The 124,339-nt window shown below is 40.5% G+C and overlaps 1 protein-coding gene and 1 long non-coding RNA gene across 2 annotated transcripts; one reads left to right on the top strand and one right to left on the bottom strand.

Moving 5' to 3' along the window:
* Nucleotides 1-6,524: 6,524 nt before the first annotated feature.
* Nucleotides 6,525-81,895, top strand: LOC148509450 (uncharacterized). The gene is made up of 4 exons (XR_015869433.1): nt 6,525-6,793; nt 55,136-55,271; nt 76,457-76,512; nt 81,831-81,895. It is a non-coding gene; the product is annotated as an uncharacterized LOC148509450 (long non-coding RNA).
* Nucleotides 7,253-40,847, bottom strand: ARG1 (arginase 1). The gene is made up of 8 exons (XM_088443092.1): nt 40,742-40,847; nt 31,606-31,678; nt 25,133-25,307; nt 24,496-24,655; nt 23,549-23,643; nt 18,816-18,920; nt 11,428-11,564; nt 7,253-10,205 (listed from the first exon to the last, which is right to left on the bottom strand). Exons 1-8 carry the CDS (start codon nt 40,796-40,798, stop codon nt 10,039-10,041), a joined length of 969 nt encoding a protein of 322 aa, XP_088299218.1. The 5' UTR covers nt 40,799-40,847; the 3' UTR covers nt 7,253-10,038.
* Nucleotides 81,896-124,339: the final 42,444 nt, after the last annotated feature.

The following is a 124,339-nucleotide window of genomic DNA, read 5'->3' as shown; positions in this document are numbered from 1 at the left end:
TTCTAGTTACGCCCTTGCATGAAAACACAGAGGGCTGATTAATACCTGTATATACAGTATAGTCACTTTAAAGAGGACTATTCTGGAATTAATATGAACTTGCATGAGTCATAAAATTTGATACATGTTCAGACTGTAAGCATAAAAGGATACTTTTATAGCTTTCACACAGGGTTTTGACAGATTGCCAATTTCCACTGGAGCCAGCCCCAGGACCTGTGTATTGTAAGTGTCCCAATTTTTAGGGATTGTGTGACAGTACTTTGGGGTATTAGAGCATGACATGGTTATGTGTTGACACAGTGGATCATCTGAGCTGGGTATACGCCCATTGGCTATGTGTAAAATACACAAAATATTTTTAAAAATTCCCATGTGCGTATGAAGATCTGATACTCCTTGCAATAGGTGGAAAAAAGGGAAGAAAATGGTTGTGAAGACACTGACTAAATAAGAGTGTTCACATAATTGGGAAATGAGGTAGACATATATGGGTTTCAGTAGCTGTATCTTGTGTCGAACTGGGGCTTAAAGGGTACACTGGGGGAATGCAGTAGTAGGGAGTCCAAACACCACAGTTGCTTGGATAATCATTAGGCAAATATTGGTGTAGTTTCTATAGAAGAAAACCAAGAACAGATGTTTTTTTGGTGGTCCTGCTCCACAAATTAACTGATCCTCTAATAAAGTAACAATGTATAGTTCAGTGCACAGTCTGGAACATGACCCCTAGAGGATGGGATGGGGCCCACCAGAGATTTCCCCTGTACCCCTGTGGGCCAGTCCGACCCTGGATGTATCTTTTACTGGTGCCTGAGGGCAAGTACATATACACTCTTAAAATGATGATGCTCTAACTAGCTGCTGTTGATGGTGGATTCATCTCTGCAGCTACATGGAGCTTTCTTCATTACTCATTCCCATATTATACTTTCATTAGGACATGAAAAGGGTTTATACCTTATATTTTAAAAATTTATATTTTTTTATGTAATATCTGCCACCTGCTGTGCCAACGTCTAATACAGTATGGTGACTGGACCACAACAAGAGCTGAGGGATGAAAAGCGCACTAAGAACCTTGGGGGAGTCCAGTGGTTACCGGGGCACATGAGTTGATAGATGCTGGTTTCTGTGTCAGAGAAAATTTATGTGAGCCTTTCAGAGGGGAGAGGAGACTAAGTGGTCTGTGCAGAGGGGACGAGAGTTTCAGTGAGTGCTTATACCTGCCAGTCAGTGATCGGGGAGGCAGTCAAGGTCCCAGCCAATAAAAATGTATTGATAAATACCCTGTTACAAGTTCAGAAAATGGGGTACACTGACTAAACTGGAGGTCCCCTCTGCAGCTCCGGGACAGGCTGCCTTTTGACTTCAATGAACCATGTTATGTCTCCTGGCTCCTCTCTGGCATTGTGGAATGTCTGATTCAGCTCTGGCTCAGCAGCAGTGATAAGTGGAAAGGCATGCAAAACCTTACCTTACGGGGCTGGTCTCCTAGTCCAGTCAAACTCAGTCAGTCCAGCAGGTGGCATGGAAGTCTTAAATTTATCATTTCTATATGAGTTTGAAAGAGAGGGCAAAAGGAAAGTGCGTGGTGCATCATACGTTTGGTGGAGGAATCAGATTGTGTGAGTTTGAGGAAAGAAGTGAAGGACAGGTATGAATGAAGATGTCAGTGAGAATGTGCATATAATGAAATGGAGTGTGTGGAAAGGGAAATGGTACAGTAAGAACAAGTTAAGCATGATCAATGTATTGCTAATAACGTAAATGTGGGTGAAGAGGCACCCAAATGACAGTATAATTAATGAGATGCATGGGGGCTAAAGCGACTGGTGGATCGGAAGAGCTTTTTTTTTTTTTGTCGTGAGACGTGTATAGATGTGTGTGTGTGAGAGACAATGCTGGGTGGTGATGGAGTGGTGGTGGAGATTGACGAGAGTCAAATCGGTAGTAAGAAGTATAATCATGGTAAAAGAGTGGATGGACATTGGGTGTTTTCTAAAAGTTGTTTAAAGCCTTGATATTGAGACTTTGTTGGCGATCATTTGGGACTATGGCCCTGATTCAGAGCCGGACGCTCTGACAGAGCGCTCACTCTGAATCAGGGCCGTCCTTCTTGATTTTTAGAGCGGCTTCCTGGCCGCTCGTATAGCTGTGGGTGACCACCCACAGCTATAGCGAGCGGCCAGGAAGATGGTCACGATGGTCAAGACCATCGTGACCATCGGGCTTGCGACGAGACCCTTGTGGTAGGGTCTCGTTGCCGCAAGCCCTAGAGTGCTTTTGGCTCAAACAGAGCCGAAAGCACTCCCACTGACATCACTTGTGATGTCAGTGGGGCCGGCCCCAGACGGTAGACGTTCCTATGGGAATACCTCTGTCTGTGCAGCCACGCCCACCAAAGGGGGCGTTCTGTCACTCAACATCGACAGCACGCCCCCTTTGGTATGAGACCCGGAGCGACGGTTTGCCCGTCGCTATCCGGGTCTCGCGCATGCACACGCCGGAGCCGGCTCTGTCGTGCGCATGCACACTGGGCCAACTTCGACCAGCTTGCGAGCACTCAGCGCTCGCGAGCGGGTTTGAATCAAGCCCTATATACGTCCCAGAACAACAATTATGTCTGACTGCTAGTGAGCTAATGTCTGATTGGAGGAAGAAGGTTACAAACACCTAAACATCAATCAATCCCTTCACTTTAAAGACCCATAGCTCAGAGTTAATTCCAAAACCATTGAAAGGGATATGGTGGGCAGTTAAGAAATGGATGGATGGAAAGAATCATGTCAGAGGGAACTTTGAAGCGTACCTACCAGAGTACATGTGGTGCAAGAGGCTTAAGGCCTCCACCAGAGCACAGAAGTTCGCCAGCGTTATTTCACAGCTGTATCCTCCAATACAGACTCTAGCCTTGACACTCCCAAAAACTGGGGGCAACAGCCTCTGTTTGCGGGAACGTAGGCCGATGACACCCCCTTCCCACCTCCAAACGGCTGGGGACAGTACATGCCAACAAGCAGGACTCATTATGCACAAACCCACAAAAATTGGAGATGTACGTAAATTACTTTGCTAGTTTTTACTGATCTATTTAATGTGCGACATTTGTACATCTTTGTGCAAATGAGTCTGAATATTTATACAATGTGCTATCTTGCAGTGGCCATGTTTAAGAATAATACCTGTGTGGTTAAAGCCGCAGCCCAGCATCTCTAGTACAGATTGAGTAGTGTTTCGCTGCATCTGCGATGCACATAAAATAGTAATTTAAAGATTTGACACATCTGTATCTAAAATCTACATTTACGCCTGATTTTGGCATGTCACATCTAGAGAAGTATTCCTTTTAAATGCCTGTTAGTAATTCTCTAGTCTATTTAAACTTTGTCATGCCTATTAGTGCCTCACTACTTGGCTACCACAAAATATACAGTATGTTCCTATGAATATGAATGTGCCAAGTGGCTTCTGCAGCTGATGGCATCTGTTGAGTGATTTAACTATGTTGAGTGGGTTCAGCAGGTTTCCGGAGTCATCTTGGTGAAGCAAACGTCATATTTACCACCACTTTGTCCCAGGTGATTGACAACTCGGGTGGAGGCACTGTTCAGCCAAACTCAGAGGGGAGTGTCTTAACTCAATACTTGTTCTGCTTCAAGTATGTGATAAAGGGGTGTTATATTTAATTGAATGTATTCTGACTCAATAATCAGGCTATAAGTTTATGGCCCCTGAGATAATTCCTCTGTGTATATCTGTATTGAACCAGTACTTACACTAAGAGACTTTGTCAGACAGTGTCAACTCAACTAGTAAGGCACGTATGAAGAATCCAGATTAGGGTTTATTTCAAGCTGATATTGTAATTATGCATAACATAGTAGGTGAAAAGATGATAATTTGCCAGAACTCAGCAAAAAGCAAATGAAAGCTAAAATGGCAGACACACACACTGAGCTACAGACAGGAAGAAAGTAGAGGTAATGACATCAGATCCTAGCTACAGAAAACCAGGAAGGACAAATTTAACAAGATGCAAAGCCTTGCAATGGTAACAGGACAATAACTAACAGCATATGAAAAAATATTTATATGTATATATATATACATACATACATATACACAGGCCATTTAAAGAATGCACTCACCAGGACTTCTCATTTCCAAAGTATCAAACCTACTTTAATGATCACATCATGTTTAAAAGGTCACAAGTCGACGTTTCGACCGCACAAACGCGGCCTTCATCAGGACACCACCAGTGAGACACAGGACCTACAAGCACCCTCCATACTGGCCACCTTATATACCTCACTCAATAAGTCTCCATTATTGCTCCACCCCCATTAACCCTCCAGGACCGGAAGTGACACCCGCGGGATAGAACACATCAAAAACAGTACAAATACTTATTCACAAACGTCATATCAATAACGAACCTCATATCCATCCAGGCGCCATAGCGCAAGAACAAACGCACAAAGTACAGAAATCGCTGTTCAGCTAATAGCTACAACCAGGATCTTTCTTCCGGTATGCGTTCCAGCGATACTGGAAGTCATGCGTTCCACACACGCAACGTCACTTCCGGTCCGCTTCATAATGCACCCGGGAATACTGACTGGTAAATCATGTTCCTTAATGCGTCAGACATCAATATAATACCCATACATCTATGTGCCTACCATTATAACCTATAATGCATCCTTTAACTCTGCAAAAAAAAGTATTTATAAATACATATATTCCATATAAATACGCATATAAGTATAACAATAACTACATGCTGATGAGAATGAATATATAGGGAACCATGGAGGAGCTTTAGTGCCATACATATATAATCGTGAACCACCACCACATCATAAAAAATATAACATATAACTAATATAACCTAATCTGGCATCTGAGAAAAATGATAATGAAAAAATAATAAAAATCATAATAAGAAAAATAGTAAAAAAAATAAAAAAAATTTTATTATACAAAACTCCTTTATAAAAAATTATTATATTCATTTAGTCCCTTGGGGGCCACTGTCTCCAGCGTATGTATCCAATGGGATTCTCTTTTGAGTAACAAAAGAGCACGATCCCCACCCCTTAGATGGAGGGATCCAATCGATCATCATATACTTAAGGGACGCCACTTGATGACCTTTAGACAGGAAATGAGCTGCCACTGATTTATCTGTGCCCTTCTTTTCATATGCCAGTCTGATGTCTGATCTGTGCTGAGCCATCCGTTCATGGAAAGTACATATCGTCTTTCCGACGTACATTAAACTGCATGGGCAGCACAGGATGTAAATAATGTGGTCCATCTGGCAAGACAACCGATATTTGATCGTGATGCGTTTCCCACTTTGCGGACGTGGGAAAGATGTTTCGGCCAATAATGCTCTGCATGTAGTGCAGCCAAGACACCGATAGCAACCAATTTTCTTAGAGAGCCAGCCTTCTTGTTTCACCTTCATAGTGGATACATTGGTCCTATACAGGAGATCTTTTAAGTTCGCCCCTCTGCGGATACTTAGCATCGGTGGTTTATGTCCCAATGTACCCAGATTGCGGTCAGTCAGATCTTTCCCACATTATTTACATCCTGTGCTGCCCATGCAGTTTAATGTACGTCGGAAAGACGATATGTACTTTCCATGAACGGATGGCTCAGCACAGATCAGACATCAGACTGGCATATGAAAAGAAGGGCACAGATAAACCAGTGGCAGCTCATTTCCTGTCTAAAGGTCATCAAGTGGCGTCCCTTAAGTATATGATGATCGATTGGATCCCTCCATCTAAGAGGGGTGGGGATCGTGCTCTTTTGTTACTCAAAAGAGAATCCCATTGGATACATACGCTGGAGACCGTGGCCCCCAAGGAACTAAATGAATATAATCATTTGAATCATTTTCTATAAAAGATCTTTTGCATCATAACATTTTTTTTATTTTTATTATTTTTTTTTTTTTACTATTTTTCTTATTATGATTTTTATTATTTTTTCAAAAATATTTTTTTATCATTTTTCTCAGATGCCCGATTAGGTTATATTAGTTATATGTTATGTTTTTTATGATGTGGTGGTTCACGATTATATATGTATGGCACTAAAGCTCCTCCATGGTTCCCTATATATTCATTATGATCAGCATGTAGTTATTGTTATACTTATATGTGTATTTATATTGAATATATGTATGTATAAATACTCTTTTGCAGAGTTAAAGGATGCATTATAGTTTATAATGTTAGGCACATAGATGTATGGGTATTATATTGATGTCTGACGCATAAAGGAACATGTTTTACCAGTCAGTATTCCCGGGTGCATTATGTAGCAGACCGGAAGTGATGTTGCGTGTGTGGAACGCATGACTTCCGGTATCGCTGGAACGCATACCGGAAGTAAGATCCTGGTTGTAGCTATTAGCTGAACAGCGATGTCTGTACTTTGTGTGTTTGCTCTTGCGCTATGGCGCCTGGATGGATATGAGGTTCGTTATTGATATGATGTTTGTGAATAAGTATTTGTGCTATTTTTGATGTGTTCTATCCCGCGGGTGTCGCTTCCGGTCCCGGAGGGTTAATGGGGGTGGAGCAATAATGGAGACTTATTGAGTGAGGTATATAAGGTGGCCAGTATGGAGGGTGCTTGTAGGTCCTGTGTCTCACTGGTGGTGTCCTGATGAAGGCCGCGTTTGTGCGGTCGAAACGTCGACTTGTGACCTTTTAAACATGATGTGATCATTAAAGTAGGTTTGATACTTTGGAAATGAGAAGTCCTGGTGAGTGCATTCTTTATATGGCCTGAATATTTACTGGTACTTCCAATTGTACCTGTGAATGGTCACCCCGGGCTATATTGCGTACTGCTTGGTGTGAGTGCTGACCCCCTATTGGATGTTTAGATTATATATATATATATATATGTGTGTATATATATATATATATATATATATATATATATATATATAAATTGTGGGACATGACAGAATGTGTTAAATTACCTCCAGTTTGGTAACCAACTCTAAATTGATTAAGATCACTTAAAAATTACTGAGATTAATACATTTTAACCAGTGATCAATCATTTTTTTTTTTTTTTTTTAATAATAAAGCATATGTGAACTTTAAGTTTACCACATTTTTCTTTATAGTCCATTTACTCCACTTTGTAGCCATCCCGTTATTGTGCACATTCACCATATATATTTACAGTACAAAGAAAAAGTCCTAAGCCGAAATTATCTAAATTGTAAATACTTTTTTTTATTATACATTTTAATTTTTACAACAGAGCAAACAGGGGGCAGAGGAACATACATTAAAAGATAGCAAATTATTACAAATTCAGTGATTTGCCTCAAGAACATGTCTACATGTTTCTTTATTATTACATTAAACATATAAATGTCACAGATTTTCCATTATACACAATATGCCTTATGTCTAGTCACCATTTGCTAGTCCCCTAATCTCATTGCGATTTTGCAGAATCGGACTCAACTCCCAATCCTTATATAAATGTCACTAAAGTATGAATGTTATGTGAACCTGCGCAGCTCAGCCATATAGAGAATTACCTTGAGTGTGCAATACCAAAATGATTGAGCAATAGCTGAATATTCAAGAACTAGACAAACCAATACTCATGAACACACATGACGTTTACTATGTCTTTTTTGGAGAGATGTTCATCCAAACAACATTCAAAGAAATCAACATCCGGCGGATGTAATACTGACGCTGGAAGACAGAAGAACGAGGATCCCGACAGGGTAAGTATTTAAACTATCCCTAACCCTCCCCCCAACCCTCCCTTAGGGGTGCCTAACCCTAACCTCTCCCCCCCGACATTCATAAGCCACCCAGTTAATCATAGCCTGTACAGCACATAGTGAGTGTTTTACTTTGTCTCTCTAGTACATAGACATTGTGTTGTGTTTAATATGTTGTACCATGTATAGTCTCTTTTAATGACTATCATGCAACACTTCATTCATTTTGGAACCATTTTAATATATGGCTGTATTTAACTTTACTATAGCTATAAATTATTATTATGGAAATTGTTATTAAGTGCATATATGAAGGGTATCAAGATTTCTGTCTTTTACTGACTATTTAAAGAAAATTTGCCCTGCTTTAAATTACTTGAAGACCAATAAAGGTATGCACTATTGCTGCACTATCCAGTATGAGGTGGCCTCAGATTGCATACAAAGGATTAGCTGCAATATGATGCTCCCTGGCCACATTCAGGGGCCTATTTGTTATCCTTTGTACAAATGCCCCCAAAACGAACATTCCTTTTTGTAGTGATTTGGAATGTTCTATTGCTCAGGACCCCAAACAGTGCATGTTTTCCAGGTCTCCTCACAGAATCACAAGTGAAATAATTAGTTCCACTTGTGCACCTTCTAGGTGACCTGGAAAACGTGAACTGCTTGGGGTCCTGAGGACCGAGTTTGGGAACCACTGTTCTACTGCATAAATTTATCATTGGGCTGTCGCTGGGGACACGAGCTCCGCTAAGAAGCCATCCTGGTGATGAGTAAAAAGCTAATGTGCAAACTAAAGAAATGTGATGGGCATTGTGAACAGCTCCAGCCCACTGGGGAACAATCAAAATATCAGTCTCAATGACTCAGCTGGAATTACCTCCGCAGACAAGATCTACCCATCCACTAGCAGATATGAAAACGACTGAACGATTACGACATTGTAATAGTGCAGTCGTTTGCCTATCTGTGATGTGTATGCAGTCGGGAAGCCGGCGGACCTAATCCCGACTGCTGACTGCTTAATCCCGGCGAGGGTTAAATGACAGGTGGCTAAATCTAGAAGCCTGTCATTTTACCGACGCCGGGAGACCAGAGCCCAATTGAAGGGACACACCGAGCACAGATAGCCGTGGGGGGGGAGGGTTAGGTTTAGGGTTCCCGTGGGGGACTTAGGGTCAGGCACCTCCCCGGGAGGTTAGGGTTAGGCAGTGGGGAGGGGGGGTGTTAGGGTTAGGCACTGGGGGGGAAGGTTAGGGTTAGGCACCCCTAAGGGAGGGTTAGGGGGTAGAATTAGGTTAGACAATACTTACCTTGGACGATCGGGATTTCCTCCTCTGCCGGCATGCCGCTGTCGGGATTCCAACCGTACCGATTCCCTGTGAGGAGCCTGCACTGAATGAGCAGTTGTTCAGTACAGGCTCATCCATCATCTGCAAACATGTAGGTCGTCAGGTTGACCAGCATGTTTGCCCGATGATAGATGTCTAAACGACCAGGGGGCACGGGCATCGCTGGTCATTTTAGACATTTTTGCAAATGATTTATGAACGATTGAATGATAACGATATCGTTATCGTCCAATCGTTCATTTAAATTGTCTAGTGCACAGGTTCTCAAACTCTGTCCTCAGGACCCCAAACAGTGCATGTTTTCCAGGTCTCCTCAGAATCCCAAATGAAATAATTAGGTCCACCTGGGGATCTTTTAAAATGTGTCAGTGAGTAATGAGTACACCTGTGCACCTGCTAGGAGACCTACAAAATGTGAACTGTGTGGGGTCCTGAGGGCCGAGTTTGAGAACCACTGGTCTAGTTGGATGGGCAGCATAAGTTTTTCAGAGCTTGTTATATGGGTGCATATTGCCATACTACAAAGTTATAATATATGGTTATTGGTGAAAAAATTGTTTTTGAAAATGGATGTAAGCACATTGTTAATATGCATAATATTAAATTAAACACAAAGAAATAAGACACACAGATCAACAGCCCTGAGATTGTAAATGCTTATGTTTTTAAATAGGGAAAGGTAACATTACTTAACTATTTCTAGTATTGTTCTCCTATCTTAAGCTGTTATTTGTTAAGCAATAAAGGTTAAAAGGTAATACACTTCGCATAATTGGTGTTATAGGACGCAACATGCAAATATTACCCACTAAAGAAACATTAATTACTAAGCAAATAAAAACAAAAACATAATAAATGATGTATGCTGTGTCTGGTTATTACAGAGACTTTTAGGGTTTAGCTGAGATCTGGGAGAGACAGTGACGATCTATGAAACCCCTCTCGTGCTTTACCAAAGCAGGATAATATCATATCGATAGCTGTGTTCACAGTCAGCTGGGAATCTTTCTGGGATTCTCCACGAGATGGATTTACTTCCATCATATCCACTGCAGATAGCAATCCTAAACAGTAAACAAATCTCAGAGTAAATGACTACTGCAGATACATTATAATTGAATGTAGGGTACTTTTTATTGTATGAACAAAAATTACTTTCATTTCCAATCACACAGTAACATCTGCAGAAATGACTGCCTACAAATGCCTACATCGATGGTAATATAGGGTGGGGGATGAGAGCTTCAGACATTCACAGATTTGTTAACTTTTAGAAACAAATGCCATTGCTTAGGATCATCTAATTTCTTTGTACCTATTTCTACATACATACTTCTCCCCACTTCTTGAAAGCATTGTAATAATAATAAGGCTAAGGCTACTAGCTATATTTGGGTTATTCCATCTCAAAAATATTTCCAGGATCAGACCTTTGCTCACCCGGTACCCTACTAAGACCCTCATCCACTCACTGATCATCTCCAGATTGGGCTACTGTAATCAACTCCTAACTGGCCTCTCTGACTCCCACCGCTCTCCGCTCCAATCTGTCCTCAATGCTGCTGCTCAGCTCATCTTCCTCTCCAAATGTTCTCCTACTGGCTCCCATTACCCCTCCCCTTCAAAACCCAATTCAAGCTTCTCACACACACTTGCAAAGCCCTCACCCAAGCCTCGCCCATTTACATCTCTAACCCTATCTCGCTTCACACACCTGCCTGCCCACTTCGCTCCACAAATGCATGTCGCCTCTCCTGCCAACTCACAACTTACACTCACTCCCATTTTCAAGATGTTGCCCATGCTGCTCCCCACCTTTTGGAAATCTCTGCCCCTCTCTGTCTAGTGCTCCACCTCTCTACTAATCTTCAAACGGGCTCTGAAGACCCACATCTTCATCAAAGCTTTCCAGCTCTCATCCTAACCCACTGCTCCTTCCTCACTACCCCATCTGTGTCACCCATGTCTGTGTGCCTCTCCTTTAGAATGTATACCCTCTTCGCTCACGTGCTTCTTCTTCCCTTACTTGTACTATCATTTACACCTAACTCCCCAAATGGCGCCTAACAGTTAGTTGCTGATGCCCTGCAGTTTATTTAAGTGTTATGATCGCTATTGCAGCAATGTTTATAAACCATATCCTTGTCCTTCATTTTTATGTACTGCTGATAACTGTTTTCTTGGGTGATTTGTACTTTCCAAGGCGCTGCGGATCCCTTGTGGCGCCATATATATAAAAAGGATAATAATAGCAGCGTACATTATGTTTTGTGTATCATTAGTTACCTGTATTGTAAAGTTGTTCAGTGATGTACATTCCCTCTCTATAAGTTAGTCCTCCATGGACCGGTGTTCCAGTAGCTGGAGCCACACTGGGGTCCAGTCCATCTATATCAAAACTTAAATGGATGGGTCTTTTTGTCCTTTGAGGATGAAACAATGAACCAAAATCAATATAAATAAAACATTTATGCTGATAAATAAGTTACCTAAATATTTTTAGCAGTGCTTTCTGAAAGGGTAGCTAAACCTAGTTTTACTCTGAGTTACCTCTACAACACCCACACTATGTAACTTTTAATGGCAGATTGTAGATTGGATTTGGTTAAGCAGCAAAGTACAGTATAGTGTGTGAGTCATAACATCAAGCTTGCAGTGATCTTAGTGTCCCTGTCCACGTGGCAAATTACCAATCTTTGTAGTGTATTTGTGTTATCTAGGGAACAGCAAGCCAATCACTGATACCCTTTCAAAGTTAAGCCTAAAACCTGGGTTTTTGCGCATGAATGTGCATCAACCCAGGTCTGGCGTAAGTGTGAAAGATACGACTCTGGTTGATAATTCTGGGTCTCCGACCCTGCTTGCTAGCAGGATTTTTCCTGGGATTTGCAACCCGGCTTGACAACCCAGTTCAAGTGTGAAAGGTGTGACCCGGGTCACACCTAAAACAAATTTATTAGACGGGGACAGTGGCGCTTGGAGATGAGTTCATCTCGAAGCGCCCATTGAATGTCACTGCAAGACCCTGGTCCGGTGTGAAGGGGTAAAGAAGACCCGGGAATAACCCGGGTCATCTCCCTAAGTGTGAAAGGGGTAGCCTGGCTTCAACCCATGCTCCGTGTCACAGGTCCAAGCAGAGTTGAACCCGAGATTTCACACAGTCCAATTTTGTAGCATTATATAGAGAAGCTTTGCTTCATCAGCTGTGTTTAATGATAACTTTTCAGCAAAGGTACTGCGTGGTTTTGGTAGAATCCCAAGAATATTTAATGTATACATCTGTGTTATTACAGTAATATGATAGCTTTATATATGTATTATATAAACAATATGCAGTACTGCATTTATACTCTTAAAACAACTACCTGATATTTTTTGGTCCTGCATTGTACAGTTATATTGTTTTATTGTACATAAAATGTCTGCTTGCTCATTGAAAAGGCACCTATGAAAAGTAATTTAGTGAATTCCTTTCTTCATATTTTGCTTTTTGAATAATTAATGAATATCAATATTTTTATATATTTTCCTTTAAATATAGGTTGATAAGTTTGATCAAGTTTAATATGTGTGTATTTGCAGCCATTGTTTGGATAGTCAACCCACTCCGGAAGCCACAGATTTGTGCCAAAATGCATTACCGTCCACGTGATACTCCAAAACATATCATCGTACTTATTACAGCTTACAGTATATTTTCATAGATCTTATAACTCTACATATTTATAATTTCATCATTCTTACCTATTTTTGATTTTTTTTCTGCTTGCTATATTTTCATTTTGCCCATTTTGTTTTGTATTCTTTCTTCAGATACTGTATACTATCCATATCTGCTGTCTATATATTATATACTCCAACAGACTGCCATTCTCTCTTCCCCATCTTTCCATCTAATACTTTGTCCATAAATTATACCATCAACTAGCTATCCACAGTAGTTAACTACAATATATTACCACCTACTGCCTCTTTCAGCTTATTCCATCATAAGATTATTCCCTACTTCTTTCTTACCACTTCACTAACTAGTACACATTATTACCTTTTACTAATACATTCACCCACTATTCACACTACCCCTGTATTTCTTCTTCATCTTGCACTATACTCTATACTCTGTGCATTAGTTATCCTTGGTGTATAATGCAGTATATTATTTCTATTCTAGCTATGACCAACACCTATCCATCATATGCTTATTTACTCATTGCAGTTCTATTACCATCCCCTGATTTCTCTTCTCTATTGTCATGTCCAGGCTTTCCTACATATGACGACTCTATTTTTCCTCTCATTTAACTCGGCTACAGATATTTCCTCATACACCTAGGGGCATATTTACTAAAGTGATAATTTTTAGAAGTGGAGATGTTGCCCATAGCAATCAATCAGATTCTACCTATTATCTTCTAGAAGGTGCTAGTTAAATGTTAAGTTGAATCTGATTGGTTGCTATGGGCAACATCTCCACTTCTAAAAACTCTCACTTTAGTAAATATATCCCCTAGTGTCTGTACGGCACAAGGTGCCCGGAAGACTGAGCCATTCCAAGAGGTGTATTGTCTTTTTCTTTATATCGAGAGTCTTATTCGCATAGCAGATACAGCAAAACTCAACTCAAAGCTTACTAGAGACCGTGGGGTTCAACTTCAACCCCAAAGGAATTAGTTTTAAACTAGGGGTGAGCGGGTTCGGATTTCTGAAATCCGAACCCCCCCCGATCCGAGGCAGATCCGAGTCAGGCTCGACTTTTCCCGCCTGACTCGGATTCTGAAATCGAGGAAAAACGTCATCATCACGCCTTCCGAGTCTCGCGGGTTTTGGATCCTATATAAGGTACCCGCGTCGGCGCCATTTTCTCACTCGGCTGTGGACAGTGAAGAGGGAGGGTGGGAGTTAGGGCTGGCTGGGCTGTGTAGTGTAGTGCAGAGTAGTGCTGTGCTGTGCTGCTGTTGTCCATAGGGGCGGTGTCCACTACTTCAAAGTCCATAGGGGCTGGCTGTGTTGTGCTGTGCTGCTGTTGTTAATAGGGGCTGTGTCCACTACTTCAAAGTCCATAGGGGCTGGCTGGACTGTGTTGTGCAGTCAGTTGTCCATAGGGGCTGTGTCCACTCCAAAGTCCTGTGCAGTGTCCCAGCCCTAAAGGGGTGCTGTAGTGTTGTCCAGGGGGTGCTCTGTCCGTCAGGGGTGCTCCCCCTAAGTGCTAAAAAAAAATAATATTTTGCACGTGCATCAACAAAGTAGTGCCAAGCGTGTGCCTGTGTCATAAGTAAAGGGCCGGCTGGCTTGACCGTTAAAGGGTGCTGTAACCCCCAAAGTACACTCCAGTCCAAATAACAAAATATTTTCTGTGTTTGTGAATTGTGTGCGCAGTAGCCGCACATGCATCAACAAAGTAGTGCCAAGCGTGCGCCTGTGTCATAAGTCAAGGGCCGGTTTGGACATCTGGTCCGGACTGAAGGACGTGCCAACAATTTCTGACAAGTCTACTGTCACTGCATATGATACTGTCCTCAAAGCAGCAGCGACAAGCGTGCGTCTGTCTGTTAAAGGGTGGTGTAACCCTCAAAGTGCGCTCCACAAACAATAAAAATTCTTTTTTTTTCTGTCTTTGTGAATTGTGTGGGCTGTAGCCGCACCTGCATCCTTAAAGCAGCAGCGACAAGCGTGCGTCTGTCTGTTAAAGGATTACATCGGTGACAGCATCCAAGTAGGCATGTCAGACAGTCCGTACCTGTACTGGCAGGAAAAAGAAGCAATTTGGAGGTCCCTGTACAAACTGGCTCTATTTTATCTGAGTTGCCCCCCCTCCAGTGTGTACTCCGAAAGAGTGTTTAGTGCAGCCGGGAACCTTGTCAGCGAAAGGCGTAGGAGGTTGCTTCCACAAAATGTGGAGAAGATGATGTTCATAAAATGAATTATCAACTCTTCCAGGAAGACCAGCCTCCAGAACGTACAGAGGGACCTGTGGTTGTGGATTCCAGCAGGGACGAATTAATACTCTGTGAGGATGAGGATGTACACAACACTGAAGAGGGTGAGGACGACATCTTGCCTCCGTAGAGCCAGTTTGTGCAGGGACAGATTAATTGCCAGCTTGTTTTGTGGGGGCCCAAACGAACCAATCATTTCAGCCACAGTCGTGTGGCAGACCCTGGCGCTGAAATGATTGGTTTGTTAAAGTGTGCATGTCCTGTTTATACAACATAAGGGTGGGTGGGAGGGCCCAAGGACAATTCCATCTTGCACCTCTTTTTTTTCTTTGAATTATGTACTGTTTGGGGCCTAGTTTTTCAAACTGCCATCCTGTATGCCACTGCAGTGTCACTCCTAGATGGACCACGTGTTTGTGCCGCCCACTCGTATCTCTTAGCATAGTCATCCAGCTACCTCGGTGCAACCTTTTGGATATAAAAACACTATTGTGAGGTGTTCAGAATAGACTGGAAATGAGTGGAAATTAAGGTTATTGAGGTTAATAATAGCATAGGAGCAGAAAAACACACAAATTCTGTGATTTTAGCTGTTTTTATGCTTTTTTAAAAAAAAAATACAGATCCAAAACACAAAACCCAGAACCCAAAACACGGAAGGGTGGTTTTGGCAAAACCAATCCAGATCCAAAACACGAAGAAAGATCCAGATCCAAAACCAAAACACAAAACACGAAAAGTGGCCGGTGCACACCCCTATTTTAAACACGTACAAAGTCGTAGATGATGCACAACAGAACTTGGCGAGTGAAAAAAGTGGGGACCATGCATCATAGCACTTTGTGTACAGATTCAGACTCATTTGCACACAGATGTACAAATGTCATACATCAAATTGATCAGTGTAATCTTGCAAAGTAATTTTGTCGCTTCTACTTGTTTTATTTACTGCATGCAAATTAGATGCACATTTTGAGCGAGAAGACACTCAGCGTGGCCGTGTCACCCGGGACACGTGTTGAGGGGGGCTTTTTGGCATGACTCAAGCCACAGTGTATGAGGACACATCTATATATCCACACTATGGTCTATATCAAATTACCTGCAATTTACCTGCAGGTGTATATGATGCACTAACGGGACCGCCGGTTTTGTGGCTTTTTGGTCACAGCCTCAGAGGGCTCTGTATCCTTTGGTAAAAACCCTACATAGCTTAGTATCGCTAGTAAATATAAACCTAAAACATTCTAGGTCATCTAATCAGAGAAAACATTGAAAGTGATCCAATAGTAATCCTTGCAGTAACCCACTAATAACTTTGGCTAAATGTGAATATATTTAAATTGTTACCACTCTGTTTTCTATCTTTCAGTCCCTTCTCTTCCCATATATATACTTCTCTCCCCTAGACCAGTGGTTCTCAAACCCGGTCCTCAGGACCCCACACAGTTCAAGTTTTCCAGGTCACCTAGCAGGTGCACAGGATTCATTGCTCACTGACACATTTTAAAAGATCCACAGGTGGAGCTAATTGTTAACTTGTGATTCTGTGAGGAGACCAGGAAAACATGCACTGTTTGAGGTCCTGAGGACCGAGTTTGAGAACCTGTGCCCTAGACATAGTAGATATACACATAGTACTGACCTCTTATTTACCAGATTATTATATCCAACTGTATCCAATGCATCTGAAAAATCTAAATTTGTCACATCAATTGCATTGACAACTTTAAAATACACCACCTCCTAAAATACTAAAAAGTTAGGAGGATCCTCATATGGTGACATATAGCTCTAGACCCCCCCTAGGTACAGTAGTTCATGAAACCATGTAGATTGATAGTGTGTTATTTGATTGCTTTCTACATTTTATTTTAAGGTCCTCAGAATCCATGACTGGGTCACAGACGAATAATTTCCATGTTCCAGTTATGTTCATTTAAAAAAAAAAATCTGAATATAGTACTTAACTTTGTATAAATTATTCTGTTCTGTGACCAGTGTTCTTATATTTGTGGACTCTACATCAATTATTAAATAGCTCTATCTTTCTTGTTAAGCTATACAATTATTTTTCCAAGTTTATTTAGCAGCTCAATTGTATCTGTTTAGATGTTCAGTTTTATTTTTCTTGATGTTTATCTCCTGGGTTTAGCCTTGCTATTTTGTTATCCTTTTTTCAGCTTCAGCTTTTCTAAACCTAATTTTCTTCATAGACATTTTGCTACAATTCCTTTTATTTTAGTAAGATATTTTTGTGTCCGTCCTAGTTTCACCAATTGAAATGCTTTATGCCCTTTTTTAGCCCCAATACTTTCCTAGTTAACCTAAAGGTGCGTATCCACTAGCAGACAGTGGAACGACATTGTAATCGTACAGTCGTTCCTCTTCCCCTGCAGTGCTTACATTGAATGATATGCACTGTGTAGACACCCTCCCTCATCCCTGAACATGGTCAATCTGTCGTTATCAGCAGATTGACCAGCATGTTCAAGCAATGATTGATGTTGAAAATGACCATCAGGAGCGCGCATCACTGGTCGTTTTTGAAATTTTCATGCACGATTAATGAGCGATTGCACGATGTCGTAATCATGCAATCGCTCATTTATATCTGCTAGTGGATATGCGGCTTAAGTCTTTGCATTTTTATTAAAATAAATTGTGTTGCCAGATACGTGTTTTCAACACTATTTAAAGTATTTTAAAACTATTCCCATGTTTTCTCAATTTTGTTATTTTTATTTAGTACTATTTCCCAGTCTACAGGCTACAATTTTTGTATAGGATAGTGATATGTTTCCCTTTCAAAATTCATACATTTCTACTCATTCTACATTCTTAAATGTCACAGATATCTTCCTTCTGGGCACCAGTATATTTAACAAGTTTTTACATATTCTCAAAACATCTGATGTACTTCCTAAACAGGCTATATCTTCCAAATTCATTATTAATTCTAATTCTCTTAAAGCATCATTAATTCTAGTTCTCTTACTTGTTAGGAAAACTAGCATTTCTAACCATACATGTCATCTTTTTTTTTTTGTTTTGCTCTCCCCATATCCATTGACTAACATGTACAATTGATCATGTTAGGTAAGAGTTTGCATTTTTACTTTAAGCTACAAAGGGGTCATTTTCAGTGTATTTAAGGTTGCATGAAGTGCAGTATACATTTTAAATAGTTTGACAGATAAAAAAAAAATGTTCTGATGTATTACTTGCCTTTACTTGTTCAGTAATACAGAAGACTGCATACTAATTAAGATATCAGCACTCCTATATTTATGATACAGCTTTGTTAATGCATTCAGTTGCAGTTACAGATTTTAGAGAGAGTCGTGTTTTGCTGCTTAATTACATGTGATTAAATCTTAAACTATCAATTCATATGCACCTATGTTTACAGTAGTTACCACACCAGCCTTGGGTGTGCACATTGCTGTGGAGTCCCCACAGAAATCACTTGTTTCAACATGATAACCCAGTACCACACCCAGTATATGGCAATATCTATAGTGTTAAAGCCGATAGACCCAATAGAGGATGTCTGTACCGTATGTCTTCTGTATAAAATCATCCCTATTCTATCAAATCAGAATAGTTTTCAGGGCTTGTTTTTCCCAAGGCAATAATGCATGCATGGCCAAGCCAGGGGTAGGAGTGATATTACTGCATGACAAAACTGACCAATGTAAAATAGGTAGAACATTTATTTTGTTTACAGATACTCACTTGCCCACTAAATATTCAAGTGTTTCTTCCATCACTTTGTTAATTGTCAGTCTATCCACATCAGACATTGAATAGCTCTTGATACCAAGTGTCTGCAGAATATAGCTATAATAGAAAAAATATATAAGTAAATAACTTGATCTAATATCTTCGACCCTATAGAGAGCAGCTGTGTGCAGTGGCAGATTCAAGGGAGGGGGTGCATAATGTCCACCCCCCTCTGTTGTTTTGGAACTTTCTTGTTCTGTTGCCAGAGTGACAGTTTCTGGCCAGCAGCTCTGATCTGCTTTTTACACCTCACATCAATTACATTTTCATCCTGCAAATACTTTTTGGAAGCCCCATTGCACCGTTCATTCGTAACACCCTGACCTACAGTATCATCCCGGGAAGCAGCAAAACACGGCACAAGGAGCACTGGGACAGGACCCTCCTTCTGAGCAGAATGGGTAGATCCCTCACAGCGGTGTAACCTCGCCAAGCTACAAGTAAGTTGAATACACACCATTTATTTATATACAAATGATTCTCATTTCTATGGCATTAAACACTTTATAGCACCTACTAATGGAAAAAGATTATCTTTATCATCAGGATTAATGTGCTCCCTAAACGTACAACACAAATAAAGTAAAATCAGTGATACTGTTCCCATTGTTTTATTTTACAGGTATTGTGTAAATGTTTTTCTCCAAACTCCATAATAAATAATAATAAATGTGTTAGGTAAAATATTATCAATTTATTATAAAATGTTGCTAGTAAAAATGATTATTATAATAACTTGCTTATGAAGAGATACAAATATAAAGTTTCCATGCAGTATAACTTGCTTCTTTGCCAACTTCAAATTCCTCTTCTGTCCCCCTTCCACCATTACCCTCCCATCTCCAAATTCAAAACCATTCACAATGCTAACTCATCTCTCCAGTACCCCCCCCACACACACACACACACACACACACACACACATCACCAATGGGAATGAAGTCTGTTTTCTCCTCTCATCTGCCCTCCCCTTCTCTGACCCCATACCTTCCTACTACACCTGCATTCTCCTGATGGTTGCTCCCACCTGGCCCATGTCTTCAACCTGTCCCCTCTCCCTTCAAACATGCTGTAGACTACACTGTTATTAAGAAGCCCAAACTTGACACTTTCTCTCAATAACTACATCTCTCTCTCTCTCTCTCTCTCTCTCCACCCCTATGCCTCCATTGCCCTTGAGAAAATGTTTTACTGTTATGATTCAACAATGCTGTACTATTATGGTTCTGTGTCTACTTCTCACTAGCTTTCTCCATTGGTAAGTGTACCCTAAGGATCTGTTGTTATCTCCCTTCTCTTCGCACTCTACACCGCCTCCCTTGGAAATCTCACCATCTCCTTTGGCCTCCAAAGACACCTATACACTGATTATATTTAAAGCTACTTCTCCTCCCCTGACCTTTCTCCCATCATCCTCTCTCATGTCTCCAAATGCTTATCTGCTATCGCCTTCTCAATGTTCCATCAAATTTAACAAAGCCAAGACTGAACTTAATGTTTTCCTCCTTCCAGGATCCCTCCTCCTCCTTTCATCTCTCTCTCTCTCTCTCATCACCCACACTTCTGTCTCCCACGTCCATTGCTTCAGTTGCATCCTTGACTCTACTCTCCTTCACTTCTCATATTGAAGCCATCTCTCAATCTTGCCATTTCCACCTCCTGAACATCACCAGAATCCAGCACTTTCTTACCCCCAATGGCACATAACTCATTCATGCTATCATCATTTCCCACTTAGACTGTTGTAACCTCTTCCTCTCTGCCAACCCTCTCTTTTGACACTCTCCACTTCAATCTATTCTGATCACTGCTTCTCTTCTCTTTATCCTTTCCCACTGCATGGCCCCTGCCCTCCCCCTCTGCAACCTGCTTCATTGACTATCCCGCACAAAATTCAGTTCAAACTTCTTACCCTCAATTACAGAGCCACTCCTCCCCGTCCTACATCTCTAAGCTCATCTCTGTCCATATGGCCTTCCACCCTTTCTTCTCTTCCTCTGACAATGCCTATCCTCCAACCTGGTCACTTCCTCTTACATTCACATCCATGATTTCACTCATAGTACCCCTATGCTCTGGAACTTACTCACCAAGACACACACTCTACCAATCTCCCAAGCTTTAAATGTACCCTTTAAATTTACCTTTTTATTAAAGCACTCCTCACTACCGGGTTGGGTATGGGATGCCTGTGGTCAAAATTCCAACGCTTGCATCCTGAAAGGGTTAGGATACCAACACTTGTCGGTATGTATCCCAACCCTTCTCCTAACCCTCCCCGCTGCCTAAACCTGACCCTCCCCCACCTAGTGCCTACACCTAACTTCCACCCTGCACCCTATCTCTAACCCTCCCCCCTAGTGCCTAACCCTAACCCTCCCCATAGTGCCTAACCCTTACCTTAATCCTCCCCCTAACCTCACTACTTACCTTTGAGATACTGACAGTTGGGTTGATGGCGCCGGTATTCTGACAGGTGTTGGGATTCCGGCGCTGGCATTCTGAGCATTGGAATGCCTGCGGTTGGCTATTGATCGCATCCCACTTTGATAATCATAAATGTTATTTTCGCCGGTATTCTAAGCGCCAGCATTTCAATTGCCGGGATTATGACCGCATCCCTTCATAACCTGATACTTTTCCTAATCCACGATTTATCTTTCCCAGTTCATCCTTAAACTATTCTTCCCTTCCCCTTAGCTGTTACGGTCAGGGTTTTCATCCCTCTTGTTCTTCCTTAGCACACTCCATGCCATCAGTGCTCTGCTCTCATATCATCTTCCTCACTTCAGCAACTATGATTCTGTTTGCTTGTCCATACATTTGGTACTGAATCGATTCCCACAGACAACTGTTAGCTACAGCAAGATTCCCAACACTCATCACTGTTTTATGTTCTATCAAGGCTTATATAGTGTGTGTGTGGATAGATAGATAGATCTGACTGTTCCGACAGCTGCAGCTGTCATTGCCCTAACACCACAGCAGGGGGACAGCACTGTATCTGCTGCAGTGGTGCGAGATCTCGTGATGCTTGCGAGATCCCACGCATGCTCATTGGATCTGGCCAGGAAGTAAGATAGAGGGCAACAGCACTAGGCTGAAGTGATGTGTACTCAGGCAGGGATCACCGGAGGGGGGAGTTTTCACTCCGCCACTCCAGCAGACAAGATAATACATCTCATCGGTAGTGCTTCCTGTTTTACCTCAGTATAAAGAACATGAATTGAACAAAGTACTGATCAATCTTTCACCATCTTGCAGTTGCTTAATCAGTGTATATGTTCTCGAAAATTATTTGAAACTACAGGTTGAGTCTCCCATATCCAAAATGCTTGGGACCAGGGGTATTTTGGATATGGGAATACTTCGTATTTTGGAATAATTGCATACCATATTGAAATGTCTTAGGAATGAGGCCCAAATCTAAACACAGAATGCATTTATGAACCTTATACACACAGCCTGAAGGTAATTTTATACAATATTTTCAATAATTTTGTGGCTCAAACAAAGTTTGTGTACATACATGAAATTCATTTGTGTCATATACAGGCTATACACACAGTCTACAGTAATTTTAGACTTTATTTTTAATAATTTTGCTCCTTAAATAAAGTTTGTGTACATTGAACCATCAAAAATTAAAGTTTCCACTTTCTCAGTCATACTAAAAATATTCCGTATTTCGGAATATTTGGATATGGGAGACTCAACCTGTATATGTTGTATTATACTTTGAACTTTTAATTATTGATACAATCATTGTTTTTACTAACATAATTTAGTAATACAATTATATTTTATGTGAATCCTTTAATTCTGTTTGTTGTATATAGTGCAATACAGTTTATGCATAAAATATTTCTATAATAGGGAATGCTAAAGCTATTTTCAATTATATCTATTGGGGCATAAATGTAGCTTCCCTTCCTCTGTCAGCAAATAAGTCAATTATAGGGAAAAAAATTCAACAGGCGTGAATAGTAAACTTGGGACCTGTCCGGAGGCCAGGGCCAGCCAAGGAGTAGCAACCCCCCAGGGTTGTGTGGCCATGCATGCTCTAGAGTCACTTTACTGCAAAGTATTATGGTGCCCCCTGTCATTTTTACTGGGTCCATCAATGGTTGTGTGTAATCTACTTTATTGGATGTTTGATGAATCTTTTTATTATGTGCATTCCATACACATTGATTTTTTAATGCACCTTTAAACATGTTGTTTCATGAGTTATTAATAAGCGATCTACTGTATTAATTTCTTTTAACCCAAGATGTGTGCCCATACTTAATAGACTCACTTCAGGCTGGATTTCCCCTAATATTTTCAGAGTGGTCCTATCCCACCTAATTTGTGCCTATTTCTTTAATATATTAAAGAGATATATTGCATAAATATGTAAGTTATAAGAACAACTATACTGTTTCAGCTCCAGTACTGGAAATTCAATTCTCTTTGTCTGTTCCTGGACTAATTCAGGAAACCCACTGACAAATGGCATACAGTACTTGAAAGTTCTCAGTTTATGAAGAGCAGTTTAATTCACTGTGATCTTGGTGTGTCCGTTTCTAGTGTCAGATCCAGGAAACAAATGGCAAATATGAACAAGAAAATTGCAAGTGATAGGTAACAGAAAAAGCTAACTAAGGTAGTAATCCATTACAGTAACAGCAGCATTAACTTACTGTTCTCCAGGGTCAACATCTCGTAGTCCAATGTATACAATGTCCTTGGCAGACAGACATGGCTTTACCCAAGAGAATCCTGGGATCTCTGGCATCTAAGACCCAAAAAGTGAAGCATCTTATGTTGTGTGGTTGATTTGTATATATTTAAAGGCAACATAAATCTTCAGCACATAGAAACATAATATCCCTACTGAGACATACCCAAATCATCCTGTCCCTCTTTTACTCCAGTATGTTCCTTTGTTGGCCATATTATGTTTGCTCTTTCTATATTTAACATAACATTCACACTTACATTTTTTGTTTTAGTTCTTTATGGTGTCTGTATATCTATATATTACTCTGTCCTTTATTTCGCTTGAATAGGGTGGATGTGTATTTCTGTACAGTAAGTGTTTTTCACCAGTCCATCCTTCTTTATATTATTCAATGTAAAATAACTGAACTTCTCATAATTTATTTGGAGTTTGTAGATTTAAACCCTTTTAATACTGTATGTATTATTCCTGTATTTACATTCTTTTAGTGTGCTAGCCTAAATCAGAGCAACAGTGATGTCCAGACCCTGCTGCGGTTCTTCAATCTACCTCTTACTAGAAGAATGACATTGATCTGCCATGTCTTGCTGTGGAATCTATTTTCCTAGCTGCCTGGATAGCTGAGCTATATTTTGTTAGGTAAGGGTGTCTGACAGGACAGCTGACGCACTCATCCTAAAAAGTTAGCATCTAATTTCTCAATTCTCCAGGCACCAGGAGAACACACAATTTTATGCAACTGGATCTTGTTAAAGTGCAAATTATTTATTTATACAAAACAATTTACAGTAGCTGTATATGCCCGAAGAATGTGGACTCCTGTGCGGTCATTGTCATCTTCAACACTGTTTGTGTGCAAGTAATCATGAACAACATATCTACTGTGTACTATAAGCCCCTGCTTACCTTGTTTTTCAGCTCTTTTATTAGGAAAGAGACCGGCTGCCCATGTAGATTGCCACTTGGTGATGTAACTGGAGTGTTGATATCTGCATGGGCATCAACCCAAACTACACACAGATCGGGGTGAACCTTAGCATGACCTGCAATCGTCCCAACTGCCAAGCTTCATCAGCACAAACAAAGGATAGGGCAAAGAAACAGAATGTCACAACACAATGACACGTGACACGGGAGCATCTGTGGCTAAAATGCAACTCTTAGAACATTATGTTACAAATTGAAAAATAAATGAATGTATGACATTGATCTCAAACACTGTCTCATTATAGGACTATTTAGTTTGCTAAAATTATTGTCATTTTTATGATTACCTTGTGAGAGTCCGTTTAGGGTTGTTTATTGACCCAAGCAATATAAGAATTAAGGATTTTGGGGTAGAAGACTCTGCCAGTGCAGTTGAAAAGTGTTTGATGGTGCTGCTGTTCTATATTTGCATTTTTTCCCCACTGGATTTTTTTTCCCCCATTAATCTGCCATACTATTTTAACTCAAATATTAAAGTTTGGTTATCTGAGATCTTTTTTATTAAAACATAATTTTTTTTCTGTGTTTTAATAATATAAAATAAATAATAAAAGACCTGTGGTCTCCGCCAAGAACTAGACACACTCTGCCAGACTTTTTGATCTCTGCAACTGCATTGGCAACTTTCTCAGTAGCTTGTCCAACTGTTCGAGGATTCTTCACATTTTGAAATGATTCATCATTAGGTAAATCAGGAAACTGCAGATCACTATAATCCTTCACGTCATATTCTGCAAGACGGGAAAATACATTTTATGCAGAAACTCTCCTCTCACATCTCCTCAACATTGTGTTTTGACACCTTACTCAAGTGTTAATGAATTCCATCAGTATAGTACATTTTATACTGGTAGAAGAGCATGAGAAATACATTAATGCCCATTTTTTTGTAAATAGGCTATTTTTCAATATTTTTTTTTATAAACTGTTACTGCTAAAATGGAAATCAAATAAAATGCAAAATATAAATATACAGGAAAAAGTTAAAGTATAACAGTACAGCATGAACACTAATTACGAAACATCAAAACTATGGGAAAAGCACCTAGTGGTAGAGACAGAACAGAGATTCAGTTTAATAATATATTATTATTTAGAGTGTAATCGTGGGAGAATCTATCTAAAGGTGGGTACACATCTGACAGATATATCTGCAGATCGAGTGATCGGCAGATATATCTGCAGATGATGGTCATTCATACACACTGACCGGCCATCATCTGCTTGTGGCCCCGGCGGTCAGGGGGTGGGACCTGGTGGATGGCAGGCGGGTCGGGGGCGTGTCCTGCCCCCCTATTCGTGGCTGCTGTGTGTGTACGGGCAGTCTGCAGACCGCCCGTACACACCTGCCGATGGACAGATATGTCTGCAGACATATCTGTCCATCGGCTGTGCAGCACAGTCAATGCGATATGTCGGTGAACGGCGACGTTTACAGACATATCGGGGGTACACGCTAGCCGACGGGCAGCAGATTCATTGGCAGATCAGTTGATTGCCCAATGTATCTGTCAGTGTGTACCCAGTTTAAGGTACAGTATATTGTTGTTGGAAGAGGGTTTAAAGAGATTATAGGGCAGAAGGGGGTTATGAATAGAAGGAAGGACCAGGAGAGATCTGGTAAATGATAAAATGATCAGCTCCTCTGCAACACTAGGGGTCAATCCAATTAGGTGCACATTGAGTTCTGTGAGCCGTTCTCACAACGAACTTGCTTTACAAATTCCACTTGCAACCTATTTCCAAACTTGCATTGATTTTTCAGAGGAAAATCAAGGTGTTTTTTTTTTTTTTTTTTTTTTTGTTTGCAGCAATCTGAGCAGGAGAAAAGGTAGAGAAAATGTCTATTTTAAGGTGTCACAGTTCAGAACTTCTGGTACACTCCTCACAATGAATTATCAAGCACTTTGGGGATCTAACTAGCATAATTTGGTCAATAAAGAAATATCAGTTTTTAGAGCAAAAAAATAATCTGATCTCTACGTTTGCAGAATCTGCTGCAGCTCTGCAACAAGGTGAGGGGGCGGGTCTATGCCACCTGGTTTGGGGAAAATGGGTTGGTCATCTTTTGCCACTTCTGTAGGGGTGAGTTATGTCCAACAACAAGGTTTTTTAGCCAAGAGGGGAGAATATAATAAAAATATACAAACGCATATACAGTTACTCATGGTGATAGGGAGTGCTAATATAGTGGGGGCCCATTGGCACTGGGGGTGTGGGCTCTGCCACTGGGATAAATTACCAGTAGGAGGATGATTGGTGATAATGTTGGGGATCTTTTTCCACTGGGGAGGCTATTTTTACTGGCAGGTGGTAAGTGATTTTACAATGTGGTCTGAAGGACACGGGGGGGGGGGGATGCAAAACAAACTAGGTATATTGTTTTAAATAAAGTATTTCAATATATTTTTAAAAATCAATTTTAAACTTTATTGAATAAAAAAATGACAATTTCGGTCTGTTTTTTTGGGAAAAAGGTTAATCAGTTAAGAGGTTAAAACAAAAATTGCTCCATCTTTTCATCGAGCCATATTTGATACTACAGTTTCTGATGTTTTACAGGAGATTATGCAATGAAAAAATACATGTTTATCACATCTACTCAGTGTAATAGTGTTAATGATGTCAAACATATTTACAGTAAACCCACAACAATGAGTCACTAGAGTAACGTTTCAAGTATTAAGGGTGTCTGTGAGCAGTAGGAAATAAGCATGTCACAATATATATTTACTGGAATTGTGTGAAATCCTTAGTAACATTTGTGTTAGAAGGGAAATAAATTGATTACTTATATATAAAATCCGTTCTATACATTAAAGAAAAAAATTTTGGAACTGACCAATAAAAATCTAATTATACATGATGGATATATAGACTATATACAGCCTGAATGTGCTACATATATTGTAAATACAGACAGGATAAACAACAAGAAAGAAAACATTTCTGTTTCATAGATAAATGTTTTTTTGTTTGTTATTTTATATTACATATTGTAATAGTTTGAAAACAAATCTTTAAACAAGTAAATAGATATTTATGATTTATTTAAAAAAGCATTTTGCTATACTGTACCTTACAGCAAAACAGATGGTACAGTACTACAAGGCCGGATTAGCAATGGGGCTGGTGGAGCTGCAGCTCCAGGCTCCCAATAGTCTCACACCATCTCGCTGTTCTGCTGTAGACAATCATTTCAAAAACATAAAAGAACCTTTGGCCGTTAATCGAAATTTACAGAATGTTACCAGCCTTTAAAGATAAGAAACTTATGAATTGTCACAAATGAGACCATAATCTTAAAGACTGGCAAATGAAAAGTGATGTAACGAACTATGGTAAATCCAAGAAGACACATTTTCTCTCGAAAGCACCTGGTTCTTACAAATGTATGGGGTGTAAGACGTGCTGGTACCTGGAAATTGGTCCAGTGGAGACACATCCGCACTCTGGAAAGAAGATTCCAATTAAACACATACTCAGCTGTACTTCCAAATATGTGATCTGCATGATCAAATGCCCTTGTGGCTATGCATATATACTGTAGGCAAAACTATTTGTGCCTTTAGAGAACGTGCCGCTCAACACATGACCGCGATTCATCTTGCTTTTGCTGGGAATGAGGTTGATCAACCTGTCGCTAAACATTTTAAATCTGCAAGACACTCATTGGCGATGCTGCGCTACAAGCTTGTTGACCATATCCCATGGTCTTTAATAAGGGGTGGTGACAGAAATAGAAAATTGCTACAATTCGAAGCTAAATGGATATTTGACTGCAATACAGTTGAGCCTGCTTTTTGTGATTAAGAAATATGGGTACAAAGGGCCACAAGATGGCTATGGTCATATATGATCCTATCTTTATATCTTTTTGCTAGATTGTAGATCTATTGTTCTTTTTGATTAGGGTGATGGTTACCTATATGTACATTTTAGTGATTTTGTCTAGTAGTACAATGTAACATACTTGTGTTATGATGACTATTCTAGTACTGTTTGGTTTTAGTCTCCCACATCTAATGGTGTTTGCTATGCATCTTGACATGCCTATGTTGTTTTGCGTGTCTAGATGAATTATATAGATGATTATATTCCGGCAATGTGTATTGTTGACGGTGGTGGGTTGATCACTGTGGTTACCAGTCTGACCCCCTCCGCTGTCCGTACAGCGTGTGACGTCATGACACGCACGGGACTCCGTGAGGTGGGGTGTGGACAGACGCGACAGGAAGCATGCACTGGGTGATATAAGACAGGTAAGAAATGGTGTTTATTTCTATCCTGACGAAAGATGTGTAAAAGCATCTGAAACGTTGATCTAACAAGCTGTTGCTGTGACTTTTCATTGAAATTCCGAGGAGTGCCACCGATATATGTCTGCTATGTGTTTGGGATCCAATGATTTCCAGTGCAGTGCCGGTCGTATATTCAATAAATAAATATATATATATATATATATATATATATATATATATATATATATACATATATATATATATATATAAAATGTAGCATTTCTTAATCCCTAAGAGATCAATTAGAGATAAGCACACCAGATGTCATAGGGTGAGAGTTTAAAAAAGTGAGAGTTTCTGACACTTTTTAAACTTTGCCAATGTAATAGAGTCCAAAAACAAAGTAACAGAGCGAACTTGCATGTTTTTTTAGACTTAAAAAACTCTCACGATTTAAAATCTCATTCAGATGTTTTCCCATTTTGAAGATAAAACTCAACCAATGTGAGAGTTTACTGCTAAACTCTCACATTTTCTAAACTCTCACCCGATTACATTTGGCCCATGGTGTCCCGTGCCTTTAGATATGCTTTTTTGAAACAAGTTTTTGATATACTGCTATATTTTGCACTTTATTATTGGTGTGCTGATCTCTGATTGATCTCATTGGGATTAAGAAATGTTATAATTTTTGAATATGTGGTTACAGCACCCGGCTTTTGTTTTTTAAGAAAAAAAAGAGATATGTTTGGTTTTTCTTATAAGGAGATATACTGTATATAAAAGTGTGTGTGTACTAGTATGCATGTGTATGTGTATATATATTTATATGTATACAGTGAACAGCGTTGGACAGCACTCAGGGTTAACCACAAAGATAAATAGCCAGGTGCAGCTGGGTTTGTCAACGTTTCAGAGGCTGGAACCTTTTTGTTATCAAGACAGCTCTTCTCAGTGACCAGGAGCTGGGCACTGCACACTAACATCACAGTGCAGCGCACAGCTCCCAATCACTGATCAGGAGCCAGAAGTGCCGGCAGTCTCTCCAGGGGCAGCCTGGCATCTCTGGGAGTGCAGGACACACCCCCAGAATGATAAAACCAGGAGTGTGCCTCAAGGCCACATACCTCCCCTCATGACCACTCACCCTTTTTGGATGTGCCCAGGCACTTTATTGACCGCACTGGGTGTCACTGACCCCAGATGTGCCACTGTACATAAGATATTGTTAAGTATGTAAGTCTCGGGAAGGAGCCACAACAGAGCAGGTAATAGTGACAAACTGCAGAGAGGAGCTGAGGTTGGCCAGAGCATAGGGCAGAGCCAAGCAGGGCCACAGGCTGAGGTCGGTCTGAAATTATAGTATTTCTGTGTGTGTGTGTGTGTGTATGTATGTGTATGTATGTATATATTGTTGACTGCTATTTGAAGAGGTTGCTGGTCAAATTTTGAAGTGAATTAATGGTATTGCAATATAAAACTCCATCCAAACTTGGGAATACAGCATTGGGTAGAATTTAGTGAGATAGAATGAAGTTCAAAATGTCTCTTACCTTCTGTACCATAGTGACACTAAAGATTAGAGCAGGGAAGCTTTCTTTTTACAAAGTCCCTCTCCTATGCTTTATTAATTTGCATGCGTGGCAAATTCATTGGGTAGGTCCTTGATGACCCCCAATGTTAGTGTGAAGAATGTTCTTGCTACTATACTGCCTTTCCTAGTACTCCTTCTCTCTTAATACCATCTCTATCTACTTCAACCTATCCTGCATTCTATATGCATATGATATTTACTATATTCCTCTCCATCTTTTATGGCTTTATAATATGTCTTTACTTCTGCTATATATATATATATATATAGGGATGTGCAGGCTCGGATAGGTTCGAGTTTGCACGTGGAGTTCGGATTTTTCCCTCCAAAAAAACGGAACTCAGAACGAGGCAAAACGTCATCTTACATGGACGAACATCATCATTCCTGGTCTTTTGTCCAGGAATGATGATGTTCGTCCATGTAAGATGACGTTTTGCCTCGTTCTGAGTTCCGTTTTTTTGGAGGGAAAAATCCGAACTCCACGTGCAAACTCGAACCTATCCGAGCCTGCACATCCCTAATATATAGCAAAACGGGAAAATGTGTAGAGTAGAAGACCGGACGGCACTCGGTGAGACTCCATAGAAGAACCACAAGGAAGCAACTGTGCTTATAACTCAACGTTTCAGTGTGTTAATACACTGAAACGCTGACTTATAAGCACAGTTGCTTCCTTGTGGTTCTTCTATGGAGTCTCACTGAGTGCCGTCCTGTCTTCTTTTCTCTCTCTCCCTTCTCTCCCTTCTCTCCCTTCTCTCCCTTCTCTCCCTTCTCTCCCTTCTCTCCCCTCTCTCCCCTCTCTCCCCTCTCTCTCCTCTCTTGTTATAATATAGTGTAAAAGTAATCCTTGTTGAAAACTAGTGCTATATTTACTAACATTGCATGCAGATGTACAATTTGCAGGGAACCACAGCATCCAATAAGTAATTACAGCTTGTATATATCTTGTACAAATCAGATAATGAGTACAGTCGCCCTGATGTGTATTTCTTCAAATTGTTTTCTCTAAATATTGCTCTTCAAATAAAAATGCATTCATTCCAAAATGTTAGAAAAAGAAAGCTCTACTTACGTTTTAAATAAGAAAACTAAAAGGAAGACATTAAATAACCAATTTTTTAAAATATTTCTTATTTCATCATTTTTTTTAAATGTATTTTACGTTTATTTTGTTTAATATAAATATCTTACCCAGTCCTTCCAGTTTTTCAATTAACCCAGCTCCTCTTATATATCTTGGTCCTTCTTCCACACCACCTCTTGGCTGGCAAAGAAAAACATAATGAGAAATATAATAACATTTTATTCATGGTTTCAAGCTATGGCTGTAAGATGATATAATATACAGAGAGCTGTGGTGTTAAACAGATGTCCTAACATAGAGAGGAATCTCAAACAATAGTGTTTTCCTTCACTGTAATATGCCTCTCTTTTCCTTATGTATTTGGTTATCTTTACAGATGAAACCTTATACAGTAGCAGTTACATTTGTCTCATATTTACCATCTGCATACTTCCCAACAGTCCCTATTGTAGTTGGTCTTTCCCAATCCATGTACTGTACCCAGAAAAGCCTGTCACCTTGCACTAATTAAGGCATGGTTTGGTGGCTCTGGGAGATTTCACAGTTCTGTACATGGTTTGGATGGATTGTGGGAAGGGCTTGTGTCTCAATTCTGCTGTTGAAATTGTTGATTGGTATGCATCTTGTCATCATTTCAAACTTGGGATAGATAAAACAATAACCCCAGTAATCCAAAAAAAAATTGTTGTCATGACTGATTACTACAATGAATGCCTACCTCAAGGTAAACCCACAGAAATGTAAGGTTTGCTTATTCCAAAATGTATTTCCGCTTTTTATTTATGTTGGCATCTACTAAAAGGACTCTATAGGGCTTATGTAATAGTCTTTGAGGTGCAGACTGTCCAGCAAGTCTGTCCGTATTTTTAAAGTGGTAATAATTTAAAAGGCAAAACCAGGTTGGCGATACCTTATAAATGATTGCCACTTTAAAATATAGGCAGACACGCAGGAGCCTGTATCTTGCAGTCTATAATAAAAACGCCCCTACATAGGCAAACGCAGGGGGGGTTTCAATCTGCCTGGAAACCCCCCTCCTCAGCACACACCATGACCACAATATAAATAGTAATATAATAGAATGTTACTAGCACTGCATGTTCTTCTCAATATCACAAATGAAATGATTAGCACCACCTGTGGATCTTTTAAAATGTGTCAGCTAGTAATAAATATACACCTGTGCACCAACTAGAACATGTGGAAAACATGCACGGTTAGGGGTGCACCATCAATAGAGTTAATTATTAATACTGTATAATAATACACTATCCAGTAGATAAGGAGACCAATATGTACATATATATGTCCAGTGCAGTGCTAGGTTCTTCTGCCGCTCCCTCAGACTCCCGGACTTGCTCCAATGCTCTGGAATGGTGCTCACATCTGAAGAAAAACATTCTGCTCAGGCAGGATGGACCTACTGCCGCATCTAATGGCTTACTGTGATCACTGGTCCTGTATATGCTGGAATTATGACACAATACACTTTGTATGACGCATATTAAAGCTGGGTAAGTGGTAATTCTGCCCTCTTCATGGACTGGCCACACTCACTCTAAAATCAAGCATTTGGAACCCCCCCTCTAGCAATTCTGCGTTTGCCACTGCCCTATATATACATTGCTTACTCTCAAAAGTGATTTTTTTTTTTCTGATGACTATAGAAATTAAAGTACAGGTTCTCAAACTCGGTCCTCAGGGCCGCAAACAGCGCATGTTTTCCAGGTATCTCACAGAATCACAAGTGAAATAATTAGATCTACCAGTGGATCTTTTAAAATGTGTCAGTGAGTAATGAATGCACCTGTGCACCTGCTGGGTGATCTGGAAAACATTGAACTGTATGGTGTCCTGAAGACCGAGTTTGAGAACCACTGAATTAATGAATAACATATTTTAATCTATAAATGACTCATCTAATTATCTAATTATTCAATGTGTAATAGCTTTAAAATGTAATTGGAGTTATTTACGAACAGGTGAAATCATGCACAGGATAGTAAGTATTTACTGTACATACAATCACACACTGGCTTTCATTAGTTAACCTTGCCCTAGACCAGTGTTTCCCATACTCATTCCTCAGGGAGTACTAAAGCAGGCCATACATCAGACCAACTTTCCTTCAATCATCCAACTGTCCAACTTGTCTGCCCAAGTAAAACAGTGCTCCACCCTCTTACCAACTTTTTCATCAGATCATCCAACCAGCCAACTTCTCTCCAACTTGTGATGTCATAGAAGTAGACGGACAGTGTCTGCCTACTTCAGCTTGTTTAATACATTTTTGATTTTTTTTAAATAAATTTGCATGTCTATTTTTTTATTTCGATAAAACTAGGCTTTTTTTTTCACGAGCAAACAAATATTAATCAATTTTACATTTTTTATATTGAACTACAGGTCCCTGCATGATTGGGCTGCCAAGCAATCTGGAACTTTGAGAACCTTAAGTACAAGCTTGTCCTGGTACCTGTACTTCAATATCTCCTGTAGTGTTTTTAATTTTTGTTTTTCTCAAAGTGCTAAAATTTACCCTTTGGACTACTTGTGGACGGCAGGACTAGGTAAGTCTAAAATAAATGAAGGAAAGGATTAAAGTAAACATTTGTATGGTGGTGGGTTTTTTTTTGTAAAGTGTCAGTTTTTTTTATATTTTCTTTTGTTTGTCGAAGTACGATTGTGGTTTTCAAAGGTAACTGCAAATATTAAGCATCCCTGGGATTTACCATGCAGGGACCACAGCAGATATCTCTGATATCTGCCACACCCCTCCATTTATGACCACAAAGCAGTGCCCATCGGTGGCAGAGTAACTGAGGGGGGAATTTATCAAAAATCACATTTCCAATGCGATCTGGGCACAATGTTATTGCCCAAGATTGCATTGCAAAATGCTATTTTACCGTTGCCATGTATTATCCAGCACCCGCAGGGCAGGAGCCTGTCCTTGCAATGTGTTTGGACTGCTGTCGGGGCTTCGGCACATGCGCAGTCTGGCTGACCGCAAATGTGGGGAAGGGGGGGGGCGCATTGCCGGGGGAGGGTTCCTATGGAACTCTTTCCTTGTAAGTTTTGCAATGTGTAGCCCACAAGCTACAGCAACCTTATGCCATCTTCAGATGCAGGTAGCTGCGAGGGCCAGTCTCTGGAATTCATTGCATTCTGGAAGTTGGTAAATATGGCAGCATCACATCCCCCATAGAAAGCTATGAAGTTTGCAGTTGCCTGCGGGAATGGAGGGATTGCAGCAGGTTTTGGAGATATGTGCTGAGGTCCCTCTGTCACACATTCGGGGGATTCTAAATATTTGCAGAATAAGCAACAAATATTTATTGATAAATGGGCCAGAGGGAGAGCACTGGGGTTGGATTCATAGCCGAGGTGGAGTAGAGAAAATATACAAGACAAGAAAATGTGCAGGGGACCAGAAAAAAGAGCTAGGGGCTAACCACAAAGTAAAGCTGGGTACACACTAATATATATATATATCGCCCGTTCAATGGAATGGGCGATATATCATTAGTGCATCACTGGCTGAGTACAGCAGATACGTCATTCACAGACATATCCAATCTGCTGTGCAACACAGCAGATGGCCGATATATCTGAAAGATAGATCGGTCATCTGCTATCGATCATCTGCTGGTGTGTACCGATGACCCGCTGATCACCCATATACATGCTGCAGGGACCTGGCGGTGATTGACAGCTCAACTGAACAAGCAATATTAATTCCTGGCCAGTTGAGCTGTCAAGCCCCAAACATCGGAGGAGTAGTACCACTTGTACCGGAAAGCGGGAGGGGAAATCGGAGTAGAGATGCAGCTTGTCCTGGGGGAGAGGGGGGATCGGATTACAGGTGCCGCTTTCAGCAGGGGGAGGGGGATTCGAGTAGAGGTGCTGCTTGCACTGGGGGGCAGGGAGGTTCAGAGTAGAGGTGCCACTTGCACGGGGGTGCAGAACTGTTTTTACCATGGGAGAATAGGAGCGGTGAATTTATGCTTGCACTGGTTAAGCTGCTGCTGCTGCTCTCTTCCTCTGCAGAAGCGGCTGCTGCCAGCACACAGCTCCCCGGCATATCTCCCCCCAGAAGAGAGGCAGTGGTACCGGCAGATCTCCGAGGGACTGTCATGAGAGGTAAGTATGACAACAGGCGGCCACTGCCTATCCACCTACTTATCGTTCAGTTGGGGGAACTCTCCCCCTATAATAGAACAATTAGTTGGGCAAAATCAAATATGTTTGATTTTAGCAACTAGTTGGAACGACCATTTTTGGCGTGTGGGAGCAAACTGCTGATTATCGTTTGCTCCCACACACTAGACTTTTATCATTCCAACTAGCCAACTAGTTGACTGGTTGGAATGATATCGTTCTCATGTATGACCAGCCAGAGCCGTAACTAGACTTTTTGGTGTCCTGTGCCAGAAAGAGCATTGGCACCCCCCTCAATTTTCAAAGGGACATAAGACCCATAAAAGGGCCATGGCTTCACGGGGAAGCGCCAGGGAAGAGATAGGAGAGGCCAGGAGATCCTGGGGATGAAATAAAAGCTACAAGCAAGAATGACAATAAACAGAAATTTGACAGGCCCAAACAGCGCCTCCTGACGTGTGTTGCCCTGTGCGATGGCACCGGCCACAATACCCTAGATATGGCCCTGTGAACAGCATAACAGTGCATGTTTTCCAGGTCTCCTCGCAGAATCCAAAGTGAAATAATTAGCTCCACCTGTGGAGCTTTCAAAATGTGTCAGCCAGTAATTAGTACACCTTTGCACAACATGGATACCATACACTGAAGAATGATTTTGGGAAACACTGCACTCAACCAATCAAAACGAATTAGAAGTCCATGAGTCACTAAACTGTACAGGTTTGCTATAATTGAAAAAAAAAACAAAAAAAAAAACACTATACACATAATAGCTCATAGGCAAGTTGTTATTTCATGTTGTAGCTGCTTTTATTGTGGTATTGCCGGAACATTGTTACACTGAAGAGTTTGAAAGGAGGAAATTAGAATTTATGTATGTTTTAATTTAAACATACTATTTTACTAACAATGTTACTAATAGTACACTGAGTTTAAGCTGCTATGTCTGGTTTGGTCTTGTCTGTTACATTCTGTCATACAAAGTGAGGAGACATTATGCAATACTTTTTGCATTCCTAGTTGTAGCAAAAATATCTGGATTAACAACATCTGTTTCACAACCTCCATACTCAATTTCTTTTGAAATGTAAAAAAAAAAAAAAAAATCCTTGTTTCGCATTTATTTTTAATATAGTGCACTAAAAAAGCTATAAGTACTATGATCAGGAAATAGTGCTTAGATGGATGAACAAATAATATAATGTCTCATCATGTGTATAGAGTGTGTAGAGTGCTACAACACCACAAGAAATTAACTTTGGAGGGACAGGATTACTGACCAACTTGCCTATCTTAGCTGGGGAACTCTAGGAGTTCCGTTGAATAGGAGCTAGGAGGGGCAAGGGTGTGATGCTAAGATTTGCGTCATCCTTGACCAGCCCCCTGCAATGATTTGCAACAGTATCCAACATTTTAACTTGGGTGCAGGACTGCGATGATGTGATTCAAATTGAATTGAACCTTAACGCTGCTTGTCCTGTCCACTTACAGAGGAGTTGTAACAGGCCTTTCTCAGAGAGGAACAGTTTAATGATGGCGCATTCATGTAAATATGAGCTATGCAGAGCTCGATGTATGCAAAAATACACCTATTTGGCAGTGCACATAGGGCCTGATTCATTACAGATCGCAACTGCGATTGCAATAACGATTACACACGCAGTCTCACTGCAATAGTATGCTAATCCATTGCGATCGCTATGCCACCGCAGCACAACATAAGGATGCCCACTTTACCTTACACGCATCCATAATCCTTAGCAAGACTGGGAAACCATCGGTAAAATCGAGTTCCATCGCAGCCTCACGCACACTTGCAGAAGCTCTGACCTTACTCAGGAATTGCTAACCTCGACGCACGCTATGAGTACTCAGGCTGAGTAAGGCATTGCAGTGGATAATTTATGCACGATCATGCAACGGTGTTGAAATGCACTACATGCCTGCGTTTCACCGACCACCCTCCTCTCACCACCCACAAACTGCACTTTCTGTCAATCACGCTGCGATGGGTCTGCGTAGTCGCTGTAATCGCAGTGGGCAGTTTGCACACGCACACTGCGATGCATGCGTGGTACGCAACAATCGGATGATTGCGTGCGTAATCACAGTTGCGATTGGTAATGAATCAAACCCTTAGTGCGTATGTGAATGTGCTCAGTGATGACTAGTAATTTACTTGGCGAGCCTGCAGATGCACTTACCTCTGCTTATGGCTGAATATACACAATTGTTCACCTGATTTTCTTCTCTGGATCAGGCCCAACATGTTTTAGACATTTATACAATGATGTTGTAGTACAGTGGTTGGCATTTCTGTCTCATAGAGGAGGAGATGTATTATAGTGGCACAGAGCTTTACTGAGGTGAAGCAGGAAGCACTAACAATGAGATGTAACAACATCTCATCTGCCAGAGTTAGTGAAAACTCCCTCCTCTAGCTATCCCTGGCTGAGCTCACGGTGCATTAGCCTAGTGCTGATGCGCTCTGTCTGGCTCCAGGTTGGCACCACTGGGCACGTGCGGGATCTTGCAAGCATTGCGAGATCCCGCTTGCAGCCCCCTGGAGCCAGCAGCCACCGCAGCAGGGTCAGTGCTGTCCCTGCTGTGGTGACAGGGCAACAACAGTTGCAGTTGTCGATATCGATGGCTACGGCTGTCGGAACGGTCAGTGCAACTGACTGTTCATACATTGCCCTCCATATCTGCGCTATAGATAGCGTGCACTAATACCGCTTCTTCCGCATTACAACAGTTCGTACGTCTACCGCAGTATGTGGAGCCTTGGGTTTCCTCCCACTGCCAGAAGTTGCAGGCAAGGTTACAAGTCCGTATTTTGAGGAACTTTTGCCTGAATTGGATTCTCTGAATGTAAAGTGCTGTGTAATAATTTGGTGCTGTAGGATATTATTGTACTATACCAGTATTCCCAGGCACGGTTCTCAGAACTCCATTATACTCCAGGATCTAAAGATATCTATGCTTGAGCACATATGGTTAAATTAAAATAACTGTAGTACTGATTAAGGGCCTGATTCAGAGATGGACACAATGCTGAAGTATATGCAGTTAAGACATGTGAATTCCCCGTCCGGGACCTCCTCCTCTCTCCCCGGCAGCCGACTTACGTGGCTGCCGGCCACTGCACCATCGGTAGACTCTATGCCTAGAGGCTACTGCGCATGCGCAGATCACCAGGGAAATGGCGAGGCCACCATTTTCCCAGCGATTTCCTTACTGTGCATGCGCAAAATGTCAGAAAAATGGCTGTGGCAGCCATTTTCCGGCGTATTGAGCAGCGCTCAATTTTAACGGTTCCATCAGAAGGCATATCATTCTGCAGCAGTTTCCTTTGATGTGTTGTCACCATCACTAGTACCGGATGCTTATTTCTGCAGGCTAGCCGGTGACTATTAATAATTAATTTAAGGAACTATTTTTTCCCTACGGATTATCGGATTCCCACTGTGCGTCTTCCTTCTCTGGATTTACGTCATACAGGAGCACATTATAATTAGTGGTGATAAAAAGATTGGAACATACACACACTCATTGTAGCGTACTGCTGAATTACCCGGATAATTATTCATTTTTTTATTGACTATTCTTTATAGCTGGTATATGGTATTTTTTTGTATTTTCTAGTACTTTTTAATATGCTTTATTGGCCATCTTCATTGTAAGTTGTCATACGATTGATATTAAAATTATTTCATGTTTTAGTAAAAAATTTATATTTTCAATTCATAAGCGCTCTCTATCTTTCTATATTTATTTGTTCATTCCTTGTTTTGTGGGGTGCTCCCAAACACCCCTTTTGAGAGCTGCTATATAGCTGTTGTACAAGATTTATGTATATATACTTTTTTAGTGTACTTTGGTTCTTTATGGGGGGGAGGTTAAGGTTAGGCACCACTGGGGGGAGGCTATGGTTAGGCACCACTGGGGGGGGGTTAGGGTTAGGCACCACTGGGGGGGTTAGGGTTAGGCACCAAGGGGAGAGGGTTAGGTTTAGGCACTAATGGTGAGGGTTAGGGTGCAGGATAGGGAAGGTTAGGGTGCAAGAAGGGAGAGCTAGGGGGAGAAGGGGGAGGGTTAGCATACTTACCCGACCCCTGTGAAGATACTGAGCATTGGGATGTCGCTGTCGGCATTTTGACAGCTGGCATCCAAACTGCCGGTATTTCATACCCAACCCAAAATAAACATAATTCCTAGGTAACACTTAATACACATGATGATACAGTATGTAGTGACTGTTATCACAGTATGTGTCCATGGGTCACTAATATCAATTACAATCTGCTGCTCCCCCCTTTTCTTTTCTTTCTTTAGAGAGAATCTATAAAAAAGAATAATAGGGGTGCACACTATTATAATACATTTATTTAAATAGAAAATCTAAAAATGGTCTGTTAATAATTCTTATGAATATTTAAAAATAACCTACTAAAATATATTTGGGCTGGATATAAGCAAAGATGAAAAAAAAATCTTTTATTTTTCTATTCAGCTTCTCAGATTTGTCTGAGTATTACATAGTAGTAACTGCACTTGTACTGTTTTTACAGTGATCATTTACAACATACTGTGCAAAAAGACTCAACACAGTAAATGTTATAACTCAGAAAACACTCTTAGGTCTTTTTTCCATGAAGCACTTGTCATGAAGCACAATGGTATATGCTGGCACCGTGTAAGTAACTGTTAATAAATAATAATAAATAAATCCAGCTACAAAAATGAAGCAACTCTTCACACTCACAGATGACTGTCAGGAGCACAGGTTTCTGATTTCTCAACTAGATAAATTCAGTTAATCTCAAACACTAACAAACATACTGCAGAACTTCTTGTACATTCAAGTTAAATGTTTAATATTACTCATTTCATGCTGAAAGTTCTAAAAACGGAAAATAAAAAATTGGAGCTCAGAACATATAGCGATAAGAAGGACTAAATTAGTTTAGTTAATTAGTAATATAATATGTTGTTCTTTAAAGCTGGCTTCTGTTTATGATATATATATAGTTCCTTGTGGTTATGTTAACATATAAGAATTAATTGTGGGAAAAATCTCACCTGCCCCTTTGAGAAAGGAGCTCCAATAACTCCCACTGATCTCTTCCTTCCACTCATGGTGCCTGTCCCTCTAGTGTGTACGTCTGGCTGCTAACTTTCTCCTTTTGTACCTTTCTGATGTGCACTACTGTGAGGTAAAGAGGTGTAACATCTCCACCCAGTAACAAATTATGCAATATGTTCCCTTTAAAAAGCATCAGCTGCTGCACTTCTGTTTGCCTTGTGACGTAGTTATGAAAAAGCTTACTATTACTGGACCATTTATGATTATTTTACTTATGTATTTTGTGCACCAGTACATGCAAAGAGATTTTACAGACAGACAAAAACAAAGTAAAACAGTCAAATGAATATTCTGGCTATGTAACACTTATTTTGATAAATGATACAATTGAACAATACACAACTAGATTGTTTATTTCATATTGACTATTTTACATGAGTGTGGTGTTGTTATAGAGTATTCTGTACCACTGCTTGCTGAAAAGCCTCTTTCTGAGATCATACCCATCTCACACCTATAGCAATCTCCAGTCATAGCCCCATACCCCCTCCTCTCACCTTGCCTTACCCTGGGTATTCACATAAGCAGTTATTTAGTCTACCTTCTGTTTCCCTAAGCATAGTGGTGCCTTATAATTCAGGTGCAATGATGATCATCATCATCGGACTCTCAGAAACTTTCATTCTTGTTCCCAACTTACATCAGATGTGTAATTGAAGAGGCAAATGGATGAAGGTGTTTTATGTTATGTTTAGAAGAAACAGATATTTACAGTTAAAGATAAATTTGACATGAATTGGACATAGCACTTTCATCCACAACACTTTTATCCATAGCACTTTTATTTGACATTTGACATGAATTGGACATAGCACGTTCATCCACAACACTTTTATCCATAGCAATTTTATTTGACATTTGACATGAATTGGACATAGCACTTTTATCCATAGCACTTTTATTTGACATTTGACATGAATTGGACTTAGCACTTTTATCCATAGCACTTTTATTTGACATGAATTGGACATAGCACTTTTATCCATAGCACTTTTATTTGACATGAATTGGACATAGCACTTTTATCCATAGCACTTTTAATTGACATGAATTGGACATAGCACTTTTATCCATAGCACTTTTATTTGACATGAATTGGACATAGCACTTTTATCCATAGCACTTTTAATTGACACAAATTGGACATAGCACTTTTATCCACAACCAACATTTAAAATAACACTGTTACTATGATCCCTAGGTCATAAAACCTTCATCCATTTAAAAAAGTTATTTTTCGGACTTCTGGTTCCGGCTGAATGGAGTAAGCTGCTTCAGGGCTTAGCTCCGCTCCGTTCCCGGCAAACACACTCCTTTTCAAGGCTGCTTAGCAGCTTCCCAGCTGAGGACTCCTGCTACCTTACCTCTGCCTTAGCGCATGGAGAAATTTCTGACTCTGGCAGCACCCGTGAGCCAGCTACCGCTGCGTCAGGAGAAACGATGGGCGGATCCTAAAATGGCACCGGGTACTGGTGCTGAGTCGGCTCCAAGCTCTCCAGTGGCTAAGAAGTTAGCAGCATTTCAGGAATCCTCCAATATGCCACAGGTACGATGCACACTTGATTCCCCTGTCACATATCGGGATGTTGTAAAGGCCATCAAAGCTACTATGGGGCCCTTACTTTCCAAAGCCGTCACAGATCTATCATCACAGCTACAAGCACTTTCACACAGAGTCTCAGACACTGAAAACGGATTGAGTGCTGTTTGCCACTATATGGCAGATGCACAATGTGCTGTTTCACACTTAGAGAAGGAGAATTTTCAACTATGGAGCAAATTGGATGATATGGAGAATCGCTCACGTAGAAACAATATCAGACTAGCAGGCTTGAATTGACTACCTCATGGTCTCGATAAAACTTTTTCCACAAGTAACTGAATCAAATATAGAAGCAATAATACTGTCAGACCATGCACTGCTCTGGTTTTTAACTTCAAACCTCAAAAGAGAGAGCTTCCTATGGCTTGTGGAGGTTCCCTTCCTATTTGAATAAATCACTTTAATTTAAACAAAAAATAGAAACCACCTGGGAAGAGTATAAAATTAACAACTTATCCCATGCTACTTCCAATCCTCCTTTATTTTGTCAATCGGCCAATTCAGTTATGCGTGGAGCCATAATATCTTATACTGCTGCAGTAAAAAAGAAATACTCCACTACATATTTAGCCTTTCAGGCCTCTCTCTCAGAATCTTTTGCAAAGTTTAAGATAAACCCAACACCATTGCATAGGCAGCAATATCAGTCAGCCAAAATACACTTTGTAGAATTATTGCAAACAAGGGGGGATAAATATTTATTTTCTGGTAATTATAGATATCATAAATTCGGAAACAAAACAAGCAAGTTATTAACAAATATTCTAAACAGGACATGAGCCCCAATGCTTGTACATCCACTAAAAATATCGGCGGACACTTATACAACGTCTAATAGTCAGATTTCCAATGTTATGAAGGAATGTTATGAAAACATATTCAGCCCCAAATGACCAAAGGGAACATAACCCTTTCGTAAATTCTCTTCCTGATAATACTAGGCTTCAAGTGAACTACTCTCAAATACCATCAGATTTATTAGACTCTTTAACAGAATCTATTACTTTTGGAGAGGTCTCTGATGCAATTAAAGCCCTCAAGTCAACTAAGTCACCTGGTCTGGATGGATTAGGAAACGACTTTTACAAACTCCTCTCCCCAAGATTAGAAGAAACGTTGGTTTCTGTGTTTAACTATATCTTGAATCATAAAGATATGCCTTTATATTTTAACTCTGCCATAATCATGGTTCTACCTAAATCTGGCTGAGATTTATCATTGCCAGGATCTTATTGCCCAATTTCTTTGTTAAACTCAGACTACAAACTCCTAACTAAGATATTGGCAGATAGACTAAAGATCATTTTACCACATATAATCCATCCGGACCAAACTGGGTTCATTTGGGGTCGACATTCCATACTAAATGTCTGTAGAGTATTATCGGCTCTCCATCCACTCAATCAGCGTCGGAGGCTTCCTCAGAAGTAATTTTATCCCTAGACGCTGAAAAAGCTTTCGACCTAATCTATTGGTCACATTTTTTCAATCCTTAGCAGATTTTGGATTTCCTTCAAAGTTTATATGTTTTTTGAAAACTTTATATACAAATCCAATGTCACAACTTTCTTGCAATAGACATCTCTCCTCCACATTCCCCAAGGAGCGCGGCAAGGGTGTCCCCTATCCCCACTCCTATTCGCAATTGCCATTGAACCCCATGCTATTAAATTAAGAGACAATACCTTGTATAGAGGAATCTGGGTTAATAACATTGAGCTGAAAGTCACATTATTTGCGGACGACATGCTCCTTTTAATTTCAAACCCTGCTTGGCACCAACTTTAGACATTGCATTCCCCACATATAAGCTCAGTTCTCATTTTGGGACCTCCTATGAGTGGAATACCCTGTACTATAACAATGCAGTCCTAATATGAACATGAAGAGAATGACCGATAAGAGTGTACGTGTTTGTTCTAATGCCCAACACTATATAGACCAATAGACCATCTTTATATGAAAATTAGCTGTTCTACAAGCTGGCACTACATTCAATGTTGCTCTCTCTCTCTCTCTCTCTCTCTCTATATATATATATACTATTACACACACAGGCAGGTGCATAAATATTGGGACATTGACAGAATTTTCATATTTTGGCCTCTATTCACCACCACAATGGCTTTGAAATGAAACAAACAAGATGTGCTTTAACTGCAGACTTTAAGATTTAATTTGAGGGTAATTACATCCAAATCAGGTGAACGGTGTAGGAATTACAACGGTTTCTATATGTGCCTCCCACTTTTTAAGGGGCCAAAAGTAATGGGACAAACTAAACAATCCTAAATCTAACTTTCACTTTTTAATACTTTGTTGCAAATCATTTGCAGGCAATTACAGCCTGAAGTCTGGAACACATAGACATCACCAGACGCTGGGTTTCATCCCTGGTAATGCTCTGCCAGGTCTCTACTGCAAATGTCTTCAGTTCCTGCTTGTTCTTGGGGCATTTTCCCTTCAGTTTTGTCTTCATCAAGTGAAATTCATGCTCAAATCGGATTCAGGTCAGGGGATTGACTTGGACATTGCATAACATTCCACTTTTTAGCCTTAAAAAACTCTTTGGTTGCTTTTGCAGTATGCTTCGGATCATTGTCCATCTGCGCTGTGAAGCGCCGTCCAATGAGTTCTGAAGCATTTGACTGAATATGAGCATATAATATTGCCCTAAACACTTCAGAATTCATTCTGCTGCTTTGGTCAGCAGTCACATCATCAATAAATACAAGGGAACCAGTTCCATTGGGAGCCATACATGCCCACGCCATGACACTACCACCACCATGCTTCACTGATGAGGTGGTATGTTTTGGATCATGAGCAGTTCCTTTCCTTCTCCATACTCTTCTCTTCCCATCACTCTGGTACAAGTTGATCTTTGTCTCATCTGTCCATAGGATGTTGTTCCAGAACTTTAATGGCTTTTCTAGATGTTGTTTGGCAAACTCTAATCTGGTCTTCCTGTTTTTGTGGCTCACCAATGGTTTATATCTTGTGGTGAACCCTCTATATTCACTCTTGTGAAGTCTTCTCTTGATTGTTGACTTTGACACATATACACCTACCTCCTGGAGACTGTTCTTAATTTGGCCAACTGTTGTGAAGGGGTTTTTCTTCACCAGGGAAATAATTCTTCTGTCATTCACAACAGTTGTTTTCCGTGGTCTTTTGGTGTTGCTGAGCTTTCCGGTGCATTCTTTCATTTTAAGAATGTTCCAAACAGTTGATTTGGCCCCACCTAATGTTTTTGCTATCTCTCTGATGGGTTTGTTTTGATTTTTCTGCCTAATGATGGCTTGCTTCACCGATAGTGACAGCTCTTTTGGATCTCATATTGAGAGTCGACAGCAACTGATTCCAAATGCAGATGTCACACCTAGAATCAACTCCAGACCTTTTACCTGCTTAATTGATAATGAAATAATGAGGGAATAGCCCACACCTGTCCATGAAATAGCTTTTGAGTTGATAGTCCCATTACTTTTGGCCCCTTAAAAAGTGGGATGCACATATAGAAACCGTTGTAATTCCTACACCGTTTGCCTGATTTGGCTGTAATTACCCTCAAATTAAATCTGAAAGTCTGCCGTTAAAGTACATCTTGTTTGTTTCATTTCAAAGCCATTGGGGTGGTGAATAGAGGCCAAAATATGAAAATTCTGTCAATGTCCCAATATTTATGCACCTGACTGTATGTATGTATGTATATATATATATATATATATATATATATATATATATGTATGTATATATATATATATATATATATATATATATAGTAAAATGGGTACTTGAAATAAGGATTCGGTAGGCAGATTTCCGGTGAATACACAGTGTCTTTTTACTGGCAGCAGACACAGCGGAACACCATACTCTGACTCAGGCCTGGTAACACTGGTACATACAAAAAAATAAGTAAATGAACATAAAAGGTCCCAGCACTCCTCGTGCTTACAATTGGCCATGCTCTCCTGGCATAGCCCTTGGTCACTTGGCCCTACTTGCTGGCCATTATACACTGAGTGCTCTGGGCACTGATGCTGAATGAGAGTTTTAAACTCTTCCTCTGCTGCTTATTTCCTTCTGGCTCTAGGAAACCTGGAAAACACAGAATTCCTTATTTCCACTTTGAGCTGTGCCGCCCAGAAAACCCGGAGTTCCAAACTTCTACTGCATCTGCAAAATGTGCCTGTATTGATTTCCTCTCCCTTAGAGGGAACTGATCCCTCCCCCCAGAATGTGGACAATTCAGGTGAGAGACCACTCCTCCCACCACTATGTATGTATGTATAATATATATATATATATATATATATATATATATACAATCTATCCCCAGTTTGGGGTTATGCCTATTCATTTGGGCTAATCTCTTGAAACATTGGACAGATTTTGATGGCATTTTCACTATTCTATACAGCATTGGTCGAGGAAAGTTAAAGTGTATGGACCATTCATCTGTGACAAAAGGGAGCCGAGCAGTGATGATTTTAGTGGAGCAAAGTCGCAGGAGAAAAAAAACTTGCACCGAAGCTACTCTATAGGAGCATCTGAATCTGAGACTTGGATTGAAACAAGTCACAGAAATAACTGTGAGTGACTGACTGCAGCTACAGGGCCAAGGGCTGCACTCTGGCTCTCTAAGACAGAGATAGCAATGTGCCCTGTTGCTTAGCAGCAGCCTAGAGGGGGGAGGTAGTCAGGGACTGAGCAGGGTCACATCTAAGGCAGACAGAGTGAGAGACAGCCTCCAATGAACCCATGAAGATGCCCTGATACAGAAACAGTAGCCAGGAAGGAGCCAGGGAAGGCATAGCTATCAGGAATTTAAAAAAACAAAACACCATCAAATAATTTTTATTCGATGGTTGCAAACATTAGACTGCCACCATCAAATAGTAAAAACACTACCATTGGAAGAAAAACATTGATGGTTAGCAGCCATCCGATTATGATTTCCATCCCTATGCTGAACCTGCAGGTGGACTTCACCCACCACTCCTTCCCCGTGAAGTCACCCTCTCCAGCATGATGTTCCTGCTCAGCCATATGCATCACCCATGCAGGTCAGCGCTGTTCTTGGACAGGGACACCACAGTGAGGAAGCTCAGGAAATGCACAGTACATTATGCAAAAAGGAAATTGCTCATCATCATGTTCAGCAGGTGGGGAAGAGTGCGGAGGGGTGCGCATGGAGGTTGTGGAAATATGCACAAGTGCCCCAGCCCCAGGGACATGCTGCTGATAATACATATGGCAACTGCAATACAAATCTGTCATCCATGATCCTTCTGCCCTTCCCAGCACATCTTAGTGGCTGGGCCCCTGCCAGATGCAGGGCAACAGCAGTGGGTGGTTGTGGTGGCACTGCTGAGATGCAGGGAGCAGGAGAGAAAAGAAAATCAGGGAAAAGTCTTGGGAGATGTTGTTTTTTTATTGTATGGTGACAGGGGCATTGGAACAAGTTTATGTTGGGAGGACAATATATATAATTTAATTTGGGCACATCCCCTCTCCCCCCAACTTATGTGTTGATGGTGTGTAGAGCAGCAGGAGATAGGGATTGGAGTGGCAGCCGAGGACGGTCACAGCCCCTGCACTGCACGGAGGAGCAGCCGTTTGTGGGGATAATCAATAGATTCAATCAATCTCTTACCCTGAATTATGGCTTTATATATTGGCATTAGATAAGCCTTGTGGTTCAGTCCTGGATAATGACAGGCTCAGTCAAAGAGTAGGTTGGGGTAACTTCCCCTTCAGGTAGAGTGCCTCTTCTCCAACAACCTCAATTCCCTTATAGTAAAGATTTAGCAGACAAATTAGATGACTACCTCAAGATGGACCTAAAAAAAAAGTTATACTCAGAGTATTTGGAACACAAATATAGAAGGAATTCTAGAGAGGCAAGAATGTACAGTACAGACAGGGAGGTGTTATGGAAGATACTCACAAGCGGGGATATTAATATAACATTTTTTGACAACAAAAGAATAAAGAGGCTCAAGAGTGATATAGATCTTACTTCCAATGATATCTGGAAGCTTTACTTACCAGGGAAGGCAAAAGTTGGAGACAGGCTCACCAATCTATTGAAAGTGCGGACCCCAATAATATATAAATATTTTATTCCAGGCTAACAGGCAGTAAAGTAGTTGCACTGGATGGGAGGCTCTTGAAAAATGTATAAATTCAGTCTGGGATATTTCTTCCCTTATCCCCATGGTAAAAGATATAAGATTGGACAAAGTAATGGTAAGAACGATTCTACCTTCATGGCAATGCAAAGCACTGTGTGTGCAAGTTCTGCACTTTGTAACTGAGAAATTATGGTTTTGCCCATTGTGCCCAAATCTTCTACATCGAGGCCAAGTATATAACCAGTAAGGGTTTACAGCAAAAGTGATTTTCACACTCCTCAAAGCTAGAAAATGGTCTATTATACTGAAAAATTTCAGAAGTCTTCAATAGTGTTTCTAAAACCAAGCAATAACATTGTATCCTATAAAAATCATTCTGATAGACATTTACTCCAATGTATATTATAGTGTGTGGGATGTGTGCTCTAAGATATACAAAACTAACTAATCCTATTTGTCAAGATGGCTTAGGCAAAGGACTTGCAGTCTGTACATTGCAAATATACATTTCTGCTTAAGAAGCACTGATAACCAAAACTTTGCTGTGAAAAAATATGTAATTAGATTCATACAGGCAGCAAAGTGTCAACTTCTATTCTCATGGGACTTAAATCTAGTCTTTGATATTATTAGAAAACCAACATTTGAGCCTTTACAAGAAATACATCTGAAGTTCCTTAATCTGAAAGTTATCTTTTTAGTCATTATCACATCAGCAAGGTGGGTGTCAGAACTCCAAGCGCTATGGGCAGAGTGACCATTGCCCAATATGTTTCTGCATAAAGTAGTTCTTAAAACTAATTCTACTTTTTTTTTATAAAAGTCTCTCAGTTTCACAGATTGCAGAATTTACAGGACTGTAAATGTTTAGACTTAGTTATAGCAAGTCATATGTATTTATCTGGAACTAAAGCATATAGGAAGACTTGGTTTGTGGCAAGAGTGAAGCTCAAGTGCCCACTGAGTCCAATGATCCTGAATCTTGCATTCTGGAGGCCTATTAAATGAAGGAAGGTATTAGCGCACATTCTGCTAAAGCAATGGCACCATCACTGGCAGAGTAAGAATCTCTCTCTATTGAAGAGTTATGTAAAGCAGTAGGATGGTTCTCTGGGCCTGATTCACTACCGTAGGCAACTGCAATTATGCACGCAATCAGCCGATTCTTGTGTACTGCGCTTGTATATGCATCACAGTGCGCGAACCAGCCATTTCAATAGGGACAGCGACTGCAATGACTACGTAGACCCATTGCAGAGGAGTGACAGGAAGTGACATTTGTGGGTGGTGACGGGTGGGTGGTCGGCCAAATGCAGGCGTGCCAGTGCGTTTCAACACCATTGCATGGGTGTGCATAAATTATCTACTGCGATGGCCTACACAGCCTTAGGCCTGATAGCGTGCGTGGTTGTTACCAATTTCTGAGTTAGGTCAGGGCTTGTGCAAGTGTGCGTGAGGCTGCGATGGTACTCGATTGTACCGATGGTTTTGCAGTCTTGCTAAACATTACAGATATGTAATGTAAAGTGGGCGTCCTTGTGTAGTGCTGTGAGGGTATTGTAATCGCAATGGATTAGCATACTATCACAGTTGAACTACATGCGTAATCGCTATTGCATTCACAGTTGCATTCCGTAATGAATCAGGCCCTCTATACACACATTTTCTAAGCATTAATGCATTGATATCCAAACCTCTATAAAGCTTGCTAAAAAAGTGGTAAGTGCAGTCACTTCCAAGAAGACTAAAGAGAGAGAGTAGAATCCCTTGTACTCTTCTAATTTAATTAAAAATTAACTTGAGGTTTCATTTTTCAATCAATAAAATTTGTTAATTCAGTCCAGGTACCACCATAGTAATTGAATACTACCCATTTCTGTAAGCAGACCTGGAGGAGGAGGAAGAGGAAATAATGGTTTATTACTTGATAATCTGGTTCCCTTGAATCCTCAAGGGCAGTGTACTACAAGTCAAGGGTTTATTTAATATATTAGTATGTAAGACAGGCGGCATTTAGAGCCTGTAATTTCAGTGAAGAAAACTGGTGTTTATTATAAATATTTTGGGGTTTGGCTTCCATTCCTCAGGACACACAAAAAATCACATTATTTATCACTAAATAAGTATATATTGACGCACTAAATGTCTAATGTAGCCAACTAACTAATTAAATACCTAGAAAGATAGCCTACCTCTATCAAACTGCTACTAATAATATACTTTCCAATAATATACTGAAAACATTTCAGAAGTCTTCAAAAGTGTTTCTAAAACCAAGCAACAACATTGTATCCAATATGCATAGTCCAATGTAATATCACACATTTACACCCAAATCTGAGTCCCACATGGGCAAGACCTAACAAATTTAGATGTACATGTTAAGGGGCGTTTGATTTTGAACTTCTTTCCTGTGTAAGGGTGTGTGAAGGTGTCTCCCGGGATAAGATAACACACCCCACACATCTATAACAACCTCCTTTTCTAGTGAGAAAATGTGAAAAGTTGGGGCAGATGAAAAACCAGTTTTATCTATCTTGACCACTATATCTTTTATATTAGACCCACGGGTGTAACTGGGCATCAGTCTCGTTTCTTTAAGTGAACTTAAGTCAGGGTCAGTACAAATAAGCGGCCATAATTCTTTAGCTGTTTTGTTGGTGACTATACTTTTAGTGGAATAGTGGTCGACCCAGGGCATGATCTGTTTTGGATTTTTAGCTGTAGATTCCTTTAAAAAATCTTCTCTACTGCATGCTAAGGCTTTTTGTTTTGCTTTCTATAAATCCTTCATTGGATACCCTCTTGCTCAAACACCATATTGTCTAAATGCTTCACTGTATCTTGAGGATCGCTAATTATACAACATACTCTTAAGAACTGAGAGTATGGTAAGCCATGTATGGTGGCTTTAGAATGGAAGCTGTTGTGTCTTAGTATGGTGTTATGATCTGAAGGTTTAGAAATCAGCTGGGTCTTTAGTTTGCCATTAAGGATACTTATTTGCACATCCAAAACATTTATTTCACTGTACTAAATGAGCAGGGGAGTTGGACTGGACTATTGGATTCATTATGTGTAGTAATGAGAGAATGAAGGGCACTTTCCTCTCCTATCCAAAAAATTAGTATGTCAAATATACAGCATATCGAAAATATTTAAAAATTTTCTGACTAATGTGTGTGTCACTAAAGAAAAAAATCACACTCTACCATGTACATAAATGTGTTCCTGTATGATGGGGCCCCACATGAACCCATCGCACACTCCGCTAGTTGTATGAAGAACTTCCCATACTTTATAAAAAAAATTATGCATAAGAGTCGATTCCAAAAGAGACACATAGAAATTAATATCTGGGCCAGAATATTTGTAATTATTGTAAATTAAATTACAAGTTGCCTGTAGATCATCTGAGTGAGGAATACATGTATATAGATTTATTTATTTAGGATATATATTTGTAACGTCTACCATATACTGGCCAATACCAAATTTTTGGTAACCTCTTCAATCTCTACAATACTTCTGATGAGAGAGGAAGTATCCTTAAAATGCATGAAGGTATCTTGTATGCATGGCTGTAGAAATACATCCAAGTACACTGCTATTCGGTCTACTTGGGGGCCTCTGTGTGTCCTTGTGGATCTTAGGGACAGTGTAGAATAATGGCACTATAGGATGTTCCTTGAGCAAAATTATGTATAGGTCTTTACTTATGATTCCACTAAGGATGGCTTATGAGAAGAGACCCTCTAATTATTGCTGATATTGTTCTTTTGGACATCCCTTTGAGGGGTCATGCATGCTGGTATATGCTAAAAGATGAGAGCATTCAGCTGTATACATTTCTAGGTCCACCACTACAGTCAAACCCCTTTTGTCTGCTCCTCTGATGACTATATCTTGGCGTTCCCCCAATACTCTGAGCGCAAGATACGGTATTCCTCTCTTGACAAATTGTGACACATATTTTAGTATCCTCTTATAATGATGCTTCTAGCATTCTTGAGAATGTCCTAATGGAGGAATTTGTAGATTAAGGATTGAAGTTCGATTTCAGGCCTAATTTCTGCACCTGTGATGGTATAATGAAGTCCTCATTGGTCTATCTCTGATCCTGTTGCTTGTGAAAATGTTCTCTAAGTCTCAATTTTTGCTGTAATTTATAGTTATCTATCTTCCATTGAAATTTGTTATGTTTGTTTGTGGGTACAAATGACAGTTCCTTGATTAACACCCTGATCTCAATCGATGTGAGCGGTTTTTTAGAGAGATTAAAGACTAAATTCTTCTCACCCTGGGTGGTTTGGTGTATGCCTTGGCTTTGTGCTTGGCTTCCCTCTTGGTGGGCTTGGTCTTGAGCCTACCGCCCAGGCATCCCTAAAGGGATGTCCCTATTATGTGCTATTGGTGAAGGAGTGACCATGTTCTCCATGTCACTTGCTGATGTACTGGAATACCGACCAAGTCTTGTGTCTGGCTGTGCTCTTTGAAATACTCTGTTTGACCTTCCTCTTACTGGATTGTTTGTATGATTGAACCAATTGTATACCCGGAGCTGGGCATAATCTTGTTGCACTTTAGAGAGCTTTTCCTTTTTATATATAATAAGGTTAGTCCTATTTTGTTCTACTTGTCTCTTCAATTTATCCAGCCGGTTGATATTCAAGTCTGATGACAAGCTGGACAAATGTTCTGTTTCAAATTTTTCTCATGTAATATTTAACTCTAAGGTGGATTTTTTTTTATCACCAATAACATAAGATCCATTGAACATTTGTTCAAAATGGTATTCCTTCTGGTGCAGAATGGAATGTTGTATCTTTAGATGGTTGAGGTATTATGCACCCTGAATCCTCTGGGAATCTGTTTTTTCCTATAATAATCGGATAATGTTATGCCGTGATACAAAAAAATCAATTTCTATTTTTTTCAACTTAAATAGATCTTTAAAAACATCCTCATTAGTAAGGCTCTCACTCTGGTAAAAAGCTGGTTCCTTATAACAATGTTGTTGGTCTCTGCAACAGAGAAGCTGAATGATTCCTTAGTGTCACATTGTAGCATTTGTGTAGCTATCTCAACCATATAATTTTCTGGTGTAAATATTCTTCTGCGAATGATGATGCTTATATTGTGCAAAATCCACAATGGAAAGCGCTGGTGCCAGTGCAGTTTCACAAAAAAGTGCCTCAGTGCTGGTGCAAAACAAAATAAAAAATGATACGAAGAGTCCTGTAAAGGTAATAATATTAAGGTGCAGGTGCCTTGATTCATTGCTATAACCCCACAAGGCACTTTGCCTTGGCAAAACACAGCATGGCTATGCTGAGGTATAGAATTATAAATCAGGTTCCCTTCTCTATTAGAAGAGGGGACGAGCAAAAAAATTATTACAATTTAAATCCAAATGGGTTTTTCCATTAAAAACGTTGAGTCCTAAGGAACTCAACAAACCTTTAGGCTTGAGTTGTTTCTTGTGATAAGCCTAGAGCAGTGACCAAATATTAAGTTTTCCCAGCATGGGTTTTGATATGGAAAAACAGTTAATTTTTTCCTGTTTTATTGTTCTCATATTATGAACTCAGATTTGGGTGTAAATGTGTGATATTACATTGGACTATGCATATTGAAGTATGATTTTTAAAGGATGACATGTTTTTGATCATTTTTAGAACACTTTTGAAGACTTCTGACATTTTTCAGTATAATATTGGAAAGTATATTTATTATTGTTAGATAGAGGTAGGCTATCTTCTAGGTATTTAGTTAATTGGCTACATTAGACATTAAGGGCCTCATTTACTAATGAGTTTTCTCATAAAAACGAGTGATATATTTCACTGTGTATGATAAATGGTGCTCCAGCCAATCAGCTCCCAACTGTCAAATGTTAGAAATATGACAGTTGGGAGCTGATTGGCTGGAGCGCCATCTATCATACACAGTGAAATTTATCACTCGTTTTGGTGAGAGAACTCATTAGTAAATGGGGGCATCAGTGTGGCAATATATACTTATAGGTTATGATAAAAGGTATCCATTGTTCGAATACCAGAGACAGCAGATAGCTCTAGCCCTACATTGTTGGTTGATTGTGCACATTTTATATATAGGATATCTTTATAAATTAACTGTCATTTATATGTATCATGTTTAGATGGTGGGATGTTTATATATTTTTTTTACTATTGCACTATTGTGTACTGACATAGATTATTACATACCTCCCAACATGACCCTCTCCAGGAGGGACACAATGCTCTGGTCCTGGACTCCCCTGGTAAGAGGTGGGACTGCAGAGCAGTCCAAAATTCAAATAGGGGAGTCACACCAACTGTCATTTCAAACACTGCCAAACATCACTGGATGGGACTCACTGGCAGTTAGTGTGACTCCCCTATTTGAATTTTGGAATGTGCTGCAGCCCCACCTCTGGAGCCTCTACCAATCATAAATTACCAGGGAATTCCAGGATCAGAGCATTGTGTCCCTCCTGGAGAGGGTCATGTTGGGAGGTATGTTGTTATTGTTATGCTTGGAAGTAATTTCCTGTTTTTATGTTTCTATGGCAACCACAGGAAACTCTGGGCAAGTGTCACGCTGGATGCTTCTTCCCTGGGTGACATCACTTCTGGTTTTCGTCACCCTCGCGACCGAAAGTAGAACACCGATATCAGAACGATGCATGGGGCGGAGACATGAGAGACCTGCACTGTGAGTATTTATATGTTCGCACTTTGCGTGTCCTGAGGAAGGGGAACTAGACCTCGAAATGTCCATAATAAACACCAGTTTTCTTCACTGAAACTGAGCACCTTGAATTCAACAGTAAAAAGTAAGCATGATGTGTGATTTGATTATTGCAGAATATGGTGAAACATTTTAAATTAAGACAATTAGAAGAAAAACATCAAAGTAATGGAGGAGCCTATATTCATCAATAAGATGAACACTGGGTCTGATTCTGATGTGGATGGCTGTGGAATACCGCACAACTAAAATTAAAATACAGCAAGAGGCATCTGTAGGATAGAGATGCCTCCTATGGGGTTGGGTATGATATCCCAGTGGCTACATAGCCACCAGGTAAAATACCGACGCCGGACGTCTGATCATGAGAGATCCTGACAGGGGCACATAAGTACACTAACCCTATCCCTCTCCCCCCTAACCCTATCCCTCCCTAGGTGGTGCCTATCCCTAACCTCCCCGGGGGATTCCTAACCCTAACCCTCCCCCCGGTGGTGCCTAACCCTATTCCACCCTCTCTACACCCTAAGCCTAACCCTCCCTGGGGAGGTACCTAACCCTAACCTCCCCCCGGTGGTGCCTAACCCAAACCCCAGCTCCCTGCAGCCTAACCCTAACCCTTCCCCAGGGTGCCTATACCTAAGTTCCCCCCCGGCGGTGCCTAAACCTAACTCCCCATGGAGCTAAGAAGGGCCGGCTTCACTCGGGAAGAATCTAGAATGGCGTTGGGATTTTGATGCCTATCCTTAGTTTTCAGTTGGGATTTAGACAGACGGCTAACCGTCCATCGTATTTCAACTACATCTTCTCTTATGAGTGCTGCATCTGAAGATACAGCATTGCATCATCATCACAACTCTCGGCCATTCTGCGTAAGCTAATGTTTTCTCAGACTGGTCATCAGAACTTATCAGCTGGGTCTAGGAAGTCTGTGTCCGAAAATGCACCCCGTTTTGTAGAATGGTCCAGGTCTCCACCTCCCAAATGCTGCAGCATGTCAATCAAGCTGCATCTAAAGGGGCGGCTGTGTGCAAAGATGTGTAGATCCCAAAACATCAGATTTGTATGTCAACCATCAGATTTGTGTACAAATCTGAATTAGGCCCACTGTTTCCACAATGTTATTTTCTTCACTAAGTAAGGCAACTCTAGTCCTGATATTGGTGCATTATATTTTCTATGTAAAGCTTTTAGACAGTATAGACAGTACAAAATAAATTAATACTGTATGCCTCATTACACTTATGAGACTAGAAAACACTCCACAATAAAATAAAAAACGGGTAACTTGGTTTGACCTTTATTACCTACAGCTTCAGCTGTGACACCACTTGTACTTTGTTTCTCACTGTAATTGGTATCAATATGCTGATTGACCACATTCCTGAAGTGCATGATGAGGAAGGTAATGAGCTGCACCCCTACAATATGTCATACATTGTTTCAGTTTCATAAGTGACGGCTGTTAGACAACATTGTTAGGTGGACAAAGAAATGTAGAGCCTTTTATGTGTACATTAAGGTTTTTCATATTTCTATGAAATTTTATTTTTTTTGTAATTTGTCATTACATACAGGGGCTTAATGTAATAGAGCGTGAGCTGGTGCCGCTGTTAGAATACATACAAGTATTTGCATTTTTTAAAAACAGCAAGCATGTTAAAGGTAATACCAGCTTGGTTTTGCCTTTAACATCCTTGCTGTCTTAAAAAAAACATGTATTGCAGCAGCGGCACCGGCTTGCACTCTATTACATTTAGCTCATGGGCTTAGATGGATGGATACGGGATGCTGGCTTTCGGGATCTCGGCAGTCAGACTCCTGGCATCAAAATCCCAACCGCCGGTATGCCAACGGTAAGTATTAGAGTTAGGGGGAGGGTTAGGTTTAGGGTTAGCGTTAGACACTAGGGGGAGGGTTAGGGTTAGGCTGCAGGGGGGGTTAGGCTGCGGAGGGAGGGATAGGCTGTAGGAGGGGGAAGGTTAGGGCTAGCCTACTGGGAGGATGGTTAGGGTTAGACTGCAGAAAAGGAAGGTTAGGGGGAGGGTTAGGGTTAGACAACTTACCATTGGGCATCCGGATTCTGTTGGGATGCCGCTGTCAGTATCCCTGACCTCTGATGTCCCGACCATTGGGATCCCATACCCAATCCCTTAGGGAAAACAATATATAGTATAACAGCACCTATAGTATACAAATGATTAGTCCCACTCATCAGTTGTAATCCCTATGTGGATCCTAATATCACAATGTAAGGCAAAAAAACATTTACACACCTGTTTTAAATGGTTAAACAGATATTGGTAATTATGCTCCCTTATCCAGATTTAGGTACATAGGAGAAAACTCTAATTTCTTCTCACAGAGTTGACAAATTAAGTGTGCATATATAATGGTTGTCTAATATAGCAAGATAGGCAAGGAAACTTGTTCTCAAGTGCTGTGATAGCTGCTGCCAGATGTGTGCTATCGCAGTGAACACCGGGTAAGTGTATCACAGACACTTGTTTGGAAGTGGAAAAAGTAAAGTGAGTGTCTGCTTTCAGCTTATTATGCACTGTGAAACCTATTGCATATACAGTGCAGGAGTCACAAGTGGAATCAGGCCGATGAGTGCACCCTGAGGGAACACAAATGACCTGAGAGTAAAGAGCAGTGCAGTTTGTGCTGTGGTGTCTGTGGGGTCCAGCACGAGCATGAATGGGAACCCCGGTGAGTCACTGGACACAAGTTTCACTGGAGATTGATCACTTGGGAACTCAATGGAGTATGTGATGGTCTATGACTAAAGAGGCAAGTCAGCCAATCAAGATGCACTTTGTTTGATTGGCAAAAAGATACACCAGTTGGTATGAGTGTGCAGTGGTCAATCAAAGATAGGGGAGCATAAACCTTTTAATTAATCACACTTTGGCCAGTTTGAGGATGCAGATTCCCCAGCAGTGTGTGGGAGTATTTGATTGACAATAACAATGACCAATTAGGAGTTAGGTTTCCCCTACATTATCCTAGTAAGGAAGTTATATAAAATAACTATCTTTGTAATTGAAAATATTTGAGTTGTCTACCTTTAGTGGCTACAAGAAAACCAGTGATATTATCACATTATAACCCAGACAAAGCCTTTATTGGAAATAGAAGACTGGACATATTTTTGTATGAGATTTTTATTTTGATTAACACTAGCTCTGGCCAATCATTTGTGGGATTCCCACTTAGATTGACATAACAACCAATCAATAGTGGAAATTCCCGAAACTAGTGTTGCCAGAATAGCTCATAATTATCAATTGTATATTTAGGGTCTCTAAAATCTCATTGAGAACTGCCATAACATACATAAAGCCGGATGGAGTTCGGACAAAGATTCCTATTTACATTAGCAAAGTCCATAGTCAGCAAAATATGGGATTAGCCATTTTGATTGATACAATATTCTAGCCAATCACAAATAATACATCTGTACCTACATAAGGTGTCAATCATAATATAACAGAACACAATATTACGGAGCCTATATAGATCGCAAGACATACATATGCTGGACAGAGGGAATGTGAAGCCCGGCACATAAATAAAGGTCTGGTCACCTGTTCTTTATGCATAGATTTAACCAAAATGGAGATGGGGGATCAGAAATAGGAGAGGAGGTTAACTACCTTCTGGTACACAATATAAACAATTAAAAGGAAAAAATATTAGAAGGAAAAATATGTACACCAGGGAGATTATTCTGGTGAATGGTATCGGTTATTTGTGTTTTAGAGGGAAATAATGATATGATATGAAAAAGAATGAAAAAAATTAAAAAAATTTATTAAAAAACCATTGGTGCATGTGATCGTCTTTTAAAATAATTTACCATCATTAACTGTTTTGTAGGGTAAGAAGCATTGTGAAATATGCCAATTAGATGTGAATGTGATGAATTAGTACTAGAAAATGTGTAATATGAATACTAATGTGAGAAATAATTAACAGTGAATAATTGATAGTTGAATAACTAATTGACATTCTAGGATTGAACAATGGGTGTAAGTAAGGTGATATGATAATTCATAACTGATAATGTAGGTAAAAAGATTTGTATATAAAGTGCTAGCTGATGTACCCGGTTTTATCTGGATACACCTTAAATATTTGCTGTTTCCATTTCCATCTCACCTCTCCAGTAACACATTAATCCTCCACCTCTATAGTAATGTATCCCCTCCTTCACTGCTATGGTAAGTGTTCCCAGTGGACATTTATTACACAGGGTTATTGGTGAAAGAATTTCACATAATTGACACACAAAATCCGATTTATAAGGTTATATAAAAAGCAGTTTACTATCAATTTAATAGAATGATAAGCAATACAAGAATCAATACTAATTTTATATGTTCTTAAATATGTCCTTCATATCTTCATTCATCTGAGGATAATTCATATTGATAATCGATGGTCACACCCGCAGACATCTAAGCACAGATGCATGTTATTCCACTGCCTTAGATTAATCCTCCTCAGAGGAATTTCCCTCCTTAGACAAATCCTCCCTTCAACCATAGGGAAACACTCTGCATATACTATACTTTATGCTGACCAAGCTATACTGTGTCCATCTTATACTGACCATTCTTGTCATGTGTTTGCTCAAACCATTTAAGGTACTTCTACTACCAACTGTTTTTAAGAGCTCACTGCACTTCCCCTGTGAGTGCTAGGCACAGTTGGCCATTTTCAAAAAATATGCATTGGCCAGTACTTCATGGTACAAACTCCTTTACATTGTACAAATCAAATTATTATCCCTATGGTTACAGTAAAACATTACCCTCCCTCACCTGTGTACAAACACATTTCACTCCCTCACATCTGTAGTAACACCTTTCACTCCTTCACCTGTGTTGTAACATATTCGACATTCTCCTCCCTCATCTGTGTAGAAATACAATCCCTCCCTCATTCCCTTCCCTCACCTCTGGAGTAATACATTACCCCAGCTCACCCCTGTAGTAACACATTCCCATCCCTCGCTCATGTTATAACACATTCCCTTCCCTCACTCCATAGTAGCACATTTGACATTCCCCTCCCTCACCTGTGTAGTAACGCATTCCCTTCTCTCACATCTGTAGTAACACATTCCCTTCCCTCACTATTCAAATAGGGGAGCCACATCAACTATCAGTGATGTTTGGCAGTACTTGGAATGACAGTTCGTATTTTAATAGTGAACTCTGCTGCAGCCACAATGAGATAGACAGTCAGGACATTACACAGGGGGAGGAAACATTTTAGACCTTTTCACCCCCTTAGGAGTCGAATTTAAAAAAAAAATCCCTTCTTAGTGGATACCTACGTCATGGAAGGAATATTCTCTCAGATTTGAATTTTTCTAGGTCCAGGAGTTTGAGCTAGGCATTGATGAGTCAGTAAGTGAGTTAAGCAGTCAGGATATTTGATTATATTTATATATATATACATTTATATATATATATATATATATATATATATAGCTTAATCCACGACAATCAACCATCTGAGGTGCCCTTGGTATGTGACCACACCATCTACATAAAAAATATCATACAAACTCGGCACTCACATGCTTTTCAAACTGCAACTCCTTTGAATACAGGGAATGCTAGTTCCAAAATATTGCAATAATTTGTTAAGCTGGCCACCACTTCACGGTCATTCCCATCTGGCCAGTCCCTACACTGATTCTCAGATAAATGATCTTGGTCTGCCACCTTTGGCCCAAGCTTGCTTACATTTTAAACATGAATGTGGGTCCTGGCTTAAAGAGACAGGACCTCACCCAGGGTTATCAGTTAATAAGCAACTGGAAAAAGAAAAAAAGTTTGTCTTACATTTGAAAAACAGGGTGCCCTAGCAAGTGTGACCACAAAATTTAAATAAACGACAGGCTTAATCCACGGCACTCAACCATCTGGGGTGCCCTTGGTATGTGACGACACCATCTACATAAAAAATATCATACAAACTCGGCACTCACATGCTTTTCAAACGGAGAATCAGTGTAGGGACTGGCCAGATGGGAATGACCGTGAAGTGGTGGCCAGCTTAACAAATTATTGCACTATTTTGGAACCAACATTCCCTGTATTCAAAGGAGTTGCAGTTTGAAAAGCATGTAAGTGCCGAGTTTGTATGATATTTTTTAAGTAGATAGTGTGGTCGCATGCCAAGGGCACCCCAGATGGGTGAGTGCCATGGATTAAGCCTGTCGTTTATTTACATTTTGTGGTCACACTTGCTAGGGCACCCTGTTTTTCAAATGTAAGACAAACTTTTTTTCTTTTTCCAGGTGCTTATTAACTGATAGCCCTGGGTGTGGTCCTGTCTCTTTAAGCCAGGACCCACATTCATGTTTAAAATGTATGCAAGCTTGGGCCAAAGGTGGCAGACCAAGATCATTTATCTGAGAATCAGTGTAGGGACTGGCCAAATGGGAATGTCCGTGAAGTGGTGGCCAGCTTAACAAATTATTGCAATATTTTGGAACCAACATTCCCTGTATTCAAAGGAGTTGCAGTTTGAAAAGCATGTGAGTGCTGAGTTTGTATGATATTTTTATACATATATATATATATATATATATATACATACACACTGTGTGTGTGTGTGTGTGTGTGTGTGTGTATACATATATATATATATATATATATATATATACACACACACACGTGTAAAAATCTATAAATATATATAATTAATATTATGTATGAGTATAGAGGAGCTGACTTTAATATATTCTTTGGGACCGGGAGGAGTCACAGTACCCAAAGTATAGGTCTATTGACTCTCTTTTTAAAAAAAAAAAGTTCTTTAGTAAGATTTCCTGCTCTCATACCTCGGAGGCTTATTTCTAGTCCAAACACTTTCAAATCATTGATGGAGTCATGGTTTATTGTGTTGGAAGTGCCTGGCAACTTCCCTTTTTGAAGCTATGATGTGGAAATTTTTATATTCCCTGCATGTTCTAAGGATTCTAGATTCTAACCTCTATACACTCCTGCCTATACCTTCTCATATCCTTCCTATAAACCTCTAAGGATGACACTATTTTGCGTACGCAGTCATACAGTAAATAAAGACTCCAGACCTTGAACCTGTGGTTCCAAAGCACAAAGTATTATTCAAGTAAAAGTACAGTCAGTTACACGCTGTGATCTAAGTACAATTTAGCGCAAAGAAATTATACAGACCCAAGTACAGTTATACATACGCAGGCGCTCTGGACCAGATCCCGGCATCAGCAAGGGATCTTCGTCAATCAGCAATCAGCAAGAAGACTAGCAACTAAGGGTCAGAGTCCACATATTTATACCCCCCAGAAATAGACAACACAATAAAAAGGCTTGTTGCTGATGCCATTGATTCCCAAGGGGGACGCATCTGTTACAGAGCATTTAACAGGTTGGTTCAAATGGACACAGAACAGCCTCTAACAGCTTGTTGCCTCCTCTATTTCCCCTGCATGCACAAAAATACATTTTGGTTCTTATGTCTTTACGGTCCATAAGTTGCGAACACATGTTCCGGTCTTCACACCGTTGATAATGGGAAGCTGTGGATAAAGTGCGGATCAGTATAAAATCAAACACGGCTTACTTATCATGTATTAAACCTTAGATACCAAAATAGTCTTTATTTCACAGCATTTGTAATAAATGAATAAAACTTGAATCTTTTACTTTATAGCTATGGAACCTTTTGTGTAAGTGTGCATTATGTGAGTATTAGAGATATGGGAAAAGACGCTAGTTAGGTTTATCTGATTTGGGACAGATGTGCACGCATGCAGCTAATAAACAGCGTTTGCATGCAGGAGATTGTGCATTCGCTACTGAGCGTCATGTTAGCAGCTCAACTGTGCGTAATGTGCAGTGTTTATGCATGAGATTCTATCTATGATGGACTTAACATATACATATATATATATTACACACATACATATGCACACACATCTCATTCCTCACTCACAGTTTCAAACTGCAATGCAAATGTGTTACCCCCAGCTGTGAAGCCAGGGCCATTCTGTCTGGGTGTGGGACTAAAACCTGTTTAGGATTCAGACAAATTCAATTGTGTAGATCAATACCTGGGTTATATTACAATTGCCACAGCTATACTTGTCTACATACAGGGATTCCCAATTTGTATGTAAAACACTCACATAATTCTGGTGCATTGTCTATTCTATTAACTTTTTCTCAGGAGGCTGTTCTTCCAGTTGCCCTTGGTAGATTATCAAAAACATTGCCATCTGTACTTAGCTCATGAGTTGTAACTTAAAATGGAGCTGGTCGCAAAATGGTGGCTTGCAGATTCTTGTTTCTAAAATGGAGTCTAGCTGCCATTCGCAAGATGGTGTTGCGCACGCTAATTTTTACGCTGATTCCGTCTCAGCCGCTAATCCAGCTTCAACAGTCCACCCTTTGATAGCGAACAACATGCTATCACATCCTGATGTTAAAATTAATTTTAGTCATACATACGTATATTACTTAATGTTTTCAGGGGTTGGCACAAGGTGGTTCTTAATCCATCAATAATGTGTCTCTAGGAGGGGACATAAAACTACCATTATACACACACCGTGGACCTTGGGAGATCATGTGAAAGATGTGGGGATGCACCACTCCTATAAAGGCAGTCTTGAAGGGAAATTGAGACTTTACATTATCTGAGGTGTTTCAAAAGTAACATTCCAATAATACATTCTATGCACGTCTAAATATAATACATTAGATGATGGTATTTCCTAGTTCAGGGTTGTAATGCAGTTCTATATTTACCTCAGTATTCATATTGCCATTACTGACCACCATCATAAATTCGTTCTTTCGTCTTACTCTATTTTTACATTTTCCACACTTCAACACAATAGGAACATACTGGACACATAGGCCAATTACTATGATGACATGTAGTATAAGGATCAAGAATTTGCCTATGCTGGCGATAACTTCCTGGACCCATTCCCCTAGGCCTGAGAACCATTTCACTGGGTTCAACCATGAAACCCATCCTTCTGTTTTCTACCCTACTTCAGCCACTGAAGCATTATGGTTCTTACAAAACTGCCATTTTAGCTGCAGAATTTCGTCCATCTTCCGGTCTATCACCTCTTTATGGTCGCTGGTATCATTGGTGACATAGGTGCAACACTTCACTCCAAATTGGGTGGCCAAAGTTACGCAATACCCTCCAGTAACAGCAGTTAAATAATTTAACACTAGTCTGTGTTGCACCAGTTCTTTCTTGTATGCTTGCAATTCTCTCCCTGTATACCTGAATGTGTCATCATACATCTTGGTGATATTATCTATTAATTTAGCAAGTTCCTGAATATATCTGAAATTTAATGTACCCTGAGTGATTCTGGTGGGATCCAGTGCGACTACAGCCAGTTGTCTCACTAATTAACTGTGTGGCTTTATGCACGTCACCAGGTATCATATTTTGTTTGCCTCTGTGTTCATACTGCATGTGAAGATATGGTGATGGTGTGTTTTTATGGATACCGAGCATTTCAACATGTGTGAGGTTTCATAACTTCTGGGACTGCTCTTCCCAGGTAACACAAACCTTCGGAACTCGGGGAGAGCCACTTATACGCCTTTCTTCCACATATAAAATGCACATTCTCGGGGAGAACATAAGGAATAGTATGCATCATTATCATTAAACACATTTCCCTTGCAAACAATCCCATCTCAGGGTCTTCCATCTGGTACATGCAAGTCTCTGGTTGTATTATTTTTGCACAATAACCATCTGTACCTTACCAATAATTTCTTTGGTGGAACTGAATGTGTACCGGTACCTAAAATATTTCCCACTAGATTTAATTGAGCGTAACAGTTCATGGTTTATGGACTCATTATCAGCTCTCTGTGAGAAGGTCATCGTCTGATTATTCCCTGTCACTTCCCAACTCCCGGGTTTATTGGGGTTGGTTATGTTTAAACACAAAAGTGATCTATCTACTTGGAATTGATAGAGTTTGAAATGAGGTGGTTTGGATGAGAGGAATTTTCCATCCAATGTTTTCCTTTTTGTAATTCTAAAATTTCCATGATATTCAGCGGAAATGGCACCAACCCTACGTTATGCTGTCCCTGTGGCACATGTGAACACACCCAGCAATTAGTTTGATTTAACACTTTGCCTACCATCCTATGATAATCCTCTAAAGGATACCCTCCCCAATACGGGTTATATTTAGGCTGGCACCGTTGGATACAGTTCTCATCAACTAGGGACCCACAAAGCTCACAAATACAGGAATCTTCAGACGATAAACCTCCACACCGTCCCCGAGTATCCGGGAATTATAGCTCTCTTAACAATAACAGTACTAAGATTGGTCAGACACTCCCCTGATTGGCATTTTACTCCTCCTGACTCCACTCCATCAGCACTGCCATCAGCTCCCATCTCCTCTATCGGTCCTCCATCACAGAAACTAGGTATCCCCAAACAAACCAAGATGACGGAAACTCTGGAAGAAGAATACAAAAATGAACACAGCAGAACAATCCCTTGCTGCGACACTGATATACAGTTTTCTTTTAGCTCAGGTATCTCACTGTCACCTTTTTAATCCTCCCGGCACAAGCTCGCAATCGATAGGTCCACGTTATCGGCCTTGTCTCCGCCTTGTATCTCCACTGGTTGGTTAACCTCCCTATAGTGAGTGGAATAGACCCACGTATCTTCCCCGGCCACCCTTTGAGGATGTGGTACTTTGTCAACAACATCAGATACGGACCTTTCTACCAATCAGTCAAACAACCTGAGCTAAAAAAAATTCGGATCATAACAAATTCCCCAGGTTGACATCATGACAGTTGCCTGGGCCCCTGGGTTGGACAGTATTCCGAGTATTTGACCTTAGCCTGGCATGGCTGCCGTTTGTCCTTAGCGTCCTGTGTATGAGAGACAAAGCACAACAGTTTAATATCATTTAAACATGACCTAAATACAACAATAAATCGTCCACATTTTACATTAGAACAGATCCATTGGCAGGTTGAAAAGATTGTAAACAGTCATATAAGGCCTGGGAGAAGATACTGGGGTTGTCTATGAACCCATGGGACACTTGTGTCCATGTGTAGTGTACACCTCCCCCTAGGTGGGAAAAGAAAAATACTGACAGTCAGGGTGTTAGGGCACAGGGAAGAAAGCAGAACAGAGATTGGGTATCAGTTACATCAATTACCATTACCAGTTTTTCCTTAGTACTTCCCGTCAATCTGTCTATCTGCAGACCACAAGTATGACCCGACTCCTAGCGTTGGCTCTCACTCTCCAATAAAGCATTAACGGCCACAATTGGAGCTGGTGCCTGTTGGACATATGCTGGTCTCTGTGCATATCCCTTATGGGGATATCCAGGTACTCCCTGGTATGGGGGTCCTACCCTCTTTGCCGTGCAGCTCTTACTTATGTGTCCTGGCTGGTTGCAATTAAAACACTTTCGTGGGAAGGATTGTTGTGTGGGTTGAGCAGGAGAGAAAGGTGGTGGGTATGGGTAAGGATATTGAGGAAAAGGATATTGTGGGAGGTATGGAGCTTGTGGGTAGTATGGGATTGTGGTTGTGTAGGATAAGTGGGATAAGGCTGTGTTTGCTGTGGTGTAGGATTAGTGAGGGTGTATAACTGTTCAGGTGCAGGTGTGGGTGCAGGTGTCTGCTGGCTGTGATGTTACCGTCACTCCTTCCATAGCTTGGATACTGACAGACATTAGTTTTTCGCTCTGGGTCTCTCTCTTCTTTGAGATGTTTTTATCATGTTCTATGGCAGATTCTATGAGGGTATCTATTGTGACTCCCCTCCAGCAAGGCTGTGAGGTCTGAACCCGGGTCTTTAGGTTCTCTTTAAGACCATCCATGAGTATGGTAACTATCATTCCCCTGTGGTGAGTGCTATCTATAATAAAATCACACCTCCTTGAAGAAGGCACCTGTGCTGAAACGCGTTGGAGACCCTCACATCAAACCCGACACCGATCCAAGCTGACCTCCACTAAAGATCCCCATCTCCACCAGGGACCACCAGTGCAGAAAGCTCTCAGCCCACCTGCCAGCTGGTCCGCACCGCTCACACCTCCAGTGACCGGCTCCACCCCGGACCAGCCCCTCTCCCCCCTGCTCCCAGGCGTGCTCAGCAACTCACTCCTGGCCAGGGGTGTCTCCACCGTCGATCCCCATTTCCACGAGGGACCGTCAGTGATAAGAGCATCCCGCACATCCGGCCGCAAGTCCGCCCAGCCAACATCGCCAGTGACCAGCTCCATCCCGGTCACACTTTCCACATCCCCCCTCCTCAGTGGCTTTTTTTGAATCAGTATCCCAGGCAGACCACCCCCCAGGGGTGGTCCCAGCACACACGCTGCAACCCAGCCTCCCAGCAGCTCACCCATCCACACCTCTGGCTCCGCACCACCAGCGGCACGACCAAGAGCCAATTTCAGCTGCATACTACGGTCGCTGACCTCCGCAGACCAATCAGAACAGCCGTGCACTTGCAGCACACCAGCAACACGCTGATCCAGCTCACCAACAAACCTGCAGCTTCCAACCAATCTGCAACGGCCGCAACGTTGACCTACATCACCACAACAAAAAACCTACCGGTAGGTAAGTACTGCCAAGACTCACACCAACACGCGGGACGCCGCACAGGTGTTCCAACCCACTCTGCAAATCCCCCCACACCCCGAGACTTCCGAGACTGTCGACCATAGGTCCAGCAGGGGTGACGTGCAAGGTCACTGAACTGCACGGGAAGGAGCCCCCTAAAAGGGTCCACCTACCTCCCCAGTCTCATCACCACTCATCACTGAACCCCACCCACCTGCCCGGGATCTTAACAGAGCAGCATTGTGACTACTCAATAAAAGATTTTGCCCAAAATTACTGTGTGTCACTGGCCTCATTTTGATCCTATTCCATTCCCCTTTTCACATTACTCCAAACTACACTCCATACCCAATCACACCCTCCTCACTCCCAAAACATCACCACCACCAGAAGAAACATTCTAATTAACACCACTCACAAACACACACAAGTCATCACCAGTACTAGCAGCAAGAGCGCACCTTACCCCCCCTACCCCCTATCTATAATATCCTCTAACCCAGTGTACTGGGTGATAGCCTGCAGAGCCCGGTCGCAATAATCTTCTGCAGATTCACTCTCCTTTTGCTTTATGGTGAAAATTTTGTTCCAGTTAACTACTACTGGAAAATATATACCCAATTGAGTTACAACTCGGGAAATGTTACCTTGGTTTACTTGGTCTGTTAAGGGAACATCACCATCCAATATACAATCCGTGATAAATTTTGTCACGTCGATATTGCGGGCCCTTAACACCACTCGCCAATCTTTATTAGTTAGCTCATGAGAACTACCCAAATTCCTCAAAAATCTTTGACATTGGGCTAGTTCCTTTTTGAGATCGGGGAAATCATTTATGATGGAATTTAGTTCTGCTCTTGTCAAAGGACAATGCATTACCACTTCCTTCGTGGGCACTACACCGTTCGCATCTGCATTTCCATTCGGAACACTGATTGTCCGAATGGGATGCAGACCGGCAGTGCTGGTACCTTTGACCTTGTTACCTGGCTGGGGGTTTAATCTGTTGCTGCTATGTATGGTATTAACAACTTCCTCTACGGGTGCAGAGGGTGTTAGCACTTCCCTTGCTGTTACCGATGGAGATGGCGGCACCACTCGTGATTGTCATGGTACAGCATCTATCATTTGTACAGCATGGGAAATGGCAGACATTACAATAGGCTCATCATCCACATCATGAATATTTTCTTTATGGTTGCTTAAGAGAGGGTACAAATTGCTTGTTACATCTTTATGTTTTTTTTTTTCGATAACTGTACTTGCACCCCCATCCACATAAGGTGGCGGTTGTGCGCGTGAACTGCTGGCAATACCTTCCGCAATGCTACCTTGCCGCACGTGCGCACCATTTTGCGGCTCGCACGCATTGCAATCCAGCGCCGTAGGTGTATTTGCTGGCAATGCGCTCACAATGCTAGTTTGTGTCGCTTGCATATTTTTAAGCCATGCATCCCCTTCATGCTGCCACAATTTTAAACATTCATAATATTTTACCTTCTTACCTCGAGACTGCATCAGACTGATGTGGTCCCGGACATTATCCAATACATCTTTATCAAGACTACCAATTCTGGGAAATGGTCTAACACTCTTCATCGTTATTTTAAACCATACGTCACAATACCTTATTGCATAAGTACTGTACTTAGTATGCATAATACGACGGGCCGATCCAAGTGGCGCCTCCATTAGCAGCATATCATTGTCTAACATTTCTATTGTTTGCGTGGCTCCCATCTTGGGACAACTCCTACATTTTTCAATAAAAATGTAAACTGGTGAAAGACAATTAAGATACTTTCACTTACCTGCGGACCCCTTTGAAAAAGGGTGTATCCGCAAACCCTATGGAGGACTTCTAGACGCTTCCACTCACCTACGGAAGTAAAGGCCACTTCCGCTCAGCAATCCCTTTTTGACTACCTTTCAACTGCTAGGGGGCAGCAAAGTACCCTTTGTGTTCCAGTTGATTTCGTCCACCCTCCCACCAGCTCAAAATCACAATCTAGCCAAGATTATGCGGTTCAATTATAGTGTTCAAATAAGCCTAACAGATCACACACATTGATTACTGAATGCTATAATCACGCTGGGGGCCGAACCCTAACAAAAATAACAACCCATACACCTGCTTTGTGTAAAGTAAACGGTAAGCTGCTACCGAGTCACTAGGCCAACTCCTGCGCCTAGCACTTAAGGGTCCTACGATACCCTTAACATTTAGGTCCCGTGTTACACCCTAAACAAACACTCACAGTTACACACTTTTTTCCTGCGCAGAAAAATACACGTTAACCCAGATATTAGCAACAGTAGATAATGTAAACTCAATGGCTTTGTTTAAACACGTGGCAGCACAACCGAAAAATGCGTATACGCTATTGTGCGACTAGTCGCATACTTAATGATGCGACTACCACACAACCATATGATGTACCCTTAGCTGCGTACGCAAAAGTGCGTCCCTATTGTGCACAAAAATGCGACTTAGCCACGTGCGCAATACTGTGACACCCCTTTTAGCGTAAAATACTATCAACAAAGGAAAACAAACTTTTTCCTTTCTTATCCCTGGATTCTAGTCAGCATACCTTGACTCACACGACAACGGATAGCGATCTCTCAGCATAGAGTGGTTGCAGGGAAAACTGCTTGTGGCCACTATCCACCCTTTGGTGAGATATCCATAGCCGTATTTTATCGTGTGAACAGGTAAGTGACTTAACTATGAGCCCCCAACTAAGGATTCTAGATTCTAACCTCTATACACTCCTGCCTATACCTTCTAATATCCTTCCTATTAACCTCTAAGGATGACGCTATTTGCGTACGCAGTCATACAGTAAATAAACACTCCAGACCTTGAACCTGTGGTTCCAAAGCACAAAGTATTATTCAAGTAAAAGTACAGTCAGTTACACGCTATGATCTAAGTACAATTTAGCGCAAAGAAATTATACAGACCCAAGTACAGTTATACATGCGCAGGCACTCTGGACCAGATCCCGGCATCAGCAAGATAACCTCTGTCAATCAGCAATCAGCAAGAAGACTAGCAACCCAGGGTCAGAGAGCACACATATTTATAACCCCCCAGAAATAGACAACACAATAGAAAGGCTTGTTGCTGATGCCATTGGTTCGCATCTGTTACAGAGCATTTAACAGGTTGGTTCAAATGGACACAGAACAGCCTCTAACAGCTTGTTGCCTCCTCTATTTCCCCTGCATGCACAAAAATACATTTTGGTTCTTATGTCTTTACGGTCCATAAGTTGCGAACGCATGTTCCGATCTTCACACTGTTGATACCGGGAAGCTGTGGATAAAGTGCGGATCAGTATAATATCAAACATGGCTTACTTATCACGTATTAAACCTTAGATACCAAAATAGTCTTTATTTCACAGCATTTGTAATAAATTAATAAAACTTGAATCTTTCACTTTATAGCTATGGAACCTTTTGTGTAAGTGTGCATTATGTAAGTATTAGGGATTTGGGCAAAGATGTTAGTTAGGTTTATCTGATTTGGGGCAGATGTGCACGCATGCAGCTAATAAACAGCGTTCGCATGCAGGAGATTGTGCATTTGCTACTGAGCGTCATGTTAGCAGCTCAACTGTGCGTAATGTGCAGTGTTTATGCATGAGATTCTATCTATGATGGACTTAACATATACATATATATAAATACATGTACATACATTCATATATATATATATATATATATATATATATACGCACACACATCTCATTCCTCACTCACAGTCTCACACTGCAATGCAAATGTGTTACCCCCAGCTGTGAAGCCGGGGCCATTCTGTCTGGGTGTGGGACTAAAACCTGTTTAGGATTCAGACAAATTCAATTGTGTAGATCAATACCTGGGTTATATTACAATTGCCACAACTATACTTGTCTACAAACAGGGATTCCCAATTTGTATGTAAAACACTCACAGTATTCTGGTGCATTGTCTATTCTATTTACTTTTTCTCAGGAGGCTGTTCTTCCAGTTGCCCTTGGTAGATTATCAAAAACATTGCCATCAGTACTTAGCTCGAGAGTTGTAACTTAAAATGGCGCTGGTCGCAAAATGGCGTCTTGCAGATTCTTGTTTCTAAAATGGAGTCTTGCTGCCATTCGCAAGATGGCGTCGCGCATGCTAATTTTTACACTGATAATGTCTCAGTCACTAATCCAGCTTCGACCGTTCCAAACTCCTTTGTTTGAGAAAGCATCTGGTCATTCCCCCATATCTAAGGTTACAGCTACACTCTAGGCAGTAAATTACCCCAATAGTGCTGCAGTTATAAAATGATGAATATCAACTTGGTTGCCATGTTTATCCAATCTATTTTTGCTCTTGATCATATTGATGCATGCTTGGCAAATGGTATAAAAACTCTTAAGTGTATGGTCTCTATGTTAAAATTTTGCAAAGTGACTGTTAACTAAAGTGTCAAATATATTACCTGCTCTTCTCTAGCTCACTGCCACCGTATTGTCCAAATTATTGTGTGGGTCCTTATCCATCCTTCCACTACCTACAGACATTGCCAGGTAATTGAATTTTATTCTTTTCTTTGTTTTCCTTCTTTTTGGGGAAGATGAGGTCGGCTCTTGCTGTTTGTGTTGTAGTATGATGTGCTTTTTTATAAGTGGTTTGCTATACCTCCTTTCATGAAGTCTGGTACTCAATTCTTTGTTTGAAGTTTTCCTTATCTGACCAATTTCTCTGACTCTGAAAAATGTGTTGCCACTTTTTTCTGTATAGATGATTTCTCATGGTACCATCTTCTCCAATGATTAGATGAAGGTCTAGGAAGGTGATGTTTTCTTTGCTGATTTCAATGTTAGCTCGATGTCAAAATTGTTGTCATTCAAGATAATGGTGAATTCAAGTAGTTGGCTTGGTTATCCTTCCCATATCATCATACCATCAATATATTGTAACCATTTAATCATCTAGCTGGCATATTGTTCATTTTTGTCACTTCACTTTCTCAACAGCTGAGGAACAGGTTGCATATGTTGGAGCACATGCTGCACCCATTGCTGTTCCTCGGGTTTGGATATAGAATTTACCATTGAAGGTGAAATAGTTTCTATTGAGAATACAATTCAACAAGTCCAAAAGGAATTCATGAAAGTCACTCATATCTTACATGTTCAAGAAGTATTGTACTGCAGTGATTCCCTCATGGTCTCCTATGCTGGTGTATAAGGACTCCACATCAAGTATGACTAGGTATTGATTATCACCAACTTTGATGATATGTTTTTTTCAGGATGTCTGATGTATCTTTCAAATAAGATGGTAGGTTCTGGACATGGTGGCACAAATGCACATCTAAAAAGGTACTCACCTGTACAGACAGTCCCCTTATTCCAGACACAATCAGTCTGCCTGGGAGATTTACTTTGTCCTTATGTACCTTTGGCAACATATTAAATGTTGGTATTTTTGGATATTCAACTTTCACATGCATGTTCTTGTTTTGTTATCATACTGTTTATGAATGCTTGGTCTGTAAGTCTCCTGTATGCTATAGCAAAATTGACAGTTGGGTTGAATATGCATTTTAGATAGCACATAGTGTCTTCCAATTGTCTTTGTGCTTCCTTAAAATAAAGTTCCACAGACCAAATCACTATATTGCTGCCTTTATCAGATGGTTTGATAATTATAAAATTCCATCCTTTTATTTAATGGAGTGCGGTTCTCTCTTGCTTATTCACATTGACATCCCATAGACATTTCCCTTTATTATCCTGATGTCTCTGGATACTAGATCATGAAGATTTTATTCTCTCAACATGTATTTTCGAGGGAAAATTATTGTAGTTACACTTTTTTTTTAATGTTTTGATTTCCTTTGATTAGCTGTAAGGCAGTGTTCACCTAGTGTATTTGATTCTGCACCTAGTTCCTCAAGTACAGAAAGAGCTTTAAAGTCTTCTTCTGTAATAGATGTTAGCTATGTAGAATTCTCACTATAAGGTTGCAAGGTTTGATGGTCTGATGAGGATTTGGAGTGACGAGTGTTTGGTAAGTGGAAGTTTCCTTCCAAAGAGTCTGAGGTATTTTTTCCATCCAAATCTGTTAAATGTGCTTGTTGGTGAGAATGATAGTCCTTTTCTGAGTACTGTTGTTTGTTCTTCAGTTACTATATGAAGAGATGCTCAAAGTATATAAAAGAGATATAAAATATAACTTTTAATAGTATGCAGTAAAATAATGAAGCATATAAAATTTGCCAAATGAATACATCATCGTACTTATAATTAAAATCAGGTAAAAATACATGGAAATACAGTAATGAAGTGAAAACAGAAATGAAAGTGCAAATCAAGTGTTATTGTGTTGGAGACACAAATCCTGATTAGCTACAACGAAAGTGGTTATAAGGAGAAATATATAAGACAAAATAGATTTAGCAAAAGCTAGAGTAAAACATAGTTTCAAATGTGAATCCACAGCAATGGACCAAAAATATGTTTACAGATATATCACATTCAGTATAACAGCTTAACACTTAATTATCAGATTAATAGGCACTATTAGAAAACTTGTCAGTTTTATATAGCTGGTGACCAGACCTTTATTTATGTGCCGGGCTTCACATTCCCCCTGTACAGCATATATATATATATATATACATATATATATATATATATATATATATATATGCCTTGCGATCTATATGGGCTCTGTAATGTTCTATCCCGACATATTATAATTGACACCTTATGTAGGTGCAGAAGCATTAACTGTAGACCCACTGCTATTGTCTCAAATTATTTGACAAATTGACTGATGGGTATTTTTGTGGTTGGCTATAATATTGCATCAATCAAAATGGTTAAACCCATATCTTAGTGACTATGAACTTTGTTAATGTAAATAGAAATCTCATATATAAAAATATTGTCCGGCTTTATGTATACTATGGCAGTTCTCATGAGATTTTAGAGACCCTAAATATTCAATTGATAATTATGAGCTATTAGGATCTCTGGCAACACTAGCTATGGGAATTTCCACTATTGTTTGTTATGTCATCTAGGTGGGAATCCAATTTATGATTGGCCAGTGTTAGTGTCAATCAAAATAAGAATCTCAAACAATAAAAATATATATCCAGTTTTCTATGTTCAATAAAGGTTTTGTCTGGGTTATAATATGATAATATCACTGGTTTTCTTGTAGCCACTAAAGGTGAACCTAGATATCTCAAATATTCTCAATTACAAAGATAGATCTGTTATATAACTTGCTTACTAGGATGATGCAGGGGAAACATCACCACTGATTGGCCACTGTTATTATTAATCATATACTCCCACACACTGCAGGGGAATCGGCGTCCTCACACTGGCCATAGTGTCTATAATTAAAAGGTCTGTGTCCTCCTATCTCTGATTGGCCACCACATGCTCATACCAAATGGTTGACATTTTTGCCAATCAAACAAAGTGCATCTTGACTGGCTGATTTTTCTGTTAATTCATAGACCGTCACATATTCCAGTGAGTTCCCATGTGACAAAGCTCAGATAAAAAGGGCATCCAGTGACTCACCAGAGTTCCCATTTGTGCACAGACCACACCCCACAGGCACCACAGCACAAACTAAACTGCTCTTACTCTCAAGTACTTTGTCCAACCTCAGGGTGCTCTCATTGTCCTGATTTCTCTTGGGACAGGTTTCACAGTGCATGATAAGCTGCAAACAGACACTCAATTTACTTTTTTCAACTTGCAAACAATTGTCTGTGATACACTTACCCGGTGTTCACTGCGATAGCACACATCTGGCAGCAGCTATCACCGGTCTTGAGAACAAGCCTGTCTATCTTACTATAATAGATTCATAGATTAATCTATGTTGACAACCATTATATAATTGCACACTCAATTGAAAATTGTGGTTAACTCTGTGAAGACATTAGAGTTTCTCATATGTCCCTAAATCTGGAGATAAGGGACCATAATTACTAATATCGGTCTAAATCTGTTGTGTATGGGTGTTTTGCTTTACATGTGGATATTAGGATCCTAGGGAGTACAACTGATGAGTGGGACTAATCATAGGTATAGATGTCGTGATACTATATATTGTTTTTCCTAAGGGGGATATTATATATACAGTATAAGATGTGATTTTATATATTATATATACAGGATATACTATATAGACAAAAGTATTTGGACAGTGACAGCAAATAGATCATCAAGATTGTATTTACGTAAGTAATTTGTAGGTCCACCATGTGCAGTGATTACTGTAGACACCCTTCCTGGCAAACTGTCCACAAGTTCCAGGACAACAGCAGGTTCTCAATGTGGTTTAGATCTGGACTCTGAGCTAGCCAGTCCATCCAAATTTTCTGTATACCAGTCCAGCGACGCCTTGGAACAATGACAGGTGGCATTGTCATCCTGATAAAAACATTTGTTGTTTCCATAGATCTGCAAGTGCATGGGCCTCCCTACGAAGTGTTCTTTTGGAACTCGTGTGCAACGGTATGCATGGGACCATTTCATTTGAGCAGGGGTGTCCAATCACTTTTGTCTACCTATCTGTACTAGCCTTGTTTATACTGTTGTAGTAGGTATTACCACCTTCCACATGGCCGGCCATACAAATCCCGACAGCGGAAGCCTGGCAGAAGTGAAGATCCCGATCGCTAATTAGGTAAGTATATCTAACCCTATTTTCCCCCCTAACCCTCCCTTAGGGGTGCCTAACCTAAACCTCCTCCCCCAAGTGCCTAACCCCCCTGTAAGTGCCTAAACCTAACCCCCCTTCCCCGCAGCCTAACCCTAAGTCTTCCAGGGGGGGTGCCTAACCCTAACCCCCCTTCCCCTAGCCTAAACCTAACCCTCCTGGGGGGTGCATAACCCTAAGTCCCCCCGGGAGTCCTAAAACCTACCCTCCCCCCACGGCTGTCTGCGCCCGGCGCCAGCTTACCTTCATTCGGTATGCCGGGCGTCGGACTCCCGGCATAGGTCTAATGACAGGCATCGGGATTTCAACGCCTGTCATTAGTACCTTGCCAGGATTTGACAGTCGGGAAGCCGGCAGATTGTATTTAGACCGTCGGCTTCCTGACTACATCCCATTTATACCTAGGGACCAGTCCACTTTCACAATATATTTTCTTTCCAAGGAAATTAAATAGGACAATTGTCCATGTACAATGTTATTTAAATACGACTGTAACTGGTTTTCTAATAGTGCCTATTAATCTGAAAATTAAGTGTTAAGATGTTATACTGAATGTGATATCTCTTATTGCTCTGGTTCCGCATTTTAATCTGAGTGTCTTACTCTTATTTTTGCTAAATCTATTTTGCCTTCTCATCAATATAGTTGCACCTAATCAGGGTTTGTGTCTCAAACACAATACCACTTGAATTGCAGTTTCATTTCTGTTTTCACTTTTCTATTCTCTTTAAGGGCTGTTTTCCTTGATTTTAATTAGAAGTATGCTGGTTGTTTTCATTTGCCATATGTTATATGCTTTATTATTTTAATGCATACTATTAAAAATTATATTTTATATATCTCTTGTATATACCGTAAGTACCCCTTCATAGAGTACTTTGCCTTGTATTGGCCTGTCTTTTGTAGTTATTGGCCTTACTCTTAGGTGCATCTCCACCGAGATATTAGTATAATTGTGTATTAGGTGGAAGTGTATGTACACATATATTAATACATATTGTATTCATAACCAGTGCTCAGAGTCCAAACTCCACTCTGATTAGGATTAAGGGAATTGAATCCCTGGCCAAGAATATCTTTCTGCATGCAGTAACCCTGAGTATCATCTGTGTCAAATCAAAAGAAGAAATCTCATTTTATTATAAATATATTAAAATAAACTCAAATCTACACAACCCCCCCCCAAAAAAAAACAACCATTGCGCTAAATAGCCTAAACTTACAATTAAACTGTAAGCTGTTATAACACCAATTGTAACTACCTCCAAAGATTATAATTATCCACACTAGAAAAATGAATTAATCCATACTCTTTCCAAATAATTCCCACAAGTTTCTGAAAATCAAAACTGATATGCACAGTGCTATTTATCAATTATCATTTGACTGTGCACCACGGAATATAACCACATCAGACACAAAAAAATCCAAAGAAAAACAGTATCACTAATGGGTGCACTCATGGGTTAAACATGCAAGTTATTAATATTTTATTGAGTATAAGCACAAGAAAATCTGTTTGCAGTTACAAGTCACATTCTGTGAGGTTACAGAGGCCTCCTACTCTAATCTTTATCAGCACATGGGAGAATACTAATCACCACTCCCCAGTGATCTGTGGCATGGGCGGTTTAAGGGTCAGGCTGGCAGGGCTATTGCCTGGGGCACTGTAGCCTGGAGGCACAGCCGCAGTCATCCCACCAGTGCCATCTGTAATAGACATGCTCCACACTGCTTCTGTTTACTGCTGGCCAGTGCCAGATTAAGAGCTGTAGAGGCCCTAAGCACTTAAAAGATTTTGATGTTCTCATATATATTTTCCTCTTCCAAAGAAAAGTTATCTCCAAAATTCTCACCAAGGCCTTTTACTTTTAAAACATCCAAATTTGGAGACCCCCCCCCCCCCATCTGGCAACACTGTACTGAACGCTGCTGCATTCACATTATGTAAAGCCTTGGTGAACCTTGTGGCATTTTACCAGTTCCCAGATTGTAATTTTGTTGTATTCCCAAGATTAATGTATATCATTAATCTCTATTATTACAGTTTTATTATTATTTTTATTATTGTATATAACCCCTTGCAGGGGAACCTGGTTCAGCTGCACTGTTTATAGTTTTGTACCATATGGTCCATGGTGTATCGTAATGGAAAATTTCTGTGGTGCCCCCCTTCCCTTCATGCTCTAAGCATGTGCTTAGTTTGCTTAATGGTTAAACCAGCCCTGCTGCTGGTCAACAGCTGCCAGTCACTAGAACCCAACAGCTCTACACAGAGGTGCGACCTACGACATGCGCCTTCTGCACATGCGCAGGTCAATTCCGCATTTTTCCTCCTTGATGTCCTAGCTGTACAGTGCATGACAGAATGTGTCAACTGTAAGGTGCTGTGTTGAAGTGCTTTTTTAAATCATAATACTGCTAGTTATATATTTGTAGAGCATTGGTCGGCTTGTAATGTGCTGGAGAACAAAGTAGTGTGCAATATCGTAAAATGGTATTGAGCTTGGCAGAGATTAATATTTTACTACAATGGATAGACCCTGATAACTATTGCATTCAGTTATGTAAGTACAGTAATTCACTGAATAATAAGTGATTGAAAGAATGAGTAGCCTTGGAGTGGAATATAGTTGGTGGGCACACTGGTCTTTCTGACATCTAAAAATCACTATTTCTCTTAAAAATATAATTTGAAGCATGTTTTTACATTGTAATAATTGAGTTTATTCAGGATCAGATGAGGAAATGTGAGTATGGTGGTATTTAAGAAAGGTGGCACTCAGTGGTGGACTGGGCCGGGGGGCAGTAGCTAGCGCTAGCGCTGGCGGCTGTGTGTTTGTTTTAGTTAGCAGTCAATGAGAGTCAGACAGACTCTCATTGACTGCTGCGCCCACTGCCGGAGCCGGGCTGGAGCTCACTCATGAGCTCCATCCTTCTGGCTCCTGCAGTGTAGAATGTGCAGAGCGGGTCCTGCGTGATTGCAAAAAGCCCCTTCTATGCCTCTGCAGAGGCATTTAAGGGGCGGTGTGGGGATGGCCAGCATTCCCGGAAACTGGGCATGCCTGCCCCATTTTCCGGGAGTGGCAAAGTCAGGGGCTGCGTCCACGGACACAGTATCCTGTCCTTGCAAGCCAGTCAGCCTGAGCAAGCTGAGGTTTACTCGGCTGGCCAGCGGACCGGCATGGTCTACTATTGTGACCGATGGTTGCGATGGTGATCCCAGCCTGCGACCTCTGTCGCAGTGCTGTGATCGCAAATGCAGCAGGGGGTGTCATACACCACATGTTGCATTTACATATTTACAAGGACGGAATTGCAAAGTTTCCTGCGTGCAGCTTTGCTATTCCATCCTAGCTGAATCACCCCCAGAATGTATTGTGTACAATTTACTTTGCTACTAACTATCCAGTCTTTATCTGTAGTCACACAGAATGAATTGTAGTGAAAGGGAGCACTCATTTAGCACTGGTCAGTGCATGTACCTGTGACCACATCCTGAAATTCATGAGCAAAACATTGAGCTGCATCATCTACTTGTAATAGACTTGGTTTCACTTCTATAATTAAAGGCTATTCGATAACACAATGAGTTGAAAAATAGACAAGAGTCTGTTATAATGTGTAAATTAGATGAGAACATTTAAAAAAAAAAGATTCCCAAACAAGCAGATATTTATGGAGAAACTATTGGGAATTAAACAGGCTGCAGTGACTGTACATTGTATAATTGTTTAAGGTTTGAGGTATAGATTATATTAATTTGTACTTCATATACCAGCTGTCCAGCAACTAAGACAGTGCCCATATTCATTATATTGTATCTGCACAAAGAGCTACAATTGCTTCCCGGGTGTGGATCAAAAGGTCTACAGTAAACAGTTCATTATTTTCCTTCAGGGCTCCCATAGCCACAAGAGCCCCGTAAGATCAATATTGTGTTGGTGAATGACGCAGCTGCCTGTGTGTAGCCATATCATTCACCAATGCAACACAGGGATGGCCAATGAATAGTGGCAGCATTGTCACATCATTTGAGATGACCTATGGCCAACATATGTAATCATTGATGCGCACATACAGGGGATCCCCAAAGCTTTCTCATGTGCAACGGAGCTCTGCTTCCTTGTTTTCTCAATAGAATGGATGTCAGCATCCATCAAAGCAGCCATCATAAACAAGCATGTGAAGGTGGCAACCATCGCAATTCCGTCATCGATGGAAAAATAATTTCTATTAGATCGGGAACATAAATGATTATCAACCATCTGTTTCTGATAGTCATCTCTAGTGCAATAATAGTCCTACAGGACTCCAGTGGCTAAGGGATACCTGTAGGACCATACTGTCAACTTGAGAGATATGGCCACTAGCTACAATGCAGACACACATAATGGGTGTCTGTTAGTGCCCCACACCCCAACCCCACTGCCCAGATGAGAAAAGTAAATGGGAGCTTCATTAATAATAGAGGGATCACATATTAGTTATTATATACAAATATATCACCAAAGACGGAAGTCTCTGCTAGTAGAATATTCCCTTCTAGATGGGCACACTAAAAGCCTGCACTTGACCCCAGAAAAAGAAACCCAGTAAGACAGAAACATAAGATTTGAGGGGGAAGAAAAATAAATTTAGTGAAGAATAAATAACATAAATGAAGAAAAAAAATATCTAGGCATTTTTATTGTTAGTATTTGAATATATTATTTCTATATTTTACTCTCAATCTTCAAGCTATAACTGAACCACTCATCTGTAGAAAAAACCCCTGCAAAATGTGTTTGTCTAACCCTGCGTTAGGCCCCTCATCTTTTATTCATAAAATATACAGAGCTGTACATTAAAGAGATTATGATCAGGTGCTAGTTGACAAAATTTATCTTATAGGGCATGCACAAAGCACTGGGCCATCAGAACATAGTAGTTATAATAAAAGGCAAAAAGCCCTTTTACTGACGTGTTTTCTCCAACAAAATGGCTTGTTTTTGCGTTGCCCAAAATATTAACCACTTAACCACAGATGTGACCATGTCAGGCTGGGCTTTCCCTGACATGGTCACATCTGTTTGGTAGTAATGACCATCATTAACTTTGTATCCTCATGCAGGGCAAGTCTTGTCATTCCGAGTGGTCATTTATGTGTGCCAGGATCGTGGATGCTACATGGACTGAAGAGGACCGCCAGTTTGGAAATAGGTGAGCAGTAAATGGGTAAAAAAGGGATTGTGTTAGGGAATTTTTAATTCAATAAGGTATTTTTCTTATGTGTGTCTTATAGATTCCCTATTGGTTGAAGACAGCCTCCATCAAGCCCCCACCACCAGCAGCAATTTACATATAAAAGCAATTTATTTAAAATAACGTGACAAGACAAATATTGGCAGGAATTGTCCATTCTTTCTAACAAAAAAAATTAGGACAATGATGGGGGCTTTCTTCCAGCCCAATCACATGGGGACCTTCTGCTAGCCCTTCAGACTAAGAAATCAGTTCCATCTGCCAGCCCATCAGCCGAAAGTGGGGGCTGCCAGCCCAATCACATGGGGGCCTTCTGCTAGCCCATCAGACTAAGAAATCAGGTCCATCTGCCAGCCCATTTGGACCTCAGCTTTTCCTAGATATCCAACTCCCTTCCAATAACCATCATGACATGCCCATCTGGACAGATGGTGCTGCTGACCCCAGTACGGTCAAAATCAGCCTAAACGGAGTAATTGAAGGGAGTGCCATATTACTCATTGCCGTTCTTTCATACCACAGTAAAGAACCAAACCAGCACCATATCACTAAACACATTCCTCTTAGTACTAAATAACCCCTACCACAGAAGCTGTTAGGAGAGGACTTAAGACATATAGGAAATAGAGATTCTCATCTATAAAGTATTATAAATAATTTTACCTATTTAGATCTATGAACATTTAACTTTTAAATATGTACTAATAAAGGGAACCTATATGAACTAAGTAATTATATAATGTGTGTATGTGGGGTAACTTGGCTGAGGTAAAAACAAAACCCAGGGTGGTGTCAGATAAGTCCCTGACTACACCTGCACAGCAACAGGTTTTCCCACAGCCACTCCTCACAGACTGTCTACACTAACATAAAAACTCTCTCATTAAATACCTAAGCTACCTAATAGGTAATAACTTCTGTAAATAAACACTAACCCAACCCCTTATAGATGCTGCTACTCTCAGGGGCTGCCAAAGCCTGTCACATACCAAAGGGTTTAGTTATTCTTGAGGCATATTAAATGCCTTCTGATATTACTTATACCATGTTTTTTTCCAGTTGGACTACAGGTAGTGGAGCACCTTATACAGTGCCCCCAGGAGTGGTGCCCCATATGCAATGCCCACAGTGGTAGTGCTCCTTATGCAGTGCCTACAGTGGTAGTGCCCCTTATGCAGTGCCCCAGGAGTGGTGCCCATTATACAGTGCCCCCAGTAGTAGTAATCATTATGCAGTGCCTACAGTGGTAGTGGCTCTTATGCAGAACCCACAGTAGTGGTGCCCCCTATGCAGTGCCCCCAGTAGTGATGCCCCCAGTAGTAGTGCCTTCAATAGTAATGCTCCTGTAGTAATGCCCCACAATAGTAATGCCCTTTGTAATAGTGCCCCCAATAGTAACATCCACAATAGTAATTCTCCCTGTAGTAGTGCCCCCAATAGCAATGCTTCCAGTAGTAATGCCCCCTGTAGTAGTGTTCCCGATAGTAATGTCCCCAGAAGTAATGCCCTCTGTAGTAGTGCCCCCAATAGTAATGCTCCCTGTAGTAATGCCCCCAATAATAATACCTCTTGTAGTATCCCCAATAGTAATGCCCACAATAGTAATGCTCCCTGTAGTAGTGCCCCCAATAGTAATTCCACCAGTAGGTGCTGTTAAGTTTTTATTGTTTTTTTAAAATTCCGTTGGACTATACAAAATCCACTGCAGTAATAGTTAATGTTTGTCAGTTACTGTATGTAGGGTACTTTCCCTTGCATTCAGTGATAATAGTGTGTTGATAATCATATATAATTCTTGATTCACGACAGGTATTTTCCTTGTAATGGTATGTAAAGAATTATATATAATCATCAACACACTATTATCACTGAATGCAAGGGAAAGTACCCTACATAACTGACAAACATATTAACTATTACTGCAGTGTATTTTGTACAGTCCAATGGAATTTTAAAAAACAATAAAAACTTAACAGCACCTATGACTGAATGAACGCATACTATATTTAATTATAAGTGTTATAAACTTTCTTATGAATTTGGAATATACCATCTCAATAATTTGATCTAATTGATTATTAATATCTTTCTGTCTGATAGTTGCCTGTGCGGTTACTAATCATTTATTGAAGGATTTTTAAAGTTATGGAATAGAGATGATTAGTGCCAATATCTGAATTTCCATATTCTATGACAAGCTATGAATTGTTAATTTCAGCCAATAACAGGCTTTATTATAATAGGAGAAAGTATCTCTCAGACATCTTCATATATATCTTGTCTCTGACTAATAGACAGTTTTTTAGATTAGTAGAGACTCATTAGTGGACTTTACTTTTTAACTTTATTTACATTTTTTGCATTTAATAAATAAACTTTTTTGTTTTTTCTAATCACATTTTTGTTTAATTTCTTTATCGTTTTATCCCTATATTTCACTGTTCATCTCCCAATTATTGGGATCATTTTATGCTAATGATAATAAAAGTAAAATTTTATTGTACTTTTGTGCGCCCATGATAATACAACCCCTGTCTCTCTCTCTCTTTATACAGTCAGGTACATAAATATTGGGACATTGACAGAATTTTCATATTTTGGCCTCTATTCACCACCACAATGGCTTTGAAATGAAACAAACAAGATGTGCTTTAACTGCAGACTTTCAGATTTAATGTGAGGGTAATTACATCCAAATCAGGTGAACGGTGTAGGAATTACAATGGTTTCTATATGTGCCTCCCACTTTTTAAGGGGCCAAAAGTAATGGGACTATCAACTCAAAAGCTATTTCATGGACAGGTGTGGGCTATTCCCTCGTTATTTCATTATAAATTAAGCAGGTAAAAAGACTGGAGTTGATTCTAGATGTGACATTTGCATTTGGAATCAGTTGCTGTTGACTCTCAATATGAGATCCAAAGAGCTGTCACTATCAGTGAAGCAAGCCATCATTAGGCTGAAAAATCAAAACAAACCCATCAGAGAGATAGCAAAAACATTAGGTGTGGCCAAATCAACTGTTTGGAACATTCTTAAAAAGAAAGAATGCACCGGAGAGCTCAGCAACACCAAAAGACCCGGAAGACCACAGAAAACGACTGTGGTGGATGACAGAAGAATTATTTCCCTGGTGAAGAAAAACCCCTTCACAACAGTTGGCCAAATCATGAACAGTCTCCAGGAGGTAGGTGTATATGTGTCAAAGTCAACAATCAAGAGAAGACTTCACAAGAGTGAATATAGAGGGTTCACCACAAGATGTAAACCATTGGTGAGCCACAAAAGCAGGAAGACCAGATTAGAGTTTGCCAAACAACATCTAAAACAGCCATTACAGTTCTGGAACAACATCCTATGGACAGATGAGACAAAGATCAACTTGTACCAGAGTGATGGGAAGAGAAGAGTATGGAGAAGGAAAGGAACTGCTCATGATCCAAAACATACCACCTTATCAGTGAAGCATAATGGTGGTAGTGTCATGGCGTGGGCATGTATGGCTGCCAATGGAACTGGTTCCCTTGTATTTATTGATGATGTGACTGATGACAAAAGCAGCAGAAAGAATTCTGAAGTGTTTCGGGCAATATTATATGCTCATATTCAGTCAAATGCTTCAGAACTCATTGGACGGTGTTTCACAGTGCAGATGGACAATGACCCAAAGTATACTGCAAAAGCAACCAAAGAGTTTTTTAAGGCTAAAAAGTGGAATGTTATGCAATGGCCAAGTCAATCCCCTGACCTGAATCCGATTGAGCATGCATTTCACTTGATGAAGACAAAACTGAAGGGAAAATGCCCCAAGAACAAGCAGGAACTGAAGACAAGCAGTAGAGGCCTGGCAGAGCATCACCAGGGATGAAACCCAGCGTCTGGTGATGTCTATGCGTTCCAGACTTCAGGCTGTAATTGCCTGCAAAGGATTTGCAACAAAGTATTAAAAAGTAAAAGTTAGATTTAGGATTGTTTAGTTTGTCCCGTTATCTTTGGCCCCTTAAAAAGTGGGAGGCACATATAGAAACCGTTGTAATTCCTACACCATACACCTGATTTGGATGTAATTATCCTCAAATTAAATCTGAAAGTCTGCAGTTAAAGCACATATTGTTTGTTTCATTTCAAAGTCATTGTGGTGGTGAATAGAGGCCAAAATATGAAAATTCTGTCAATGTCCCAATATTTATGCACCTGACTGTATCTTAGTACTATTTTTTGTTATAGGGCAGCACCCCCATAACTATAACTTAATTAATTTGTATGAATTTGGGGTTCTCTATGTGAATAAACCATAATATTATTGGTAGTGTACAGACACAACTCATTCCTTTTTTCTTGATGCTGTGGGGAAGGAGCCTGGCGCCCACTGGTAACAAAATCTCAGCGGGCGCCCGGCAAATGGAGACTCCTTACAGCGCCAGGTTGAGGTGAGCTGGAGAAGACAGAACTTGTTCCATCTCCAATAGAAGTGATGGAAAGCAGTTCCGCCCTACTTTAACCCCTGTATCGCAAACATAAAATAAAAAAAACTACATTTTGATGCACAAAGTTGGTCACATTTAACTTTTTAGCAAATTGCATTTTTTTCATAAAGCATATTACAATTGCGCTTAGTTGCAAATGACCTCCAACGCTGCATAAGGCCCAATATACATTATTTTAGTGATAAATAGTATAAGAAATAGCATAAAATCCACCTGTAACACTAATGTTTATAAAACAGTTTTGTTTGTCTTGTTTCAAAGAATAGAATCAAATATGTCCAGACAGGTTTAAGGGAATGCAAACCTCATGCAAAATTAATTTCTGAGTACAATATGCTCTGAGTATTTTCGTTTTTGTCAACACCTAAAGTATAGTAGGTTTGCTAAATATATTACTAGAATTTGAAAAAAATTATTTAATAAAAAAACACAATTTTACTTCTGTTTAGTATTGTTTTGATTTATCCAATGGCAAACTACTTACTAATAATTATATAACACTATATACAACACACTAACAAATGACAATAACTGAATGAGGTAGTAAGAAATACTGTAAATATAATGACAGCATCTTAGTGAAAACACATAAAGGAAACTCTTATCAAATGAAATGTATATTCTCAATGCATGCCGCTGGTCTGAATCCCAATGGGGGAAGCCCGACACGGGATTTAAGATAGGTGTTGAAATACCGACACCTATCTTAATCCCGACCCGGAATCCAGAAAGATACCAGCCAGAACGAGGTAAGTCTGGTACGTCTTAGCTGTTAGCCGCTGGGGGGGGCAGGTTTTAGGCAGCATAGAGGGGTTAGGTTAGGGTTAGGCACCGCCAGGAAGGGAGGGTTAGGAATAGGCACTAATGGGGAGGGTCAGGGTGCACATTGGGGAGGGCTAGGGTTAGGCTACAAAAAAGGAGGGTACGGGTGCATACACACAGTCAGATTTTTCTTCAGATCTGAATGATAACTATTTAAAAAATCGTCCAATCGTTCATATCTGAAGGAAAATCTGACATGTCTGAACGATGCACGTTCCCGATGGTCAGATAATGATATCTGATATCTGTGTTTGCAGTCAGATTTGGACGATTCCATTCTTTTTAATGCAGTCAAAAATCGTTCATAGTTCAAATCGTTCAATCGTTCATCTGGCACATCTGACAAATCTGACCGTGTGTATACTCTATTAGGGGGAGCTGCCGCTGTTGGCATCCCGACAGCCAGCATTACATACCGATTCCTTCTCTATGGGTATTAACAGAGCTGTAACTTGAAATTTTAGCTCCTGGGACAATAAGGCAAATTAATGTTGAATGCTGTAATCAAATTAACCTAAAATATTAATATTAATCCTCTATTGCCTCCCTGGGGAGCTGCCCTTTCTGTACAGCCCAAAGTTATGGGCATGGATATTAAGAGGCTTTGTAAGAGTTTTTGCTAAATTAAAGCTCTTTCTAAAACTTATTTTAAAAATATTAAACAACTGTTTATCGACTTTAGACAAGGCCATACATGTACTTAGCTTTGATGCTGCCTTTGATATAGAGATTAAACACATCCTACAATTGTAATGCATCACCTGCTATGTTCATGCAGACTTTTACCATTTTGACAATATTTAACATATGTGGTTGGAAAAAACAATTCTAAGAATTTTGAAAATAATACATTTTACATATAATTATTTTGATCTTATACCAATTTTGTTTGTCTATATAGAAAATATAGCCCTGGTCATAGATTTTGTAATAGTTTATCCTAAAAGAAACCTGTACGATAAGATGAAACCATGAGGGTGTAGGTTCAAACTACCATTGGTTTGAAAAAGATAATGATTAAATAATCTAGGAATGGACTTCTGGTCGGCGTACCAAGTTAACTGGCCGCATCTTACCTGAGCTCCCTGAACGCTGCACTCCTGCGCCTTAACATTGCAGAATTAGGCGGTGGTCAGACCCGAATTACCACCCGTGCGTCCCCAGGGATAGAAGCAGGCAAGAGAGGCCTCTGTCCCAGCTCCCTGCTGCCTTAATACTGCCGGAACTGAAGCTGCACATCAGCGTGGTGGTGCTTGGGGCTGCCATCTTGGATCTCGGCTGGGCAGCCCAACTCGCACTCCTGCGCCTACTGCTCTCCTGTTCACCATCTCACTACAGGTGGTCACCAGGGATCCCCCCTTATCTGCACAGCTCCATATTTGTCCCTGGACAGCCTTGTCTGCAGTACAGCTCTAGTGCTGGCGCCCCTACACCCGCTGGTCATGACTGGGGCTGCTCACACTGGTTTACAGCTTCATCACACACATGGCATACCTGATCCTGCAAAATACAGTGGATCCTCCATTGCTAAACAGACAAGGCTTGACAGGCTGTGGAATGGAATTGCTTGTTTAATGGGAAGCCACAGTTGCCTTCCACATTGTGCCAATATTAAGATAAACAAATATAATATTGTGCACAATAGTATTTTCTTTGCAGTAGTTTTTTTTTTTTACTTAGGTTAGATCAGTGGTTCCCAAACTGTGTGCGTGGCACCCTGGGGTGCCTCGGGACACTTGCAGGGGTGCCTTAAGTTGGTGGTCCAGCACCAAATGAAATTATTTAAGGTCAATGTAATGTAAATATGTGGACAAAAAGATGCGTAAACTTGTCCTCCACCACATACTGTAACTGAACCTTGGGATGACAGGTAACACAATTTACTTCACTTTTCACTACATTTGTGCCATGAAAACAATGCTGATACTATAGAGTGCCGCGATTCAAAACATTTTTGGAATCATTTGGCTAGATAATTTATTTTCTTACTCCATATGTTTTACTGAGTGTAAAGTCACAGTTCCATTTCTTGTTTTGCTGACATTTAGGCAGACAAGTACAGTACTCTATGCAGTGGTATTAAATTGAGAGCAATTCTTAGGGCTTTACTTTTTTAATATACAGTAGTACCCTTGCAGGAGTAGCTTGCTCTTGCTGAATATAAGAGGTAGCATTCATATAATGCATAAGGGTATTGTCCTAAAGCATGCCCTATCTAGGTTCCAGAAATTACATTAGTATACACATAGTTTTTAGACAAATGTTTCACTGGCTACAAGTTTCTTGTGGCTGTGATGGTTTTAACAATTATTATGATGTAGCTTTAGAATAATAGTTTAAGGAGTGATTGTCTTTTATTCATCTTTAATTGACCAATAGGGCAGTCATGAAAACAGTGGCGTAACTAGGTTATTTGGAGCCTACAGCAAATTGAAAACGGGAGGCCTCCCTCCCCCCTATGTGCGTGTGGCGATGGCAAAAAATGGGCATGGTCCCATGTCAATGGGGCGTGTCAACATTACACACGCCTTTTTCTTGTCACTCTGGGAACATTCCTTACCATTCCATATGCACCTTAATGCCCCGAGTAGCAGTGCCCCTCTTGCAATGCCCACTGTAGTAGTGCCCCTTATACAATGTCCCCAATAGCAGTGCCCCATGTAGTAATGCCCTTTATACAGTACCTCCAGAAGTGCATCCTTATACAGTGACCCTTACACAGTCCCCCTTATACAGTACCCCTATGCAGTGCCCACAGTAGTGGTCTCCCTTAAACAGTACCCTTAGAATGCAGTGCCCCCAGTAGTGGTCTCTCTCTTATGCAAGCCTCCAGTAGTGCCCTTTATATAGTGCCCCCAGTAGTGGTCCCCCTTTTGCAGGCCCCCAGTAGTGTCCCTTATACAATGCCCCCAGTAGTGATCCTCTATGCCGTGCCCCTTATACAGTGCCCCCAGTAGTGGTCCCCTTTATGAAGGCCTCCAGTAGTGATCCCCCTATGAGTTGCCCCTTATACACTGCCTTCTGTAGTGCATAAAACACACAGACAGACATACATACATACATAAACACACACAACACTGACTTGACTTACCTCAAGCCCCACCCCAGCTCTGGGAGTGGGTGCAGCAGCCAATGAGAGTCTGTCTGACTCTCATTGGCTGCTGAAACACACACATCGCTGCTGGGTAGTATGAGTGTACTACCTAGCACCGGCGGCGATGTGTATGTGTAACAGTGTAGTACTGACCGCACTCACTGTGGTCTGCATTACACTGGCTGACTAGGGCGGGCCTGCACTGTAGCCGGTGGGGGGGCCCCCCACCAGTCCTACATCACCCTGGGCACGTGCCACGGCAGCCCTGCCCTAGTTACGCCGCTGCATGAAAAATATCAATGGAGTACCTGCCTATCGGATCTTTTGGATTACCTATCGTGCATCAGGTTTCCTGTCAGCAAAACGGATGTGCTGCCACTTACTTCACTGAAGGGGTGTGTAAAGGTTCAGCCTATCATAACACGGATGCGTCATTTCATCATCCAGAATATCTCCCTGCAATATAGTAGAATAGAATATATAGGTGTCTATATTAGCTTGCTGCAGCCAAATTAGAATAGACACATGTTTGCAGTTGCTCGCTACATTCAAATTAGAAGCATCCGACACAGCTCAGTAATATATCAATCATTTTTAGTGATAGCTACATCAATCCTTTAACCAAAAACATTATATAGAACAATTGTGTAACTATATAAAAATATATTGTTTTCATAATAATAGTATGAGTATGGTATTTTTTTTATATATAATTATATTATAGTATATATAGGAATCAGACATTATGGAACATGTACTTCTTCATGTTCTTCTTCCATGTGCTACCCTAATAAAATTGACTAGTAAGGGTATATCAAATTCTGTCAGTTTTAAGACAAAAATGTTTCCATATTTATAGTACACAGACCACAATAAAGGAAATAATGAGAAATACAGAGATCATATAGAAAGACTATTTCCTTGTCCTTATCATATGTATCACGGTAGATTAATTCAAAAGTGGTTATATCATAATCTTGTTCTTCCTGCAAAGAAGATATCCTTACTTCATTGTTATTTAGGTCACACATATATACAATCATTGTGACTAGCATGATTGTGTATAGATACAAAACTATCAGTACCTACAGTATGCTGCAACTGAAAAGTGAATTTTTGTTTTATTATTATTATTATTATTATTATTATATACACATTTGTATGCACATACATATGCATAATACATCTATACATGAATACTTGCACACACATACTCCTTATGGTTGGTGGGATAATTGGGGAAGCTAAAAAGGAGTGTATAGGTTAATGCAGTGGTTCCTAAACTCATCCTCAAGGCACCCTAACAGATCAGGTTTTAAGGATATTCATGCTTGACCAAATGTGAGTTAATTAGTACCTCAGTCAATTTGATTTAACCACCTGTGCTTAATCTTGGATATCTCTAAAACCTGAACTGTTGGGGTGCCTTGAGGACCGCATTTGGGAACCTATGGGTTAATTAAATCCTTCTCCCATGCGTTAATCCAGCGAAGAGAGAAGTGAAAAGAGTGTGGGTGGTTGTGTATAGTGTAGATATGACTCAAAGTGACGATAGTGAAAACTTCTTATGGTGATCATTTTGAAAAAATGCTTGTGAGTTCCTTGTATTACTCATAATTAGTGATTGTGGGAACAAGGAAGGGTGGAAGGGGAGAGAAAGAAAAGGATGGGGTGAAACATTTAAATTATAAATTAATTTATAATAGTATTTGAAATAATCAAAACATAATACATTTATTGTTGTAATAGTCCATATCAGTCTAAATTATATATATTAATATAGGTCGTACACTATCGTGAAATAAAATGGAAATTTTTAATATCTTAGAGGTTTTAGAGGAGTTAGGGTCCTGGTCGGATCTCCCTTTGGTGTACACTGGGCAGAACTTTGACCCAGGGACCCTGTTTTGAGCTTTCCACTGGATGGATTTGAATGAAAACGTCACAGAGGGGTGGCAATTAGTCTGGGATGCCAAATGGTGGTTGGGGTCCCAGTCAGACCTTGCGTTGGAGTGCGACAAGCAGAACTTTTGTGAGGTTCTGGTTTTGTTGTGGGCCCGGGGTGGTGATAGGAGCAGACACTGAAGCAGGTTTAAATGAAAAGGTGGAACTTTTAATGAGTGGTTTGATAGACATGAATCTGACAAAAACTAAAGTCCAGATATAGCACTAAGTGCACTTGGGAGCTGTGGTGAAGTAATGGGAAAAAGTCCAGTTAGTGACAGGCAATGAACAATGTCCAGGAAGTGACTGCTTAATAGAGAATGTTAAGGTAGTGGCAGACAATGGGAACTGTCCAGGTAGTGACTGGTTAATAGGGAAATGTCCAGTTGATGACAGGCTGGAGAAATCAGGTGTAGTGGTTGAAATGAAGAATGCAGGCTGAGGATGGATTATCCAGCACAGTGTCAGTGGAGGCAAGGTGCAGGGTGAACAGCAGATTCATGTACTCAGGCAATGGGAAGGTAATGGAGGATGCAGGGTAGTGCAGCGGGATTGGAGGAGACAAGCAGGCAGGCAGGTAGCATATCACAGGAAACAGGTGGTGAGCACAGGGAACTCTCTCTCAGCTATGCTGAGAAACACGTTGCACTGGCAATGGTGTAACCCTGAGAGCTAGGTAAATCCGTTACGAAGTCCATGGAGAGATGTATCCATGGATGTGATGGAATAGGCAGGGGTAACAATTCACCAGCTGGGGCTTGATGCGAAGACTTATGCTGAGCACATGAGGCACAAGAAGAAATAAACTCCAAAACATCAGATTTCATGGACAGCCACCAATAACTTCTCTTTAAAAGTTCCAGAGTCTTTCAAGTACCTGAGTGGCCTGCAAAACAAGAGGATTGAGCTCAGGTGAGGGGCTGCTTCCTTAACTCTGGGGCCACAAAAGTTTTCCCAGTAGGGGGCTGTATCTGTATGGTGGCAAACACTCTTGACTCCAGCGCAGGGGCACTATGCAGGGTCTCCAAATTGTGTATAATGGAAATTAAGTCTAGTTAAGTGTGCACAGTGCTCCCAGACAAAAAAAATCAATAATCACAACTTCAATCAGGATTCCGTATATGGTTGTCAGATTGCAGCAGTAGAGTTTTCATAAACATGAAAAACATAAAATCGGCCAGACATAGTGTAATACAATCACAATGCAATTTATTAAACTCAATTCAAGATAAAATGGGCATATAATCAACAATGCCCCTCAAAAACAATGACACAAATAACAAAAATACTATGTGCAATTGTATGCAAGATGGTTTCTTCCAACATGAGGATTGATCCTCCTCACTATAGAGATAAAAATGGGGAATTACCAGAATGCCCCCTCACAAGGGCCCGTAGTTTTTAAAGATGGAGGTTTCTGGATCACCTCTTTCTCAGGGTCCTTATTTGAGGGATATTCACATGCAGTTCCTCCCTGCTGGATGATTGTGTCACTGTGTACCAACGCGTTTCAGGAGTCAGCTGCTCCCTTCCCCAAGGTAAAGTGACGTGTAAAAATGATCATCTTTTATACTCTTTCCTAGATACACTTCCGGGTCAAAGGTCGCGAATCTTATATTCCCTTACAACCTTAATCAAAATCCTTCATTAGTTTATTAAAACCAAACTTCCAAACTGCCTGGTAAACTTCTAATTTACTTTAATGTATTTATCGCCGGAGCGGAAGTGCGCCATCCTTACTTCCGGTTTAGGCGCTCACCCGTTCGCCCGCAATGTGGTCCGTAAACTCTCGTAGCGGTGATGTTATGTTCCCTCCTTTACTTTGCTCTACCAGGTTGCCGCTCCCAGGTTATTATCGTCTCCACATCCTGTGTATGGAACGCACATTTGGCCCATCGTATTTCCGTTTTTGGTGGCCATTTTTTTTTTTGTGGCCCAAATTTCCTCCATATGTTTTTATCTTGTTATCAGACAGCCATTTTAGGTGGGGCACTTCTCCTAATATTCAAAGCTGGCAACTCATATATATCCCTGTTTAGAGTAGCCATCTTGTGTTTGGCACTTTTCATTATCAAGCAATCTTTTCCTCCAACCAGGTGCCATCTTAGCTATGGACACTTTTCACAAGTGGTACTTTATCCCTAACATGAGGGCAAAAAAGATGGGAATTGAAATAAAAATTTACATACATGAGTAAATATCATAATAAAGTGACTTGTGCAAGAATATATAAGGGAATGGATGAATTATCAATAAAAAGTCAAATGACTACATTTATAAATTCCACAGTGGAGTGACTGATGTAGGTCTGTATTGGGGAGTGGGTGAAGTCTATATGGAAATAAATAAAGTAAATAAATAAATGGTTATTAGATCACGGAAATTTTTTACAAAACCCTTTTTAACTCGAAATCTGAGTTGAGTCCTCTTGGTATCAATGTTTTTAGTTTAAAAATCCACTGCATTTCACTTTTTGCTAATTTTTTTTCTTAATTTCTCTCTCTCCGCGTATTCTTGATATTTTCAATGGCCATAAACCGTACTATCTCTCTTGTGAAACAGTTGTGTACTAGTTTAAAATGGTTTGATAGGCAGTGTGTCATCACCCCCTTCTTGTTTTTATGGCTCGGCTGGTCCTCCCTACATATACCAAGTGACAACTGCATTCAATAAAATATACTACATTTGTCATAAATTGATTTAACTTATTTGTATTTCCTTTGACGATAAAGTCAACATATTTTGATTTTTCCACTTTAATTTCTCTGCATGCAACACAATTACCACAGCGAAAAAATCCTTTACTCCGTATTGGATGTGGATTTTCCGTATTAAGTGCACTCTTTGTCAGTTTATTTTTCAAATTAGGTGCTCGCCTTTAGATAAAGACCGGTTTTGTAGGTAATGTCTTTTTTTAGTACTGGATCTTACAGCAATAAATGCCAGTGTCTCTTCACAATACCTTCCACTTTTTATACTGTCCTGTATACTCAGTAATGAATGCATGTTTGAAAACCTCACTTCCTTTATTGGCTTTTCGTTTGCTTTGTAAAAGCATTTTTCTGTCATTTTCCAAAACGTCCTTCTTAAATTTATTTAATATAACGTCCTCATAACCTTTTTCTTTAAATATTCCTTCCAAAATGGTCATTTGCTCTTTGCACACTTCTTTCTTACTACAGTTTCGCCTTAACCTTAAAAATTGGCTTTTCGGCACACTCCTAAGCCAATTATCATGATGCTCACTGAGGTTTGATATAAAATTATTAGCGTCCGTAGGTTTACTGTAGCATTTGGTCTCCAGTTTCTCATCCTCCACGTACAATGTGAAGTCCAAAAAATTAATCTCCTGTTGACTTGATTTAAAGCTAAAACTTATATTAAAATTGTTATCATTAAGAACTTTAAAAAAAGATTCCAACTCCTCTTCTGTTTTCTCCCAAATAAAAATGACGTCATCTATATAACGATACCAAATTTTCAAGTTTTCATCAAAGGTTTCCTTCATTCATGTTTCCTCCCAGTACGCCATAAATTGGCGAAACTGGGAGCGAATTTGGTCCCCATTGCGGTACCCATCTTTTGTATATAGTAGTCACTATTAAAATAGAAATAATTATTATTTAAAATGATTTCGATACTTTTTAATAAAAATTCTTTCTTCTCCTCTTTCAGATCTGTTTTGTTAAGATGCCATTTCACAGCCTCTATACCCTTTTCATGTGGTATATTGGTGTAGAGAGCCGACACATCCGCGGTCACTAATATAATCTTTTCATTCCATATTATATCTTCTATTTTTCAAAGTACATCCGTAGTGTCTTTTAAATATTACTTAGTTGTACCGACAATCGGTTGGAGATGAGCATCTATATATTCAGATAAGTTTGTCGTGAGGCTTTCGACTCCCGCCACTATTGGTCTACCTGGTGGTTTGATCGGGTTTTTATGCACCTTTGGTAAAACATAAATGGTGGGGGTGGTTGGGTATTCCACCTTTTAAAAATTTGCACTCTTTCTTTGTAATAATACCCTTACTCTCTGATTCTTCCAAAATCTTCCAGAGATTATTTTTAATCTTCATTGTGGGATCACAACGTAGTCTCTGGTATGTTCCTCCTTCCTGGAGTTGTCTCTCAATTTATGCAATTTAATCTTCTTTATTCATAATGGTGATACCTCCCCCTTTTTCACATGGTTTGATTATAATCGTATCGTCCTTCTGTAATCCTTTCAAAGCCATTCTCTCTTTTCTTGACAAATTAACTTTTTTCAGATGGATTTTTTCTAGCTTTTCAATATCATCCAATACTGACCTCTGGAAACTGTCATTGATCCTTTGAGATGTTTGGAATAGAAAGTAGATTTTTTCTTAAACTTCCCTCCACTTCTTTCCTCATCAGGTTCTTCTCTAACTTCTTTCCCATCAAAGATTTTTTTAATTGTCAGTTTTCTTACAAATTTCTCTACATCTATAAAAGTGTTGAATTGGTTAACCTGTTTACTTGGTGCAAACTTAAGTCCTTTTAATACTAATTTATTTTCATCTTTTGTTAGAACTCTCCTACTTAAATTATATATTTTTCCTTTCTCATCATTCGGAGTCTCAGATGTTTGATCTCTCTCCTGTTGAATTTCTTTTGTCATGTTATTCAATTCACCCTTTCTTTTTTACTTCTTCTTATCCTTATGGTGCATACACACGATCAGATTTTTTCTTCAGATATGGACGATAACGATTTAAAAATCGTTCAGTCGTTCATATCTGAAGGAAAATCGTTCATATCTGACATGCCTGAACGATGGACGATCAACGATGCGCGTTCCCGTTTGTCAGATAACGATATCTGACATCTGATGGGTTTGCAGTCAGACTTGGACGATTCCATTCATTTTAATGCAGTCAAAAATCGTTCAATCGTTCAAATCGTTCAAAACTTTGGTCAAATCGTCCAAATCGTTCAAATCGTTTAATCGTTCAGTCGTTCATCTGACAAATCTGACAAATCTGACCGTGTGTACGCTCCATAAATTTTAGTTTTATTCTTCACCTTTCTCTTTTTACCCCCTCTTTTTCCTCTTAGAGTTTTGTATGTTACCATTTCATCCTGTGATGGTAACCTTTGTCTAAAAAAGAAGAACTTGGAACCTGTTCTCTTTGCCATTGTGTTTCCTCGCCATTCACATCTCTTCTCCTCCCTCTCCATTGTTTATCATCTGAACGGATAAAGTGTGGTTCTATGTCGTATCTTTTCTGTTGATAACGGTATTCTCTATTGTTTCTTGTTCGGTCAAAGTTCCTATATACACCCATTTGTTCGATGTACCTTCTTCCATTGTTCTGCCAATACTCATTCTTATGTCTCCTTCTCTGAATTTCATAGGGTGATCTCTTCTATTATTAACATCTTCGGTATCATGACTGTAATTATGACTCCTTGATCTCCTTCTTCTACTATTTTCATCACCACCCATTCCATTCTTTACGTGTTCTTTCCCAATTCTTAGAATATCTTTCTTATTTCTTCTTTTCATCTGGATAACATTATTTTGGCATACTTCATCCTCCTGATATACAAATTCCTTCAGGGTCTGTATACTCCAGCCGGTGATAATTCTAATCCACATACGTCTTCCTCTGATGAATAGATTGAACCGTCATGCATCCATTCTCTGAAAATGTCTCCTTTTCACTCTCGGTAATATTCATGGTCCCTTTTGAGTTTCTTCTGTTATTTTCTTTATTATTTCTTTAGTGTTTTTTGAAATTCTTTGTTCTGTCATTGTTTCAGCTCTTTTACATTCAGGTGTGTTGTGAAATGTTCAACCAGAGTTTGTAAAATTTCAACTTCTTCTTTAATTTCTTTTAATTTCCCTCTACGTTCTTTCAATATCAGGTCCATCAAAGAAAAGGAGCATGTTTCTAATGTTCTAATCCATTCATCTCTGAAGTTCTCTTCCATATCCTCAAACGTCGGGAGTTTTTTTAATCTTAATCCTTTAGGGATAATTTGATCAGATACATATTTCTCCTTTGTCACGATCTCCCACCATAGGTGATTTTCTTTCAACAATAATTTCTCAATTTTTTTCTTTGCAGTGTCCACATTTTCATTGCTCAATTTGGCTTGTGTTTTGCTACATGCTTCTTTAACGGTATCTTCTCTATTTTTTAGATGTTTATACATTTTCAAGAAGTACCTATGGAGTGGCTGACTATAACACTACTCTTAAAGGGTAAATATAGATATAGTCAAAATATATACAGTGAGTGGTGTTATACAGGCGCCCAGGACCTATCTTTGCTGCAGATAACTAGTCATGATAAGTACCACCCTTCAGTACTAAAACTTATGTGTATAATGGAAATTACATCGAGTTAAGTGCGCACAGTGCTCCCAGACAAAAAAAATTAATCACAACGGTACTTCCCCACAACTCCAATCAGGGTTCCATATATGGTTGTCAGATTGCAGCAGTAGAATTTTCAATGATGGAGGTTTCTGGATCACCTCTCTCTCAGGGTCCTTATTTGAGGGATATTCACATGCAGTTCCTCCCTGCTGGATGATCCTGTCACTGTGTTCCAACGCGTTTCAGGAGTCAGCTGCTCCTTTCCTCAAGGTAAATTGACATGTCTAAAAATGATCATCTTTTATACTCTTTCCTAGATACACTTCCAGGTCAAAATTTGCAGATCTTATATTCCCTTACAACCTTAATCAAACAACATACAAACATTCTATAATCAAGAGTGCAATATTCTTCATTAGTTTATTAAAACCAAACTTCCAAACTGCCTGGTAAACTTCTAATTTACTTTAATGTATTTATCGCCGGAGCGGAAGTGCGCCATCCTTCCGGTTTCTGCACTCACCCGTTTTTTTTTTGTGTTTTTGTTTATATTATCTGATGAGGGATGGGTATCCATGGACCTACCTTTCCATGTTATTATAATAATAATATCATTCTTCCCTTATATCCTTATTTCTTAGCTTAACTTATTGTTTTATATCTTTATAATATACTCACCTAGGAATTATACGTGACCTATGTTTAAATCACATGTATTGGTACTGAAACACATGGCTAATTATTATTCATTTTTCCGGTTACCTCTGTGTGATAGAGGACTCACATCACATGATCGGAGCCCAGAGAAGTGAGATCACCTGCCGCATCAGAACTCACTCCCCACGTGATGGTCTGTTTACATCACGTGTGCGGATGTGGAAGGTGTGCGGCCGGTAAGCTCCGATTGCACCCGTTTAACCAGCTGTATTTGTTCTTTCTTTAACATATGTTTTATAAACCTACTTTGGTAGATCTGCCTCCTATTGTGCAATATGTCTGATTGATTGTTTTATTTTGTTTTATTCTGTCTTTCTTGATGGCAATTGATAAATGTGTAACACCTGCTAATCAGCATCCATTTTAAAACGCCCTATAAAAGGGCTTCTGCACCAGTCTAACATTACCTTTTGATAAAGCTGTGGCTCAACACAGCGAAATGCGTTAAGAAACTAGCCATCTCCTTTCCCACTTACCCAGACTAACAGGAGCCATTATTGTTCATTCCATCTTGCATTTATGGAAGATTGATGCTGCAAGACTACCATACCTCCTACCATCCATACCACCTACTGACTGGATTTGGGAACTCCATTGTGACGACCAAGGAGCGGTCCCTACACCTTGTCAGCTGAGGTACCAAGTGCCCACTGGGCCGGAAATACAGGCTGAGACGGCAGCAGAGGCGGCCTCGCATGCCACCAGCTGACTTTACTTGACACACGGTAATATGGCAACAAGAGACCTCATTATACCATATGTGTCTATTTGAGGATTGTTTGAATTGAGGTATTTTGGATTGTAACATCTTGCTAGCATCGTTTAGGTCCACCAATATCCACACTGGAAGTGACCTCTATTTACCACCAAAGAACTCTCCATTAGGTCAATCATCTCAGGCTCCTTATTTATGCATATGCATCTGGGACTTCACTTTTTTAGTGGGAAAGTGATTTTTTAGCATCTTTTCATTTAATTTACTTTGTTTTACCTACATCATTATTCATCATTTTTTATTGTTTGTTGTAGTATTGTGCATATTTATTGTATGTGGCTTATACCATTATGTTTATGTATTAAATACCATTTGATACTTCATTCTGTTTAGTCAAGCGCAGTATATATCTCCTTCCTTTTACTTGTTGATGAGGACTGACTATCCTCTTTTTTGTACAGCTGCTTGCTACAGGTTTTAGAATCTCACCCCTTGTCAGCGCCACTTGGTATTTTATACCGTTTGCTATTTGTTTATCCTTCATTAGTTTATTAAAACCAAACTTCCAAACTGCCTGGTAAAATTCTAATTTACTTTAATATATTTATCGCCAGACCGGAAGTGCATCATCCCTACTTCCGGTTTCGGCGCTCACCCGTTCGCCCGCAATGTGGTCCATCCACTCTCACATAGCGGTGATGTTATGTTCCCTCCTTTACTTTGTTCTACCAGGTCACGGCTCCCAGGTTATTAGCGCCTCCACATCCTGTGTATGGAACGCACATTCGGCCCGTCGTATTTCTGTTTTTTTTTGTGGCCCAAATTTCCTCCATATGTTTATTTCTTGTTATCCCTTATATATTCTTGCACAAGTCACTTTATTATGATATTTACTTGTGTATGTAAATTTTTATTTCAATTCCCATCTTTTTTGCCCTCATGTTAGGGATAAAGAACCACTTGTGAAAAGTGTCCATAGCTAAGATGGCACCTGGTTGGAGGAAAAGATTGCTTGATAATGAAAAGTGCCAAACACAAGATGGCTACTCTAAACAGTGATATATATGAGTTGCCAGCTTTGAATATTAGGAGAAGTGCCCCACCTAAAATGGCTGTCTGATAACAAGATAAAAACATATGGAGGAAATTTGGCCACAAAAAAAAATGGCCACCAAAAACCGGAAATACGACGGGCCGAATGTGCGTTCCATACACAGGATGTGAAGACGCTAATAACCTGGGAGCGGCAACCTGGTAGAGCAAAGTAAAGGAGGGAACATAACATCACCGCTATGTGAGTGGACGGACCACATTGCGGGCGAATGGTTGAGCACCAAAACCGGAAGTAGGGATGACACACTTCCAGTCCAGCGATAAATACATTAAAGTAAATTAGAAGTTTACCAAGCAGTTTGGAAGTTTGGTTTTAATAAACTAATGAAGGATATTGCACTCTTGATTATAGAATATTTGTATGTTGTTTGATTAAGGTTGTAAGAGAATATAAGATCAGTGACCTTTGACCTGGAAGTGTATCTAGGAAAGAGTATAAAAGATGATCATTTTTACACATGTCACTTTACCTTGAGGAAGGAACAGCTGACTCCTGAAACGTACACAGTGACAGGATCATCCAGCAGGGAGGAACTGCATGTGAATATCCCTCAAATAAGGACCCTGAGAGAGAGGTGATCCAGAAACCTCCATCTTTAAAAACTACGGGCCCTTGTGAGGGGGACTTCTGGTAATTCCCCATTTTTATCACTATAGTGAGGAGGATCAATCCTCATGTAGGAAGAAACCATCTTGCATACAATTGCACATAGTATTTTTGTTATTTGTGTCATTGTTTTTAAGGGGCATTGTTGATTATATGCCCATTTTATCTTGAATTGAGTTTAATAAATTGCATTGTGATTGTATTACACTATGTCTGGCCGATTTTATGTTTTTCATGTTTATGAAAACTCTACTGCTGCAATCTGACAACCATATATGGAATCCTGATTGGAGTTGTGGGGAAGTACCGTTGTTATTATTGATTTTTTTTTTGTCTGGGAGCACTGTGAGCACTTAACTAGATGTAATTTCCATTATACACATAAGTTTTAGTTCTGAAGTGTGGTATTTGTCATGACTAGTTATCTGCAGCAAAGATAGGTGCTGGGCACCTGTATAACACCACTCACTGTATATATTTTGACTAGGGTCTCCGAATTGTCGTTACAGAGGAGAGATTTAGACAGAGCATGTGCTTTCTGATTAAGAGCTCCAGATCGGAAGGTCAGAATGAACTGAAAGCGAGCAAAGAAAATTGCCCATCGGGCAAGACGAGGGCTCACACACTGGATGTTTTTGAGGAAGAGGAGGTTCCGATGGTCAGTGAAGACAGTGAAGGGAAATTTAGCCTCTTCCAGTAGGTATCTCTACTCCTTCAGCGCCAACTTCACTGCCAAGTATTCTTGTTCACCTATAGCATAGTTCCTTTTGGCAGGAGAGAACTTTTTGGAGAAAAACACACAAGGATGAACTCTGTTGTCTTCATATCGCTGGGATAGGACCACTCCTACTGCTTCTGATGAGGCATCAACGTCTAACAAGAAAGGTCTATTCAGGTCTGGTTGTCATAAGACTGGAGCTGAGATAAAGGCTTGTCTCAAAAGCTGGAAGGCTGTCTCTGCCTCAGGTGACCATAGGGCAGGATTAGCGCCTTTATGGGTCAGGGACATAATGGGAGCCATCAGTGACGAAAATCCCTTGATAAAACGTCTATAATAGTTGGCGAATCCGAGTAGTCTCTGGTAGTCTTTCAAGGTTTGAGGACGGGACCAATCCAGGATTGCCTGCACTTTTTTGGGATCCATTTCTAGGCTGGAGCCAGAGATGACATAACCAAGAAATGGCACACTAGGTACACTAAAGACACACTTTTCCAGTTCACAGTAAAGGTGGTTCTTCCTCAGACGAGACAGCACTTCCTTCACATGGTGATGATGTTCCTCTAGAGAAGACGAGAAAATCAATATGTCGTCCAGATAGACAATGACTGACACAATAATAGATCCCAGAAAATTTAGTTAATGAAGCCCTGAAAGACAGCGGGGGCATTGCACAAGCTGAAAGGCATCACAAGGTATTCAAAATGTCCATCCCTAGTATTAAAAGCGGTCTTCCACTCGTCACCTGAGCGAATACGAATGAGATTGTAGGCCGCTCTCAGATCTAACTTGGAGAATATGATGGACCCCTTGACCCTGTCAAATAACCATGATTAGTGGAAGCGGATATCGATTTTTGACAGTTATATCGTTCAGGCCTCGGTAGTCTATGCAAGGTCTTAAGCCGCCGTTCTTCTTGGCAACTAGAAAGAACACAGCTCCGGCAGGAGAGGTGAAGGGGTGAATAAATCATTTTTCCAAATTCTCCTGGATGTACTCAGACATTGCTTGTCTCTGATAAGACATTTGCTTGTTGTTCGGAGAAGACATCAGTGAACATTTGATACTCCTTACGAATTGCTGGAGATATTAATGAAGCTGTATTCCTTACAGGTCATATCTTGGGAAGACAGGATTTCTGACAGTCTGTCCCCCATGAAAGAATGTGCATAGAACACCAGTCTATCCTAGGATTGTGCAGGCGTAGCCAGGGTAGTCCTAAAATAATGTCTTGGGATGCCTCAGGTATCACTAAAAACTTCAAAGACTCAGAATGGAGTGCTCCAATACGGACTAACACTGGTAGAGTTTCCTTGGTGACAACTCCATTAGCCAGAGGCCGACCATCCACAGCAGTCAAGGAAATCTCATAAGTGAGGGATGAACAAGAAATTTTTTAAGTTATCAATGAGTTGGATGTAACTGTCAACATCAAGTTAGGAGTATGGATTAGTTATCAAATATTCATAAGACCGAGAAATTATTGCCTTCATTCAAACCTTTTGATAATAGGCTAATAAGTAAATAATTTTTTTTCAGATTACCCCCTCTAGTGCCAGTTGAGTTTTTCCACCCAAAGGCACTAAATTGTAAGGGATTACTGTTGTGGTGTTTAAGAAAATGTCTGGCTACCTATGTAAGATGTTTAAAATTGGCTTGTTCCCATCTAGCATTTCTGATGTCTACATGCTCTAATATCCTTTTCTTAAGAGGTCCAATAAAGGAATTCCAATGGAAGTACAATTTATGTGATCCTTGATGTATTATGCATATGTATGTGCATACATATCTGTGTATAATAACAATAAACAAAAATTCACTATGTAGATGCAGCATATGTACTGATAGTTTTGTATCTATACATAATCATGCTAGTCACAATGATTGTATATAACTGATCTAAATAACAATGAAGTAAGGATATCTTTACACCAGGGCAATTCATTACTGCTCCGGTGCGGGGACAGCTGCTCCGAAAAGCAGCTGCCCCCCTCGGTTAGTAGCACAGCTACAGAAGTAGTTGCATTACTTACCTCTCCCCCATCGGCGCATCTACACATGCATGACTCAAGGTCACGCATTCGCAAAGCCAGTGAGGAGGCAGTGGAGGGATCCGCTGGAATCCCTCTTCGCATCCCCAGAACTCCTTCCCATAGGAAGGAGTGGGGATCCGAGAACAAGTTCCATCTGAAGATGGCTCTTGTTCTTGCAAGCAAACTCTGAAAAAATTCAGTTTTCGGAGTTTCCTGAATATCAGGTGGTCCTATTTGGACCCCTGATGATGAATGGCCCGCTAACCTAAATATGCATTTCCGCATGGTTACCGGGCCATTTATCATTTGATGAATAGGCCCCTGATACCTTCTAATTTCACTTTGATATAGTGTTCTTCAATTTGAGCTACAGTTACCAAACTACTTTCTGTATAAGATAATGCCTATAGTTCAGACATTTTATCTTAGTAAAGTTTACTATACAAGAACAAATTAATAACAGGGGAAATAGTTTTTAATACACAATTTCATCTTCAAACTGATTTTGCCTTAAAAAAGATTGGCGCTTTTAAAAATATGGGAAAGCTCGCAGGAGTTCCCGCAGTTGATTTTGCCATTTTCTTTTGTAATATATGTACTTGTATTTTTAAATGAATATAAATAAAAGGTATTTTTTAATGAATAAATACTTAATAACAGCTAATTAATATAGAATAATCAGAGTCACAATATTAGGTAACCTTCTATAGAAAATAAATATCAATATTGTAGATATCAAGGATACTGTTCTATTCTATAGTGTTCACTACGTAGAAAAATTGTATGTATACAAAAAAAAGATAAATTCAAGTCAATTGATATAACTGGAGATAGTCAATTGTGTTTCATATACTCGCAAAGAAACAGGGATCATCAGAGCTTGAAAGAAAAGCTGTTATTGTAGCTCCGGTGAGATCACTCACTGCTCCTCTTGAGACATATGTTCCCATAAGATATATGGCCATGAGTGGTGTAATATAGTTATTTGCCAAAGTGTCACACTGGAGCCACCTTGTGATCCGCCGTATAGCAGTTTGTCACTCACCACTGGTATCCAAGCACTGTGGTATGCTGTATGAGCCCACAGAGCTGGCTTGCGTCCTGCCAGACAAAGCTCCGGTATAGTGACGCCCCCTTGCCTCTCACGCACTGTTATATTGTATGGGCCAACGGAGCTGGCTAGCGACCTACCAGACAAAGCTCCAGTATGGTAATGCCCTCTTGCCTCTCACTTGCTGGATTCCAATTAAGCAGGGTTGTAGAAACACTTGTGAGTTTTGCTACATAGTAGCCAACATCCTCATGCCCAGTATTACACTGTTCAATTATCACAATGGTTACTTGAGAAGAAAAAATATCCACAAATGTATTCAGTATATAATAGGTTATCCTTTGTAGTAGAGTCATTTAGGTTACAGATGGTCCAGACAAGCCTTCTGACGTGTTTCTTCCGGCTTAACCAAATTTTTTCAAAGGAAATCGGTGCACCTTTGAAAAAACTCGGTTAAGCCAAAAGAAATGCATCGGAAGGCTAGTCTGGAACATCTGTAACCTAACTGACTCTACTACAAAGGATAACCTAGTATATATTGAATACATTTGTGGATACTTTTTCTTCTCAAGTAACCATTGTGATAATTGAACCAGTGTAATACTGGCCAGGAGGATGTCAGCTACTTTGTAGCAATACTCACAAGTGTTTCTACAATCCAGCTTAATTGGAATCCAGCACATGAGGGGCAAGAGGGCATCACTATACTGGAGCTTAGTCTGGCAGGACACAAGCCAGCTCTTGTTGGCTCATACAGTATACCAAAGTGCTTGGATAGCAGCGGTGAGTGACTTAAACTGAGCTATACGGTGGATAACAAGCCGACTCCAGTGTGACACTTTAGCTATAAACTCTTTGGCTATTAACTATATTACACCACTCATGGCCATATTACGTCTCATGAGGAACTGTGAGTGATCTCACCGGAGCTACAATAACAGCTTGTCTTTAAGGCTCTGATGATCCCTTTTTCTTTGCGTGTATATGAAACACAATTGACTATCTGCAATTATATCAATTGACTTGAATTGCTCTTTTTTATTCTTTTTTCTTCATACAATTTATCTATATAGTGATCTTTATGGAATAGAACAGTATCCTTGATATCTACAATATTGATATTTATTTTCTATAGAAGGGTACCTAATATTGTGGCTATGAGTATACTATATTAATAAGCTCCTATTAAGTATTTAATTATTATATTTTTTATTAAGGTTGTCAAATATTTGTTAGATGGTTGTGAAAATTGACCAAACTGTCTTTGCTATATGCATTTGTAAATAAATAGAAATTTGATGGTAATGGTCTTATGAAATTCTTCACCACTATAGCGCTGTGCAAACTATTACTCTTTTTTTGGCTATTGGGCTGGCTACCCATTCACAGCTGCTCTTAGAGCGCCTAGTGAAAATATCTCATATTTAAACAGTTTTAAAATAATAGTCTAATTTCAAAAAACTATCTTATAGAAGAAAAGAGATTATTACATCTCCCTCATGCCTGAGTTAAGGCAGAATGGAGATCACTCTTTTCTTTACAATGGTTCTACTACAGTATATTGACTATATTTAAAAAAAAGCAGTGCCATACACATATATGGAAAAACAAAAACAACTGGGAGCGCTGTATGACACTAGTAGTGTCTAAATTTAATGTAAGCAGATATAGTAATGAAATAAAAAAAATACATGTAAATAAAATTCACATATTAAACAGACCTTAAATCAAATCTATAGATGACAAAAGGAAATAAAAAATAAATTAAAACAAATTAAATCCAAAAATATGAAAGGAACCACTGTAGCCACAGAAAAACAGACAAAGAAATCGGCATGCATAAAAAAGGGGGATATTTCCCAGTGAATAAATGTTAGTATAGATATGTGAGTTTTTTCTTTTTATCTTTTTAGCTCTTTATCCAGGATTGTATGGATATGAATCAAAAAATCTGTTGGATTTGACTTAAATAATAAAAAATAAAATCAGTGTGCACAGCCACCGAATGATGGGCTTATTTCACAAAATTAAAATCAATTTGTAGTGGGAGTGAACATTAATATAATTCTGGGGATATATTGCTGAATCCACTAAATCGTGACTAACACAGTCTCTGTGTAACCAATAAACTGGTACCATATTGTTGCTTTGCAGCGTAGATCTTGGGAGAGGCCTCTCCTAAAAGCATCCAGCAAAAGAATCCTCAGTGCCCAACATGTGTCCAGAGACGCCGACCGTGGTGCAGCGGTGGAGTTCACAGACTGCTGTAGTGCATACTGCGTGCAGACTAGGAATTTGGCAGTCTCATCCTGTAGTAGAGCCCATCATCATTTTATTATTTAAGTCAAATCCAACTGACTTTTTGATTCAGTTCCATACAATCCTGGATAAAGAGGCAAAAAAATAAAAATAAAAAACTTTTTTTTATTTCACGACTATATCTGCATACATTAAATTTAGACACTACTAGTGTCATTCAGTGCTCCCAGTTGTTTTTGTTTTTCCATAAGGTTTCAAAGGGGTTAGCCACTCCTCCCTGATGAGCTGCTTCTAGATTTATCTATTGCCATTTTTGATGCGCCTACCCCATCTTTCCTTCCTTTCCTTTCCCACACACATATATAATAGTTAGATGGCAGTACTATTACTGTATTTTGTTTATTTTAGGGTACAATCTCAGAGAAAAGAAAAGAGAATATTATTACATTTCCCTCATATCATAAATGTGTTAGAATGGAGACCATGCTCTTCTATTCTTGTTCTATGGAAAAAAGTACTAAGCAGTTAGCGATCTTGTATTGCAAACTGTACCATGTGATTAGGAAAAGACTACATGGAACTGTAATTAGTTCTTAATTAGCAATCCTATAATACAGATCACAGTATGAACTTGAGGAGATTCAGTGTAGTTTATTGAATACACCTGCATCCCTATATTACCAGACTGATATAGTGTTGTATATGGTAATAATAGGTCATTTAGCAGTAGTGGTTAATAACCTTGCATAGTCAATTAGATATACACTCCACTGTGGTAATGATCACACTGATGTTTAATGGGAAGCCACAGTTGCCTTCCACATTGTGCCAATAGGAAGATAAACAAATACAATATTGTGCACAATAGTGTTTGCTTTGCAGCAGTTTTTTTTTTTTTTTTACTTAGGCTAGATCAGTGGTTCCCAAACTGTGTGCTGTGGCACCCCGGGGTGCTTCGGGACACTTGCAGGGGTGCCTTAGGATGGTGGTCCAGCACGAAATCAAATTTTTTAAGGTCAATGTAATGTAAATATGTGGACCAAAAGATGAGTGTAAACCTGTCCTCCACCACATACTGTAACTGAACCTAGGGATACAGGTAACACAATTTACTTCACTTTACTAAAAAAAAATTTCTGAATAAACTTTTGGCTAATGGTGCCATGAAAACAATGCTGATACTCTAGAGCGCCATGATTCAAAAAAGTTTTGGAACCACTGGGCTAGACAATTTATTTTCTTACTCCATATGTTTTATTGAGTGTAAAGTCACAGTTCCGTTTCTTGTTTTGCTGACATTTAGGCAGACAAGTACAGTGCTCTAAGCAGTGATGTTAAATTGAGAGCAATTCTTAAGGGCTATACTTTTTAATATAGTGCCCTTGCAGGAGTAGCTTGCTCTTGCTGAATAGCAGAGGTAGTATTCATATAGTGCATAAGGGTATTGTACTAAAGCATGCCCTATCTAGGTTTCAGAAATTACGTTAGTATACACATAGTTTTTAGACAAACGTTTCACTGGCTACAAGTTTTTCATGGCTGTGATGGTTATAACAATTATTATGATATAGCTTTAGAATAATAGTTTAAGGAGTGATTGCCTTTTAGTCATCTTTAATTGACCAATAGGGCAGTCGTGAAAACAGTGGCGTAACTAGGTTATTTGGAACCTACTGCAAATTGAAAAATGGAGGCCTCCCTCCCCCCTATGTGCGCATGGTTATGGCAAAAAATGGGCGTGGTCACATGTCACAAGGGGCGTGGTTACTGAAAAATGGCACGGGTCAACATCGCACACACCCATTTCTCGTCACTCTGGAAAACATTCCTTACCCTTCCATATGCACCTTAATACCCTGAGTAGTAGTGCCCCTCTTGCAATGCCCACTGTAGTAGTGCCCCTTATGCAATGTCCCCAGTAGCAGTGCCCCATGTAGTAATGCCCTTGCCCTTTATGCAGTGCCTCCAGTAGTGCACCCTTATATAGTCCCCCTTATGCAGTGCCCCCAGTAGTGGTCCCTCTTATGCAAGCCCCCAGTAGTGCCCCTTATACAGTGCCCCCAGTAGTGGTGCCCTTATGCAGACCTCCAGTAGTTAACCTTATACAGTACCCCCAGTAGTGATCCCCCCTATGCTGTGCCCCTTTTACAGTGCCCCCAGTAGTCCCCTTTATGAAGGCCCCCAGTAAGTATCCCCTCTATGAGTCGCTCCTTATGCACTGCCTTCTGTAGTGCATAAAACACACAGACAGACAGACATACATACGGGTAGCAGTCAGGAAGCCGATGGACGGAATCCCGACCGTCAGCTTCCCGACTGTCTAATCCCGGCAAGGGTTAAATGAGAGGAGGCGAAATCCCGCTGCCTGTCATTTTCACTATGCCGGGAGCCCGACACCCGGTTTACTGATTGAAGGTAAGCCGGCGCCGGGTGCGGACAGCCGCGAGGGGGGGTTAGGTTTATGGTTCCCGGGGGAGGCTTAGGCTTAGGCACCCCCCTGGGAGGTTAGGTTTAGGCTGGGGGAAGGGAGGGTTAGAGTTAGGCACCCCGGGGGGGAGTTTAGGGTTAGGCACCCCCCTGCGGACTTAGGTTTAGGTGATGGGGAAGGGGGGTTAGGTTTAGGCACTTAGAGGGAGGATTAGGGTTAGGCACTTGGGGGGGAGGTTAGGGTTAGGCACCCCTAAGGGAGGGTTAGGGTTAGGGGGGGAATTAGGTTAGTGAATACTTACCAACGAATATTGGGATTTTCATCCTTTTCGGGCTGCCGCTGTCGGGATTTGAACCGCAGTCCATGCGGTAAATCATACTGAATCCATACATACACACACATAACACTGACTTGACTTACCTGAATCCCCGCTCCTCACTGCTCCTCTGTCCTCCCACTGGGTCCCGCTCAGTACTATTGGAAAGACATCATGACATCATAACGTCTCTCCCATCACCCTTTGCAGCAGCCAGAAGTCGGAGCTCATGAGTGAGCTCCAGCCCGGCTCTGGCAGTGGGCGCAGCAGCCAATGAGAGTCTGCCTGACTCTCATTGTCTGCTGAAACACACACATCGCTGCTGGGTAGTACGAGTGTACTACCCAGCACTGGCGGTGATGTATATGTGTAACAGTGTAGTACAGGCCGCACTTACTGCGGTCTGCACTACACTGGCTGACTAGGGCGGGCATGCACTGTGGCCGAAGGTAAAATCCCTCCCTCCCGCACTGCCAGTCCCACAGCACCCAGGGCACTTGCCCCTGCAGTCCTGCCCTAGTTATGCCACTTCATGAAAAGTATCAATGGAGTCCCTACCTATCGGATCTTTTGGATTACCTATCATGCATCAGGTTTCCTGTCAGCAAAAGGGATGTGCTGTCACTTACATCACTGAAGGGGTGTGTAAAGATTCAGCCTATCATAATACGGATGCATCATTTCATCATCCAGAATATCTCCCTGCAATATAGTAGAATAGAATATATAGGTGTCTATATTAGCTTGCTGCATCCAAATTAGAATAGACACATGTTTGCAGTTGCTCGCTACATTCAAATTAGAAGCATCGGACACAGCTCAGTAATATATCAGTCATTTTACGGATAGCTACATCAATCCTTTAACAAAAAACATTATATAAAACAATTGTGTAACTATATAAAAATATTTTTTTTTATCAATACATATAAATATGATGTTTATTGGTTTCATATTAATAGTATGAATATGGTATTTTTATATATATATATATATATATATTTAGGTATATATAGGAATCAGACATTATGGAAGGTACTTCTTCATGTTTTCTTCCATGTGCCAATTCTAATAAAATCAACTAGTAAAGGTATATCAAATTCTGTCAGTTTTAAGACAAAAATGTTTCCATATTTATAGTACACAGACCACAATAAAGAAAATAATGAGAAATACAGAGATCATATAGAAAGACTATTTCCTTGTCCTTATCATATGTATCACGGTAGATTAATTCAAAAGTGGTTATATCATAATCTTGTTCTTCCTGCAAAGAAGATATCCTTACTTCATTGCTATTTAGGTCACACATATATACAATCATCGTGACTAGCATGATTGTGTATAGATACAAAACTATCAGTACCTACAGTATGCTGCAACTGAAAAGTGAATTTTTGTTTATTATTATTATATACACATTTGTATGCACATGCATATGCATAATACATCTATACATGAATACTTGCACACATAGGGCCTGATTCAGAGCCGAACGCTCTGACCAGAGCGCTCTTTCTGAATAAGGGCCCTCGTCCCTCAATTTGGAGCTGCCTCATGGATGCTCGCATAGCTGTGGGTTACCACCCACAGCTATAGCGAGCGTCCATGATGATGGTCGCGATGGTCAAGACCATCGCGACCATCGGGATTGCAACGAGACCCTGCGGTAGGGTCTCGGTGACCGCAAGCCCTGGAGTGATTTTTGCTCTATCAGAGCCCAAATCATTCCCACTGACATCACTAGTGATGTCAGTGGGGCCGGACTCAGACGGTAGGCGTTCCCATGGGAACGCCTCCGTCTGGCAGCCATGCCCCCTTTGGTGGGCGTGCTGTCAGTCACCATCGACAGCACGCCCCCTTTGGTGCGAGACCCATAACGACGGCTTGGCCGTCGTTATTCGGGTCTCGCGCATGCGCACAACGGAGCTCCCTCCGTCGTACGCATGCGCAATTCGGCACCATCAACCCGCTTGCGAGCGTCCTGCGCTTGCGAGCGGGTCTTAATCAGCCCCATACTCCTTAAGTTGGTGGGATAATTGGGGAAGGTAAAAAGGAGTGTATAGGTTAATGCAGTGGTTATTAAACTCATCCTCAAGGCACCCTAACAGATTGGATTTTAAGAATATTCATACTTTACTACATGTGACTTAATTAGTACCTCAGTCAATTTGATTTAACCACCTGTGCTTAATCATGGATATCTCTAAAGGTGCATACACACACAACGATTTTTTTAACGATTATCGATAACGATATCGTTCAATTTCTGAGTTAAAATGGTGAACGATTACCGTTCATTCGCATTCACGTTTGATGTTGTAGTTCAGTCAGACTGACCAACTGAACGATTTTCATTAAGGGAGTATGCAAAAATCGTTTGTAGTTCAAAAAAATCGTTCACTACACTTTAAAAAATCTGACAAATAATCTGACAGAAAATCGTTCATAAAATCGTTGGTAACAAAATCGTTGTGTGTGTATGCAGCTTTAAACCTTAAAAGCTGTTTTGACAATTTATTGGCAACATAATAATAAGAATATCAATAACAAAATAGAACTGCAGTTCCTAGGATATTATATACAATGTTGGGTAAACTGAAAAAGTATAACAATCAGTGCACTGAGTAATGATTAAGATTAGTATCCAAAAAGAAAGTCCAACTAATAAAAAACATGTATCTGAAGAATGACTCGTATACAATGAAAAATTGTCTTGTTTATCAAGATGTATGAGTACAAGATTAAATTCAGTAAAAAGATATGTATATACACACCATATATAATGGTGTATTGGTAACCTTTCCCCACCTCCAGGGGGATAATCTCCGGCAGATGGAACTGAATAGCAATGTCACTCCCCACTCCCTTAGGTGGAAAAGCACAGGTTTGTATTTATTATGTTGCCAATAAATTGTCAAAACAGCTTTTAAGGGGTACTTTTTATAGTGGTTATAAGCGCAGACATTTATTCCTTGTCCATTTGCTTTACTTAAGCGGTTCTGACAGTATCCCTTTATGTCAGGTGCTAATAATCCACTTATGATCCCTGGTTAAAGGGCGCACCATCGTATCACTTTCTCATCTCTAAAACCTGAACTGTTGAGGTGCCTTGAGGACAGCATTTGGGAACCTATGGGTTAATAAAATCCTTTTCCTATGTGTTAATCCAGTGAAGAGAGAAGTGAAAAGAGTGTGGGTGGTTGTGTATAGTGTAGATATGACTCAAAGTAACAAAAATGAAAACTTCTTATGGTGATCATTTCTAAAAAATGCATGTGAGTTCCTTGTACTACTCATAATTAGTGATTGTGGAAGGGGAGAGAAAGAAAAGGGTGGGGTGAAACATTTAAATTATAAATTTATAAAATTAATTGAAATAATCACAAAATAAGAAGTTTGTTGTTGGAATAGTTCATATCAGTCTAAATTATATATATTAATATAGGTCGTACGCTATCATGTGAAATAAAATGGACATTTTTAATATCATATATATATATATATATATATATATATATATATATATATATTTATATTAGTTGGTTGGTTTGTTTGTTTGTCTGGTTATGCATTCGGACACCCCTGCACTGATTGGGTTGAAACCAATGTGAGGTGGTCCAGTTGGATCCTGGCCAGGTTTTAGAGGAGTCAGGGTCTTGGTCGGACCTCCCTTTGGTGTACACTGTGCAGATCTTTGACCCAGGGAGCCTGTTTTGAGCCTTTCATGGGATGGATTTGGATGAAAATGTTACAGCGGGGTGGCAATTAGCCTGGGATGCCAAATGGTAGTTGGGGTCCCAGTCAGACCTCATGTCAGAGTGCGACAAGCAGAACTTTCCTCATGGGTGTGTTGGAAGATCTGCTAAGCTGCTAATTATTTTTAAAATGTTGACAGTTACATCCAACTCATTGATAACTTAATAACTCGAAGATTTAAACCCGGCAGCGTAGGATACTTCAGATAGTGTCCTATAAATTACATTATATGTATAATATGGAGTTGTATCATGTAGATGCACCATTTTGATATTGATTATTCTGGAAGAATGGATTAGTTATCAAATATTCATAAGACCGAGAAATTATTGCCTTCATTCAAACCTTTTGGTAATAGGCAGTCTAATAAGTAAATAATTTATTTATTTTTTTTAAATAATTTTATTGGTATTTTTAGGGAACAGCAAAAAAGGCACATCTGCATAAACATTGGCATGGAAGAGTCAAATGACACAGCCAGACACAATATTCCTAGCCATATAAGAGATAACAAGAACACAAATAGGCTTCGCAGTTATACAACAAATCAATTCCCAATTATTTTCTAAATCATAGGAAATATTCCTAACACTAGAGAAAAGGAAGAAAGAAGACAAAGGGGAACAAAAGAGAGGGAAATCGAGGTAGTGTTAGTGAGGAACAAAGAGGGGGGTAAAGGGCAGATAGGGAAGCGTTGGCATGTGGAGTCTCCGCCAAGAGGCCCTATTAGATTAGGAATGCATCTCCTGATAGGCTAGCCAAGGAGCCCAGGCCTCCGAAAACTTAGAAACATTTTCATGAAGTTGACTAGTTAAGTAAATAATTTTTTTAGATTACCCATTCTAGTGTCACTAAATTCTATGGGATTACTGTTGTGGTGTTTAAGAAAATGTCTGACTACCTATGTAAGATGTTTAAAATTGGCTTGGTCCCATCTAGCATTTCTGGTGTCTACATGCTCTAATATCCTTATCTTAAGAGGTCTAAATGATTTCCCAATATAAGCTTTCCCATAGGGGCATAGATGACTCCAATGGAAGTACAATTTATGAGATCCTTGATTTGCCATACTTTAACATATACACTGCTTGTTAGCTTCACTAATTATCCCACCAACCTAAGGCATATGTGTGTGCAAGTACAGTATTCATGTATAGCTGTATTATGCATATGTATGTGCATACATATCTATGCATAAGAACAATAAACAAAAATTCACTATGTAGTTGCAGCCAGGGCCGGATTAACAATGGGGCGGATGGAGCTACAGCTCCAGGCCCTCCATCAAAATAGGCCCACAGTGTTGGTGTGCTCAGTGCCGCGAGAGACAGGAAAATGTATTTTCCTGTCTCCTATAGAGCGGCACAGCAATTGGCCGCTCGAAGCCCTGGCCTCTAGAACCCTGCAGTGCCGGGCTGTCACCATAAACACCCCCTAGGCGCCCGTGCAGACAGGGTGTCAGATACAAATGGTGGTGCAGTGGAAGGCTTAAGCCCTTCCTGCACCACATAGTGTTTCAGAGCCTCCTCCGTGCCACGTGTCCTGGTGAGGAAAAGGATGGGGGTGCCGGCTGGTGGATGGTCTACATTACACCCTTCACCAGCGCCGCAGGCAGCGAACCGCGGGTCCGTGGCTATATGTCAGCTGCCCTCTCTGCTGCTCTGCTTCACACAGCATAGCCGGAGGCTCAGTCAGTGACGCAGCAATCGCTCAGTAATGAAGGGAGCTAGGAGGAGGTAGGCGGGAGACGTAGTCTGGAAATGTGCCTGATCATGTTTTGGTTCTTCCGGTGAGGAGCCTGACCGGTCACCGGAGCCAGCGCACAGCATTCTTCCGGTGAGGAGCCTGACGGGTCACCGGAGCCAGCGCACAGCATTCTTCCGGTGAGGAGCCTGACGGGTCACCGGAGCCAGCGCACAGCATTCTTCCGGCGAGGAGCCTGACCGGTCACCGGAGCCAGTGCCCAGCATTCTTCCAGTGAGGAGGCTGACCTGTGGCTGGAGCCAACACCCAGGCAGATAAATGAACATAGCTGACAACCAGCTATGTATGGTACAGTATACACATCCAAGTTTTAATATATATATATATATATATACACACATATATATATATATATATATATATATACTGTCTGACATCCTATTCCAGGGGCCAGGCTGTGTGGCTGTCGTGTCCTCTGTATTTTATGGTGGCCATTTATGTTGTCTGTGTTACATGGAATCTGTTGTAATGCTATTTGTATTATATAGTGGTTACTTGGTGTATGGAATGGTGGGCACTGATGTTTTTCTATTACACAGTATGGTGAACACTGTAATGATCTCTGCAATATATATAAAGATACTCTCTATATTATATTTCTGACACTGCTCTCCCCTGCCCCTCTCCGCTACTCTGACCCCACCCCTTGTGCCCCCCCACCCCTCTGACTCTCCCCCCATTCTGTCCAGCTCCCATACTTACCATGTTCCTGTCGGCCTGGTCTTCATCCTACTCCTCTCCTGCTACACTATGGTCTGTCGTATCTCCTTAGTGCACGTGCATGTTAGAGACAGGACTGACTGTAAATAATTATTATATATAAAATGTAAGTGTGTGTATATTATTACCTCTCTTGGCAGTTTGGTACATCAGTGTTTTCCTCTTCTTCACTCATGAAAGGCAGTTGCAGTCATCTGGGGTTGCTAAAACAAGGACAGCGTGGTGCTGCTACATTCATCATTACAGGGGGCCGCTTGGGACAGCACACTGATTTTCTGGTGCTTCACATGTGTATTTAATTTATATATACATACATGTGTATATACGTAATTCACTGGGTTTTAGAGCCGATTATAATTTCTTATTGCCGTTTCCAACGGCAATGAGAATTATGTACCGCCAGTATGTATCAAGAGTCACATGTAGGGACAGGGATTCTGAGAGGAGCCCATCCCTGAGATGTATAAAAGAAAAGTGATCGCTTAAGCGATCTCTTTACTTTCAATTTCTTTGGCTGAACACGCTACTCCACATGTGCATTTTGCTGACCACACATACGTGAGTGAAGAGTCCCGGAGAGGAATCCTACAGGTCCCTCTCCCGGTACTCTTTGCGGACTGTGGGCCTGATTCAGAGCCGGACGCTCTGAACGAGCGCCCGCTCTGAATCAGGGCGTGTTTTTTTTTTTTACGTCCAGCCTTTTGGACGCTCGCATAGCTGTGGGTCACCACCCACAGCTTATGCAAGCGTCCATGATGATGGTCGCGATGGTCAAGACCATCGCGACCATCGGGCTTGCGACGAGACCCGCGACCATCGGGCTTGCGACGAGACCCTGCGGTAGGGTCTCGGTGACCGCAAGCCCTGGAGTGATTTTGGCTCTATCAGAGCCAAAATCACTCCCACTGACATCACTAGTGATGTCAGTGGGGCCGGACCCAGATGGTAGGTGTTCCCATGGGAACGCCTCCGTCTGGGCAGCCACGCCCCCGGCACGCCCACCAAAGGGGGCGTGCTGTCACTCACCATCGACAGCACGCCCCCTTTGGTGCGAGACCCATAACGACGGCTACCCCGTCGTTATTCGGGTCTCACGCATGCGCACGACGGAGCTCCCTCCATCGTGCGCATGCACACTAGGGCACCATCGACCTGCTTGCGAGCGCTCAGCGCTCGCGAGCGGGTCTTAATCAGGCCCTATAGCCTATAGGCTGTAATAGCTAACGCCATCTTCAGATGTCATTAGGTTACGTAGCTTGGTAACTTTGGCAATAAAGCAGTCCCCATAGTTACTTCTGGGGGCTGCTTTTGTGATTGACGGGAGACAGCAACAGATATATCTGATACCTGCAGTAGGCCCCTGTAGATACAATCAAGGGATACTTAATATTTGCGGGTAATCTCTCCTGCTCTTTTTTGTTTTATATAAAATAACAGATGGTGCATGCATCCTATGAATGAAAATGGTAAGGATATTGCAATGATTGTAGGTAGGCGTTAGATGTGTCCTCAATGGTGCTAGACAGACGCCATGACACAGGCCAAACTCCCACATCACTAGTCAGAACCCCGCAGTAATGGACACACACCCTGCGGCGGCACACAATAGGCCCTTAATACATTTCAGCTCCAGGCCCATGTGAACCTTAATCTGGCACTGGTTGCAGCATATTTACTGATAGTTTTGTATCTATACATAATCATGCTAGTCACAATGATTGTATATAACTGATCTAAATAACAGTGAAGTAAGGATATCTTTACACCAGGGCAATTCATTACTGCTCTAGTGCAGGGACAGCTGCTCTGAAAAGCAGCTGCCCCTGCGGTTAGTAGCACAGCTACAGAAGTAGCTGCGTTACTTACCTCTCCCCCACTCAAGGTCACGCATTCGCAAAGCCAGTGAGGAGGCAGTGGAGGGATCCGTTGGGATCCCTCTTCACATCCCCAAATCTCCTTCCCATAGGAAGGAGCGGAGATCAGAGAAGAAGTGCTGTCTGAAGATGGCTCTTGTTCTTGCAAGCAAACTCTGAAAAAATTCAGTTTTCGGAGTTTGCTGAATATCAGGTGGTCCTATTCGGACCCCTGATGATGAATAGGCCCCTGATACCTTCTAATTTGACTTTGATACATTGTTCTCCACTTTGAGCTACAGTTACCAAACTACTATCTGTATAAAAGAATGCCTAGAGTTCAGACATTTTATCTTAGTAAAGTTTACTATAAAAGAACAAATTAATCACAGGGGAAATGACTTTTAATACACAATTTCATCTCCAAGCTGATTTGCGCTTTAAAAATACAGGAAGGCTCGCAGGAGTTCCCACAGTTGATTTTGGTGTTTTCTTTTGTAATATACAGTATGTACTTATATTTTTAACTGAATATAATAAAAGGTATTTTTTGAATGTATTCAATTTTGCTCCTGATCTAGACACTCTGTGATACTTTCTGTAAAAGACAGACACATAGGATTGTTATAAATATATATAGCTATATAATGTTTTATCAAGGATGTTATTGCTGTTTGTGTAAATGCTATGTAATATATGGCTGTCTAGGGCTTTAAGTTAGTAAGTACACTACACCCTACAACTACTTTGTTGTTAATTTGGGTTAAGGTCACTAAGCTAGTGTTAGTTAGCCCTCCACTTATGTTTAGAGAAGTGACAAACTGTAGTCAGAAGTGTAGATAGTCATGTGGCTGGGTGTATTTTCATGTGACGCTGAGGTTTTCTAGTAAGCTGACAAGTATTGGAATGTTGAGCACCCTTTCTTCTCCCCTTTTCCCTGAGCGAGGCATAACACCTGTTGCATGCTCGTGCAAAAAGCAAACGTCCACCTCTGCTATGTGAGAACACAAGTGGTGGAACGAGGTGACTGAGGCCCTTGAGCCAATGGTGATCATTCACCCACAGGGTGGGAATCACTGTCACCCCTAACTGGTGTATTTTGTTTTCAGCATGGTGACCATGTACCTCCTGACCATGTACATTCTTTCTTCCAGCCTTGCCAGACAACATTGTCAAGAAGCCCTGTGATTGGTGAATGTTGCTGCTTGCTGCCTGGACACCTTTTCTGCATAATCTCAGTCTCTACTATCAGACACATACTGTATAGCAGGACATCAGTAACTATCATCAGAGCCGTAACTAGACTTTTTACTGCCCTGTGCGAGAGAGTGCATCGGCGCCCCCCCACCGATTTTTTAAATAGGTTATCTAAAAACGGGCCATGGCTTCATGGGGATAGGCCAGGGAAGAGATAAGGGAGGCAAGGAGATGCTGGGGATGAAAGAAGCGGAAGCTACAATTGAGATTGATAATAAACAGGAAAATTGACAGGCCCAAACAGCGCCCCCTGCCTTGCGGTGTCCTGTGCCATGGCATTAGTCGCACTACCCTAGTTACAGCCCTGACTATCATAGTGCATTAGAATAAAGCAGAATGTTACAGAGCTAAAGAATACACCACTAGTCACCTCATTCAACATTGTTATTCATTGATAAATAAAGGAGGGTTATTAGAATCACATGTAAAATGCCTTTTTCTGGAAGCTTCAGGTGAGCATACACTTTAATCTCCAAGCATTTAATGCACAAGGTATATCCCTGGAGAGGCAAATATTGGGAAGTATGCACATTACTTACTTGCAGTATATCTTACAGGAGCTGGCATAGAGATTTGGTGCTGGTTTCTTGTAAGTTGGTTTCACTTCTACAGACTGTGCTTGCCCCATACAGGCATCCAGTCAACTACTCTGTAATGGTTCATTTGCTAGTTAAAGTACAAAAATATAGTTATAAAGGGTAAGTACAGCTCTCCACAACTTCTCTCCACATTGTATGAATAAGGAATAATTTTTTATAATAAATAAAATAGCTATATTTATGTATACTGGGTCAAATGCTGTTAGAAGGCATGAAAACAGAGCAGTACTAAGTCGAGGCTTGGACCACAGTATACATTGTCTTGGTTTGGGAGACTCGGGGTCCGCAAGATGAACTCTCTACAAAAATACTACATCTCCTCATGGCTATTATCAAGCTACTTTGCTCAATATACTGGTATTTTTGTGGACCAGAGGCTCCCTGGATCTGGATTGAGGAACAGATGTGCCAAATTCCAGTAAACATTTTACCTTGGCTTCTCAACTTGACAGAAATCCACCATCATTCTATTACCCCTACCCTCCATGTTTGGAAATCTTTATGAACACACAATTAAGTTTTTTCACAGAATTCACTGTGACCTTATTTCTCTTTAACCACTGGATTAGACATTAAGACATTCAAACATTGGTTGATTGAGGTGATTTTTTGTATCGGACAGCTGGTGGGAGAGAAGCATTCATCCTTGCTTCTACAGAGGAATGGCGATACCTACAGGTTTGCCACTTTCTGTCCACCGGCCATCTCATCACGCTCTTCTGCAGGAGACTCTTGACTTTTCAGTGATTGTGTATTGTGTATCACTCCTTGCAACTGAACATACTGTATCTCAAATATACCAGATCCTTTTTGATACCCCAAACATTCACTTATTTCGTTTCACCCATGGTTTGGAACGTGACCTTGGCTGGGAGATTGGAGCTGACAGATGGGATAAAATATTTAAATTGGCACATGCTTAATCCCCAAGTACTTGTGTTTTGGAGAGACCATACAAATTGCTTTCATGCTGGTACCATCATCCCAATATCCTAAGCAAGTGTACATACAGTAGGTGTTCCTAATGGGTTGGGTAAAGGATGCTGGTGCTCGGGATCCTGGTGGTCAGAATCCAGATGCAGGCATCCCCTTCAGGGTTAGGATATAGACTCCTGTTGGTCAGTATCCTAACCCTCCCCATCTCCCTACCCTAGCCCTTCCTCCCTGGTGCCTAAACTTAACCTGCCCCTCCCCACACTCTAAACCTTACCCTCCATCCTTAGTGTCTAACCCTCCTCCTAGTGCCTAACCCTAACCCTCCCCCTAACCACACTACTTTCCTTCGGGGTGGCGGCGCTGGGTTTCTGGCAGGTGTCAGGATTCCAGTGCTGGAATCCCCGCAGTCAGGATTATGACCACATCCCGTTCCTAACAGCTGTAGGAAATGTTTATCATCTTTTGGCTCTCAGCTTCATATTTGGTGGGATTGTTCCAAACTCAAGCCGTATTGGGATGCTGTGATCAAGCTCTCTGCTGAGATTCCTGGTGAGACAGTGCCTTAAAACCCCACCTTCTGGCTTTTCCATCTCTCCATGCTACGTATTGCAAGCTATAAAAGGTCTTTTTTGAAACATTTAAACAATACTGACAAAACAGTTATTTCAATTCTTTGGGATAGTCATCTATTTCAGACTGGCTACCCAAAACTGACTTCTATATGAAAATGGATGATCTGTTCCTCTCTGTGTCAAATGGCCTTTCGAGACACCTGGTTTTGATGGCTTGACTTTAAGGACTCTACTTCTTACAAGTCTAATTTCATGTCTCCCCCTCAGCCCATGCCAGCTTCTCCTGTTCCTAACATTCCTTTAGAGAACCTGCTCTTTAACACATAATCTCTGGCCCCAGGACCAAGATTTTACTGACTATATAACCTTTACTATCTCCTAATTTTGGTAACCGTATCATATAATCTATCTCGGATGACAACCACCTTTCCCCCTCCAATTCACCATGCCTGATCTGTCCCCTTCATTTTCATATATTTTTCCCCTGTATTTTTGTTTTTTCTTCCTTGTATTATTTACATTTTTTATGATTACTGGTTTATTTGCATACATTTCGCCTAGGCCTGATTAAAGCTCTGCCTATTCCTTGTTCTACCTGCCCTTGTCCTGGGCATACTATCCCTCTTGGCATTTATTTCTTGTTGTTGCCTTTGTTTTGCCTTTTTCTAGATGTGCTGTACCAGTGTAATTGTCTCTAAGTGTGTGACTGTTCACCTTCATGTAAGGAAACCATTAAAAACACTTTTCACTAAAACATAGCAATAACAAATCTCACTGTAACCATAATATCTCATCCTGAAACATTCAGTATTACTGTGCACAATGTTTCCCTTATAGTTTCAATTTACCACTCTCCCCCCTCTGTTCGTTCATGGAGACTCAAAGAACTTCTTCTACAGGACTCCTATTGTAAGGACCAGCTGAAGCAGTGTATTGAAGATCATATCTCTACTAATGACAGTCACGATATATCCAAAATCTCCCTTTGGGAGGCGCGTAAGTGTGTAATTAGAGGTAAGCTGATTCAGCTTGGTTCCTACATGAAAAAGCAGAGGGAGGCTCAGAAGGTGAGTTTGCTAAAACAGATCTGAGAGTTGGAGATGGCCCAAAAATCCTCCCTATCTGGGGATGTCCTGGTGCAGCTTGCATATGTTAAATGGTCCTTGAACAAACTCATGTCGGATAAACTTAAGTTAGACTACCATAAAGTCGCTTTTTTCAATGGGGGAATAAACCCAACAGAATGTTGGCCAGGGCCTTGCAGGCACAGAGAACTTCCATGCATGTCCAGTCTATAATAGACACCATAGGCCGAGATTGACGAATAACATCAGAGATTTCTGAAGCGTTTCACTCATACTATTCTAGGCTTTATAATCTGACTGAGGGTTCCTCACAGACAGTTAATGGGGAGGGGGCTAAAAAAATACAGGCTTTTCTTTCAAATATGGACTTCCCTACTCTGTAGATGATGATCATGCTCTCTATAGCCCTTTTAAATTAGGAGAACTTGGCAAGGCAATCAAGTAATTTTCATCTGGAAAAAGTCCTGGTCCAGTTGGGTTCCCGATTTCAAACTATAAAACCTTCCGAGATACCCTAATGCCTATGATGCTCCAAGCATTTATCGCAGTTTCTGAGGATAATTTTTCAGCTCAATCATTAGAGGCACATATCACCGTCATTCCCAAAGAGGAATTCTTCTTGTTACCCTAGTTATAGACCTATATCCCTCCTAAATGTGGATTTGAAACTTTATGCAAAGCTTATTGCGAATAGATTGAAATTGCTCTTACCTTCGGTGATCCATACAGACCAGGTAGGTTTTGTCTTGGGTTGAGAGACCCGAGGCAACGCAACCAAAATGCTTAACTTAATTCACTTAGCAACCTGGTCACCAGAGGCTTGAATGGTTTTGTCCTCTGATGCCGAGAAGGCTTTCGACCACATTAGTTGGACATTTATGCGAGGTCTGTTAGAATATTTGGGATTAAACCCAACGATACTGCACCGAATTTTAGCTCTTTATAGAGGACCCTCCGCCAGAATTAAAATTAATGGAGATGACACTAACCCTGTCCAGATATCTAACGGGATGTGACAAGGATGTCCGCTGTCTCAGTTGATATTTTTGTTATGCAAGGAGGCTCTTGCATGGGCCATAAGAGCAAACCATATTATTTCAGGTTTAAAGGTGGGTGACTTGTAATATAAATTAGCCCTCTTTGCTGATAATCTGCTAGCAATCATCTCAAACCCC

Source organism: Taudactylus pleione, unplaced genomic scaffold (assembly GCF_031769625.1).
Source record: "Taudactylus pleione unplaced genomic scaffold, aTauple2 ptg000326l, whole genome shotgun sequence".
Taxonomy (NCBI): domain Eukaryota; kingdom Metazoa; phylum Chordata; class Amphibia; order Anura; family Myobatrachidae; genus Taudactylus; species Taudactylus pleione.
The sequence above is the reverse complement of the archived record's forward strand: the minus strand, read 5'-3'. Positions and strand labels throughout refer to the sequence as shown.

What these genes read in the sequence shown, in the direction of transcription:
- ARG1 (XM_088443092.1), bottom strand. Translation starts at nt 40,798, where the DNA reads ATGAGTGGAAGGAAGAGATCAGTGGGAGTTATTGGAGCTCCTTTCTCA. An exon ending in TAAAAGAGCTGAAAAACAAG is followed by an intron (nt 23,644 to 24,495) that starts GTAAGCAGGGGC and finishes TTTGGGTCTTAG; the next exon opens with ATGCCAGAGATCCCAGGATT. An exon ending in GATGTTGACCCTGGAGAACA is followed by an intron (nt 18,921 to 23,548) that starts GTAAGTTAATGC and finishes TTTCTATTATAG; the next exon opens with CTATATTCTGCAGACACTTG.